Source organism: Pholis gunnellus (assembly GCF_910591455.1).
Source record: "Pholis gunnellus genome assembly, chromosome: 13".
In the NCBI taxonomy this organism is placed as follows: Eukaryota; Metazoa; Chordata; class Actinopteri; order Perciformes; family Pholidae; genus Pholis; species Pholis gunnellus.
Window position 1 is genome coordinate 8,086,832 of NC_136540.1, and position 134,206 is coordinate 8,221,037.

A 134,206-nucleotide genomic window follows, 5' to 3' on the forward strand; every position below is an offset into this window, starting at 1 on the left:
CAAATATTCATAAACCGAACATTAACGACTGAAAGTGTCAACAAATTAAAGCCCACAGGTGCCAACAAACCCAAACCTAGATTTACTGTATTGGCACTTTGAAGCTGTGGCTGTTTGATGCACTTTTCTGCCCAAGAATAGCTTTCAATGTAACAAACAAGCAGTCACATGCATACTGAAGCACACACACACACACACACACACACAAGGAAAAAACGCATTTATATTTCAGCGGTGGCCAGACTTGGGAACAGCCTTAATGAGTGAATGAGTCATAATTTAAAATCCCTCCACAGGAACTGCTAATAAGAATCCAGTTTGATGCGGCTCACCGTGTCCCATCTTTCTCTGCACGTACAGCAGCAGTTCAGAGCTGGAATCCAGAAATATCTGTGTTCTGCTTTTCTGTTATTCCATCCATCCATCCATCCATCCATCAATCCTACATCCTACATCCTGTCTAGAGTCCTGCTGGGACTGAGGAGGCACATGCCACTAGTCTCCCGACACGTGATTATCAGAGCGTTGCACTTTGTTCATTGGTGTGTGTGTGTGTGTGTGTGTGCGTGCATGCATGAATAAACCCTGTGTTAAGTATTCCCATTACTATATTTTACATAGAATAAGCATCACAGCAACGAGAGGATACAATCTCTCCATTTGTAGTGATTTGTCCTTCCGTTTACACAGAATGTGTCTTGTGGGGCGCTAGTGATAAAGCGACAGGAGGTCCGTGCACACACTATACATACCAGCATGAGTGAACAATTTTGTTTATGTTTATGAGTGTGCGTGTGTGTGTGTGTTGGCGTATGCGTGCACACCAGCGTGACTCACCAGGCCCGCAGACTAAACGCCTCCGGTAAGTCTGGGTTGACCATGACTGTTGAACTGAACAAAGCAGAGACAGATCTGCCTCCAAAGTCAGACAAGCGAGCTCCTTTGATGGCGACCACTGGCTGCCGAGAGCCGTCAAACTTCTCGGCCTGGCGAAACAACAAACTGTGTCGGTAAGACGGTAATTGAGGAGAGAAAGATGGAGAACAAATAGATGGAAAAAGCAGTTATTGTCTCTTTAATGTTCGGTCTGTTTCTGCAGTTTCCAGGGACCAGAAACTAATATGTGGTATAGTTTGCTTTTATAATTGGACAACCTACAAGTTAATTTGAAAGTCGTTTCTGGATTTTGGCAAAGAGGAGGGATTAGCTCTTGCAGATTGAATGAGCTTAGAGAATAATAGCGCCATTTCACGCACATTCGAGAGTTATTTAGCCTTCCGTCTCAAATCAGGGACTCGGGTCCAAAACACTCCTGAAGGTCACGAGAATGATGTGACCGGTCCAAATTTAACAGCTAAGCAAACCCAATCAAAAGCCTCTGTATGCAAGAGCACACACACACAGAGATATGTTACGCACATAGATGGATGGGCACCTTCATAAACACACAATTAATTACAGGATATCCCTGAATACAGAGTGAGAGAAAGAGAGATAATAGTTATTACCGCCTCTCCCCACAGTGTGACCGTAACCACTTTGCCAGTTGTGTCCATTAGGTTGAGGGCCCTCTTGGAGACTTCTCTGCTGTTCTTCGTGGTGATGCGGGATACATCGTCTGCACTCTTGCACACTCCAATCACATCTACAGGCAGAGAGAGACATTTTACACCTCCGTCTACAGATAGCTCATGAATACAGGCAGACAAATAGTCTTAAGAAAGATAAAGATGTTGAAACGTCTCCATGTGGTGTAAAAAATGCCTCCTGGATACGTTCTACATCAATATGAAGTGGTATCACATAAGTAGCGAAGACCCCAACACAGCAGAGTTGACACTCTTGTGATATTGCCAAGTCACAGTAGACTGACACAAATGTCATAACAGGCTGGCTAACGCCCAGGTCCACACTGCAAATCACAACAAACACACTCATTCATGTTTCCTGTCAAGCTCAGGGCCGCAAAACTTCATTCAGGATTACAGCGCCGAAGAGCTCTAAGAAGGTGGAGAGCCCGGCCTTCCATGACTAACATGAAAAACTAAACCGAACAAGACAAATTCATTTATAAAGTGCTCGTGTACTACAAATGGGCTTGTCGCAAGGTTACTGAAAACAAAGAAAATAAAAGATTAAATCAAGAAATTGTGTCGACAGGATTAATGCATCTCATTGCTACGACATAAGTTAGATTGTGTGTGTATACAATTCTATTTCTACGATTGAACCTTTAGTCTATAAATGACAAATGGTCACGACTTAAAAAGGGTCTCCTTTTTCCGACTAAAAAAACATTTACAAACCAATTTCATCAATTTGAAAAGCGAGAAAAGCAGCCAAATGTAAGGAGCAGTAAGCAGCAGGGGTTTGTCATTTCACTTGATGAATAACTTAGAAGTTGCCCTCTGGAGTTTTGTTGTCGACAAACAAAGTTGTGTAAACTTTCAATGTTACTTTCCAATACACACCGTTCGGGACTTGACAAATGTGTTGAATGCATTTTCTTATTAATGAAACATTTGCAAAGCAATTTTTTTAATATTGCATTGTTTACAGTCCTGTTCCTTGCCTTTTGTCGCCGGATTGCCGAGTTTCTTTGCTGCCATCTGCCGATCACTGGATAGTGTGAAAAATGCTGCACACACATGCATTGCATTGTGTTTGACCCACTGGAAAAACATTGCTCCATAGCACTACTGCTTGTCACAGATTCCACAGGGCTCCTCTAGATGGCTCAACAACGATCACATTTGTGTTGGTTCATGTTCTGCCCATCATCTCATGGCGTCAGGCCTAATGCCCATGAGTTATAGAAAATGATTGGACAGAATAATAATAAAGTTTGCAAACCAGTCATTCTCTGAACATCATCCTCCCGTCTGCTACTTCTGCTCACCTTTCTCTAAACTCTCTCTCTCTCTCTCTCTCTCCCCCCTCCCTCCTCCGGTCCTCTCCTGCTCCGTCTGCTCTCTCTCAGCCCTCCTTAATTCCATTATGATTGAGACGATGTCACCCACCTCTGAACTCCATTATCACCAGAGGAACAGGCTGACAGTTCTCATTACCATGTCATAATCCCCTATTTAACAAAAGGAGCAGGAAGAGAGGCGGTGGAGAGAGAGAGAGAGCGTGAATGTAGAGACAACAGACAGGACATGTAACGCTGCCCGATGCAAACACACGCCTCCAGGTAGAGCGCATCTCTGGGCCGGCTTGCATTGCTCATAGTTTACACTAAAATAATCATGCATATTTACGGCTCTGATCGTAAACCAACATGAATCTTCAACTCAGTAGGGTGCAGTATGTTGTTTGCACTTCTTTGTGACCATTAACTTAATCTCTAATATGTGTTACACTTATTAGAGACGCTTATTCACTTAGAGGATTAATAGCCCTTCTTGTGCTGCCTTCCAGCAGCCTGCTGGATCTATGCAGTACTGCACTGCCATGTTTGTATTTCTCAAACATAAGTCCTCACACCCTTGAACAGGCATCGAGACCAAGACCAGTTTTTTTTTTAAATGACACCCTCATTGCCACAACTACACAAACGTCGTCATACCTGTGCATCATGTCACTGAATGGAGCAGACCGCCAAAAGCACACGTTGAATCGCTAATTTCAACCCCAATCTTTACTTGGACCATCCTAATTTACCCGTCACCGAGATAAGACATTCCCGTCAGGCACAGAGGGCAGACACTGCAACTAACCTTCACGAAAACAGTGGAATGAGCATTATCCTCCTTTTATCTCTCCTCTTTACCATATGCCTGAATTAACCTTCCCTCTGACCCCGTCATAACGTGTTCTTTCAGGACACCTGGTACGTAACAGACTGACACGTGCCCGTCTATTAATTTTTTTTAATCATCTATATCTATAGCTTGTAATTGCCTGGGTTGACGGAGCAGTTGGAGAGACGATCCAGCTGATAACCGAAATGTTCTAATACAGGCAGCAACTAGCCTGAGAACACCAGGAATCTCAACGGGCCTCATGCAACAAATGGTACAAACAGATTTGTTCTTAATTTAACAAACGATCGAAGAAAATGTGGCATTCAACACATTTTTTGGTAATTTTTTTGTGGGGGGGGGGGGGACCACTCATCTGAATGATTTGAGTTTAAAGAGGCTCTCACAAATACCTAGAATAAATACAACTAAAGCTTACTGGAAAGTTAATATTTGGTTATCATTAACATGTCTGCCAATAGATGGAGATTGTTTTCTGTGGCACACAATCTTGTACAGTTCAGTAGTTGTGGGGAAAACTCAAGGTCTTTATGCAGGTCGCTGTTGAGTATATTCCTCTGTAGCATGCAACAGTGACAAATCCCCTACTGTAGGCTATAATTTTCTCTCACCCAATATCTCCATGACCGCCTTTCATATTCGTTAGTCACGGACCGCTTTGCTTTAGAAAGACCTCGTTTAGCATTTCACTTCACCTCGAACCATTCGCTCTTTACTTCTGCACCGGTCTGATGACGGCTCATCAGGAGCTGTACTAATTAATATTACCTAACAGTTCCGGGTCCTCCAACACCACTACTGTCACTACTGAGCTTATTGTGTGCTGATTTCCGAAAGCAGGACCCGAAGCCGCACAGTGTGAAATACTTCTTTCTTTGGTCGCATTTATGTGAATTAAATGGGTTTTTATTTCTTCTATTTCCCCCAATTTCTGGGTTCATGATTTATTCATCGTTTTTTCTATTATTGCAAGACAGAAAACAAAACAAGAGGACGACATGAACAGCGCACACAGGCCAGTTGACAACATTTTTACAGCGGTGAGGATTTGTGTGTTTGTGTGAGTGTGTCTGAACTATAGGAAACCATCTAGGAAAGGAAATAAATGACCAAGTTGTGTTATATTTTTTTGATACCTTGGTCTGGTTTTGTGTCGCACCCCAGATCCTTATAGGAGGTGGCCCATTGTGAGCTTGATCCCTGGGGATGATAGGGCCCGTTTATTAGGAATTTAATTGGAGGAATAAGGCGACCCAGAACCTCCGTACCCATACCGCTAGCTCCACAGGGATCAGTCAGAGTGCCCCCAACGGAGCTCCAGCAGCCAGGGACAGCGCGGGGCATGAGCGTCATTGAGAATTCATATTAAGGTGGCGGAGTTATTTTCGAAAAAAAATCAAATTAGAAAGATGCGGGTGTGTGAAGGGGTGACTCCGTAAAAAGAATATAAAAAGGAAGATTTAATATTCATGACAAAAATCAATAAATGACAAAAATGTATAAATAAATTGTATTTTCACTTGTGAATGAAACCAACAACTAACTAACATAACATTCAGCCTTACGTGGCATTTTTAAGGGTGTAGATTTATGTAAATGCACAAATCTCATATATGCCCTCATGAACATATCAGAATTTAATATTTTTCTATAGAGATTAAGTAGAGCAAGCTGTCGAGCAAAACATTATCGACAGACTTTTTACTCTTCACACAGATACCAACGTAAGCCGCTTCCTCACCTGACTGGATGACTACACTGCTCGCTGGGCTGTTGATGGTCTTTGCTTACGATTTTCAAAATCGATGTAAAATACATGGCAGCCATTCAGGAGTGTGGTAAAAATGTTCCTGTTACTTTCCACCAAAATCAATATCTGAATGAATTTATAGCAAAAAAAATGCAACAAACTGTTGCTGGATCACAGTTCATTTTCTAGTTTGGAGCGGGAGCGAGTCATGTCATCATCTGAGCCCTCAACGCAGACTGTTGATTGGGTTTGACACAGCTTAAATCAGTTGATTACCAATGTTTGAGCCTTTGTTGCAAAAATGAGTTAACAAAAAAATTCAAAGCTCTTCACTGTTTTTCCCCCCAGCTGTCCGAAAGTGCTCACTCACTGTTAAAGTCGAGTTGGAATGAAATGCGCCTTTTTAAACCTATTAGATCACATCACTGGTCATATTGGGCACCTATTTCCCAATATATGTAAAAAAACAAAAATGTCTTCCTGTAAAACAAAATATGACATATGCTTACATAAGCTTGTACCAACCTCTTTCAATTAATAATAATAATGTGACATCCATTCAATCGATCTGCAAATTTTCGCGACAAGGCAGGCGAGTGCGGAGCCACAGTCCTCTGGAGCTTCACACTGCTTCACATTCTAAGCCTGCACACTTTTAAGCGGTCCAATAAAATGCAAAAGGATTTGATTTTAAATCCCTCTTGTAACCGTACACCACTCAAATATTCTGTTTCACTGGGGGAATACTCACAGTACATAAGCTGAAGATGCTCTAATTTCTGTTTTACCGGGATCTTTAAATCGTTCTTTAAAATCGGTAAATGGTGGAAATGTGTCTCGTTGGTGAAAATTCTTCTCTTACCAATGATGGCGTCCTTGTCTCTGTTCTCCAGCTCAGCGATGGGCACGAAGTCACAGTGCACAGCAGGGATGTCTTGACTGTCATCACATGGCACGATGGATGACTGAGCGTGGAGGGTCATCTCATAGTCGTTCTTCAGCGTGGTGTACTGTTTGTTGGCCACCTTCAGGGTAGCCTTGGTGATGTAGTACACCTACAGGGAACGGGCGAGCAAGGTGAGCCGGCATTATAACGTTAGACCCCAAACGCACTATGACCACTTTATAGATCCTGCAAAAAGGAATTTATCACTACAACAAAGCTTCTGTTCCACCAACAGCTTTTAATAACAAAAGGAAAAAACCTTGAGGTCCAACTAAGATGCGGTGTCATATCAGGCCCATCACTTCTCCAATTCACCAGAAAATAAGCAGCAGCGAAGAGCAAGTCTGCTAAACAGCACAATTTATACTCAATATGCGAGGCACACACTTCTTCATTTGCTCTTCCAACTCCCCAATATCCCCTCTCACTGCTTCTGAGTTTGTCTCTATAGCTTACTCTTTCTGCTTTCCTCCCTCTCTCTCTCCCTGATGTACCCCACACAGAGATAGGGGCATGAAACTAATGTGATAAGCATTCCGGCTGCTCAGAGCCAGTCACACCCACTCACTGTTCTGTCAATACTCGGATCACGAAGGGAAGACGGATTCATTCCTTTATTTATCTTCCGAGGGCAGAGGGCACAAATTGGATCTGGGGCCGTGTTGGGAGTCACTGCCAGTGGCTGATACCTGAGCCAGTGTGACTAGCAAAATGATGGCCGGGGTTAATGGAGTTATTAAGCTCTGTGCGCCAGACTGGGTTGAGCAAGAGCTTTAACATACAGGAACATGCAAAGGGCTTGTTCTCGGTGGTCAGACTGAGCGCCACCCAGATTAGCACAAACAACACAAATAGCCTGAGACGAGTGCTAACTCAAAAATGTTAACATCTCTCACTGTCTGCCATCCTGCATCTGTATACAGAGATAGATATATCTTGCATTTTTCTTTTTGTCACTTTATTGATGGTGTTGCTATTTGTTTAACCCCTTAAATTACTCATAAGGTCCATTTGATGGCAGCACTGTTTCCTCATAAGTATTAATAAGGAATTATGAAATATGAATTGTTAATTAATATTCATGATTATGTTAAGGATCCTACTGTGTATAATTTGCTTTGCAGGCCTCCAGCATTGCTGTCAGTTATGTAGGAGCTGGTGGGCATTACATGTATTTCTAAAAAGGACAGTAAAGCAGATAGTTACTGACACAAGGTATTAAAAAAAGGACCCTGTGGATGAAAGATGATCTGTTAACAAATGCTACCTCCAAGAATTTGATATTCAGATCATTAATAAAGCGACAAACAACTATCTGCTGTATAAAGATGTAGGGTGTCCCTGTTCAGTGCAAACATGTTTTGTGGATTTCAGCTGAAGCTAATATGAAGCTTTGGTAGTCTGAATATTTCAAATGTACAGGCTCTTTAGAATGAAATTCCTACTTTGCTTTTAAACGGACAGTGTCTCCGTACTGAGTGGTGCATGAGGGATACATCTTGGTAGTGACATTGCCAGGACAGGCGATGGCTACAAACCTTCACGTGACCACCACTAGGATTTGGATACTGACTTAATTAGGCTAACTGGGATTGATGAAGCCTCATATTATCTTTGGCCAAACGTTAGAATGCACTTCAGCACAGAAGATTGGATTTGGTTTTCTCCCCCCCTCATCTTCCAATGTAGTCGCTACAAATGGATCGCTTCAATTTCAGTATGGAGCAGAGGAGTGATGACAGTGACCCATACAAATTCTAATCTCAGTATCAATTACTTATGCCGCGGAGAACCTCTATAAACCCATCAACCACGGTGAACACAGCCTGCAAGACTGGCAGCCATTTCTGATACAATAAAAACAACCTGAAGCTAACACTTCCACAATAGCAAAACAACACAGACGCATCAGCTTTGAAGTCTTCTCACGCTGCTCTCCACAGCATACTCCATGCCTCATGAATCCACTCAAATGCTCAATGTGTCTGAAACGCATATATTTCTGTAAAATATTACAGCACTTAATGAATTCCCTCCACAACATCCTCTAATACTTGCCTCTGGCTCATTCATTGGCCAGAAGTCCTGCAGGCATGAGAGGGTTTTGCAGAAGGGTTTATTACGTACTATTTTACCTATGATGAATTAGTTGGAGGCGTTATGTGCATACAAAATGGATGGCTGAGAAAGTTACTCTGCAAGTAGTTTGTTTATATATTATGTATTCGTATAGCCTTCAGATATTGTCTTACTGGCATCAAAGAAATGCTCTGGCTAAGAAGTTTGGAAGCGCAAACATTTCCTTGCCGCATTCAAAGCTATTGGAAACGCAATACGTACAAAAGTTATCGTTTTTTAAGTTTCAAAGAAGCTCTTATCACTTCAAGTGAGGATGGATGTGGGCGAGTGGGATTTGCTCACCTTGCCTTGCTCCACCAGAGAGAAAAACTTGTCCACTTCGTTGTTGAAGGCTGTGATCTTGATTTCTCCCTGTTGACGAGCACATTTCCATTAAACGGATAAAAACCAAAGACAGCCATGTGTGACGTATGTTGACGTGCACGCACGTGAAGAGATATTCAGGCGTCTCCGCTCCTCTACTCACACTCTCATCCACTATCTCAAAGGAGAAGAGCTTGCCCTCTCCTCTGGAGTTACTCCAGGTGCGGATACTGGATTTGTTGGTGACTCGGGCTCTGATAGTCCACCTAAGGATGAACACAGAGCAGACACTTGTAATAATGAATCGGTGCTCACAACGTACACGTCAACAAAACTACACAATATGCTTTAAATGATTTGTGGGGAAAACATCAAAATATTTAACCATAAAAAGTCCGTAATTAAAATTGACCTTAAAGTTTGGGATAATAACATTGGAGAAAGTTAGATTTTTTTTAAATTATCCTTCCTAAAAGTTGGTAAATCTTGTGAGAAAGTTGCAGAACACAGACGCCAACTCTGAGAAGGTAGGAAACACTGGCAGCCCTTCTGGCAACTCCCCCAAAATTACCGTTATACATGCAAACATATATTTTAAAAGAAATGATTTGACAGGCTTATTATAGTCTTTATAGCCAGATTGTTGTTGTTTGTTTGTTGGGCTGGAAGAGAATTTCAACAGATAACAAAAACAAACATTACCTTCCCTAGCTTTAAATGTTACTTCTGGTTAGTGGGCATGTTGACAAATGTTTTACTTGAATGTCTATCATCTTTTCATTTTCCATCAACAGATTCATTTTATGTGAATGCACACAGAACACTTAACATAAATCCTTTGTTTATAAAAAAAATTTAAAAAAAAGATTACAAAAGCGTTCTTTGACCAACACACGAGCAATTTAACTATAAGACTTGTAATCGAAAAGGTCAGCGCGTACAATAAAGAACGCTGCAGAGACACTTGTTTTTTTGTTAATGAGCACCACACTCAGCTCAGTCACCAACGAGAAACACAAAAAAAAAAAAGAAATTCCCAAGGAAATTGTCTGAGTGTCTTTTTAAAGTTCCAGGAGAGAAAAAAAGAAAGCATCCAGCAACTTTCTTTTCAAAGAGTGAACTCGGTGTTGTACATCTGCCAACTCCTGGTTGCATTTAAAATGTGCTTCTTGTTTCTGTTTTTAACAACAGCCAGCCAAGCTCGGCAGTTTATGCAGCAGTGAGCTTTTTGACTGCGTTGATAATTGTGCAGTGGAGGATATTCATACCATAACTTTGCCTGCAATTAAATCCCCTATCATGAGAGCAGCTGCCGGCCCAGAGTGAACCCCATCCCCTGCTCAGTATGGATAAGACTGCTACACCAAGGTTTATGGCAGCCAAAAGCCAATTATAGTCTGCTCTAGATGCTATTACTTAACACCAGCAGAATGGGATGAGAGAGCCGTGCAAACGGCCATAAAAAGGCCATGTGAACAAACACAGCATCCCTATATAATCCACCGAGCCAAACGCTTTGTGTCACACAAACTCTCACTTTTCATTTCACGCAAGCCTACGTGGAAGAATCACAGGTGCTGAAGTCATCGGTTTTACTCACTGTAGGTACTCCCCAACTTCAACGTTAGAACAGTCATCAGTTTATTACAACACCTAGAGGCACAGTTATCTTTACAGCTTGCAATTTCAAACACGTTATCAGAGCCCGTACATGGAGGGAGAGTTGACAGGGTACCGTTACTCCGATCTGAAGAGCTACACCTTGCTGTAACTGTGCTCTTGTCTTTTTGTGGCCAACTTTAAGGTCAGCGACTTAAGCCAAATGAAACGATAAGAGGAGAAGGTGGGGGGGGGGGGGGGGGGGGGGTACAGAAATTGTGAGAGGGAATGAAGAAAAACAAAAGAAACAAGTTTGGCCAAATCCCAACAGCCCAAATAACAGAATCAAAACCTCAGCAGGAGACCTTAAAGACCCTCCAGTACCTGCCTTTAAAGTGTCCGTTTCTCAGGCAAGATCGGTCATTTAATTTAATTTCTATGGAGATGGAATGACGATCATGCACACACATACACACAGGCATTGATAGAGAAAAACTGAATGCTCACGTATACATGCACAAGCACATCTCCGAACATGCCCCTAAGTACTAAGAAAAGGCAGTAAACAGGCAAGTGGCGTCACAGCATGAGAGGAAATAGCTCAGCTGAGCAGAAGAGGAAAGACGGTGTTTGCTTACATTTTCGGAGGAAATACATGCAAGTCGTAACTATCCACCTCGAAGTGAAGTCATGTTTAAAGACTTTTACAGACACCATACATGTATGTGAAAGCAGGCGCATGCAGAAATGGACACATACACTTAAACTTACTTGCTTTGGTAGGGGTTCAGTTCTGCAAGAGGAATCACTTTTGATGAAGAACCTGGAGAAGTGCTGGTAGCCTTCATGGGGGAGGACTTCATGGGAGACGCCTTCATGGGGGACGCCTTCATGGGTGAGGCCTTCATGGGTGAGGCCTTCATGGGTGAGGCCTTTATGGGTGAGGCCTTCATGGGGGACGCCTTCATGGGTGAGGCCTTCATGGGGGATGCCTTCATGGGTGACTTTCCCACAAAACCTTTTTCATGGCCTCGGGGAGGAGAAAGGGCTGCAGGGAAACAAGGTGAGATACTTACTGTACACGAGTACTCCAAATGTACAAGTTGACAATTTGATAGTAATAAAATATTAGTACATTTACTGAAAATGTTTTCTGTATTATTTATACAAAACTTGAATATCTTCAGGTTCAATCATTAGAGATTAGAGACCCGGTGTTTATTCTGGGAGTAAAATGTTTTAGATTACGTGTAAGGGTTAAAGACTCACAATGAATTGAAAGAAGTGGTAGTCGTAGCTTAACGTTACATTACATACACAAATGAGGAAGACTGGAGAAGAGTAAAGAGGGCCCGTGACTCGCCGACAAACATGCAGGGGAAACAGAAGCTACGCCAGAGTCTCTACAGCATCTATTAGCCGTACGGTAGAGTTAAATACATTTTTTTCAAACATCAAAGCAGAGTGCTGTTCGGATTTAAAAGTAATTGGTACTTTTAATCAATTTAGAACAGTCTTTTTAGCTTTAATGTCGTCTGTAGCGGTCTCCAGTGATGTATTTTTTTTTGTCCTGGGTTCCTGCGCGCTGCTGACAGCGGCTCGACAATGGGCCTCGACACCCATGGCGTTGATTGGCTAATCGTTGGTCACCCCTGTGGCGCACGTTGGCGTGATCATTTCTTTTTTTTTTTTTTATGAATAGAACGCTGTTTCATGTCACGATGGCGGACAAGTCAGTCAACTTGAACACGGTGGAGTGGGCGGATTCAAAAAGGTCTGGACCCAGACGAGCCATTGTCACTAATAAACCATGAAATTAAACAAATAAAAGACTCCACTGATTAGCTTTACCCTAGAACATTGTAAGACTCAATGTGCCTACATTACCCCAAATGTAAGTTGACGGCCAACAAAATGAGATTCAAATATGCCAGAAGCGGCTAATGCGGGCTCGAGCCGACGGCCTCAAGCAGAAACGAGGAGTTTATTCATATTCCTAAAATAATTCTTCATCGAATGTCTGAAAGTTTCACAAACAGAGCGCTACATATTTCCTCAAATCCCATGTAAAGGTTCGCAAGGACAGTAGTTGAGGTGGACAAATTCATTTGCAGATACTGATACGTATCCCATAGAGCACCCACCAGTTCACCAGGCTCTACAAACTGAAACACTTTAGAAAATGATTTCAGCGATTATAAAACATTAGTGATATTACTCTTACCTCATCATGTAAACAGCTGCCAAAATGATAAGCTGCCCGGAAAAGTTAAACTCTCCCCACAGATCTCCCTGTAGAGTTACTCATCTCCCTCTTAACATCAGTTTGTGCCAAAGAATGAAACAGTTTTTCTTCTTATGCAACACTGCCAATCAATTATTCATTTCATAATTACTGTACTTGTAAAATATATGAAGCTCAGATGCTTTTAATAAATCATAATGTATTTATTATGGTGTGTAATAAAAACCCTAATGTCTAATCAATCAAGCTGAGCATTTTTTATTATAACAGTGTCGTCATGTGTTTAATTACTATATTTATACCATGTCATCTGTTATGGTAAGGTTTGTGCATTCTCTCAGACCCAATATAAAATCTCACATACCAAAAAAAACAAACTACTTAGAACAAAGTAAAGAATAAGTTCCCTTTGTTTCAGAAACAACTGATCTGCTTTTACACTTATTTTACTAATGATAATGCCAGAAAACTTTTGTGAGTTCAAGCCAGCCCACTGAATCACAAGGTGTTATTCTCACCTCCCACGATAAAGTCGCATCAGCCCCATCATCAGTGATTCGGGCGAGATAGTTGGCTGTTGTCACTTCGGCACCATCGTATTGAGGAACAGCATTTCCGGGACGAATTGTCGGGGATAAAATAATGCCGTTCCACAGAGACCCCTCCCCTGATATAAGCTCCTGTACTGGAGCACAACAAATACTCACCTCTATGATACCCTCCTTTGCAGGTGTGTGCTATATACTCAAGTGTGTGTGTGCGTGTGTGTCATTCCTTGGGGAAATCACAGATTGAACAGCTATTTTCAGGCGAGGAGTAATTAACATCAATATTCATACACACGCACTTCGGATGGAGTGTTTAGAGGGAAGAAGCAAAAGGAGAGAAAGAGTTGATAGGTGTTGACTTGGGGGGGGGGGGGATACTATAGGAAGAGAGAAAATGAGAAATATATAGACAAGAAAAAGGCAATAAATGGAGAAAGTAAGCAAGAAAGCGAGTGTGTAAAAGTGTGCGAGTGTGTGTGCGCGCTTACGAACGTGAGAGAGGAGAGAGAGAGGATTGGAGGGAAAGAGTTGTGAGGACAAAGGAAACCTGCAGAGAATAGTTAGTGATGAATAATTAATATTTTTTTAACTGCACTTCAACGAGTGCAGATCTCTTTTTGGAATTTAAATATCACCTGCGAAACAATCTGAAGGTAGTCTATTTCAAGGGCTGCTGCTGATGAATATTTAAATGAGAACACAGAACTGTCAGTGACTACTGTGTCACAACCTTCGGCTGTACACCTAACGCTGAAGGAGGAATAGCTACAAATTAATTTCAGTATACTAATACTGAGAGTCAAGGCGTGCCCAAAACGTTAATAAATGCTAAAATAAAATGTGAAAATATATTCCTTCAAACACTGCTGACGCCAGAGAGAAAAAAAACTGTTATGACCACATCCTCTCACTCCAACGATGACAGAGGTCAGACTTCACTACAGAGCACAATGCCCGGAGGTGATAGGGAGTGCTTTCCATTCAGCTAATTACACTTTCTCCTGTCCTCGTCCTCCCTCCCCTCTTCTAGCCCTTGACCTGGAAAATAACCAAGGTCTTCATCAAAAGACGATACGTCTCAGAGCAGACGAGGAGTGTGGAACCACGGGGGTATCTTATCATGATGGGACAGCAACATTGTTGCATAATTGAAATACAATAAATTGAGTAAATACGAGAAACAAACAGCACCGTCGTCCGCTCTAACCTTTTTTTTAATATTTAACCAGAAAATAAAATCTCAATCACATAAAAATCAGAAAACAACTTCTATTTTCTTCCCTTCTGCTTTACGTAAATCTTGGCTCAAGAGCGGCACAGTTGCAGTTATTATTAGTCCTGTAAATTCCAGCCTGAGCAGGATGAACCTACTGTACCTGCAGCCTTTCTCAGACAAATTGATCATTTTACTGCGCCATCTTGTCGGTTCCATTCTTTCAGCAATAAACACATTTATTTGTCCAGTGATGGTATTTGTATCATGCCCTGACACAGCAATGGCTCTGTAATTGCTACTGGAGCAGCAGGCATCAGGCTGTTGAGCAGAAGCCTTCTCTTAAAAATGACTCAGAGAGAGCGAGGATGTCCCGTTTGTTAAATTACTGTCTTTGCTGAAGGACAGCGAAGTCTTCACACAGGCTGGAACCCAGACACTTAGAGAAAACAGCAGCCTATCCAGTCATTACATGGCATCCCGCAGCTCACTGGAAAAGACTTCATGTGTTGCACTTAGCAATCTTGTAAATGTACATGAATGTATCGATTTACTGAAAAGGAATCAAAAACATTCGGAGAAAATACTTTGAGATGTTGAGGATGACGCTCGTTTTGGGCTCTTAATGCAGGACCACAATTCAAATGATACAAAATAGGAAGGAGTCTGATAACCTACTGAATGCTCAGTCAAATCTTTGCTCAGTCAAATCTCTCTCTCTCTCTCTCTCTGTGCATCACTACGAGGGGATTCAGTCCACAACACAATATTCATGAAGCCATGAACTGGAGGAGCCATCGGCCCACACAAGCTCCCTCAGTCACAACACACTCACACACCTACACAGGCACAAACACACAATATGTACCAAGCACTCATTATCCACCCACATGCCTACATCCTCCACCGAGGAGGACTACCGGGTACGTTTCTGACACATAACAATATCCATGTTGATGCTGAGAGCATTTGGTGGTCTAAAACAAGTGAGTGAAACAAAGACGGAGCTAATAAAAAAAGATCCAATAAAACACAGGCTACTTTAGGCATGATACATGGCACCAGCCCTGTTGGCAGGAACCCAAGCATTATTCGGAGGTCCTATTCGGTTCTAAAATACGGTTGGTGGTAAAACAGTGAAAGGCGTGAGTTATGGACTCCACCAGCCGCAGTGGCCAGTGGGCAAGATAGCTTCCTGCTCTGCTGGCAGAGCAGTAAATATGATAAAAATGCACAATGTCATAAGAAAATAGCGCACTTCAGCTGAAGGAACTGCGTTCTTTCATCTAGTTCTGAACTCACTCAGACTACATTCTTTGAACACCGAAGATAATGAATACCAGGATTTACCGTTTAGTCCATAGAGCTGGTTTTACTGCGCTACAGTAAACGGGATTGTTGGTCCAAAGTTATGGATGCAGAACAGTATTGAGGTAAAACAAACAAACGGAGAGGATTGCAAATCAATAATCAGCACACTTCTCTCACAAGGTACATGGCTCCCTCTGCTGGTTACATAAGAGAACTCTTGAGAAGCAGAGGGTTTCCAACAAAACAAGCCAATTCATCATCCAACCGTGAAGCTCATATTTTAGTCCAAATTCTGTTGAATTTTGAAAATCCTAAATCGTTTTCCTGACTTCCTATTATTAGTCATTAATACGGTTCGGTCCTCTAAGCACTACATTTGAAGAGTCCCTTCTGCGTGACTTCACAAGAATCAATTCTGTGACTTCTAGTCAACAAAACTGGATTCAGCTTGAGCAAAGCCCTAATGCTCAGTGCTTTGCTAAATGAAGAAATTAGATCTTGTTTGTATTAGTGAGGTATTTAATTGCTGTAATCGGGCACAGCAAATGAGTACTATGAATCTATACGACCTGTAATAGCTTGAGGGCCTCTGGGTGCATTGTTTTGCTGTGTCTAAAAATGATTTATTCAGACATCTCTGCCTTGCATGCAGTTGCTTGGGAAAACATCCACATATATTTTTAGTACCGGTAACAACACTCTATTTCTGCCATTGGCTGAAAAAAATAAAAAACACACTAGAGAGATTTTTTACACCTAAATGACACCGATAACTTTACCAACCTCTGTGTCTGTCAGCGTTGTATCGAGTCTGCACCAGCCTCATGCTACTCTCTTGTACATGGAGAGCAATGGTTCAGCTGTTGCATATTCTTGCTATATCTAGAATGTCAGTGCAGTAATCAATACGTGTGCGGTTGAGAGATACAAGTTAACGAAATATGATACAGCTCAACGCTAAATCACATCCGTCTTAAGTTATTGCTGCTGAGCACGAGAAGTCAACAACAGGAAAAGCTCCATCTGCCATGTAATGGACTAATAAACGAGGATCAATAAGAAATAATATCTCAAGAGATTCTGTTGGATTTGTCCTGACAAGAACTGGTATCAGAAATAAAACGGCAGGTATATCTATATCATTATCTGATGACTGAGACGAACAAGATAATTATATATACACAGACGCATGAAATCACATACAAAGTCTTTGCTGTGACACTCACTGCTGTTGTTGTTCTTGTAGGAGGGTCCGGGTTCTGCAGCAGACGGAGGGGATGCCGGGACAGAGGACCGTGAGGCAGACTTCTGTGGAGATGATGTCTTACCTGCAGGTTCAACAAACACCATAAAGAGACCTGCAGAAGCTTTTTCATTACCGTGACTAACTTCATGCATTTTAAAAGAATAATACCAGCTGTATTATATGGAGTGGGATTTCCAATCTTCCCTCCGGTTTTCTCTGCCGATTGCAGAACCTCCATGTCCAGCACAATCACCACATGCCTGGAAGAAAGTTACAATAACGCCAAAAGGGGAATTACACGCAACAAACAAACAAACATGGAGTAGGGAGCGGGAAGTAAGGACATGCAAATGAAACCACATACCTGCCATCTGACAATGTGTTGTTGATGGTCTTCTTCACCATACACACACAATTAGGTACCAGGATGTTCTCTTCTGGCAGATTGTTCAATTGTGTGGCCAACAGGAAGGCTACATACACAAACGCATACAAATGTATTCTTATACAGTTAAAAAAAAAATGCATCATTGGTACTTGATTATCTTCTGAGGTGCACATTTGCTGAGAGCTACTGTTGTTCTTTGTAATTTATGATATTACCCGTGTTAGATTTAACACATGAGTCGGTCAACTTGCTGCCAAAAAGGCTAAACCCACAGTCTGACGGTTTATTGGCTTCTGAAAAATACTCACAAGACCAGGAGTGCCTGCCATCGCTCATCATGAGCCGGAACCTGGTCGGACCAGAACCACTGGTAACCTGACGGATGTTCTGACAAACACAGAGGGAAGGAAGGATTGTTTAAGTAAAACGCTCATCATGACACTGGACATTTGACAGATCCATGAGGATTTATTAATTCTACCACCCTGTGTACATAACTTATATAATACAGTAATATTAAAGATACTCTTCATATAATTACATTCAGCTGAGACGCTCTCTCAATACTAAATTGATTATCTTTGCATATTAATTAACAACAGAAATATTTCAATACAATATGACTGGATTGTTTGGTAAAGTGGACTCTCAGAATGTACTTACCAGCAGCTGCAGCACGACATTAGTGTCCACTTGTGAGCTGTTGAATAGTGCCTGGACAATAACACACACATGGACTAGTTAGTTTCTACTGCCTGGCCCCATCACACTACCATGCTACTAATGTAAAGTTACAGTAAAACATTAATTAGAAAGACTCATGAAGTGCCTATTGTTTTATACCACCCCTAGCAGGTAATGTTAAGCAGTAGTGGACAAACAGAGCGGGACTACATCAGACCGTCCTGGTGTTGTGGGTTATCTCATTAGCTGGCAGTGCTAACAGCTGCAGCTAGCAGAGCCACACTGCTAAATACTAGAGTCTGGTATTTCAAGCACAGGAAAAAAGCAACGTGTGTATTCAGTTGTGTACATTTATACGCTTACTTCAACTGCTCCCTCTGTGAGTTTTACACTCATATCCCCTGGTAAAGTAGCTCTCCAAGCAAGCAGACTTTGTGGCTTTATTTATGCGTAGTCGAGTTAAAGGTATGGAACCTATCGCGAGAGGAGCGACACAAACGATATTTCAACACCGGATATGGCACATTTGTGCTTTCAAAATAAAGGAGGACATGTGCACGACAGACATGATGGCTCTTAATGTAAAATTGGAAAAGTAACTTAAATTACCACGCTAATGGTACTTGAACAACACACTCGGAGGTCTATTTTGAAGGTTGTGGTGAGAAACTCCCTTTTCCTTCAAGCTAACTTGATAGTCGTGCTCCGCAGAGGCGCAACGGACTCGAAACAAACCCTGAACTGTCCACCCGGTACTCATGTGGTTTACTTGTAGTTCATGATGGATCTTCCGTGCGTTCAGTGGCAAGATCATGTTGCACAGAAATGGATCGGACTCGACCCCGAGCTGAAGGAAACGTTAACGTCCCGGCTTGAAGTAGATGATCTTTTCAAATGTGCCCTAACTCTGACAACGTGAGTAGCTAACGTTAGCTTACTCCTCTAGTTTGTTGCTAATGAGTTTCTCCTCTAGTTTGTTGCTAATGAGTTTCCAGTTTATATCCGATCGATCTGAATAGTTTTGATCAACTACTTCGGGTGTTGTTTTTGATTGGACCCCTTGAAGCCATTTGTATTATATTAACTTGAATTGGTTTGCAGAACATGTCTAGGAATAAACAGTAAACCCAAGCTTTCCTGCTGCTGGAGAAGATTTTGAAGAGACAGTTTCTCTGTAATTTGTCTCCATTTCTGTGTCACAGCCAAGATGATCTGGACTTGGTGCGGTCGATCTCTTCAGGATACTCTGTACAGAAGGATGCAGAGCTCGCAGCCACATGCAGGGAGAAGGGCAACTGTAGCTTCAAGACCAGAGACTACCCTGCAGCCGCTCTGCACTATTCACAGGTGAAGTGAAGATATTCTTCTATTGCTCCACATGAAAATATAAACTCCAATGAAGCATCACGAGAAACTAGTCACGAGACTATTCAATTCCATTATATTATGGCTTTAACTATAATAATGTGAAGATAATGTCCCTGTAAACTGGTTGAAAATCAGATGTACTGTATATATAAATTGTTCATGTAATATGCACTAACAACCAGCTTCTCTGCCTCCTCTCATGACAGGGCTTATGTTTTGCTCATCAAGGTTCGGAGCAGCTGCCTCTGTGCTTTGCCAACCGCTCTGCTGCGCTCTACCATCTGCAGCACTACCAGGTAAAGTGGCAACATCTTCACCCGTTACATAATGAGACCGTGTTGTACTCGGGGTGTCATTAAAAGCTGCTTCTTATTTGTTGACTGAAAACGGGCGTGGAGACATCTAACGGATTGTGTGATCAAATTCAACAGCACTTGACTGCGAGAATCCTGCAGGGGGGAAAGTCATGTTTTAATTCTATGTAAACGGTATCCTCACATCCTTAACATGCTGTTAAGTGAAATAGCAGATGGTTTGCAGGAGCACATAAATAGGTGATTTGATAATCCTGTCTCAGGATTTATCTTTGAACTTTTCACATGTATCATTGACATTAAAGTGCATTCTTCAGTAGGCCATCCTGGTGATGTATGATTGGAGGACAGACATTTAGTTGTGCGGTCAGGAAGCAGCTCTTCACCCACAGGACGTACAGTATGTTTCACTATAATTTAGCCGGTTTTCACCGCATCAACTTTCTCCAGGAACCCATGTAATATCATTAAGATATTATTGTAGATGTTCAGGTTCTTCTGAAACCAGGGGCTCATCTTCTAATATCTCATTTATATGAAGCCTTTCAACCTTATTATGGGCTAATTGACTCAACTTTGTTTCATCAATTAATTTCTTCGTCTCTAAAAAAAAAAGCAAGTTGGACACATTTCAGTTTTCATCCGTAGAGTCATTTTAGTAAACACTCCTGCCATTACGTTTGTAACAATGACGACTCGTTAGTACTACTGAGTGTCCCACAGTAATAGATTCATCATCACTTTCTCAATCTTGTCAGGTCTGCATCTCTGGTTTTTATCTGTCTCAAAGCTAACATGCTGATTTAAATAAGTTATGAAATCGCCAGTCATCTTTGTTTGACTCACAATCTTAGATTTTGTAGTGACTCACACTCTGGTGTTTCTGTTTTTCTCTCAGGAGTCCCTTGATGACATTGACACAGCTATAAAGAATAGCTACCCCTCTCATCTTTTACACAAACTAGAGGACCGTCGCACACAATGCCTCAAGCACCTCTCTGTAGGTCAAAAGGCAAAAGAGGATCATCACAATCCTGCCTCAGAGAATCACAAAGCTCCAGACAGAGTAAAAGGGGCATCTGTTGGACTTCTCACGTTTGGGATTTGTCCTCAAGCTGCTGTCGGCTTCAGCTCGGAGAAAGGTCGACACCTTGTGGCTGCAGAGAGAATAGCAGCTGGGGAGGTGATCCTTCACGACAGGCCGTACGGCTGCGTCCTCATACCAGGGATGGAGGAAGTGAAGGGGAAGGGAGGAAGGCAGCACGCAGAGAGAGGAGTGTTGTTTGGAGTGGAGCACAGGCGCTGTCACAGGTGCTTGACGGAAACACCGTGTCCCGTGCCGTGTGAGGGGTGTAGCTACAGCCGGTACTGTTCAACTTCCTGTCGGCGAGACGCCTGGGAGGAACACCACCGCTGGGAGTGTCCGCTGGGAGCAGATCTGAAGACGATGGGTGTGATGTCACAGCTCGCTCTGAGGGTAGCTCTAAAGGCGGGGTTAAAAAACATCCAAATGGCCAGGGATCCAATCAGAGACGAGCACACAGAGTCAGAGCCAAGCGGTCTAAACGGAGAGTCCAGTGATCCGTGTACGTCGTACGACGGGGACTCTTACCCGAGCGTGTTTCACCTGCAGCACCACCTGAATCGTCATAGCCCTGAAGTGCGTTTCCTGTGTGCGATTACCGCAGCGACACTCTTCCTAAAGCTAAGCAAAGCAGGACCCCCGCCTGCCTCTTGGGAGCTTAGTGGACCCTCAGGGGCAGACAGACAATCACCAGACAAGGAGGGAGGTATCGCAGATTGGAGCTCGAACCTGTGGCCGCTGGGAAGTGCAGTTCTGAGGCACATCCTGCAGCTGAGGTGTAACGCCCAGGGAATCCTCATGCAGCAAGATACAGGTTACTGGTTTCACAAGTGTTGTTACGTTGCTTCAAATTGAGTTTGATTAAAACATTTGAGATGTTAGAACAAGTAAATTTTATTTAACCAATTATCGGACCAAAGCTGTTGACCTAGCAGCACAATGCCAACGAAAAGGTCTATTGAAGAATTCAAGCTTTTCCAATAATTGAATCTTCAGCTCTGAATGTTCTTGAGTTGACCTTTTTAGTTTCTGGTTCTTATATCTTACAGGAGCAGCAAACTCACCAGTGCAGTCCAGCAGGGAAATCCGCATTGCCACAGCAATATTCCCAACTCTCAGTCTTCTGAATCACTCCTGCCGTCCCAACACCAGTCTGGTGTTCAGCACTGGAACCAGTCCGTCTGCAGACTTCAGTGAGAGTGTGACGGAGCACACAAGCACAGCCCGCGGAGTCACTGTGACTGTCAGAGCATCCAAAGCCATCACTCCTGGACAAGAGATCCTGCACTGCTATGGTAAGAAGATCCTATGAGTGCAAAAGGATTGTTAGGGTGCCGACATATTTCTGGTTTCTGTTTGTAGTCCTTGTAGTATTGGCCAATCACGTTCCAGCGGGCTTTGACTGAATGCAGGTTAACAGTCCATGTGGAGAGCAAAAAAGACCAAACGCATTGGCCCGAAATGCAATTTCAGAACCCACCGGCTATCGCCCGACGATGTTTTAGCATTTCTTTGGTGTGAAATTAGCTTGTAAAGTGTCTAGTTGTGAAACAATCTGGTCGTACACGTCGTCGCTCAAAACTCCACCTCCAGTCTCGCATCTCAAGTTGCCAATTAAAGTGTAAACAACGAGCAGTGAACGGAAAATAAGTCTTTGCCCGGACACCTGCTGGCTACACTGTGACCCCAGAAATATAGCCCCTTGCCCCCAGAAGCTTATCAGACAGACCGATAGCCGATGGGTTCCGGGATTGGGTTAAAATATGGTCTGTTTCATTTTGTCTGTCACCCAGCCCTGATGCAGCACTTTCAGACATCACTCTCCACGGAAATGACTGTGTCATTGCTTCCAGCGGTGTTGTTCTGTTACTTTTCTTCTTTTGAGTTATTACTTGTGGCGTTATCCTCCCTCCCTCCCTCCCTCCCTCAGGTCCACACAGCAGTCGGATGGCAACCCGAGAACGGCAGCGTCTCCTGCAGGAACAGTACTATTTCCTGTGTCAGTGTGAGGCCTGCACCCTGCAGCAGCAGCAGCAGGAGGAGGAGGAGGAGGAGGAGGGTTCAGAGGGTAGACAGCAGGGGTCGGGTGTTGGAGGCAGTCCTCAGTCTGGACTCCTGTGTGGCAAGTGCAAAGGATCTCTCAAAGTAGGCGTTCATTAGTGGTTTTATTGATATGTTGTCTTACAATCATACATGATTAATTGTACTCCTTATTAATGAACTCCATCTTGATCTTTATTTGATCTTCAGAAGAGCAGCGAGGACGGAGGAAAAGGATTTATATGTTCGCAGTCATCCTGTGCTCATCGCGTGCCTTTGTCTGAAGTGAGCCGCAGGCTGCAGGAGATCAAGGTCGACCTGGAGAAGGCGGTGGACCTCATGGAGAGAGAGAGGCCAGGTGGTTGTGAAAAACGACATCCAAATGCTGATCCAGAATGCAGATTCAGTAATGTATCATTATCATTTGTTCAGAAGGCCTTTGTAACATCCCCATGTTATACTTCTGCTCCTCCCTCCTTCAGATGAGGCTCTGAGACTGTTAAGAAGGACCCAGAGTCAGCCTGGACTGACCCTTGCAGAGACGCACCCAGTACAGGGGGAGCTGGAAGATGCAACAGCCAGAGCATATGCTACAATGGGTGAGAATGATAATGCGTGAGCTTTGTGGTTAAGGGCGCACTTTTACGATTAATGGACATCTCTACCAATTGGTTAAGCATGTTAACGGTTACTTCCTGGAAGGTTGCCACTTGTAAAGGGCTGGCTCTAAAAAACCCAGTGCACTCTGGGGATTTTATTAGGCTTGACATGCTTCAATGGCGTGCTAGAGATGGTTCACTCCGTTGATTATTACATTTTTCAACAAGATGCCACTACTCAAAACCAGTGGCGGGCCGTGGATTTTATACCTGGGCCTTCAGTGCTGTTCTCCACTTCTAATAACCTCATTATGACGTCACAGCTACGGGTTATTATTTGTTTCGTGTAAAAGCCGCATATTCACATAACACTGCAACATTTGACAAATGAAATAAAATGTGCAGATACATGAATACGAGCATGACGGGACGCTGCGTCATTAACGGACAATATAGTCCAAATCAATGTAACACAATGACAAACTCACAAGAGCAGTCATAGCAGCACTATGACAACAAAGCAACAAATCAATCCAGCAGACCTGCAGCGGATCCACGCATTCCACCACATGAGCACGAGCCATTCAAATACTATTCATAAAAACGCCACGATAGACACATGAACAGTAGAGGTAAACAAACGAAGTTCACTTACCAAATGCTGTCTATGCTGACAAAGAGTTTAATCCCAGTACATCAGTTCCAGTAAGAAGTCCAACCGGATCCGCCGCTGGTCGGTTGTCCGTGGTCCGCCGCTGTTCGGTTGTCGTCTTTGACCGACTTTCGGTTGTCTTCCGCTGCCGGTCGCTTGTCCGTCTTCCGCGGCCGGTCGGTGGTCCGTTTTCCGCCGCAGTTCGGTGGTCGTCTTCGGCCGTGGACCAGCGAAGGGCGGGCCGCGGTTGTGAGTTGTAGATCCACTCGAGTCTCTCCAAAAGTACCGACGCTCAGTTAAAATGAAACACATTCCCAGCCATAACATGTGCAACGCTTCTGACGCTGCATAAAAATCCTTTTCCTGGCTGGTCAGGGCTGCTAGCTGTGGGGTCGTTTCTTACTGTCCAGTTTGTTCAGAAATGTCCTTCTTGAGAAAAGCGTTCCCAGTAACTCCGCCACTAAATCCGTTTCTCCTCCTTCCGCCATTTCATATTAAAAAAACAAAGCTAGGCAAAATGTCTTTCAAATATTTCCACTTGAACTCTGTCTGCTACAAAGGTCTGCTAGCAATTATGTTTCGCGGGCACATAGTCACGTGCCCGCCCACTGACCAATCACAGCACACTCTGCACCTTGCTGGCAGAGAGGCATCTGGACGTAACTAGGCCTGCAAACTGCTCTGGTGGGGCCATGAATCCCAAACTAAAGATCTGATTGGTTGAATCAACAATATCGTCCCCATTCAATTTAAACTGCACATGGCAGCACTGGGTGAGTCTGCAGGCTGGGGCCTCTCTTCTTACTAGAGACACAGAGGTGAAATCTGATTGGATAAAAGCTCTACTTAATACAAGCTGCACTGGAAGCAGAGCAACTGAGGAGCACAGTAGCTGTGCAATGAGAAAATAAGATAATGGGAAAAATATTTTTATAAATTATAATACATATAAGAAAAAATTAAATGTATTTAAGAAAAAATATTAAATTATAAAATAGCTATAACTTTGTGATTCTGTTTAGGCCAGCAGAGAAGGCTTTGCAGGCCCTGACGGCCCGCCACTGCTCAAAACGCTCTACCAAACAGCAGGAAAACAATGCGGCTGCTTATTTTTAGGTCAAAAATAAATAACGACCCTGGATACTTTTACCAAAAAATTATTACTGTAGCTGACTTTCATAGAAGAGTAGTGCTAGCAGCTGCTAAACAAGGACAGTGATGATTGGCCACGTGGTGTTGTGACAATTAGCTTAAATGTTTAATGTCAGATACAGTATGTAGCCAAAGCCAAGGAAACAATAATGTAATTCTCAGCCCCTCCCTCAATCATTTTGAACTTTAGCTCTATTAAGTCAGAACCAGAGTTACGGGCAGTTCGGATTTCTGCAGTTCTCTAACTGCTTTTTTCTTTTCTGCTGTTCCTGTAGGCGACTGGAATAATGCAGCCTCCCATCTGGAGAGAAGTGCTGTAGCTATTGGCTCCCAGTACGGAGAAGACAGTATTGAATTGGGTCGACAACTCTTCAAATTAGCTCAGCTACACTTCAATGGGTGAGTGAGTTGTGCAGGGAACATTTTCAGGAGATGCTCTTTTAAATGTCTGAAACTGTCCCACGATTGTATTTATGTTGACTGTCATTATGAGAAGAAATAAGAGGTCTGCGTGTGTCTCTCCTCTCCTTCTCACAGTGGTGCCAGAGGCCCGGCCCTCTCCGTCATCCCCAAGGTCAGAGAACTCCTCTGCCTTCACGCTGGCCCTCTCTCTCACGAAATACAAGAGCTGCAAGCTATGGAGGACTGTCTACAGGGGTAGTCCTACATATGCACAAGATCGGAAATCTTCACAATATAATTAGTTTTTAACTCGGAGTGATACAAATATGCAAACATTTCTGATTGTGGGCACTTGTGTGTGTATATACAGGTGCTATTATACTATTATACTAATTTAGTCAGTATGAAATTATACAGTTTCAGAAGTGACTTGCAAGTCTGCACAGCCACCAAATGACCACAGGTATACATGCAGTTGATTGTGGCGCTCTGACCTCTTGGTGTCTGAATGTATCCATCGATAATTTCAATTTCATGCTTCAGTGGTAGTCTTGCCGTGTGAGGCAACTTGTCCACCAGGTACTTCCTGGGTACATGTACTTCTCTGAATTAAACTGAAGTAAATGTGTGTGATTTTTGTGATTGGGGGCATTTTGTTTGAAGCCAGGCAAAGGTCGTGGTTTACACTGAAGCAACTAAATCAATTTATTAAATCTGCAAATACCTTCAGCTACGACGTACACATATAGGTAGCCCTCTGACCTTTAGGTGGCAGCAGTTATCCACCGACAAATTCAATTTCATGCTTCGGTGACCGGAAAGCCAAATGTAGCTCTGACCTTTTACACCTTCAACTTAAAAGTCTTTATGACTATTATCTTTATCTCTCAAAGTCTTTATCTTTTTTTTCCTCTCTCCGCTTGTAATCAATTAGTAACCTTCTATGTAGCTGGTGGATGTAACTGGAGATGAGTGAAAGCTCCAGTTGAGACAAAATCTTGCTCACAGCTGGACTTCCTGAAGCCTTTTTGCCAGTTAGACATCAACAGTATCTGGAGGGCAGCCAATTCGACAGATGTGGAAGAAAGTCGAGGTCAAGAAGAGAAAAAACTCGGGGGAGAGGCAGCGGGTGAAATCAGCTGAGGAGTCCTCTATAAAGTCAAAAACAGGGCGGGTTCCTGCTAAATATTGCAGAGACGAGGATGCCAAGAGTTTGGCACCAAAAACAGCTGCTGGGACTAAACTTGAGGCAGAAGAATAAGACAATATTACAGGGATTATTATTTGCTCTGTCATTCTTTGGTGAAACACATGACAATCAGAAAACTGAGAAAAGGGCTGCAATTTAAATATTTTCGTTATCTTTCAATCTGCTGATTATTTTCTCGATCAGTCTGCGAAACATTCATATTCTGATGACCACAAAACGTCAGGAAACAGTGAAACATGCACGTCACAATATCAGAGAGTAGTATAGTAGAAGTAGTATATTTGTTGTAGTTTGTCCTTTAAAAAGCTACAACATGACATGATGTCAGATAATGTCATTATACACTGGGAGAGTCACTGACTCTGTAAAGCCAGAGACAGCATTGCTTACATAGAGATAAAGCAATGAATTACACAATAGAAGATTGCTGATGTAGCTTAATATCCCCTAATGTAGAGCTAGTAATTACATAGTTGGAATAGCAATTATAGAGATAATAAAGCTGCAGTGTTTGAATGACATCTGAATGATTATCAGATGTCTTGCTATACATAATGCAATCAAAATTGGCCAGACCGCAAATAAAAAGACGTCACGTGTGTATTTTGTAACAAGGCCTGCTTCAACATCTGTAACACCGACCGACAGAGTTACTAACAGCCGAGTCGACATGACTCAACTTGTCTACTGTAAGCCATCAGCCATCATAACTATGAACTCTGACCTTCAGTCTGAAAGTGTGGCCAGAATGTGAAAGTGAAAGAAAAGACCAACACACTGACTGTGAGGTCCTCACCTGTCACACATTTTGAGTATTACGGTAAAATCATCAGAATCATCACCAGCTGCTTCTATCGCAGCAGGGAAACAAACTTCCAATGAAAGATACTTTTACAGAAAATAGCCTGAATATTTGTTTTGCTTATGATGATAAATAATGTATGGCATTACACTTTTATATCTTTAGCAATGTAATGATTACAAATTATAATAACCATAACCTGAAACTATTTCATCTGCAAAATATCTAAAAGAGCTAAATATTTGAGACATTTGGTCTGATCTTGTCTACAGCCACACTGGTGGTTCTGTGAGGCTGCAATGCCCACTGTAGAAAAAAACAAACCGTTACACAGATTAAAAGACAAATATAAAATTTGATGACATGATGGCGCTAGATGAAAAGTCAGGATCCCCAAAGTTAACAAAGACCACAAATGCCTGTGCCAAATTGGATGATGGTTGTCAAGACATTTCACTCTGAGCCACAAATGTCAACCTGCTGGGGGTGCTGGATGAAAAGTCAAGGGGACCCCAAAGTCAGTAGGATTCATCCTCTGGGGACAATGACAGTGGATTGTGTACAACATTTTAAGTCTATCCATTGAATAGCTGTTGATCAATTTCAGTTTGGACCAAAGTGGTGGACTGATCCATAGAAGAATGTTCAACATGGAGACATATTCTGACTTTTAGTCCTCAACATTGGATTCTGCAATTCCGACAATGCAACTTTACTTTATCTATTAGAACCTCTTTACCAGGTAAACATCTTTTAAACACAGGTTTTATTTTCTCAAACTTGACAAAGCTCCACCAGGCCCTCAGGAGACATTATACAACTGTTTCCACACACTCCTCATGTTTAGTAAAATGATCTTGAGGTGTAAAATTGCCCCTTTGCTTGTCTTTTGGTTTGTGTTTCTCAATGGTTGCTTGCTTTGGAGCTTGGTTTTGCAGGCATTACTGTCAGGTTATCTGATCAACAGAGGAGAAGATACCCAGTTCTTTAAACCATTAAACCATTGCCACTAGAGCGCAAAGGTCAAGTTCAGAAGCATAACCTAAAAGAGAATCCCAAAATAAAACCAGAAGGCAAGCAATGCAGTCATGCTGAAACGTTTCACTTCTAAGCTCTTTGACATATTTTTTAACATCTTAAATAGTAGTTTTGGTACTAACACAGTAGCAATCTCATTGACCTGCCTTTCACCGCTTATCCATCAACCTGCACTTTCAATTCCCCCATGCAGACCCCTTTGGAGGGGACAAAATATCCCCTCTTGCCTTCTTCCCAGCCCGAGTTACATGAGCCCCTCACTCCCTCTCTGAGAGCTTCGACCCCCTCAAGCGCTCCGATGTCTGCGTCTGCCTTTAAGTGGATTTGTTCCTTCACTCAGTCTCCTCGATGCTCGATCTTTCAGTCCCTCTTTCCACAGCGGAGGACATCTGATACATGATGCAGACGATGGTAATGTGGCTGGTGCTCATGTAAAAATAAAATCCCCATCAATCTCTCGCAGGCAAGGTTATTACCGACTATTATGGAAATGGCTGACAGTAAATAATAGTCCCTCAAAACTGAATATTAAAGTACGATGACGTATTTAAAACAGTTTGGAAAGACTCAATGTTCTTGATTTGTGTTGCAGCAAAAATAGAAACATGAATTAGTTTTTACTTGATCTCGCCGTCAACATCAAATTAAATATTAGAAAGAGAGACAGAGGGTGCTTGTGGGTTGAATGAGAATCACAATCCAAGTGTTTGAGGGCTGGTGTCATTTCATCTGCAGAGAGAGGCTTGCTAAATTTGGCACAGGTGCATGAGAGGCGTGTTCACTACTGGACAAGATGAGGAGCTGCAGACCCACCACGGCAATCACTCTCCTAAAACAAGTCTGTTCACTTTGCTGGAACACAGCCACGCACACCTATGACTAAGCAGCCCGAACCAATGCAAGGTTAGGGTTTGAATGGCGCTCCAATCTTCTGCATTTTAGCCACACTAGCCTCACAGCTCATGTCTCTGGGGTGGCAATGTTTGGTCTGTCAGTCGGTGCGTCACGTTGGCCCTGATTGAAATAATCGGAACAACTGTATCTACCTTTTGTGCAGATTTCCATGAATCCTACCGACTTTGGGGATCTTTACTTGTAGAGCCACCATTAGGTTGACATTTATGGTTTGAAGTGAAATGTCTTAACAACTATTTGAGGGATTACCATAACATTTTCTTTATAATCTTTTAACTTTTCTTGCCAATTGTTTTGGTGTTATGCCCAAAGCTTAGCTCACTGTAGAAGTAGGTTTAGCCTTATATCAACTGGTTCTTGTCATTTAACTCATCAGCAATTTTATAAGCTTGCATTTACACAGAAGCAGTTTTTATTTATCATAACTTTATCACATTATCTCCCACAAAGACTGGAGACGCTGTCCACAAACTCCGTGCGGTGTGCTTTCTCCCATCTCCCGATGAGCCACTGCTCTCTTGTTATATTGTTCCCAGATATGAAAGCTGAATATTGCTGACATTATTCATCCACTCCAGGGAACAATAACCCAGGCGACATACTTCGAACCCCAAAAAAGTAAATACAAATTATAGAGGAATACTGAGTCGCCCTTGGGGAAATTTATTTATTTACTTAGTTTATATTCTGTGGTGTCAGCATTCCCAGCTGTCTCCTGCGGCACCAAATATATTAACTGAAGAACTGCAACTCTTTATTTTTCATAACTGCCATAAAAGTATATTCATCTGACAAACCAATAATAATTTAAGTAGGCGCTATTGTGTGTTTGATAAAGCAGTTGCTTGGCAGAGTCGGGCTTGGGGGTTCTAAAACAGACTTATATAAAACTGTGGATCTATCTTGTCGACCAGCCACAGGGGTAAACGCTAAGAATAGGCCCCCCCCCTCTCTCTACTCTCCAGTAAAAAATAATGACTTCCCCTTTTTAATAAGCTCCACCATAATAAATGTGAGATAATCTCCTCCTCCTCCTCCTCCTTCATCTATCCTTGCCGTCTTTTTTCTGCAAATGTCCCGCTCTGTTCTCAGACATAATGGCACGAGTATTTTCAGCCCTGTGGTGAAACACGGATGGATGATAAAGACAATGACTGCTCGTGCTTCTCCTTCATCAGCTATGTCTCCATTTAATGTAATGTGATTCTGTATTGCTCTCTGTAGGAACATTTATTTTTCACTTTCACCCGTCACAGGAAGAAAGCAGAGTTGCAGAGCAGGTAGGCATTTGGTGTCGCGTTCAAGGACACTTCAGCGGGGATAATGCTTTCTGCTCCTCCTGTTGATAAGGGGAGTCTAGTTTAAACTACGTTCAGTCCAATGGTTCCCAACCTAGAGATAAGCCAGCCTCCAAAGGATCACAAAATAAATCTGGGGGGTGATGGGATGGTTAATGGTGCAGGGAAAAATACACAGCTACACAAATTTATATTCTGGATTTTCCTCTAATGTATTTTCCTCTTAAACATTGGCTTATTTAACATATTTTGGATTTGAACAACCATTGAAATAAAAGCCTCAGAAATGTCGCTTTGGTGGAACCACGTACCAGAAATGTGACAAGATCCCAACCAGACACAACTGTTTTGTAACTTTTTGGTCACAAGCCAGAAAGGTTGGGAATCTGTGACAATGCATTGTATTTCATAAGCTTATTATATGAACACAAAAAAAGTAATGAGTAACTGCAGATAACCAATAATTGTACTGGGGTAAAAAGTATGAAACTTCTGTGAAATGTAGTGGAGCAGAAGTACGTTGGAGTAAATGGAAATACTCAAATAATACTAACAAGCAAAGAACCAAACAACTCAAATTGTGCTTAAGTACAGTACTTGAGTAAATATACTTTGTATGTAATGCATTTGTAATGCGCATCTACACCACCGCGTGGTTTGCTAATACCTTCTTTGACCACACAGTCTGGGAGATCTAACATTGCACATCTCTCAGCAGCCACAAATAGATTAATTATTAAATAAATGAGAGGCGAGAGCACTAGACTCTGGGCGCTGGTCGTCCTTCTCCACAGTGACTTGATGCCCTTGATGCCGAGCGGAACAGAGGCAGTTTGCCTTGGAAAGTTCACCCTGTCCGGATGTGATGAGCAGTCTAGTTTCTGATGGATGGAGGGTACTACTACTCTGACTGCCTGGCCCCGCCAAACATAAATACCGTCTCTTACTTTGCTCCTCCGGGACAGCCTGACAGCACCAAGGTTTATTGAAAGATGTTGAGCGAGTGATTTCAGGCTGGCAAGGCCACATGTATGACTCTGCTTAAAAAATAAATAAATAAACGTAACTACTTAATTTGACCTTTTTATTTTACTGTATTCGGATTGCGTGCTGGTATTTAATGATGAGGTCACCAATGTTTTATCACATTATTGCCACTTGCTTTTCTGATGACTTCCATCGATTCTGGAAACTCTTAACTCCTTACTTTAACCAAACTCGAATCCTCACTTTACCATTGGCTAATGCTATTTCTGTAAACTTTAATGAATAGACAGACCTTTCACTGACACCCCGTGGTCATGCGGTCGCAAGTTGAGCGTCAGCATTGTATCATTTAAATCAAATGTGACCGAAAATACAAAGCTAATGTTTGTTTATATGGAACCACCATGTTATTGAGCTCAAATCAGTGTCTGACTACATTTGTACCCAAAAAAACATACTGTACAGTATTTATAGGGCAATAATATAATAGACAAATGGAAGAAATCCTCCTTTCCAAAACATTATATCCGTACAGTGGCACCGAAACAGGATCGCAGACCACTTGGACTGATTAACCCCTTCTAACAGGACTGGCGGCGGGGCCCGTGTCTTGCCCTGACTCGGGCAGTTAGTTCACTTTCCAAGGTGTCACTGATACACTTCAACCTTCCGCAGGAGTGTCTTAACTGCCATGGGGACCTCTGTGTGGTCGGTCAATGATAGCCAGAAGGACAAACAGCAGTCACCTGAACATCAGATATCAACCGTTTTGTAATTCAATCTAAATAGAGACATTGCGAGCCAAGTATCCATATCATTCGTTTGTTACGTGATAGTTAGAAACTTAACGTTATTATGGACCGGGAGGAGACGTAAACTAATCCATCCGGCTACTGGAGGAGTCATTCTTGTGTAACACTAACTGTGTCAAGCCATAGACACTTTGGAGGTTTAAAATATACATAAAGTCATAAATATGTGTTTACATGCATGTCACCTCATATCACCTCTGATTCCCTGATCATATGTTTTCATATTCAAGTCATCAGATCCTAAAGGAATTTAGAAAAACAACCTCTTTGACCAAGACAATGCCATAATACATAACCCCAAGGAACCCTGGAGTGACTCACACACTTTGTAATTCAATCTAAATATCCTCTTAGGTCAGCGTCCACAGCAATTTATAGTTACATGATCATGACACAATCTGTGTCCTTTGACTCTTAAACATTAAACAATAAAACTATGACTTTGTGCAGGTGAAGTTGAATTACCGGCATACGCTATGAATTAAAAAAACCCTCATATTTATTTCGAGAGGAAAATATGTGAAAATAATCTTGCGTGAACTGATTGATTGCCAGATCATATAACATTCAGACTCCAAGTCTTAAAAGTGTGAGTACTAAAGATGACCAGAGTGTTATAGGCCTGTATGGCCTGACTGTATGGTTTGTGGGATATAAACTTTTCATTACATGCAGGCAAGTATGATAATGGAATATTTTATTATATCTAATTATTCAAATACATTATTTTACATTATCTTTATTTTCACAATATATATATTTATATATACAACAAAAGTGAATATATTAAATGTAATCATGTGTAATGTTGTGACAGTGATTCCACTGTTCACCTCTGAGCACCGATAGTTTTCCACTCTGGCCACACAGAGTGATCAACAGCCACAGCTAACTCCTCTGATTGAGTGACGTGGCTTTGTTTGGCCAGTTGCGTCTGTCTGGCTACAGCTCACTCCATTACAAGTCTGAATGACTAATTAATGGTCCCGGGACAGTTGACACCGGCTCCTCAAGATCCATTTACACCCTCATACCCCGGAGGGCTCTGCCTCGACTCCACTGCACTTCTTCAATCCTCCCTAACCTCCATCCTCTCCTCCCTCATCCCCTCATCTATTATTCATCCGACGGTAGAGTACTGTATAAGGAGCAGGTCTGCGGATAGACAGATTGAGAGACAGGTTGATCAGACAAATAGAGGTACACATTGCATTTGGGAAGGGAGGGAGAGGGAGATAGAAAGAGTGAGGTGGGGAACGTGTTACTATCTGTATTGGTCTTTTGCAGTAGTTTGTCTTAAGGGGAGATAGATGAACTCTGATCTCCACCTGCACCTCCACCTGCACACACATTCATCTCTGAAGAGTTTAATGTTGGGTCAGAAAGATTAAACCCTGTGTGTGTGTGTGTGTGTGTTTGAGTGTGCAAACCGTATTATTCACAGTTGCTACAGAGTCCTTCAACTGCTTAACGCCACACCATCAAGCATACACACACAGTGCAAGGAGAAAGAGTAAGGAAGGATGTTTGATTAAACTTCTGTTACCCACGAGCACCCTGGTGTACCACAGTACGGCCCTTGGCACCCATCTAACAGAGAGCAGCCGTTTAAGTGTGTAGCCAGTAATGATCCTGCACATACAAAGCTCGTTAGAGTCCTTCTCATAGCTAACAGATAACAGCTACCTATGTCTCTAATTGCCTGAGTCTTTAAGAGAGGGAAAGACATTTTCCGTTTCATTAAAGGTTGTCCTCAACTTTAAGTCCCTTTCATGCAAAACGTAAACGAACATTGCTATTCCGTCAAAGCTACAAAGGGCAGAATACACTGAAGATGTACTGCCGTCAAATTGTGGGAATGCAGAAAGTCGTTTGACACGGTGGTTAAAGAGAGCAATCTGTTATTCAAAGGTCACGATTTCAGAGTGGGCTCCTAAATGCAGATTGAACATGCGAGAAATTGAAAAAGGACAACATTGGTTTTTTGACGCCTTACATCTCTTTGACACTATCACAACCCAAACTGCACGTCATAATCATTATTAAAACGGTGGGTCGTGATGTTGGGTCCATCCCCACTTTAACAGGATCAAGTTTGTTTATCTCTCCCCTCTATGTTCGACACCAACAGCTTTAGCTCAGAGTATTGGCTAAAAAGTTAATGTGCACTCAAAAACCTTTTAGCAAGGGTCAACACATGACAATGTGATTCCTGTCAATAACAGTACTGCATCATTTTAAGCCTGCAAAATGATTACCGTAACCTCTCTGTGTGGTATTGTACAAGACAGATGGTCATGGTTGCAGTGTCGAGTCATGTTGGGAGCTCTACGTTTACACCTACTGCACCAAAATATGTTGTGCATTGTTGTACCCTCAAGCCCCGACCCAGAAGACTCTACAGTCTTTACATGTTGTATGTGCGCTCTTGTCCTTTACTTCGGTCAAATTGGATCATATTTAATTCTCTATTTCGTGTTTAAAAGGCCTCCATTTGTCGGTCATGCACCAGCTGGAGGGAGGACGAAGAACAGATCAGGTTGTCTGTTAAAACAAGGTTAATGACTGACGAGTGACACAGGAAGGATGAAGGAGGAAATTAAAATGTGGTAGAATTTGCAGCAGACATATATTTCAATTCACAGTGCACACAGAACGTAATCCCGCGTACATACTGAACATTACATACACACACAAAAACAGCATGCCGCTGCTCATTTAGCATGAGCACCAGAGCTGTCAGAAACAACGACACACCTGAGGATATGAGGAAAACGTGACTGCCAAGGTTATTGGCAACTGGTCACAAGTTTACACACACACACACACACACACACACACACTCACACACACTGTAGTCAGGAGATAGGGATGGGCAGCCTTGAGTAAATCAATTACAAGGTTCAGTATCAAGTTGAAGGTCACGAGGAGGGCACCATAACAATATCCCAGCAACAGCCTGTGAATAACAGCCACCGCTAAATCAGCTCTCTGCACGGGCAGATAGAGGGAACACTTGTGGAGCAGGCAATGGGGTCCTAAGAGGAGAAGAGGAGGACTGAGCAGGCGTTCTTGTTTTTTTGGAGGAAGAAATACTATCCCATATATCGTAATAGGCAAAACAACCTGACATTAATATGGCCCTCTGTGCTTATCTGTAGCACCAGCAGGAGGGCCATTCCCCATCATCCTCTATCTCTTTCTGTCTTGTTGCCTCTCTGTCTCAGTTTCTCGTCCTCGCCCTCTCACAGTGTCTTTATTTATATCGCCACCATAGCCGGTTTTGTTCACCTGTTCCAGATTTAGTGCTCTTGAGCATGACAGCGAACTGCAATCAGCATAAGACTACCCAGTGCCATGGCCCCATGTTAAATACAAGCAAACACTGGGCCTGAATGTCTACCATGGTTCCTTTTGTCCTTTAAAAGAATACTTTGACCTTTTGAGAAATATTCTTATTTGCTTTCTTGCAGAGAGCTAGATTAGAAGATCAATATTACTCTCATATCTGTTCCATTTACTTTATGATGCCAGTAGCGTCATTGAGTCAGTCATGATTCTGCACTCTACTAGACTGTATATACACCATAGTGCCAAAAGTATGTGGATCCTCTTGTCCACACACTTGTTTGCACTTTTGGTCGGGGGCTGTTTTTTATGGCCCCTTTCGTTCCAAATAAGAGAAATTTCAATGTTACAGCATACACTGGTATTTTAGACAACAGTGCGCTTTCAACTTTGTGACAGCAGTTTGGGAAAGGAAAGGCCAGTTCATGTTTCAACACGAAAATGCACAAACCATGGTCCATAAAAGTACGATTTTTTCCAGTTTGGTGTAGAGGAAGTTGACTGTCCTGCATAGAGCCCCGATCTCAACTTCATCCAACACCTTTGGGATAAATTGAGACCTAGAGAGGTTATTGCACAACATCAATTCCCTTACTTTACTAGTGCTATACTGTGGCTTAATGTGTGCAAATCTCTACAGCAATGTTCCAATTTTGGAGCCAGAAGAGTGGAGGCTGTTATAGCAGTAGATTGATGCTTATGGTTTTAAAGAGAGACGTTAAACAAGCACATATGGAAGTAATGATTGCGTCGCCCACATTCTTTCAGCTACATAGTATACCTGTGTATACAGCTGGCCCTGTGAGACTAGCATATCGGCTAGATATATGATGTTGGGGGTCTAAATGGGCAGCCGTGGCTCATGGGGTAGAGGGGGGGTCGTCCGGTTCGATCCCTGGCTGCTACGAGTCCTTGAGCAAGACACAGAACCCCGGATCGCTCCCCGGGCGCTTCACAGCAGCCCACTGCTCCTAAAGAGCTATGGATGGGTAAAATGCAGAGGTCAGATTTCAGATATGTATCTACTGTAAATGACGATTTACATTAGTTTAAAGTTGAAGTTTAAATCATTGAGATAAACACAGCAAGCAATGTGTTGACCCTGATGATGTTTAACAACATTCGAACTAATACATTGTACATGTTCCTCTTCTGTGCAGTTCGGAGAGATGTAAGCAAGCCTGTCGAAAACTGAAAAGGCTGGCACTTAAATACAAGGCAGATTGCAGATACACCTTCTTCTTTATCAGGACAGAACACACGGCATAGTCTGATGCTCTTTGTCTAGGTGTGTGCTCTCACTTACTCAGTAAACACACACACACACACACACACACAAAGTGAAAAAGAAGAACAGTCACTTAGTCGTGCTCATTGTGACCGTGACTACATGTCAGTAATGACCAATGGCAGCTTACTGTTACTTTGCATGTGCTCCAATTAATTAAACCCCAAATGGTTTCATTTGAACTTGGTTTGTTAATAGGCCATCGTGGTCAGGTCATCCTGAAAGTTATTTCTGTGCCCAATGTCTATTATAAATGGGACCACACGTGACAGAGAGAGAGAGTTGTGGATACTGTTGAGTAGCTTCAGCCTTTCTTTCTTACTTTCATTAATCAACTATTACCAGTACTGCTTTACTCCTCTGTGCCACCCATGGTCCTGAGTCTGTCAAAACAGTCTCTGCTTCTTTATGTAGTTCTCTTGCTCAGAACTGCGCTGCCATTTGGAGCTATCCATGGTGCTGAACCTTTCTTCTTTCCTGTCTTCGTCTGATTTTTATTTTTCTTCCTCAGCTCATGTTATGTTTGTTGTCAGTTTAAAAGAAGAACAAAACAAACGACAGTGCCTTCCACTTTTCTTCTTTCCACCCTTTTCATCTTTCCATTTGCGGGGTACTTCTTTCATTGCCTCATTGTGAACACAGAACAACACAAGATCGTTTTAAGTGGAGCTGTCCATAGGGCTGAAACTCTAACTCTCTCTTACTAGGAGCAGCCTTTCTTTCTATCTCTCTTTATTTCTTACTGATCACTTAAATACTTTATGAAATGGATACATTGTCTGTGCTTCTGGCTTATTAATGTGTCCTTAATGATGTTGGTTGGTGGAGAAATAATTAAAATATTGTCACTATTTCCTCTTCAGATAAAAGATAAAAGTAGCCTAATGAATGTTAGTGATGTTGTGTGCCATGGTGCCCTTCCAGGCTTTAATATAAAACTCTGTTTCCGGTTCAGTCATCGGCAGAAACAACATGACAGACCCAGCCCCTTGTCAGTCCAGCATCAGATATCTCTCTCTGTTAGAAGCGGCTTATGTATTCAAGCTTATTGATTTGTTTGCCAACTCTATGCTGTAGACGTGGAGAGCGTGACCAACTCTCCAAAAGTCTGTTTTCTTTCTTTGTAAAAGGGATCAATGGGAAAGAATTGACCAAGGCCCCCATCTCACATGCAGGCTCCACTGCCCGCACGTAATTACAGCAACTGATTTGCAACAAACACAAGATGCCATAAATTAAGGCTGTAATGATGGAAACGTGATGTGGAAAGGAAACAACAAACTCTCTTGGAGTTCAATTATTCTGCAGCCGTTCAGGCATTATTCATGATAAACGACCTCATTTGTTGTTCAAACTGGGAGGATTGGGTTTGAGGTTTTTTTTTTTAAATGGGAAATAACGACGTACAATAACTCAAGAGAGTCTTCCTGCAAACACAAGGACATTTTTAGATTTTTGCTATCAATAACTTGTGTAGCATTTATACTATAAATCTGTAATAAATGTTTCTTTATATTAAATCATATTTCAAAAAAAGAATAACTAGAATTAGGATGGCTTGGCAGTGGGATACTTATATTGTCACGTGCATCGCTCTCTCCTTCTCCCCCTCTCTCCTCTCTCTCTCCCTCTTCTCTCTCTCTCTCCTCTCTCTCTCAGTGACAGGCGTCAAAAATACCACCAAGGGAGCGCATATCTGCAGCTTTTCACGCAGCCACACTCGGCTGTTATCCACCGTACCGATGCGTAAATATCCCAAAGGGGGGCTTCACTCATCTTTTCTCCGGACAGAGACACAGAGCACCGAGGCGACTGTGGAAAGAGCGTTTTTTTTCCTTCCTATTCTGATGGTTCAAAGTAACCGAAGCCGGACTGAATTGACTTTACATGCCAGATAGGATAGTAGTCGGTCACCTTCTTTGCAAGACACATCGGCACAGACCTTTCTTTGAGACTTACATGAGGGGGAAGATGTGGACATTTTACAGTGCCGACAATTCAAAGTGTCTTTTTTCTATTTGGAACCAGTGGTGTTTGTATTACGCGGCGTGTTTGTTGTTTTCTCCTGTCAGGACGGATCATGCTTGCCCGTCGTCCTGCATCTGTGCCAAAGACTCCGGGACGGTGACCTGCCGTGATGGGGAGGACACCGAGGTGCCGGCAGACATACCGGAGTGGACGTCCACCTTGATACTCAAGGGGAGAAACATTTCAACTTTACAGCGTGGTGCGTTCATGAGCAACGGGACGGAGTTGCAAATGACGACACTCTCGCTGTCCCATAACGGGATACAGGTTATTGAACCTTACGCCTTCCTGGGACTCCCCCGGTTGCATTTGCTGGATCTGAGCCACAACCAGCTGGAGTACATCTCAGCCAGGGCTTTCCATGGGTTACTGGAGCTTCGCTCTCTTTACCTAAATCACTCTATTTTACCTCCGGCCACAGAGCAGCTCTTGAATGCGCTCAACACACAAAGTTTGCGCAACCTCCACAGACTGGAGTTAGCGGGAAACACGCTGAAGTCAATTCCCCTGCTGCGATTAGATATGCACAATCTCCACGCGTTAGTGCTGGTAAATAACTCCATAGAGAGCATAGGGGGAGGAAATTTAACCATGTTGTACCAGCAAAAGCGCATACGCGTCTACTTGGCTTTAAACCCGTTTCGGTGCAACTGCGAACTGGAGGAGTTTTACTACTGGTTGAAGAACTCATCCCAGTGCCCGGATGCGGGGCGTCTCGTGTGCAACGAGCCGGAGGCCAAGAGGGGGGTTCCTGTGGAGATGCTCCGGGAAGAGGACGTGGATTGTATGAAGGAGAACCTCGAGGCGGTTTCGTACGTGTTCCTCGGATTAGTGCTGGCTCTGATCGGAGTGGTGTTTCTAATGGTGCTGTATCTCAACCGGAGAGGCATCAAACGGTGGCTCAACAACATCAGAGATGCCTGCCGGGACCAGATGGAGGTCTACCATTACCGCTACGAGCAGGACTCAGACCCGAGACTGGCCAACGTGGCCGTTTAACCTACTGAAACACCCGGCCAATGCCGTGTGGTGAGAGGGCAGGGGAGGCGACGTTTGCCCTGTTACAATCCAAAACCAACAGTTTTTACAAACAGTTTAATCTTTTTCAGCAGCTGGGCCAATGACCTGCATAGACATACACAGAGCCAAACACTGTTAAATGACTTTAAGAGACTATTATAGTAAGAGTTCATCTTGCACAACTGAATATTTAAACTTCCAAGCACTATTGTACACATTGTATCTCCTCAATAGAGGAATGCTTTTCATGCATCATGTTAACCTGCACAGTATACAGCAGCTTGTCGGACTAACTTAGTATTATTTATCTTATTAACAAAGTGACAAATATACAGTAAAGGTATATAGAATTTCTGATTTGAAAAAACTGGAATGAAATTGTGAATCACTGTAATTCCTTAATACTGCAGCCCTTTGCAAATTGTTGCAAAAACGAATGGCCTACATTCAGCAGACCCCACAGGAAGAACAAGGTATTTGTGTTGCTAATGAGGGAGTGCATATTGCAAAGGGTGAGAGAGGACAGTGGTAGAGAAGGAGACTTGGGCAGGTAAGATGAGGCAGGGAAGCTGGTCAGTGCCATGTTCGTGCAAGCAGGCAATGCTTACTGTCATATTTCATCATCAGGAACATGGGGTAAGTTACCAACCTGGCCTTTCGGAACAGTCTTTGATCTATGTAAATAACACACATGCATCATTTGACGCCAGGTCAGTTTATCCGGGAAGTGGCAGAAGAGGAAGAGACAGAATCTAACCATGCATGTGACTGTTGTAGGCATAGAGAACCAACCAAAACATAAATAAAAGGTCAAATAAAAATGGCGAGTTAGCAGTGTTCTTTGCGTCAGCGCATTTTATCATCACTGTCAGGAAATGTTGACTTCATGCAGCACTGTGCCAGACATTAAACACTGGAAGTGTTTCCCTGTCGTATTTTGTAAAAAAAAAAGTTTTCGTGAAATCGCTCCAAGCAGGTGTGAATGAGGGCATCGGCTCCGTGTGAATTTTTGAGTAAGTTTACCTGAACTACAGTAAGATGTCACATCGTCAGCACTTCCGCTCACCAGAAAAGGTCTGGACTATCTCACCTGCTTCTTTTTAAAGCACCAAACAGTCCGAGGTCGGTAGAGGTCTGCTGCTTGAGGGGTGTAACAGAAAGGCATGGCAGTGTTAATCTCATCAGCTCTGTGACGAATAAACCACGAAGAATCACGATCAACCCGTGAAGTCAGTGTCTCTCCGCACCCCGGAGCTCATCAACTGTCTTAACTAAAGGTCAAACATGAAAAGCTGGAAAACAGCAGGAGAGTAGGAGAGTAGGAGTGTGTGTGTGTGTGTGTGTGTGTGTGTGAGAATATTCATTTGAGTCATTTAACAGAGTCCAACTGAAACACGTTAGATATAAAATAGATGAAAGTGAAGACGACAAACATATTTTTCTGACTTTTGATTTGTTTCATATACAAATTGCAGTTTTATGATGTAAGAGTTAATGTGTTTGTGCATGGGGGAAAATGGTTCACAAAACTATTCAAAATCAGCATGAATTCCCCTGCTTTCACCCTCCTATAAATCATAATAAACGTTGATTAATACACCAGATTTAAGACGAGGCAATAAATGATTCGTCGTTAATAAATAGTTCATTCTGAAACACAAGGCTGGTTTATAAATAGGCTTTTCTGTTCTCATCATGTAAAACTTAATTAGTAAGAGATGTTTGTAAATAAACGAATGGATGAGATAGACATGAGATAGATATACAGACAGACAGACAGACAGACAGATAGATAGATAGATAGATAGATAGACAGATAAATACAGAGGTAGAAAAAACAGTTTGTGTTGTTGGTCAAAAAGACTGAATTTGATTTTTGAAAGCATTCAGGCTTCAACTCTGCACCTCACTTGTCATTGCTGCATTTCTTTGTTCCGCTGCCATCTTGCTACATCCCTACCTTAAAAAAAACACGACACACCCTCCCTTTCTCTGTCTATTTCCCTTTCTCGCTCCCCTTCATCCAGGTAAATGACTTTATCCAGTTGAGTGACTTTGTAAAGGACGCAGGGACGGGGTTTAAGCTGAGCCCAGTGAAAAAGGAAGAACGGAAAGAGACAGATAAAGAAAAGGGGAGTCGAGAAAAGATTCATTAGTTCTTTAGTCCAGACACCAAATGCCCTTGACTTATGCAAAGCGATGACTCATCTTCTTGCTCTTTATGTGGATGGCCAAAGCCCGACTGCAAACTAGGGTAGATGTCTAAAATGAGCGAGAAAATATCGCCTTAATTGTTGAACAGCTGCTGCTATCCGAGAATTTAATCTTGTCTGAGCATCTGAACTTCAGGCAACTTTTTAAATGGCCTCCATCTTTCCTCCGCAGCAACACTTTCTCTACGTTGTCTCACAGCCCATCAAGCGCTGATGGAATAGTGTGCAAATATACATATTTTGGTGTATCTGCACTGAAACGTAGCTCTCGTATTGCCACCGGTATTGATACATTTCAAACCATACCCAGCTCTATCCACAGCGCAGGGGACATAATGAAAGATCACAATGCATTCTGGGTAAATATGCTTCTCTAATGTCTGTCATTGTTCGCTTTCTCTCTCTCAGTCCTTTCAGATCTCTGATGATCTCTTAAGAGAGGTCCCCTTAAGATTAGACTTCAGATTTTTGAGGACGGGGCGTCCCCAAAGAGGAAGAGCCAAGGGGAAGTCAACCAGGGCCTTTTTAAACCATACAGCTTTAAATATCTATCAGAGAAGGGTTGATCATTTCACAATTACCATGGTTACTTTCAATTAAATGTCAGCTTTCACGACCGACATTTATAGCTCATTATGAGTGTGCACCCCCACAAAGTCCCTTGCAGTTTTATTGAGTGCATGCTTGGGACTCCTAACAGGTTCTTATGAGATTAATTAAGCTTAAATTCGAACAATAAAAAGTTTGGTTGTTTGTTCCAAGCAAGGTCATTAACCGGCATTCAGTGGTAATGCCGTCTAAATAGGAGCTCATTAGAGAGACTCCCAGGAGTCAAAGAGGCAGGAGTGAATCCTTTTGTTTGGGGTCAGCGTGCCCTGTTTGATGATAAATGCACCCTCTGGGAGTACTTAACATTTGGAATTTCATCATATTATTTGGTTGACTTAATTCATACAGCCAAAGCGCACACATAGTAAGAAGAACTGAGACTACCATAAAAGTATCGTACAAGACAAGAAAGAAAATGATGGAATAATCAATCCCATCTTACATCTGGACTACTCTAATCAATATTTCCATTTTCTGGCTACTCTGCAGTGTAATTACAAACCATGGGAACCAATAATCTGAAGTGTGATATTGTGAACTTTCGTCTGGCCTCTGAGCTCAAAGGTCGTGGGTTTTGATCAGAACCACATCAGGTTTTAAAGAGGACGACTGCAGTCCTGGCCTGGGGTTTTGATTAGTCCTGGACTGTGGATACACACAGTGGGCTGGTCGATTGGCCTTTGACCGAGAGGACAGATTCTGTCCTCACAAGCTGTCCAGCTGTCTCAGATCTATGCACTAATTACACCCGTTGACTTTCAGTTCAGAGATACAGAGAGAGAGTTTTGACCTTAATCCCCCACTGGAGGGCAAACATCAATTATTAGATTTCACACGTTAAGTTCTTTCCAGCGAGGTGCTCCTTTAATGGATAATTTGGTTAACAAAAATCCCATATAGCCTTCACCTCCCTGCAGTGTTGTAGTCAAGGCCACCTGAACCAAGACCAAGTCATGACCAAGGATTTGAAGGGATGAGACCAAGTCAACACCAAGAACAGAGCAGTACGAGTCCCGCACTGCATGACACACTAATAATAAAATGTGGAACATGCAAGTCACTCCTAAATGTGATGAGAAATATCCACATTCTCATAAAAACAAATATTTTCCCCCCTTTTATTACCATATACATGCTGTATGTGTGTATGTATAGGTGTACCATGAAAAATGTATTGATAAAATAATCACAAAGTACTATGAGAACTAAAAAAATCCAACTAACACCACACATAGATGCTTCTCTAATGACTCACAGACAAACTTGCAGATGACCTTGATGTGGCCCTGTCATTTCATAGAAAGCTTCAAACAAAGCTGTCTATGGTACTGAATGCTGAATATTCAGCAACTGCCTCGCAGCTAAGAGGCCCTAATTGAGCTTTTACTGGCTGGAATGTACTCTCAAGGACAAGTAAATATAAGCAGAAATCACTCCATCAATATTTGAATGAATAATTAGTTGTCTAAGGTGTAGTAGAGTTATTGGTGATTTGTTTAGCCATGCTCAGCAGCCAATTTTAGTAACAGAATAGAATGTTTTTCAGTTTGAAACCTACCTTTGAATGATGTCTTGAAATCAGTAGTGAAGGTACAAACACGAAGAGAAATAACATGCAGATGTTTATCTATTTTAGAACATTTAAGCTACACTGCAGTCGTTTTTTAAATGAATACGGGTCACTTATATATAACAGTATACAGTTACCCTCAGTCAAAATAAGAGAAGATAATAATAAAATAAGATAAAGAGAAATTCACATCTAATCTGATGTGAAAAATACTAATTATGGCTAAAGTCCTGGCTTTCACAGATCTGCGTAGTAAGAACACAGAGCATTCATATACAGAGTTACACTCTCTAGATCAGACACACAGCTCTGCAGTTCTCACCTAAATTGCCTCGTTTTCTGTAGCACAGGTGACAGAAACACACCACTCTAATTACAGTAACACACAAATATATTTCACTATGTTACTTTTTTAATCACTGAAGCAATACTAAAAATGACAATAAAGCATTTAAATGCCTAATGACAAATATTCAGCCTGATTACTAAATGTGTGGTGCTCATTAAATCTCACTCCCATCAATCACAGCACCATCTACTGTAGCTCTGCTAATTAGCTGCCAGCGAGCCTGTTTGAGCAGTATGAGTATGTAACAGGCTGCTTCTCGTTCAAATGGCTGTGAAAAAAAAATAGCAGTCTCTGCAGTTTGAATATTTCATGTTGTCCTTCGCTGGAGAGAAGCTGCGAATCCTCTGAGCGGTCACATTGGCTCGTTACCTCGGAGAAAACAGCATCTGCTCTGACAACCTGTCCGTCATTTCCTGAGCATGTAAAGAGCTCTCTCCTCCCAGAACAATGTCAAGCCAACTATAACAACCCGATTTTAAACATGCAACAGAAGCATGTTACAGTACAAGATACTTTCACCATTCTTTCCCTGTCCCATTTATTTTTGTATTTCAAAATTCCTCAAAACAAAATCCTGTAAAGTCCTGCGGTTTCATGTTTTACCGCACTCACATAACAGTATAATGCTAAGCGGATACAGCTCCAACATGATGCTCTGTGGACTGTAGATTACTTTGTTCAGAAGAGTACAACCTCATTATATCATTCAGCGTGCATTTGAGTGCACACTAACTTTTTGCACCCACCATTAAAATCGGCCAGCTACTACCCCCGTGTGGCTGTTTGGCCGTCCTCTTATCCCACGGACAACACAATGTGTTGATTCATTCCTAATTCTAATTCCTAAATTTCAACACTTCAACACTTTCAACACTGTATTGTATTTTGCAAGTGTGTGAAAGATGTGGTCGCAGCACTTATTGTAAAGTGTGGTTACGATGATGAAATTAGAAATGATGCAATGTAACGTTAAAAGACACAGCAGTATGTCCTTGAACATTACCACAGACTTGAATCAACATCTGTCTGACAGTCTCCATACTGCGGTGATAATTAAATACGTATTAAAGTATTTAACACTCTCTGGATTATAAATACATTAACATATGGCTCTTCTGATATGCAATACAGAAAATATAAGGGTCTCTTATATTCTGAGGGATTACTCTGTGGCTCTGTATGATGAATAGAGATGACCTTTATTTGTGGCTGTGCTATCATGCTGCTGATGAAAACCACCGTGTCTTATTTCACTTATAAAATGACTCACTATCCACAGACACCGATCAAACTGGTCGAATATGTTTGGGCATTAATGGAAATGAAATAATTATAGGCGCAGACACATTTCTATTCTCTCGAGCACAAAATATGAAATGATACATTCAAAATGATTGAGGATTACTCATTATTTGGGAAAGTACTTTTATTGGGAGGTTTAATAGTGAGTTCAGTGCTTTGCAATTGAGGCAAATGAGATGAATTAGGCTGAAGTCTAAACAGTAAAACGGTTTTGTTTGTTACAGGCAACATCATGAACCAACAGGCTCTGATGATATCAGAAATTTGTCTCATTAGGAAAGTTTAATGGGTAAAAAAGTTATGTCTGAATAAATCATATGGATTTTCATCATACTATGTTAGTCTGAAATCCAAACATTGTGTCTATTCATTTGCTTCTCACTTTTGGGTGATATATGTGAAGTTTAATTAAATAATTACACCATGGATTGTCCATGTCTTTGGGTTTCAAGGTACAGTGGACATGCTTTTAGAGGAGTTGATGTAGATTGGTAGATAATGACTGCGCTGTAGAGTCCCCAGAGAAAGTAAATATATAGTACGCAAGTTCTTGTTTATATCCACCATCTTGGACTGAAAAGAATCATAAATCAATGCCAGGATTAAAGAAATGTAGATTAGGGAGTTTAGGTGCAGCCATAAATCACAGGTAGTTAACAGCAGTATGTTAAAATACCATTCTCATATAAAACTTTCACACATAAAAAAGTTTGTGATTTGGGGTAAAACCTTCTATTTTGACAGCCCGCGACCAACTGTTTCACAAAATCCTGCGCTATATGTCCTGAAACTCTGAATCCACTGTTAGAGCTCTCTGCTCATATAAATACAAGGAGGGTTTCTGGTTCTTGCCTCATCAGGAGCCTGTAGTCAAGTTGTCTATTTTTACACAATAACCTGTATAAATCACAGCCAAGCTGAGCCTCATGAGCTCACTACTGGTGCAAATCATCAAAACAGTGTTTGTCATGGGTTTATTGCCACGGTCAATGTACTATTCAAACATGGGTTGACTTGAACATACAGTGAAGTTAGATTATATTCAGGCTTGTCCGGCAGTCTGACACTTTCATGAGATTCAATTTGAAATGTACAACTCCTACTTAATTTTATCATGACAAAGGACATGGTGACCCAAGACAAAGGGATCGTGCCTCTAAGAGTCCCTCGGATGAATCCCAGTTGGGATGGCATCACTGGGGAACAATGCTTAATGACCTTGCCTGTAAACAAACAACCCTCCATTGAACTGATTAATCTCTTCCCTCATTCCTTGAAATGGAAGGAAGAGCGGCACATTACATATTGAGGAAACCTGACACTTTAATTCAAAACAGACCTACAAACAACCACCAATAATCAAAAAGCCACCCTTCCATTAAGCCCCCATAATATGACCATATAATGTGTCAGCCCTCTGTAAATAATAACAACTAATGTAAACGATATCTCACGTTATGTAAACTGCTATAAAAACTACTGCAGTTCAGCACAGTGCCTTCACTTTGTATAGTGTTTTAATGATTCATACCAACTCATGAAAAAGTATTATTATGACAGTTTAATAAGTAAAGAGCCCCTCCTTAACTTAGAACTTTATATTGTGTTTTTTAGGACTTTGCTCTGATAGTAAATCGTTGCAGTTTGTATACTGCACTACACACTAAAGATGTCTCATGCTGGGCTCTTGGCCGGGCCTTATCACTAACTTTTCCTATTTTCAAAGTCTCCTTAATGCTTTGACACTGACTCACCCTTGTTTTTCACGATTGTACGTCTACATTTTTATTGTAATACCCTTGTGGTGATCTTGGACATTTCTTTTTAAAGAATGTATTACACTGTTGGGCTTTTTCAAACTGCTTAAATAAGATGGAGACACCATATTTTTAAAGTTTCAGTTGTATACTGCCAGTCGGTGCCAATATTGACCTTATTGAGCGAATTAGGTATCAACCAGTTGTGTCTAATCCACAATAAATACAGTTGTTTTTGTAATTAAATAATTCTGCTATCGGGCCACTGATTGACTTTGTTTATAGCAAACTCTGCCTCATATTACCCCACATAAAAACAACCCCAATGAGTTCCACACATTTCTGATTTGTGGAAAAAGAGAACAGGGTTGATTTAATGCCGGTGCCTCCTATAATTCCTGAAAGCTGATGTTACACCTCGCTTTAAATACCCAACATTGGATGGTAAATCTATTGATTGATTGTGGTTACCCAGGACATCATTACGAGCAGTAAGTTATTTAGAAGCATTTTGAATTTTCTGCTTCCGTACACAAGTAACTTCTAGATGTCTTGTGAGCATTCAGCCTATTTCCCAATGAATTATGTTCCTTTTGTGAGATTGCACAGCAAATTGTTTTAGTCCGAGGCCAACGCAGCAAATAACTGTGAACACAATCTAAAGTTTAATGAAACTTTTATCACACGTCCAATACTAAGAAAGGCAACTTCAGAAAGGGCATCAACAGCGTTTAGGGGCTAAGCTCGCAGGCCTATCAGAGAAGAGGTGACTATTAGACAATTAGGGGGTTTACACTTGAGCTTTTCAAGAACACCACACACTCATTAATATCACTGTGCGTTCCCATTACACTCAAGTTCTAATTGCAAGAGTGCAAAACCTTCTAATAGATGCAGATGAGATTAATTAGGTTTAAGTCTGAACAGTAAAAGGTTTGTTTGTTACAGGCAGAGTCATTAACCAGCATCATTTGGTAATGACATCACAAATAGAGCTCATTAGCAGGGTTCCCAGGAGTCAAAGAGGCAGGAGAGAAGCCTTTAGTCTGGGGTCACCGTGCCCTGTTTGATGACAAACGCACCCTCAGGAAATACTATTGATTGTCAATGTCGTTGCACTTTGTTGTTAAATATCTTCATACACACCAAGTTTACACAAATGTGGTTGTTACAGTAAAATCACAGCTTTGATCATTTGTTGATAGGCGCACAATGTATTGTGTGCCGACATTTAACTAAGCCTCTACAGAATCAAATGACATGTTGCTGTGTTTGAATAAACGTAGCTTGTTATTTCAGACGAGGTACTCTTGGGGGGAAAGCACTGTGCACAGGGGTCCCAATTTCCTATCCATTTATCTCTAAATGTGAGACTGCAAGACCTGCTAATAGATGCAGGTGAGATTAATTAGGCAACGCTTGAACAGTAAAAGGTTTGTTTGTTACATGAAGGGTCATTAACCGGCTTTCTCTAGTGATGAAACCTCAAGCTGGGTTCATTAGAAAGACTCTGAGGTGCCATATGCAGCAGAAAGTCATTTTGTCTGGAGTCGTTATGGACTGTTGGATGATAAACGCTCCCTTTGGAGTTCTGTTGTTTTTCCCCCACTTTAAGTTCTATATAACGATTTTTTTTCCTACACTATCACATAGTGGACCTGAACTTTTATTAACATTAAATGAAATATTTTACCATCAAATTTTGTGCAATAATACTGGTTTGTAATGGCAAGTGGGTCGGTTTAAGTGTGTCTGAGAGTCCCATAGATAAGGCAGGAGTCCAAGTTGTTGGTTAAGGGATGAGGTCTAGACCAGCTCCGCTTCTGGTTTACATGATTCGGACAATTGTGAGACCTGACTGGACAATAAGCTTCTGACCAGATCTAACGAATCAGTCAGTCTCTGTGTTGTTAAGAACAGAGATAGACACAAGATGTCATGAGCAGAGCTTAGGGGTGTAAGACGGTTCGTGGTTTAGAAGTATTTATGTGGTAACAAGAGATACAAAATGTGTACATATCCTCCCAAAATCAGGATGACAGTTATATTGAGTGTAATACAACTCCAAGATTTTATTATCTACCTTTGACTCTGCTGTCTCACTGAAACTGGCCTCCAAGCTCGGACAGCAGAATCAAGTTTCAATCCGTTGCACTAAAAGCATGTCTGCACCACAGCAACTTCATTATTCTTATATTTGTTCATCAATTCCTCAAAGGCCACAATCAAATGAAAACGGAGGGGTCACACCCAACCCCAACATGATTGACAGGTCTCTTAATACACACACGTCATTAATGTTGTCTGATGGAAATAAAGGTGATTGCCGGTTGAGTTTCAGTGTTATTAAGTGTTATTAATTATAACCTGCACGTTTTCCTGCTCTTGAGATAAAGATTAATGTGGTGCTCAGAATCACAAAACAATAACATGTTTGTTTTGCCTGCAAGACAAATTAGAAGACAATAAACTTCATTACATTCACCTTTAATTGCAGTCAGAGGGCTCTGCTCATTAATGTATTGATCCATATTATTCTTAATTAGAAGACGGCACACTATCTCTGGAGATTGATTGATGAAGAGGGTATAATTTCCACTGGTCGCAGGTCAGACATGCAGACATTCAATGGCTACTATTGGAGTCAGCATTGCATGGAGCCACTTTGTGTAAAACGATCATCAGCCGAACAAGTGAGCCACAAGTACGCTGCTTTCTGTTGTGTGTTAAATGAATCACTCAGGTGGGAAAATGATTGTTTCAATGACAAATGCACAAGTGTGTATGTGTCCTTCTGAAGTATGTTTCCACTTGCTTCGTTTTCATTGATTCACGAATGAGATCAATTGTGCATTCATGCCGACAAAAAAAATGAAGGAAAGAGAAGAAATAAGATGTATTCTTTCCCCTCTTTTTCAGACCAGACAGCTTTTACGCACCCTGCACCAGGCTGTGGAGTTCAACGATGTCTTCTCTCAGGACTGTTTTAAATGACTCTCTCATCATTCATCCTCCAGGATTTTATATCGTTGCCTTTCAGACATTTCCCTTCATCAGTGTCTACATTATCTTTCTAGCATTTGTTTATGTGGTTACGCTCGTGTTCAATATTGTATTGATCTTCATAATTGCTCGTGACCACTGCCTACACACTCCAAAGTTTCTGGCCGTCGCCAACCTTGCGGTAATTGACGTAACCTTAAGCACATGCATTATTCCCGGCATGATTAAGACGTTCCTCTTCAAGGACAACTTTGTTCCATTTAACCTCTGTCTGTTGCAAATGTATGTCTACTATGCTGTTATATCTTTGGAGTCATATGCGCTCGCTATACTTGCCTTCGACAGGTTCATTGCAATATGTTTCCCTCTGCGTCAGAACATACTCAACACACTGCCGATCATGTCGTGTATTGTAGGCGCGACTTGGGTTTACAATCTGTGTCGAGCAGCATACAGCACGGCGATCATGACTCGACTCTCATTTTGCAATTCTGTCAGAGTGTTCAGCTATTTCTGTGACTATGCGCCTGTGTTCAGACTCGCCTGCAATGATTACACATTGCATTGGTCTATAGCTTCAACTTCTAGTATGGTGAATCTGATGTTCCCTTTTACTTGTGTTATTCTGTCTTATCTCAGCATATTGGTCACTGTGTTCAGAATGAAATCACTAAGCAATAGGAAGAAAGCTCTGGCCACTTGCATTGAGCACCTAGTCCTTGTTGCTGTATTTTACATTCCTATATTCAGCATATTCTTAATAGGGCTTTATGTGCGATCCATTGACCCGGACCAGCGTGTCCTGAGCCTGTCGCTTGCCACTTGCATCCCACCCTGCATCAATCCGATTGTATATTCTTTGAAGACCAAAGAGATTAAAACCAGAGCCCTGGCACTGGTTCATAGAATTAAAACAAGCCCTTGACAACTTTCTTTTAACACTCAACAGTCAAGGATGTTGTGTGTGTGTGTGTGTGTGTGTGTGTGTGTGTGTGTGTGTGTGTGAGAGAGTAGTGCAACAAAAAGGGGCCTATTTTGGAAGTTTTATTTGATTCCTCAGCATTTAAAAACAACCAGGTTTCCACACAGAGGAATAACTTTTACTGTTACACGATGTCTTGAATGCCAACAGCAGAGATATAAAATAACTTTAATTTAGAGTGAGTATGGCCAGCTCCACACCACAGTATATAGGAAGGCAACAGACGGAAATACTGTGCTGAATGCAGAGTTTTCATCCTAATTGGCTTGAGGACAACATCAATGCATTTGTGACAGAGACCAACATTTTTAAAAGTATTCTACGTGCTATAAAACAAGAACTGAGAGGCTATAAAAGAAAAACTGGATACATCTCTCCAGCAAGTCCCTTAAAAAGGATAATACACTCAAACCGCAATCTCATTAAATGTGACATATTCTTAGAATTTCTTTTTCCCTGCCCCTCTTAAGATCAGTTTAAATAGGTTAGTGTCTAGCCATCTCCTGTCAATATTAATGAACACATTATATAAAGGCATTTAGGCAAATCAGTGACTCAAGTCTCATAAGGTGTAGAACATCAAATCATTCATTAACTGCAATGCATTTGTTGTGATCAACTGAAATTATTATTAAAGAAACGTGTTAACACAAAATGCAGGCCACAGCTTATCCAGGACTAAATGAAGTAATTGATTTCAGTCTTTTTTTGTAATTGCTCTGATGCATGGATTCTGTTAATATATATTTTGATATGTAGTATGTCGTCTGTGTTGTTGTCTATATATATGTTTTATTATTGTGCCCTCATTATTTTGTTCTTACTTCTAAACATCTACAAATTGTTTGCAATCATCTTGTATTTAGAGGGGAAACTGCGTGCTGAGGAGTACACTCTGAAGAAGGCTGTTTTTTGCAAAGTGGCAGCGAGCAAGGCTCCAAACCTTGAATAGTATCCTGTGCATGGTGGTGGCAAGGACAGAAGAAACATAGCAAAGGCACTCGCCGATAAAGCTTCATTTTTTGGTTATTGTAGGCAAAAACTAAACGTGTTTCAGCTGGAAGCCATTACTGCGAACGCGATTACGCTCGTGATGACACGTTCCTTTTTTGCCCAAAATGAATAATCATTAGTGTTGTTTGAACTTCTGAGCACTCTGGACCTTTTCTTTCTTTTCTTCACGTTTCCACACATATGCAGTGTCATGTTATTTTGCAATTAAATAAAAACATATTACACAATACCATGTTTTTCTGAATATTTATTTTATTTATTCTATTCTGCCATTATGTAAACACTCACCAGATGAACAAGCTCCCTGGGTTCAAAAAGGGCACAAATATTTAGTTATTCTGTTTATTTCAGTTTTTTTTAAATGTATTAAGACTTGCAGGAGAGAATAGGCTCAGATATGTATATTTCATTACGTTATCTATGTCTTGGATGAATATTTGAGCTTTTTTATGTTAAAACTGGATCATGCCTCTCTAGACACGGGATCGATGGATATTAACTGCTTAAACAGGAACATGTTGTGCCGCAGTTCAGTGTAGTGCTCTGAGAATATGGGCAGAGGGATCATTTAAATGCATAACTGTACCCTATTTTGAATGGCCCTTAACATGAAATAACCCAGTGACTCAACAAAAAAATCATCTAAAACAATGTGCAAAACCAAAACGTCAAATACCACGAACAACATACCGTTTGCAAGCGGTTCAGTGACCTGAAAGTACCCACTTCATCAACAGTGTTTACTCTACATCTGTTCACGATTCAAGTGAGCACCATGTTAGACTGAATCATTTATTTACAACCACAATATTTACGAAATGACACCAGTGTAATATAAACCTGGCTTTCGCATATAGTCACAAGAGGACATTTGCTTAAAAAGCTAACAATGAACGTACAGAAACCACTGGTAAATTGAGTTTAATTAAAGTCTGAATGGAAGTTAGTGTTTGCAAGTCCTTGAAGAAAGCCTACAACTTGTAAAATAAAGCAGAACTATTAGTTTAAAGCTTAAACATGTGATTTGATTAAACAAAAGGTAGTCAGAGGACACTTAGTGGAGTGCCAAGGAAACGACTTCTGGCATTTCTCTTGCGACCTTTTGAAAGCTGAATTAAATGACAGCTTCACACCACTTTCCCTTCATTTTTAATTGTCTTTATTCCTAATAGGTGCAACTGAGATTAATTAGTCTGCAGTGTGTACAGTAACAGGTTTGTTTGTTGAAGTTAAGGTCATTAACCAAAAGTCTCTGGTGATGGAAACACAAACTGGGCTCATTAGAATTGTTTTGTTTTGGCTCACCACAGCCTTTTTAATTTTAAATGTATCCTCCGGGAACATTGCGCAATAGAAGAGTCATTAAATGTATTTGTTACTGTTTACTCACTTTGTACAAACACAGTTCACACAATATTCAAAATGTTCTAACGCCTCATATAAAGTTATTTTGTGTTCATCTTTGTCAGTATATAAATCATGTGCAATAGCTACTTGTGTACAAATCTCCTCCTGCCTCCTCTACATTTCCTGAAAATAAGTTACAGATAATTCAGTGACGATTAGTGACGGTTAGTGGAATTGTACAGTGACGATATTATGATACAATTTTATAAAAGGAAAGATTTATGAATTTTTGCTAATTCTGATGTAAAATCAACAAAATATGAAACAAATTAGTTTTTTAAGGGTTTCGTCTGAAATAATGCAAAATAAAAGTGTGACTGTAAGGTCATTATGATTTTCGATACATTTTCCATATCATGGTATATATTGATACTTAAAAAATGTTCTCACTAGAATTTTGATAATAAGCCTACATTCTTAGTTTAGACACAATAATTACAAATATCTACCAAAAATCCAGAAATTCGCAACAATGCCAGACATTCTAGCAGTGAGTATATTGTCATTCGTTCACACTTATCTTAATATTCAAACCTTTTCCTCCATCAAAGATTATTCAGACCGAGTATTTTTTTAAACGTTGAACAGTCAAAGCAACATGTCTTTCACCCATCTTTCTTTTCTTCTCTTTTATTTCATTTCGTTCTAATTCATTTCACTAAGCTTCAATTAATCTTTAAATTATCAATCAAATAAACGTGAACCCTTTGTTTTAAATGTAGTACAAGTTGAATCAAAAAGAAATAACCTATAGCCCGACTCTCCAGGGGTTAAACTAACTTGACTGACAGGGTACCGCACAATGACTCCATCTCAGTTGATACATCAGGAGAGTATATACGTCAACGTCCACCAGTCCGACATGCAGACATCTGCATGCTGCTTTCAGAGTCAGCATCACCAGCTAGTGCTGAACCGTTCTTCACAGATAATCAGGTAGGATTCTTTTATTGACTTGTAGCACATTATTAAGTGATTTAACTTAGTGAGAATGCATTATAGAAATACTGCTTTGTTTAAATGTGTTTCAACTGAATGGCATGACAATTGTGCACTTTATCTATTAGCCTTCATAGAAATCCGTTCTCTAATGTTCAATATGATATGATTGCCCTGATTTTCAGACTGGAGAAGTTTTAAACACTGTGGACCAGAGGCCGTCCTCCAACACAGGCTGTGGAGTTCAACGATGTCTTCTCTCAGGACTGTTTTAAATGACTCTCTCATCATTCATCCTCCAGGATTTTATATCGTTGCCTTTGAGACATTTCCCTTCATCAGTGTCTACATTATCTTTCTAGCATTTGTTTATGTGGCTACGCTCGTGTTCAATATTGTATTGATCTTCATAATTGCTCGTGACCACTGCCTACACACTCCAAAGTTTCTGGCCGTCGCCAACCTTGCGGTAATTGACGTAACCTTAAGCACATGCATTATTCCCGGCATGATTAAGACGTTCCTCTTCAAGGACAACTTTGTTCCATTTAACCTCTGTCTGTTGCAAATGTATGTCTACTATGCTGTTATATCTTTGGAGTCATATGCGCTCGCTATACTTGCCTACGACAGGTTCATTGCAATATGTTTCCCTCTGCGTCAGAACATACTCAACACACTGCCGATCATGTCGTGTATTGTAGGCGCGACTTGGGTTTACAATCTGTGTCGAGTAGCATACAGCACGGCGATCATGACTCGACTGTCATTTTGCAATTCTGTCAGAGTGTTCAGCTATTTCTGTGACTATGCGCCTGTGTTCAGACTCGCCTGCAATGATTACACATTGCATTGGTCTATAGCTTCAACTTCTAGTATGGTGAATCTGATGTTCCCTTTTACTTGTGTTATTCTGTCTTATCTCAGCATATTGGTCACTGTGTTCAGAATGAAATCACTAAGCAATAGGAAGAAAGCTCTGGCCACTTGCATTGAGCACCTAGTCCTTGTTGCTGTATTTTACATTCCTATATTCAGCATATTCTTAATAGGGCTTTATGTGCGATCCATTGACCCGGACCAGCGTGTCCTGAGCCTGTCGCTTGCCACTTGCATCCCACCCTGCATCAATCCGATTGTATATTCTTTGAAGACCAAAGAGATTAAAACCAGAGCCCTGGCACTGGTTCATAGAATTAAAACAAGCCCTTGACAACTTTCTTTTAACACTCAACAGTCAAGGATGTTGTGTGTGTGTGTGTGTGTGTGTGTGTGTGTGTGTGTGTGTGTGTGTGTGTGTGTGTGTGTGTGTGTGTGTGTGTGTGTGTGTGTGTGTGTGTGTGTGAGAGTAGTGCAACAAAAAGGGGCCTATTTTGGAAGTTTTATTTGATTCCTCAGCATTTAAAAACAACCAGGTTTCCACACAGAGGAATAACTTTTACTGTTACACGATGTCTTGAATGCCAACAGCAGAGATATAAAATAACTTTAATTTAGAGTGAGTATGGCCAGCTCCACACCACAGTATATAGGAAGGCAACAGACGGAAATACTGTGCTGAATGCAGAGTTTTCATCCTAATTGGCTTGAGGACAACATCAATGCATTTGTGACAGAGACCAACATTTTTAAAAGTATTCTACGTGCTATAAAACAAGAACTGAGAGGCTATAAAAGAAAAACTGGATACATCTCTCCAGCAAGTCCCTTAAAAAGGATAATACACTCAAACCGCAATCTCATTAAATGTGACATATTCTTAGAATTTCTTTTTCCCTGCCCCTCTTAAGATCAGTTTAAATAGGTTAGTGTCTAGCCATCTCCTGTCAATATTAATGAACACATTATATAAAGGCATTTAGGCAAATCAGTGACTCAAGTCTCATAAGGTGTAGAACATCAAAACATTCATTAACTGCAATGCATTTGTTGTGATCAACTGAAATTATTATTAAAGAAACGTTGTGTGTACACAAAATGCAGGCCACAGCTTATCCAGGACTAAATGAAGTAATTGATTTCAGTCTTTTTTTGTAATTGCTCTGATGCATGGAGTCTGTTAATATATATTTTGATATGTAGTATTTCGTCTGTGTTGTTGTCTATATATATGTTTTATTATTGTGCCCTCATTATTTTGTTCTTACTTCTAAACATCTACAAATTGTTTGCAATCATCTTGTATTTAGAGGGGAAACTGCGTGCTGAGGAGTACACTCTGAAGAAGGCTGTTTTTTGCAAAGTGGCAGCGAGCAAGGCTCCAAACCTTGAATAGTATCCTGTGCATGGTGGTGGCAAGGACAGAAGAAACATAGCAAAGGCACTCGCCGATAAAGCTTCATTTTTTGGTTATTGTAGGCAAAAACTAAACGTGTTTCAGCTCAAAGCCATTACTGCGAACGCGATTACGCTCGTGATGACACGTTCCTTTTTTGCCCAAAATGAATAATCATTAGTGTTGTTTGAACTTCTGAGCACTCTGGACCTTTTCTTTCTTTTCTTCACGTTTCCACACATATGCAGTGTCATGTTATTTTGCAATTAAATAAAAACATATTACACAATACCATGTTTTTCTGAATATTTATTTTATTTATTCTATTCTGCCATTATGTAAACACTCACCAGATGAACAAGCTCCCTGGGTTCAAAAAGGGCACAAATATTTAGTTATTCTGTTTATTTCAGTTTTTTTTAAATGTATTAAGACTTGCAGGAGAGAATAGGCTCAGATATGTATATTTCATTACGTTATCTATGTCTTGGATGAATATTTGAGCTTTTTTATGTTAAAACTGGATCATGCCTCTCTAGACACGGGATCGATGGATATTAACTGCTTAAACAGGAACATGTTGTGCCGCAGTTCAGTGTAGTGCTCTGAGAATATGGGCAGAGGGATCATTTAAATGCATAACTGTACCCTATTTTGAATGGCCCTTAACATGAAATAACCCAGTGACTCAACAAAAAAATCATCTAAAACAATGTGCAAAACCAAAACGTCAAATACCACGAACAACATACCGTTTGCAAGCGGTTCAGTGACCTGAAAGTACCCACTTCATCAACAGTGTTTACTCTACATCTGTTCACGATTCAAGTGAGCACCATGTTAGACTGAATCATTTATTTACAACCACAATATTTACGAAATGACACCAGTGTAATATAAACCTGGCTTTCGCATATAGTCACAAGAGGACATTTGCTTAAAAAGCTAACAATGAACGTACAGAAACCACTGGTAAATTGAGTTTAATTAAAGTCTGAATGGAAGTTAGTGTTTGCAAGTCCTTGAAGAAAGCCTACAACTTGTAAAATAAAGCAGAACTATTAGTTTAAAGCTTAAACATGTGATTTGATTAAACAAAAGGTAGTCAGAGGACACTTAGTGGAGTGCCAAGGAAACGACTTCTGGCATTTCTCTTGCGACCTTTTGAAAGCTGAATTAAATGACAGCTTCACACCACTTTCCCTTCATTTTTAATTGTCTTTATTCCTAATAGGTGCAACTGAGATTAATTAGTCTGCAGTGTGTACAGTAACAGGTTTGTTTGTTGAAGTTAAGGTCATTAACCAAAAGTCTCTGGTGATGGAAACACAAACTGGGCTCATTAGAATTGTTTTGTTTTGGCTCACCACAGCCTTTTTAATTTTAAATGTATCCTCCGGGAACATTGCGCAATAGAAGAGTCATTAAATGTATTTGTTACTGTTTACTCACTTTGTACAAACACAGTTCACACAATATTCAAAATGTTCTAACGCCTCATATAAAGTTATTTTGTGTTCATCTTTGTCAGTATATAAATCATGTGCAATAGCTACTTGTGTACAAATCTCCTCCTGCCTCCTCTACATTTCCTGAAAATAAGTTACAGATAATTCAGTGACGATTAGTGACGGTTAGTGGAATTGTACAGTGACGATATTATGATACAATTTTATAAAAGGAAAGATTTATGAATTTTTGCTAATTCTGATGTAAAATCAACAAAATATGAAACAAATTAGTTTTTTAAGGGTTTCGTCTGAAATAATGCAAAATAAAAGTGTGACTGTAAGGTCATTATGATTTTCGATACATTTTCCATATCATGGTATATATTGATACTTAAAAAATGTTCTCACTAGAATTTTGACAATAAGCCTACATTCTTAGTTTAGACACAATAATTACAAATATCTACCAAAAATCCAGAAATTCGCAACAATGCCAGACATTCTAGCAGTGAGTATATTGTCATTCGTTCACACTTATCTTAATATTCAAACCTTTTCCTCCATCAAAGATTATTCAGACCGAGTATTTTTTTAAACGTTGAACAGTCAAAGCAACATGTCTTTCACCCATCTTTCTTTTCTTCTCTTTTATTTCATTTCGTTCTAATTCATTTCACTAAGCTTCAATTAATCTTTAAATTATCAATCAAATAAACGTGAACCCTTTGTTTTAAATGTAGTACAAGTTGAATCAAAAAGAAATAACCTATAGCCCGACTCTCCAGGGGTTAAACTAACTTGACTGACAGGGTACCGCACAATGACTCCATCTCAGTTGATACATCAGGAGAGTATATACGTCAACGTCCACCAGTCCGACATAAAGACATCTGCATGCTGCTTTCAGAGTCAGCATCACCAGCTAGTGCTGAACCGTTCTTCACAGATAATCAGGTAGGATTCTTTTATTGACTTGTAGCACATTATTTAGTGATTTAACTTAGTGAGAATGCATTATAGAAATACTGCTTTGTTTAAATGTGTTTCAACTGAATGGCATGACAATTGTGCACTTTATCTATTAGCCTTCATAGAAATCCGTTCTCTAATGTTCAATATGATATGATTGCCCTGATTTTCAGACTGGAGAAGTTTTAAACACTGTGGACCAGAGGCCGTCCTCCAACACAGGCTGTGGAGTTCAACTATGTCTTTTCTCAGGACCGTTTTAAATGACTCTCTCATCATTCATCCTCCAGGCTTCTATATCATTGGATTTGAGACATTTCCCTTCATCGGTGTCTACTTCATCTTTCTGTCCTTTGTTTATGTGGTTACAGTGCTGTTCAATAGTTTGGTGATCTATGTCATTTCTTTTAATCACTGTTTACATACTCCCAAATTTCTGGCTGTGATCAACCTCGCAGTAATTGATATAGTCCTGAACACATGCAATATTCCCAGCATGGTAAAGATATTCCTTGTTAAGGACAATTTCATTCCATTCAACTTGTGTTTGGTTCAAATGTTTGTCTACTATGCATTTGGGTCTTTGGAGTCATTTGCGCTCGCTATACTTGCCTACGACCGGTTGATTGCAATATGTTTCCCTCTGCGTCACAACTCAGTCAACACTTTGCGGAGCATGTCTTGTATTATCGGCCTGACTTGGGCTTTTGCTCTGGGAGTAACAGCATTTTCAACAGGTATAATGACTCGACTCTCATTTTGCAATTCTGTCAGAGTGTTCAGCTATTTCTGTGACTATGCACCTGTGTTCAGACTTGCCTGTAATGATTACACAATGCAATGGTCTGCAGCTTCTTTTCTCACGATTATGATCCTCGTAGGACCCTTTACTTTTATTCTTCTGTCTTATGTGGCTATCCTGGTGACCGTGTTCAGAATGAAATCTTTAGACAGTCGGGTGAAAGCTCTGGCCACTTGCGTTGAGCATATCATCCTTGTTGCTGTATTTTACATTCCTCTCATTACCATTTTTACTATTGGGTTTTATCTGCGTCTGATTGACCTGGACCAGCGTGTGCTGAGCCTGTCGCTGGCCTCTTGCATCCCACCCTGCGTCAATCCTATCGTCTACTCTTTGAAAACCAAAGAGATCAAAATCAGAGCCCTGGCTCTGGTGAGAATAAACAAAATTGGCACAGACCAATGTAAGAGCAAACCTTTGAGGATTAATAAGTAGTTCAGGCTCTAATTGTAATGGATCAAAAGCCTGGGCTCTTTTCATTCTCACATCAGTTTTCATTAAAACCGATTTAATAACGCCACTGTCAAACTGTCAAAGTCTGTTTCCACTTAACTTAACCTGACCCCAACCTGTCCCCTAACCACTTTTCTCTGCTGCACCTACCCTAAGCCCTTAGGCTTTTCCTGCGGTAAAAACTATTCTAACGGGAGGGAAACACTGAGGAGGGAACAGACTTTGACACAAGGCCTACTTGTAACATTTACTGTGGGAAAATTAGTGAAATATGTCTATTTCTTAACCCGTACGAAAGCTATAAGAGTCAAAAGCTATACAGAGTCCCATCTTGATATTTCAATCAAGATTCATCCCCAAATTAGAACAACTGCAGATGAAGTGATTGCTGATATTGAAGCATGAGACTTTTCCAATATTCAACCAAATCTTTTTAATGAGGTTTTAGTAGACTAAACACATCATATGGCGGGCATGGACGTGAACCCTGGTCTCTTTGTGTCAAACTCCTGTATGATTTGAGTCATCTACATTTTTTGAATTAAATGGTGAAAATGTTTGAAATGGAAACAAATGAGACTACAACTGTCTTTCTCATACGTGAGCTATCCGTTGTCTGTCTGGAAATTAATTTGAATGGCTGAGTTTGCTTTTGTAGGAAACGCAAACAAACAAGATTCTTGCCGAAATTAGCCCCCATTTCAAAAATATGTAAGGCTAAACAGTCATCTTTATCTTTAGGGCTTATCAGTAGCAAGATCCATTCGTAACATCATAGCTTATTGGTCTTCATATTATCTGAGATGTTTTGTTGTGAAGTTAGCTTTTAGTTACTAAATGTTAACAACTCAAAACATGATGAAGTAGGCTATCAAATAATGTTCATTAGTGAATACACAAACATATTTGTAACAGGCTATAAGAATTATGTATTCTACAGGCTACTTGGACCACCTGTACATTATACAGATACACATTGCAGAACAACATACAACACAAGCTGTCAATAAGCCAGAGAAGGTGGACAACAAATGGTGATGTGGCCTGCCTTCTAGTGGCTTTAATGTGTACGTGTGAGTGTGACTACTCTACTTGGTTTAAAACTGGACTGCGAGTAATATTTTCATTCACATATTCATGAATTTATTCACAAAATGACATTTAGTTTTCTGAAGCGGAACCGATGTAGGTATCGACGGAACCATTTTACGGTTACACTTCCGTCCCCCGCTCAAATGTGTCCTCCACGGAGCGCCGACAGCGCCGACTGTGAGGTTGATTACGAGAAGTCCTGAAGAAAGCAGGTTATGGAAAACGTAATTTCAGGAACGGACAGATTCGCCCACAGATAATAAACAGGTGAGAACAATGGAGGCTGATTGTGTGTGAACATATATGTGTGTAAGCTAGCCTCGTTCTCGATGTTAGCTAACCTATGTGACATTAGGTAACGTTGAGGAGTGTAACGTTATGCTGACCTCGTTAAGTTACTTTGACACTGACGAGTACTTCCAAATCTTTACTGCAGGCGTAAGAACAAGTAGCAATACAACAATTAAAAATGAATCCATCACAAGTAAAAGTCCTAGTCTCAAAATCTGATTTGAGCTAAAGTACGGTGGTATTGTCTCACTATATAGCAGTCAAATATCTTTATATTGCACAAATGATAGAATAGTTGATTTAAGAACATAAATACTTCCTCACAAAGTGGAAGTGCCTCACGAGACAGGATACGTTTACATTCTACACCACCAACTAAGACTCTTAAGAGGTGAGGAAATATGATTAAAAAGTAGCAGACAATGAATGACAAAATACAGCAGTATCTTCTTAAGCGTGTAAATCGTCTCTCTCATAATTGTGACTGAAATAAATAAGTTACTACAGATTTTACAGCCGGAGATTTAGAGGTATCACTGTGAAGAGGCCTGAACAACAAAGGCTCGCTGAAGGAACAGCTGTGGAGGTTTTTGTGGTTGCTACTGAAACCTTATTATCACCTGTTTATTAACAATAACGTCACGTGTTGTCCTCGGCAGACCCACTGAGTTCATTGAAACGGGATGGCATCCCCCTCACCCCATGACCGCAGCCGTAAAGACGATGATGAGGACGACCCCGTTGAACAGATGATATCCCGCACTGGCTGTGCTGAGCTGCACTATGCTGTGCAGGAGTGCATGGCTGAACACCAGGACTGGCGCATGTGCAAGAGCCAGGTCCAGACTTTCAAAGACTGCATGATGAACTTTCAAATCGCACGGAAAGAACAGCTGATGAAGCAGCGGCATCAGCCGACCTCCACCCAGTCTGCGCCCAGCTGAACTCACAACACCTCCTGCAAAGACTGTACATCTCCTAATTATTGTTCAGATAATAAAGTGTGATCGGTGACAAAAAAGAATCCTGAGTTGGACTTTTCAGTGTGTGTGTGTTTTGTGGAGAGACCTAATGTGGTTTATCAGCCAATAGAAGCTTAACGCAGACAGTTTGTATCGATTCCTCTGTTTGCGGATAAAGGAAATGGGAGAACAGAAATAACAAAGACATGTTTGAGGTCATTTAGAAACAGTGTCTTGTATGGTTTGTCCACCAGAGAGCAGTGGGAAGTTCATTTCCAAGCACTTTGTACATCTTAGTCACTGCTGTATTGTTCAATTTAAGGAATTCTTAAGGGACAACATTTTTATTTAGGATTTATATATATATATATATATATATATATATATATATATATTCGGTAGTCACTTTCTTTTCATTTCATTTTTATAATTCATAAATATAAAGAAAGCAATTTAAGTGAACCAACTTCGTAAATAGTACATGAACACCCTTTGTGTTATGGGGCTTAATTGTGTCGGTGAGAAATATTTTATCAATATTCAGACCTTACACTACTTATTAAAACCAATAACAGATAACAGAGCTCTAATCCATCTCAGTTGATTTTAGGATTTAAGGTGGATAAAATGTTGCCATACTGTTGAATGAGACTGACTCCATTCCTGTATCAGTTCATTTCAGTGAACGTGCTCCATGCATATGGCTCAGTGACTGAATGCACCAGGTTTAATAATAATGTGATATTTATTTTCTATAACCACTGAGGGGTTTTTTGAGCTGCAATGCAATAAACCAAGCTTCACCACGAACAACATAAGTGACTCCAAAGAGCACTCAGTAATTACATTTCAGTTAACGTTACAAGGTTCCTCACGAAGCCCAGAGGACATCGCAACAACAATGCTGATCTAAGTTAAAACTGTGAATGAAAGTCAGTGATTCAAACACATATAAAAGGCCTAAACATTTTTAAATTATAAACTTTGGGACAACAAAGAAGATATATAGTCAGTAAGAGGATGTTGAAGTTAAGACTTTTCACCTGATTTAAAAAGAAAAGGTGGACAGAGGAGAGAGTGTGAGGCTGGCTTTTCTCTTGCAGCCCATCATAGGTTAGTTAATGGGTGCTTTGGAGATTCATTAATCCCAAATTCAAACAGTAAAAGGTTTGTTTGTTATTGCAAAGGTCATTAACCAGCATCCACTGGTGATGTTATCATAAACTGAGCTCATCAGAATGTCTTTGTTTTGTCTCACCAATCATAAATGCATCCTCGTGGCACATTACGCAACAAGTCATTACTGTACAAGTGTTTGTCTCTGTTAATTCACTTTGTACAAACACTGTTCCCAAAATGTCTTCTATATTCTTACACTTATTATTTGTATAGATCTTTGTCAGTACAGAATTCGTATCCCATAATACTTTCTGTACAAGTCTTTCCACTCGACCACCACGGCCTCTTTAATGATACATGAACCTTGAGGGAACATCATGGTGTTTGCTCACTGTGTACAAACTCACTTCACAAAGCATTTTGTAAGTGCTTCTACTAGAGTGTAAAATAAAAAATGATCTATGTACAGTGTATCTAAGTCAGGGACATACAGTATGTATTCAATAATGATTCAAATCTCTGCCTCCTCTGAGTTTGTTGCCACTGCATCAGGTTCAAACCCATCAGTGCGTGAACTGAACTGAAGAGTGATCTGGGTCTCACCATAGTGCTATTTGACTGGACTCCGATTCATGCAGCAGTTTGTATGAAGATAGTTATCATAAAGTTATCCTATTTGTAAAAGTTAAAGTACTAGTGCAGTGCAGGGTTACTGCAACTTCAATTCATGCCATTAATATGGTGTTTCTGAATGAGGTCCCCTTCGTAACAGCTGGAAGCTCTATCTCAAGAGAGGAAAAGTATATCTCTCGCTGTACACAGTTCAGACACACAGTCATCATTTTGGATGCAGCATCAAATAGAGCTGCTGCAATTGTTAAGAGAACATCAGGTATGATACATTGACTGATTGTTTTTTAGCACATGTTCATTTACTGAGATATGTGTTGCATACCGCTGTGTTTTATCATGCTCATTGAACTTGAAAATGATCCATGTGGTTTATAGTCTCTATAGAGGTTTAATGTGTACTGTGACTTGACTTCTCTGTTCTGTAGACTGTGGAGCTTTTAAGCAGAGGCCGTCCTCCAACACAGGCTGTGGAGTTCAACTATGTCTTTTCTCAGGACCGTTTTAAATGACTCTCTCATCATTCATCCTCCAGGCTTCTATATCATCGGATTTGAGACATTTCCCTTCATCGGTGTCTACTTCATCTTTCTGTCCTTTGTTTATGTGGTTACAGTGCTGTTCAATAGTTTGGTGATCTATGTCATTTCTTTTAATCACTGCTTACATACTCCAAAGTTTCTGGCTGTGATCAACCTCGCAGTAATTGATATAGTCCTGAACACATGCAATATTCCCAGCATGGTAAAGATATTCCTTGTTAAGGACAATTTCATTCCATTTAACCTCTGTCTGTTACAGATGTTCGTCTACTATTCTTTTGTATCTCTGGAGTCATTTGCGCTCGCTATACTTGCCTACGACCGGTTGATTGCAATATGTTTTCCTCTGCGTCACAACTCAGTCAACACTTTGCGGAGCATGTCTTGTATTATCGGCCTGACTTGGGCTTTTGCTCTGGGAGTAACAGCATTTTCAACAGGTATAATGACTCGACTCTCATTTTGCAATTCTGTCAGAGTGTTCAGCTATTTCTGTGACTATGCACCTGTGTTCAGACTTGCCTGTAATGATTACACAATGCAATGGTCTGCAGCTTCTTTTCTCACGATTATGATCCTCGTAGGACCCTTTACTTTTATTCTTCTGTCTTATGTGGCTATCCTGGTGACCGTGTTCAGAATGAAATCTTTGGACAGTCGGGTGAAAGCTCTGGCCACTTGCGTTGAGCATATCATCCTTGTTGCTGTATTTTACATTCCTCTCATTACCATTTTTACTATTGGGTTTTATCTGCGTCTGATTGACCCGGACCAGCGTGTGCTGAGCCTGTCGCTGGCCTCTTGCATCCCACCCTGCGTCAATCCTATCGTCTACTCTTTGAAAACCAAAGAGATCAAAATCAGAGCCCTGGCTCTGGTGAGAAAAAAATCTAATTCAACCAGACCAATGTAAGAGTAAATCTTGGCGAGATGTTAAAATGTTTGTGTAGAATCTGTCCCCTGCCTGCCTTTTTTTGGTTTTGGTTAGTTCCAATATTTCTCAATAAAATGGCCTGACTGTAAAAAAGGCTTTCGGTTGGCCAAACCTAAAATATAGACTAATTAATACTTCACAGCTTTTTTGCCACGGGAAGATTTCATGCATTAAATGTCTGCATTCTGCTTGCTGCTGCCTTTAATTGAACCATATTCAAGGATATTAATCAATTTCCTGCATTTCTGCATTTTACTACTGTATTTTATTTCTTACACTGCTTTTTAGTGTTTTAATGACTGTTTTCAATGTTGCAATACATGTTCTTAATTGTTTTCAAATCTCCTTTTCTTTTGCCTTATATTTTGAGGCTTTTAATGGTTTTATGTGAAGCACTTTGAATTACCTTGTTGTTGAAATGTGCTATACAAATAAACGTGCCTTGCCTTGCCTTGCCTTGCACTTTGAAGGTCTATGTGCTGTATTTTTTCATACTTAAATGGCTGCAGCAAATCAGTTTCAGCTCCTCTCTTTGAGAAACAAATTAAACAAGATGTTAGCTTTTGTTGGGGGAAAAAAGTTAAATAATTAGCAAAGGTAAAACTACAGGCTGTTGTGTAATGTACACCTTCATCTATTACCAACCAAGATAATAAAGGATCGAGTTTAAACAGTAAAAGTTTTGGTTGTTCCAGTGAAGTCAATTTTATTTCTCCAGTCAAAATCACAAATTTGCCTCAAGAGGCTTTACAATCTGTACAGCATACGATACCCTCAGATCTTTGACCTTTGATCCGGAAAAGGAAAAACTGCTCCAAAAAAACATTTTACCAGGGAAAAAACAGAATGTGGTATTTTATTTTATTTCAGATGTTTTTTGAAGTCAAAGTCACTGATGCCATCACAAATTGGACCCATTAGAATCATTTAGTTTAGACTCACTCTGGCCTGTTTAAGGACAAATCCATCCGCAGGGGACAAACACTATCATCTCATATTGCACTGATTAGTCACTTTCTTCAAGCAAAATTCACAAAATAGCCCTCTGAGTTTTAATCTGACCTCGATGTCGACACTGAGACAAATATTAATAGCAGGTGTAAATGTATTCAGGTTAAATCCAATAGATACAATCTGGATACTGGATCTAGATGTAACGGGGTCCTTGAGAACTGTGTGGCATCATGTACTACAGAAGGCAAGTCCTTCAGATCTTGTAAAAATGTATATGCTTAGTGGTATCTTTTGATATTGTACTCTTATAAACCTACCAAATTAAGATACAGAATAACAATACATTACATGGAGGACATAGATTAGAGCAGTGTTTCTCAGTTCATATGATGTGTGCCTGCCCTCTAGTGGATTTATGTGTACAGTGCAATCTCTACCATGAATGACCCTCAGTTATTAATATATGAGCGTTGGCCTTCTGGTTGTTCATACAATTGCATTGTCACTTTTGTTTATTGTACTCAGTTCCAGAGTACATGCTTACTTGTGAATGGTGTGATGACCCCTCCCTTCCACTAGGGGTCTGTGTCCTGTTTGCCGTCTATTCTGTCTTTCAGGATGTTGATCGGCAGCTGACGAGCCCCACCTGAGCCTGCTGGAAGTGCCAGCTATATAGACGCACCATCTGAACATGGCTGGTCTTCTCTCTTCTTTGGCTCCTAATCCTTGGCTGGCATGGCTGCAACTTTGTTTGGTTTGGTTGTTTCGTTTTGTTTGTGTTCTTTGAATACATGTATATTTATTACTGTTACCACTCGTCTGGTCTCCCTTATGTTGCAGCCTTTGAGCCACTGTAGATGTTTCGACACTCAACTGTGAACTGTGCAAGTAAAAATCATCAATACCACGCTGGGAGGAGAAAACATGGAATCTCTCACTTTATGCTTGAGAGTTAAATCATGAGATCCTGTTCTGCACGAGTAACCCTCACCTTCCTAGCATTCACCCTGCTGTTGTTTTCTGAAAACCTTTAAGACTCCACTGATTAAAATGATTTCTTAATTCCTATGACACAGATCAATTCCACTTTAAAAGCATTACTCCTGGGATTATTTTCATCTATCTGAAAGTGCATGCAACCAAAATCATCTTGTTTTTAGGATATGTCATTCTACAGACCTTTTAACACTAAACATTTATGTTTAACTCGTTAGCTTTTACTGTAAAAAGTTGAATATAGAGGCTAAAGACTAAGATCCTACTGGTTAGCTATATGGCTACTAATGATAAAATAGTGTTGCACTATACACATCAACCCATCCTGTTTCTGTTTTGGTTTATTTATACTGTGTATTTCAACGGTAATCCACTAATCCTGTGCAATCCAAGTACAAACCACTAGATGGTGGAAGCCCACCATAATTGTCCTGCGTGCTTCATTTTCAGCCTGTGAGTCTTGATTGCCTCTTTTTGCAAAGGCGTTTACATCATATCAACTTATCAGTCATTATTTTTACCAAGCTTGACCTTTCAAAAAAAAAGTGGTTGCTTTTTCCAATTCACAGCATAGATGTTTTTATACCTTTATTTTAGGATTTTCAATATAATACACTCAGTGCATCATTTGAGCAACCTAGTCCCAGTCCTCAAAGTCTTGAGAGAAACATTCAAATGCACTCTTCAAATAAGTAAACAATTTCTGACATTTCCAAAGTAATGTGTCAATGTCCTGTCGATCCTGTCAAATATTTGGCATTTTTGCTTGAAAAATAGCAACAAATGAAACAATGAATTGATTATGAAAATAGTTGCCGTTGCCATTTAACTGCCTGCGATCGACTCGTTGATTAATCGACTTATCACAGTAACAGATCAGACTCAAGATAAGACTCAGAACTGACTCTGTTTATGTAAACTAACCAAATGTCTCTGTATGAGAGCTCCACCCAAAGGATGTGTAATTTCCACTTATTTCCACCAGATACAATAAAATGATTTACCGCATCTCTGTCTCAGATAATTGTTCTAATAAGCAGTGTACAGTCACAACAACAATTCGTAACATACTAAAACCCTGATTACATTTCGGATGGGAGATCGTTACATAGTATTGCTACTGAAGTAATATAAAATGCAACCACCTTACATCGCAAAGTACAGTAAATGATGTATTACCACTCCATAACCATTTCTAAAAGTATAATAATAGTGCGTATAAGTAGTAAAAGGTCATGAATACAATTATGCTATTGTAACACTCCTAAATGTTTCATTACAGCATTGATAAAGACGTCACCCTGTTTTGGTTGTGTTTTGTATCCTATTTCTTTTGCAAAGCTTCTTGATAGAGATCAGCACTTCTTCTGTTTTTAAAGAGTATATAATAGGATTGAGCAAAGCTGGTACGATGTGTGTCAAAGATGAGTTTATGATCCTGGCATTAGGATGGATGTAGGTGGTTACTGCCGCTACGTTGGTGCCCAAGATTGGTAGGAAGAAAATAGCCACAAGAATCAGGTGAGAAGTACAAGTTTGAAATGCTTTGAGCCGTTCCGCTCCTGTTGCAATCCTGCTCAGTGCTACGGAAATGCAAACATATGTCAACGCTATCAGTACTAAAGGAATACAGAGGACTACAACAAAAGCGACATATGCCAATATGTTATTTAAAGACGTGTCATTACAGGCCAGATAATATACTGGTGCGTGATCACAGTAAATGCTCTTTACCACCAAAGATCTACAGAAGGAGAGGCGATCAATAGAGCCAACAGTCAACGCTAGTAGACAAAAAAAAAACGCCCACACAAACAGCAGCATTGCAGCAATAACTGGTTTAGTCACAATACTATGGTATCTTAAAGGGAAGCAAATTGCTATAAATCTGTCATATGCCATTGTGACAAGTATCCATGACTGAATACTTACAAAGACAAGAACAAAGAACATATGACTTAAGCAAGCCTCATAGACGATGTATCTCCTGTCAAACACAAGTGTGTCGAGGACTTTTGGGATGAGAGCAGTGCTCCCACACAAATCTGTGAAAGCCAGGTTTAAGACAATCATATATTTAGGAGTATGAAGAGTCTTAACCAGGTAAATAATTGAGAGAAGGAAGCTATTCCCAAGAACAGTGATGATATAGGCAAAAAACAGGAAGACATAGTAATACTTAATGTGAGGGACGTTGGAAAACCCACTGACATAGAATTTGGCAGGGCGAACAAATGTGGCATTAAAATTGGTAAGAGCTCTCTCTTCTGGAGTCATTATAAATATCTGTTTCCCTAGATATACAAAGAGAAAACAAGACAATAAGAATATACAACACAGGATGAAACCTCAGACAGCATTGAGTGCATGAGAGTGAATTGTGCTGTGACAGACCTGATATTTATATCCCACCCCTTCATTCTGAGACAGTAGAAACACGCAGTGTCACATGTTCAGTCAACGAGTAACCGTCTCATAGTTTATGTCATCTATGGGCTGATGCTGTCGACTCAGTTAACAAGTTACATCTCGAAAAGTGCAATCAGTAGAGTGCAGATATCCGCCAGGTGTGTCTGCAATAACCACTGTTGTAATGTTCGATTGAATGAATACAATCCACAATTGTGTAACCAGTCATCTAGACTCTAGAGTGTAATACAGTCAGGGCCATCAGTATTTGGACCTCTTTACACGACTCCAATAGAAGCATTCAATATGTGGTTGAAGTGTACTTTCAGCTTGAATTCAATGTGTATAACAGCCATTTTTACACAGCCCCCCACATTTTCAGAGGCTCAAAAGTAATTGGACAAACTAAAATAACTGAATATAATCACTATTTTTAATACTTGGAGGAAAATCCTTTGCAGTCAATGACAGGCACCCATAGACATCACCAAACACGGTGAGTTCCCTCCCTTGAGATGCTTTGCCAGGCCTTTTACTGCAGCCTCCTTCAGCTGCTGCTTGTTTGTGGGTCTTTCTACCATTAGTTTTATCTCAAGTAAGTGAAAAGCCTGCTCACTTGGGTTGAGATCAGGTGACTGACTTGGCCATTGAAGAATATTCCATTACTTTGCCTTGAGAAGCTCTTGGGATGTTTTCACCGTATGTTTTGGGTCATTACCCATCTGCACTGTGAAGCGTCGTCCAGTCAGTTTTGCAGCATTAGGCTGAATCTGAGCAGATAGTTTAGCCCGAAACACCTCAGAATTCATCCTGCTGTTTCTATGAGCTGTGACATCACCAATGAACACCAGTGACCCAGTTCCATTGGCAGCCATACATGCCCATTCAAAGCACTGCCTCCACCATGTTAACCAGATGATGTGGTTTGTTTCGGATCTTGAGCCGTTCCTTTCCTTCTCCACACTTTTCTCTTCCCATCATTCTGGTTCCAAGTGAATCTTGGTTTCATCTGTCCAAAAAATCTTTTTCCAAAACTGGTCAGTCCCTTTCAGATGTTTTCTGGCAAAGTCTAATCGGGCCTTCCTGTTCTTCAGTGTTACCAGTGGTTTGCACCTTGTTGTAAACCTTCTGTATTTAGATTCTTGAAGGCGTCTCTTGATTGTAGACTTTAACAATGGCATGCCTATCTCCTCCAGAGTATTCTGGACTTCAGTAGATGTTATGAAGGGGTTTTTCTTCACAAAGAAAAAGAATTCTGCGATCATCCACTTCAGTTATCTTCTGTGGTCTTCTGGGCCTTTTGGTGTTGGTGAGCTTCGTTTTGCCAGCAGGGGGAGACTCCTCTGTTTGCAAAAACAAGTCTGATTAAATATGACTATAAGAAAATTACCCTACTCTGTTTTTTTACCTCAGAAAACATTGTAAACATGAGTTTTATGATCTCAATTGCTAGTTTCAAGTCTTCTTCAAAATAGCATGATGTTTATTTTGTAAATTATTGTCCCATTCAGAGTAAAATAGACCATAAAGCGGGGTATGCTTTAGGGCGGGTTACCTTGTTATCGCTACCCGAGCCGTATACAGCGTCTCTACGTCACTCCTCCGCAGCCCAAATATGGTCACTTCCATTCACCGGTTGAAAAAAGTCAAGATGGCGACAACTGTAATCCAAGATAGCGACAGCCAAAACGCAGAAGCTTCAAAACGGCAGTCCACAAACCAATAGGTGACGTCACGAGGACTACGTCCACTTATATACAATCTATGGTCTCTCCCCTCGTACACACCACAGAGTACTGTATATAAAGATGGACGACATGATAGAACCCCAAAAGATCTTGTTTTCTGGCTGCAGTAGAGGTCATACATTCCGCCCCCTCACACAGGCACATGGCCAAACTAAAAAGGTCAAATACACGTCTAATAATTGTTTTCCATAGATAGTTTCTGTCATTTTAGGTATTCCTCATCATGCTGATGCATGTTCAAGTGTTCACTTTTCTAATAAGTGTGGTATAAATTAGGTATTTGATGCTATAAAAGCGGTTGAGACGTCATGATTGAAAGCTGTGATTTACAGCTCTGGGTGAAGTAGTCGCAGAATTGTACAAGAGACAGGACTTTAACTTTCCATAACCGTCACAAGTCTGTGTAATAGATGAAAATCTCAAAATGAACTGCTATGTTTTGGCTTCACTATCGTGTAGTGGGAGGGAGTGGAGACACGTCGTCCAGTATACGCTACACACACAGACACCTCACTCATATAAAGTGGGGCTTTTATTTATAGGTCTTTTTTATTTTTAACTTTTATATTTTCAATAAAAAAAATTAAAAATATGTTAGCTTAGAGCTCAAAGCATCATGCTGATGTACAGTCTCACAGAACCGGAAGCATGCTTATCGACTCTTAGTTTTGTTTTATTACAGGTCAGTAAAAGATACTAAATTACATTTCAGAAAGAGCACTCATCGTGATGCAGAGGACCAACAAAACAATTTTAACAATAAATAACCAAGTTATCACTGATTTTAAAAATACAAAATTCTGGTTATATCAGAATTCTACATATGTGTGTATATATATATATATATAAAAGATGTAAATAAATACATAAATAAACTTCCAGATACAAAGTAGACTGCATACTCCAACAAGGTGGCATGCATAGAGACACAAAGTGTTGTATCACAATAACTTGTTTGTTCAATTAATGATTTCAAGAAGGCAAATAAACATTTCTTTTCAAGATTTTGCTTTTTCTCAAAGTTTTTTTTTGTAGAGAACAAATTTCAGTGTAGGCTGAATTCTATAACCTCTTTTAGAAAAATACAAAAACAAACAGAACTAACTAGACATTTTCTTTTAAATAACTACCAGCATACATATAAGACAAAGATCAGTAAAACATGATTTAATTCTTTCATCTTTCTTCGACCATTACTTTTGAAAACATTGTACAGGACAGAGTGAATGTTTTTGTGTTGATTACTTTGATTATTACTAAATTAATTCATAATACATTTCCCAAAACATTGCATGATGTTAGAAAGTATAATTCTACCATTTCCAATGGCAACTTTACAACAAATAAAGCACCCAAAGAGATGGTGTATAACAGAGGCAAATTGTCACGTTATGGTTCATTTCTTTATGATTTTGGATTTCCCTCTGATTTTCAACAACCTTTTGACAGATTGTTTGATTTCTTGTGTCTGCAGAACATAAATGATTGGTTTCAGCATGGGAGGAAAGATAGACGTCAAAGACAGGTTTATGATCCTGGCATTTGGATGTATTTTTTCCATCAGAGTAAATGTGATTAACACTGGAATGAAATATATTGCCACCAATGAAAGATGAGCTATGCATGTTTTAAAGGCCTTGAGACCTTCTTGAACAGTCGCCACTTTAGCCAAAGTGCAGCCAATATATAGGTAACTTAACAAGATAAAAAGGAATGGAAGCCAAAAAATAAGAACAGGGTACAGACAACTAATGATGTAATTGGGGAAATGGTCATTGCATGCAAGCCTGTATATCTGTCCGTGGTCACAGAAATAGCTGTTGATAACCAGAGACTTACAGAAGGAAAGTCTAGTGAGAAGGCCAACTGCAATAAGAACAGCAATTATAACAAAGACCCAGAAAGAGGCAATCAAAGACAGCATGAACCTGTGGGTCACCTTCACTTGATAGTGCAGAGGGTGGATGATGGCTATTAGTCTGTCATAGGAAAATGCAACCACCTTACATTGCAAAGTACAGTAAATGATGTATTACCACTCCATAACCATTTCTAAAAGTATAATAATAGTGCGTATAAGTAGTAAAAGGTCATGAATACAATTATGCTATTGTAACACTCCTAAATGTTTCATTACAGCATTGATAAAGACGTCACCCTGTTTTGGTTGTGTTTTGTATCCTATTTCTTTTGCAAAGCTTCTTGATAGAGATCAGCACTTCTTCTGTTTTTAAAGAGTATATAATAGGATTGAGCAAAGCTGGTACGATGTGTGTCAAAGATGAGTTTATGATCCTGGCATTAGGATGGATGTAGGTGGTTACTGCCGCTATGTTGGTGCCCACGATTGGTAGGAAGAAAATAGCCACAAGAATCAGGTGAGAAGTACAAGTTTGAAATGCTTTGAGCCGTTCCGCTCCTGTTGCAATCCTGCACAGTGCTACGGAAATGCAAACATATGTCAACGCTATCAGTACTAAAGGAATACAGAGGACTACAACAAAAGCGATATATGCCAATATGTTATTTAAAGACGTGTCATTACAGGCCAGAAGAAATACTGGTGCGTGATCACAGTAAATGCTCTTTACCACCAAAGATCTACAGAAGGAGAGGCGATCAATAGAGCCAACAGTCAACGCTAGTAGACAAGAAAAAAACGCCCACACAAACAGCAGCATTGCAGCAATAACTGGTTTAGTCACAATACTATGGTATCTTAAAGGGAAGCAAATTGCTATAAATCTGTCATATGCCATTGTGACAAGTGTCCATGACTGAATACTTACAAAGACAAGAATAAAGAACATATGACTTAAGCAAGCCTCATAGACGATGTATCTCCTGTCAAACACAAGTGTGTCGAGGACTTTTGGGATAAAAGCAGTGCTCCCACACAAATCTGTGAAAGCCAGGTTTAAGACAATCATATATTTTGGAGTATGAAGAGTCTTATCTAGGTAAATAATTGAGAGAAGGAAGCTATTCCCAAGAACAGTGATGATATAGGCAAAACACAGGAAGACATAGTAATACTTAATGTGAGGGACGTTGGAAAACCCACTGACATAGAATTTGGCAGGGTGAACAAATGTGGCATTAAAATTGGTAAGAGCTCTCTCTTCTGGGGTCATTATAAATATATTTTGTATAAATATGTATAAATTATGTTTCCCTAGATGTACAAAGAGAAAACAAGACAATAAGAATATACAACACAGGATGAAACCTCAGACAGCATTGAGTGCATGAGAGTGAATTGTGCTGTGACAGACCTGATATTTATATCCCACCCCTTCATTCTGAGACAGTAGAAACACGCAGTGTCACATGTTCAGTCAACGAGTAACCGTCTCATAGTTTATGTCATCTATGGGCTGATGCTGTCGACTCAGTTAACAAGTTACATCTCGAAAAGTGCAATCAGTGTTGTGCAGATATCCGCCAGGTGTGTCTGCAATAACCACTGTTGTAATGTTCGATTGAATGAATACAATCCACAATTGTGTAACCAGTCATCTAGACTCTAGAGTGTAATACAGTCAGGGCCATCAGTATTTGGACCTCTTTACACGACTCCAATAGAAGCATTCAATATGTGGTTGAAGTGTACTTTCAGCTTGAATTCAATGTGTATAACAGCCATTTTTACACAGCCCCCCACATTTTCAGAGGCTCAAAAGTAATTGGACAAACGAACATAACTGAATGTAATCATTATTTGTAATACTTGGAGGAAAATCCTTTGCAGTCAATGACTGGCACCCATAGACTTCACCAAACACTGAGTTCCCTCCCTTGAGATGCTTTGCCAGGCCTTTTACTGCAGCCTCCTTCAGCTGCTGCTTGTTTGTGGGTCTTTCTACCATTAGTTTTATCTCAAGTAAGTGAAAAGCCTGCTCACTTGGGTTGAGATCAGGTGACTGACTTGGCCATTGAAGAATATTCCATTCCTTTGCCTTGAGAAGCTCTTGGGATGTTTTCACCGTATGTTTTGGGTCATTACCCATCTGCACTGTGAAGCGTCGTCCAATCAGTTTTGCAGCATTAGGCTGAATCTGAGCAGATAGTTTAGCCCGAAACACCTCAGAATTCATCCTGCTGTTTCTATTAGCTGTGACATCACCAATGAACACCAGTGACCCAGTTCCATTGTCAGCCATACATGCCCATCCAAAGCACTGCCTCCACCATTTTAACCAGATGATGTGGTTTGTTTCGGATCTTGAGCCGTTCCTTTCCTTCTCCACACTTTTCTCTTCCCATCATTCTGGTTCCAAGTGAATCTTGGTTTCATCTGTCCAAAAATCTTTTTCCAAAACTGGTCAGTCCCTTTCAGATGTTTTCTGGCAAAGTCTAATCGGGCCTTCCTGTTCTTCAGTGTTACCAGTGGTTTGCACCTTGTTGTAAACCTTCTGTATTTAGATTCTTGAAGGCGTCTCTTGATTGTAGACTTTAACAATGGCATGCCTATCTCCTCCAGAGTATTCTGGACTTCAGTAGATGTTATGAAGGGGTTTTTCTTCACAAAGAAAAAGAATTCTGCGATCATCCACTTCAGTTATCTTCTGTGGTCTTCTGGGCCTTTTGGTGTTGGTGAGCTTCGTTTTGCCAGCAGGGGGAGACTCCTCTGTTTGCAAAAACAAGTCTGATTAAATATGTCTATAAGAAAATTACCCTACTCTTTACTTAATTTTTTACCTCAGAAAACATTGTAAACATGAGTTTCATGATCTCAATTGCTAGTTTCAAGTCTTCTTCAAAATAGCATGATGTTTATTTTGTAAATTATTGTCCCATTCAGAGTAAAATAGACCATAAAGCGGGGTATGCTTTAGGGCGGGTTACCTTGTTATCGCTACCCGAGCCGTATACAGCGTCTCTACGTCACTCCTCCGCAGCCCAAATATGGTCACTTCCATTCACCGGTTGCAAAAAGTCAAGATGGCGACAACTGTAATGAAAGATAGCAACAGCCAAAATGCAGAAGCTTCAAAACGGCAGTCCACAAACCAATAGGTGACGTCACGAGGACTACGTCCACTTATATACAATCTATGGTCTCTCCCCTCGTACACACCACAGAGTACTGTATATAAAGATGGACGACATGACAGAACCCCAAAAGTGAAGCCAAAAGATCTTGGTTTCTGGCTGCAGTAGAGGTCATACATTCCGCCCCCTCACACAGGCACATGGCCAAACTAAAAAGGTCAAATACACGTCTAATAATTGTTTTCCATAGATAGTTTCTGTCATTTTAGGTATTCCTCATCATGCTGATGCATGTTCAAGTGTTCACTTTTCTAATAAGTGTGGTATAAATTAGGTATTTGATGCTATAAAAGCGGTTGAGACGTCATGATTGAAAGCTGTGATTTACAGCTCTGGGTGAAGTAGTCGCAGAATTGTACAAGAGACAGGACTTTAACTTTCCATAACCGTCACAAGTCTGTGTAATAGATGAAAATCTCAAAATGAACTGCTATATTTTGGCTTCACTATTGTGCAGTGGGAGAGAGTGGAGACACGTCGTCCAGTCTATGCTACACACACAGACACCTCACTCATATAAAGTGGGGCTTTTATTTATAGGTCTTTTTTATTTTTAACTTTTATATTTTCAATAAAAAAAATTAAAAATATGTTAGCTTAGAGCTCAAAGCATCATGCTGATGTACAGTCTCACAGAACCGGAAGCATGCTTATCGACTCTTAGTTTTGTTTTATTACAGGTCAGTAAAAGATACTAAATTACATTTTAGAAAGAGCACTCATCGTGATGCAGAGGACCAACAAAACAATTTTAACAATAAATAACCAAGTTATCACTGATTTTAAAAATACAAAATTCTGGTTATATCAGAATTCTACATATGTGTGTATATATATATATATATATATATATATATATATATATATATAAAAGATGTAAATAAATACATAAATAAACTTCCAGATACAAAGTAGACTGCATACTCCAACAAGGTGGCATGCATAGAGACACAAAGTGTTGTATCACAATAACTTGTTTGTTCAATTAATGATTTCAAGAAGGCAAATAAACATTTATTTTCAAGATTTTGCTTTTTCTCAACGTTTTTTTTGTAGAGAACAAATTTATGTGTAGGCTGAATTCTATAACCTCTTTTAGAAAAATACAAAAACAAACAGAACTAATTCGACATTTTCTTTTAAATAATTACCAGCATACATATAAGACAAAGATCAGTAAAACATGATTTAATTCTTTCATCTTTCTTCGACCATTACTTTTGAAAACATTGTACAGGACAGAGTGAATGTTTTTGTGTTGATTACTTTGATTATTACGAAATTAATTCATAATACATTTCCCAAAAAATTGCATGATGTTAGAAAGTATAATTCTACCATTTCCAATGGCAACTTTACAACAAATAAACGATAGACTCGTTGATTAATCGACTTATCACAGTAACAGATCAGACTCAAGATAAGACTCAGAACTGACTCTGTTTATGTAAACTAACCAAATGTCTCTGTATGAGAGCTCCACCCAAAGTATGTGTAATTTCTACATATTTCCAACAGATACAATAAAATGATTTACCGCATCTCTGTCTCAAATAATTGTTCTAATAAGCAGTGTACAGTCACAACAACAATTCGTAACATACTAAAACCCTGATTACATTTCGGATGGGAGATCGTTACATAGTATTGCTACTGAAGTAATATAAAATGCAACCACCTTACATCGCAAAGTACAGTAAATGATGTATTACCACTCCATAACCATTTCTAAAAGTATAATAATAGTGCGTATAAGTAGTAAAAGGTCATGAATACAATTATGCTATTGTAACACTCCTAAATGTTTCATTACAGCATTGATAAAGACGTCACCCTGTTTTGGTTGTGTTTTGTATCCTATTTCTTTTGCAAAGCTTCTTGATAGAGATCAGCACTTCTTCTGTTTTTAAAGAGTATATAATAGGATTGAGCAAAGCTGGTACGATGTGTGTCAAAGATGAGTTTATGATCCTGGCATTAGGATGGATGAAGGTGGTTACTGCCGCTACGTTGGTGCCCACGATTGGTAGGAAGAAAATAGCCACAAGAATCAGGTGAGAAGTACAAGTTTGAAATGCTTTGAGCCGTTCCGCTCCTGTTGCAATCCTGCTCAGTGCTACGGAAATGCAAACATATGTCAACGCTATCAGTACTAAAGGAATACAGAGGACTACAACAAAAGTGACATATGCCAAAATGTTATTTAAAGACGTGTCATTACAGGCCAGAAGATATACTGGTGCGTGATCACAGTAAATGCTCTTTACCACCAAAGATCTACAGAAGGAGAGGCGATCAATAGAGCCAACAAGCAACGCTAGTAGACAAAAAAAAAACGCCCACACAAACAGCAGCATTGCAGCAATAACTGGTTTAGTCACAATACTATGGTATCTTAAAGGGAAGCAAATTGCTATAAATCTGTCATATGCCATTGTGACAAGTGTCCATGACTGAATACTTACAAAGACAAGAATAAAGAACATATGACTTAAGCAAGCCTCATAGACGATGTATCTCCTGTCAAACACAAGTGTGTCGAGGACTTTTGGGATGAGAGCAGTGCTCCCACACAAATCTGTGAAAGCCAGGTTTAAGACAATCATATATTTAGGAGTATGAAGAGTCTTATCTAGGTAAATAATTGAGAGAAGGAAGCTATTCCCAAGAACAGTGATGATATAGGCAAAAAACAGGAAGACATAGTAATACTTAATGTGAGCGACGTTGGAAAACCCACTGACATAGAATTTGGCAGGGCGAACAAATGTGGCATTAAAATTGGTAAGAGCTCTCTCTTCTGGGGTCATTATAAATATATGTTTCCCTAGATATACAAAGAGAAAACAAGACAATAAGAATATACAACACAGGATGAAACCTCAGACAGCATTGAGTGCATGAGAGTGAATTGTGCTGTGACAGACCTGATATTTATATCCCACCCCTTCATTCTGAGACAGTAGAAACACGCAGTGTCACATGTTCAGTCAACGAGTAACCGTCTCATAGTTTATGTCATCTATGGGCTGATGCTGTCGACTCAGTTAACAAGTTACATCTCGAAAAGTGCAATCAGTATTGTGCAGATATCCGCCAGGTGTGTCTGCAATAACCACTGTTGTAATGTTCGATTGAATGAATACAATCCACAATTGTGTAACCAGTCATCTAGACTCTAGAGCAGTGGTCGCCAAACTACGGCCCGCGGGCCGGATGCGGCCCGCCTCCACATTTGGTCCGGCCCCCTGAACAATACCAGAGACGCATTATGATTTTTTTTCAGTCTGCACAATTAATCGAATTTTAATCGCGATGACGATTTTGGCTGCCACGATTAAATGAGCATGATCGTCTGCGATATTAACGTTTAAAATACGTGCTCTGCTACATATCAAATCAAACGCTTCCTGAATCAGCCAACCACCAGGGGGCGAACGAGATGAGAGCTGTCATGCGCGCACCCTGTAGAAGTAGAAGAGTAGAAGAAGTAGAAGAGCCGAGAGACAGGAGCTTGAAGGACGAGTACTTGTGCTTAATTTATTTACACGCCGGCATGTCATGTCTGTCAATACATGGTCGCGCATTTTCAATTCCCCTGCTCTCTTTATGTGTTCCGCCCCGATCCGCGCGCACGATGCAACAGTCGCTCACCTGCGAGTACAACCCCCCCCCCCCCCCCCATAATCGGGCCCTAGGTCAAACGATATGTTCAGTGATGTGGCCCTCACAGGAAAAAGTTTGGGGACCCCTGCTCTAGAGTGTAATACGGTCAGGGCCATCAGTATTTGGACCTCTTTACACGACTCTAATAAAGGCATTCAATATGTGGTTGAAGTGTACTTTCAGCTTAAATTCAATGTGTATAACAGCCATTTTTACACAGCCCCCCACATTTTCAGAGGCTCAAAATTAATTGGACAAGCTAACATAACTGAATGTAATCATTATTTTTAATACTTGAAGGAAAATCCTTTGCAGTCAATGACTAGTACCCATAGACATCACCAAACACGGTGAGTTCCCTCCCTTGAGATGCTTTGCCAGGCCTTTTACTGCAGCCTCCTTCAGCTGCTGCTTGTTTGTGGGTCTTTCTACCATTAGTTTTATCTCAAGTAAGTGAAAAGCCTGCTCACTTGGGTTGAGATCAGGTGACTGACTTGGCCATTGAAGAATATTGCATTCCTTTTCCTTGAGAAGCTCTTGGGATGTTTTCACCGTATGTTTTGGGTCATTACCCATCTGCACTGTGAAGCGTCGTCCAGTCAGTTTTGCAGCATTAGGCTGAATCTGAGCAGATAGTTTAGCCCTAAACACCTCAGAACTCATCCTGCTGTTTCTATGAGCTGTGACATCACCAATGAACACCAGTGACCCAGTTCCATTGGCAGCCATACATGCCCATCCAAAGCACTGCCTCCACCATGTTAACCAGATGATGTGGTTTGTTTCGGATCTTGAGCCGTTCCTTTCCTTCTCCATACTTTTCTCTTCCCATCATTCTGGTTCCAAGTGAATCTTGGTTTCATCTGTCCAAAAATCTTTTTCCAAAACTGGTCAGTCCCTTTCAGATGTTTTCTGGCAAAGTCTAATCGGGCCTTCCTGTTCTTCAGTGTTACCAGTGGTTTGCACCTTGTTGTAAACCTTCTGTATTTAGATTCTTGAAGGCGTCTCTTGATTGTAGACTTTAACAATGGCATGCCTATCTCCTCCAGAGTATTCTGGACTTCAGTAGATGTTATGAAGGGGTTTTTCTTCACCATGAAAACAATTCTGCGATCATCCACTTCAGATGTCTTCTGTGGTCTTCTGGGCCTTTTGGTGTTGGTGAGCTTCGTTTTGCCAGCAGGGGGAGACTCCTCTGTTTGCAAAAACAAGTCTGATTAAATATGTCTATAAGAAAATGACCCTACTCTGTTTTTTTTACCTCAGAAAACATTGTAAACATGAGTTTTATGATCTCAATTGCTAGTTTCAAGTCTTCTTCAAAATAGCATGATGTTTATTTTGTAAATTATTGTCCCATTCAGAGTAAAATAGACCATAAAGCGGGGTATGCTTTAGGGCGGGTTACCTTGTTATCGCTACCCGAGCCGTATACAGCGTCTCTACGTCACTCCTCCGCAGCCCAAATATGGTCACTTCCATTCACCGGTTGCAAAAAGTCAAGATGGCGACAACTGTAATCCAAGATAGCGACAGCCAAAACGCAGAAGCTTCAAAATGGCAGTCCACAAACCAATAGGTGACGTCACGAGGACTACGTCCACTTATATACAATCTATGGTCTCTCCCCTCGTACACACCACAGAGTATTGTATATAAAGATGGACGACATGACAGAACCCCAAAAGATCTTGTTTTCTGGCTGCAGTAGAGGTCATACATTCCGCCCCCTCACACAGGCACATGGCCAAACTAAAAAGGTCAAATACACGTCTAATAATTGTTTTCCATAGATAGTTTCTGTCATTTTAGGTATTCCTCATCATGCTGATGCATGTTCAAGTGTTCACTTTTCTAATAAGTGTGGTATAAATTAGGTATTTGATGCTATAAAAGCGGTTGAGACGTCATGATTGAAAGCTGTGAGTTTACATCTCTGGGTGAAGTAGTCGCAGAATTGTACAAGAGACAGGACTTTAACTTTCCATAACCGTCACAAGTCTGTGTAATAGATGAAAATCTCAAAATGAACTGCTATGTTTTGGCTTCACTATTGTGCAGTGGGAGAGAGTGGAGACACGTCGTCCAGTCTACGCTACACACACAGACACCTCACTCATATAAAGTGGGGTTTTTATTTATAGGTCTTTTTTATTTTTAACATTTATATTTTCAATAAAAAAAAAAAAAAATATGTTAGCTTAGAGCTCAAAGCATCATGCTGATGTACAGTCTCACAGAACCGGAAGCATGCTTATCGACTCTTAGTTTTGTTTTATTACAGGTCAGTAAAAGATACTAAATTACATTTTAGAAAGAGCACTCATCGTGATGCAGAGGACCAACAAAACAATTGTAACAATAAATAACCAAGTTATCACTGATTTTAAAAATACAAAATTCTGATTATATCAGAATTCTACATATGTGTATATATATAAAAGATGTAAATAAATACATAAATAAACTTCCAGATACAAAGTAGACTGCATACTCCAACAAGGTGGCATGCATAGAGACACAAAGTGTTGTATCACAATAACTTGTTTGTTCAATTAATGATTTCAAGAAGGCAAATAAACATTTATTTTCAAGATTTTGCTTTTTCTCAAAGTTTTTTTTTGTAGAGAACAAATTTCAGTGTAGGCTGAATTCTATAACCTCTTTTAGAAAAATACAAAAACAAACAGAACTAACTAGACATTTTCTTTTAAATAACTACCAGCATACATATAAGACAAAGATCAGTAAAACATGATTTAATTCTTTCATCTTTCTTCGACCATTACTTTTGAAAACATTGTACAGGACAGAGTGAATGTTTTTGTGTTGATTACTTTGATTATTACGAAATTAATTCATAATACATTTCCCAAAAAATTGCATGATGTTAGAAAGTATAATTCTACCATTTCCAATGGCAACTTTACAACAAATAAACGATCGACTCGTTGATTAATCGACTTATCACAGTAACAGATCAGACTCAAGATAAGACTCAGAACTGACTCTGTTTATGTAAACTAACCAAATGTCTCTGTATGAGAGCTCCACCCAAAGTATGTGTAATTTCTACTTATTTCCAACAGATACAATAAAATGATTTACCGCATCTCTGTCTCAAATAATTGTTCTAATAAGCAGTGTACAGTCACAACAACAATTCGTAACATACTAAAACCCTGATTACATTTCGGATGGGAGATCGTTACATAGTATTGCTACTGAAGTAATATAAAATGCAACCACCTTACATCGCAACGTACAGTAAATGATGTATTACCACTCCATAACCATTTCTAAAAGTATAATAATAGTGCGTATAAGTAGTAAAAGGTCATGAATACAATTATGCTATTGTAACACTCCTAAATGTTTCATTACAGCATTGATAAAGACGTCACCCTGTTTTGGTTGTGTTTTGTATCCTATTTCTTTTGCAAAGCTTCTTGATAGAGATCAGCACTTCTTCTGTTTTTAAAGAGTATATAATAGGATTGAGCAAAGCTGGTACGATGTGTGTCAAAGATGAGTTTATGATCCTGGCATTAGGATGGATGTAGGTGGTTACTGCCGCTACATTGGTGCCCACGATTGGTAGGAAGAAAATAGCCACAAGAATCAGGTGAGAAGTACAAGTTTGAAATGCTTTGAGCCGTTCCGCTCCTGTTGCAATCCTGCTCAGTGCTACGGAAATGCAAACATATGTCAACGCTATCAGTACTAAAGGAATACAGAGGGCTACAACAAAAGTGACATATGCCAATATGTTATTTAAAGACGTGTCATTACAGGCCAGAAGATATACTGGTGCGTGATCACAGTAAATGCTCTTTACCACCAAAGATCTACAGAAGGAGAGGCGATCAATAGAGCCAACAAGCAACGCTAGTAGACAAAAAAAAAACGCCCACACAAACAGCAGCATTGCAGCAATAACTGGTTTAGTCACAATACTATGGTATCTTAAAGGGAAGCAAATTGCTATAAATCTGTCATATGCCATTGTGACAAGTGTCCATGACTGAATACTTACAAAGACAAGAATAAAGAACATATGACTTAAGCAAGCCTCATAGACGATGTATCTCCTGTCAAACACAAGTGTGTCGAGGACTTTTGGGATGAGAGCAGTGCTCCCACACAAATCTGTGAAAGCCAGGTTTAAGACAATCATATATTTAGGAGTATGAAGAGTCTTATCTAGGTAAATAATTGAGAGAAGGAAGCTATTCCCAAGAACAGTGATGATATAGGAAAAAAACAGGAAGACATAGTAATACTTAATGTGAGGGACGTTGGAAAACCCACTGACATAGAATTTGGCAGGGCGAACAAATGTGGCATTAAAATTGGTAAGAGCTCTCTCTTCTGGGGTCATTATAAATATATGTTTCCCTAGATGTACAAAGAGAAAACAAGACAATAAGAATATACAACACAGGATGAAACCTCAGACAGCATTGAGTGCATGAGAGTGAATTGTGCTGTGACAGACCTGATATTTATATCCCACCCCTTCATTCTGAGACAGTAGAAACACGCAGTGTCACATGTTCAGTCAACGAGTAACCGTCTCATAGTTTATGTCATCTATGGGCTGATGCTGTCGACTCAGTTAACAAGTTACATCTCGAAAAGTGCAATCAGTAGAGTGCAGATATCCGCCAGGTGTGTCTGCAATAACCACTGTTGTAATGTTCGATTGAATGAATACAATCCACAATTGTGTAACCAGTCATCTAGACTCTAGAGTGTAATACGGTCAGGGCCATCAGTATTTGGACCTCTTTACACGACTCCAATAGAAGCATTCAATATGTGGTTGAAGTGTACTTTCAGCTTTAATTCAATGTGTATAACAGCCATTTTTACACAGCCCCCCACATTTTCAGAGGCTCAAAAGTAATTGGACAAACTAAAATAACTGAATGTAATAATTATTTTTAATACTTGGAGGAAAATCCTTTGCAGTCAATGACTGGCACCCATAAACTTCACCAAACACGGTGAGTTCCCTCCCTTGAGATGCTTTGCCAGGCCTTTTACTGCAGCCTCCTTCAGCTGCTGCTTGTTTGTGGGTCTTTCTACCATTAGTTTTATCTCAAGTAAGTGAAAAGCCTGCTCACTTGGGTTGAGATCAGGTGACTGACTTGGCCATTGAAGAATATTCCATTCCTTTGCCTTGAGAAGTTCTTGGGATGTTTTCACCGTATGTTTTGGGTCATTACCCATCTGCACTGTGAAGCGTCGTCCAATCAGTTTTGCAGCATTAGGCTGAATCTGAGCAGATAGTTTAGCCCTAAACACCTCAGAACTCATCCTGCTGTTTCTATTAGCTGTGACATCACCAATGAACACCAGTGACCCAGTTCCATTGGCAGCCATACATGCCCATCCAAAGCACTGCCTCCACCATGTTAACCAGATGATGTGGTTTGTTTCGGATCTTGAGCCGTTCCTTTCCTTCTCCATACTTTTCTCTTCCCATCATTCTGGTTCCAAGTGAATCTTGGTTTCATCTGTCCAAAAATCTTTTTCCAAAACTGGTCAGTCCCTTTCAGATGTTTTCTGGCAAAGTCTAATCGGGCCTTCCTGTTCTTCAGTGTTACCAGTGGTTTGCACCTTGTTGTAAACCTTCTGTATTTAGATTCTTTAAGGCGTCTCTTGATTGTAGACTTTAACAATGGCACGCCTATCTCCTCCAGAGTATTCTGGACTTCAGTAGATGTTATGAAGGGGTTTTTCTTCACCATGAAAAGAATTCTGCGATCATCCACTTCAGATGTCTTCTGTGGTCTTCTGGTCCTTTTGGTGTTGGTGAGCTTCGTTTTGCCAGCAGGGGGAGACTCCTCTGTTTGCAAAAACAAGTCTGATTAAATATGTCTATAAGAAAATGACCCTACTCTGTTTTTTTTTACCTCAGAACACATTGTAAACATGAGTTTTATGATCTCAATTGCTAGTTTCAAGTCTTCTTCAAAATAGCATGATGTTTATTTTGTAAATTATTGTCCCATTCAGAGTAAAATAGACCATAAAGCGGGGTATGCTTTAGGGCGGGTTACCTTGTTATCGCTACCCGAGCCGTATACAGCGTCTCTACGTCACTCCTCCGCAGCCCAAATATGGTCACTTCCATTCACCGGTTGAAAAAAGTCAAGATGGCGACAACTGTAATCCAAGATAGCGACAGCCAAAACGCAGAAGCTTCAAAACGGCAGTCCACAAACCAATAGGTGACGTCACGAGGACTACGACCACTTATATACAATCTATGGTCTCTCCCCTCGTACACACCACAGAGTACTGTATATAAAGATGGACGACATGATAGAACCCCAAAAGATCTTGTTTTCTGGCTGCAGTAGAGGTCATACATTCCGCCCCCTCACACAGGCACATGGCCAAACTAAAAAGGTCAAATACACGTCTAATAATTGTTTTCCATAGATAGTTTCTGTCATTTTAGGTATTCCTCATCATGCTGATGCATGTTCAAGTGTTCACTTTTCTAATAAGTGTGGTATAAATTAGGTATTTGATGCTATAAAAGTGGTTGAGACGTCATGATTGAAAGCTATGATTTACAGCTCTGGGTGAAGTAGTCGCAGAATTGTACAAGAGACAGGACTTTAACTTTCCATAACCGTCACAAGTCTGTGTAATAGATGAAAATCTCAAAATGAACTGCTATGTTTTGGCTTCACTATTGTGCAGTGGGAGAGAGTGGAGACACGTCGTCCAGTCTACGCTACACACACAGACACCTCACTCATATAAAGTGGGGTTTTTATTTATAGGTCTTTTTTATTTTTAACTTTTATATTTTCAATAAAAAAAATTAAAAATATGTTAGCTTAGAGCTCAAAGCATCATGCTGATGTACAGTCTCACAGAACCGGAAGCATGCTTATCGACTCTAAGTTTTGTTTTATTACAGGTCAGTAAAAGATACTAAATTACATTTTAGAAAGAGCACTCATCGTGATGCAGAGGACCAACAAAACAATTTTAACAATAAATAACCAAGTTATCATTGATTTTAAAAATACAAAATTCTGGTTATATCAGCATTCTACATATGTGTGTATATATATATATATATAAAAGATGTAAATAAATACATAAATAAACTTCCAGATACAAAGTAGACTGCATACTCCAACAAGGTGGCATGCATAGAGACACAAAGTGTTGTATCACAATAACTTGTTTGTTCAATTAATGATTTCAAGAAGGCAAATAGACATTTCTTTTCAAGATTTAGCTTTTTCTCAAAGTTTTTTTTTGTAGAGAACAAATTTCAGTGTAGGCTGAATTGTATAACCTCTTTTAGAAAAATACAAAAACAAACAGAACTAACTAGACATTTTCTTTTAAATAACTACCAGCATACATATAAGACAAAGATCAGTAAAACATGATTTAATTCTTTCATCTTTCTTCGACCATTACTTTTGAAAACATTGTACAGGACATTACTTTGATTATTACTAAATTAATTCATAATACATTTCCCAAAACATTGCATGATGTTAGAAAGTATAATTCTACCATTTCCAATGGCAACTTTACAACAAATAAAGCACCCAAAGAGATGGTGTATAACAGAGGCAAATTGTCACGTTATGGTTCATTTCTTTATGATTTTGGATTTCCCTCTGATTTTCAACAACCTTTTGACAGATTGTTTGATTTCTTGTGTCTGCAGAACATAAATGATTGGGTTCAGCATGGGAGGAAAGATAGACGTCAAAGACAGGTTTATGATCCTGGCATTTGGATGTATTTTTTCCATCAGAGTAAATGTGATTAACACTGGAATGAAATATATTGCCACCAATGAAAGATGAGCTATGCATGTTTTAAAGGCCTTGAGACCTTCTTGAACAGTCGCCACTTTAGCCAAAGTGCAGCCAATATATAGGTAACTTAACAAGATAAAAAGGAATGGAAGCCAAAAAATAAGAACAGGGTACAGACAACTAATGATGTAATTGGGGAAATGGTCATTGCGTGCAAGCCTGTATATCTGTCCGTGGTCACAGAAATAGCTGTTGATAACCAGAGACTTACAGAAGGAAAGTCTCTTGAGAAGGCCAACTGCAATAAGAACAGCAATTATAACAAAGACCCAGAAAGAGGCAATCAAAGACAGCATGAACCTGTGGGTCACCTTCACTTGATAGTGCAGAGGGTGGATGATGGCTATTAGTCTGTCATAGGAAAATGCAACCACCTTACATTGCAAAGTACAGTAAATGATGTTTTACCACTCCATAACCATTTCTAAAAGTATAATAATAGTGCGTATAAGTAGTAAAAGGTCATGAATACAATTATGCTATTGTAACACTCCTAAATGTTTCATTACAGCATTGATAAAGACGTCACCCTGTTTTGGTTGTGTTTTGTATCCTATTTCTTTTGCAAAGCTTCTTGATAGAGATCAGCACTTCTTCTGTTTTTAAAGAGTATATAATAGGATTGAGCAAAGCTGGTACGATGTGTGTCAAAGATGAGTTTATGATCCTGGCATTAGGATGGATGTAGGTGGTTACTGCCGCTACGTTGGTGCCCACGATTGGTAGGAAGAAAATAGCCACAAGAATCAGGTGAGAAGTACAAGTTTGAAATGCTTTGAGCCGTTCCGCTCCTGTTGCAATCCTGCTCAGTGCTACGGAAATGCAAACATATGTCAACGCTATCAGTACTAAAGGAATACAGAGGGCTACAACAAAAGTGACATATGCCAATATTTTGTTTAAAGACGTGTCATTACAGGCCAGAAGAAATACTGGTGCGTGATCACAGTAAATGCTCTTTACCACCAAAGATCTACAGAAGGAGAGGCGATCAACAGAGCCAACAAGCAACGCTAGTAGACAAAAAGAAAACGCCCACACAAACAGCAGCATTGCAGCAATAACTGGTTTAGTCACAATACTATGGTATCTTAAAGGGAAGCAAATTGCTATAAATCTGTCATATGCCATTGTGACAAGTGTCCATGACTGAATACTTACAAAGACAAGAACAAAGAACATATGACTTAAGCAAGCCTCATAGACGATGTATCTCCTGTCAAACACAAGTGTGTCGAGGACTTTTGGGATGAAAGCAGTGCTCCCACACAAATCTGTGAAAGCCAGGTTAAAGACAATCATATATTTTGGAGTATGAAGAGTCTTAACCAGGTAAATAATTGAGAGAAGGAAGCTATTCCCAAGAACAGTGATGATATAGGCAAAAAACAGGAAGACATAGTAATACTTAATGTGAGGGACGTTGGAAAACCCATTGACATAGAATTTGGCAGGGCGAACAAATGTGGCATTAAAATTGGTAAGAGCTCTCTCTTCTGGGGTCATTATAAATATCTGTTTCCCTAGATATACAAAGAGAAAACAAGACAATAAGAATATACAACACAGGATGAAACCTCAGACAGCATTGAGTGCATGAGAGTGAATCGTGCTGTGACAGACCTGATATTTATATCCCACCCCTTCATTCTGAGACAGTAGAAACACGCAGTGTCACATGTTCAGTCAACGAGTAACCGTCTCATAGTTTATGTCATCTATGGGCTGATGCTGTCGACTCAGTTAACAAGTTACATCTCGAAAAGTGCAATCAGTAGAGTGCAGATATCCGCCAGGTGTGTCTGCAATAACCACTGTTGTAATGTTCGATTGAATGAATACAATCCACAATTGTGTAACCAGTCATCTAGACTCTAGAGCAGGGGTGTCAAACTCATTGTCGCTCTGGGGCCACATCAGCATCATGGTTGCCCCCAAAGGGCCGGTTGTCGGCGGGGGGGGGGGGGGGGGGGGGTGCTCCTTCGTCTTCGGTGGGGGGGTGGGGGGGGGCGCCTGCTGCCACATACGCTGGTGGAGGTGTGCGCGGCGCGTGCGGATCGGGGAGGAGCTCCGCCGTGCGCGATACAACGGATATTTGTAAATTGTCCGACTTTTACATTTTTTTTTTTTGCTGGCGGATTCGCGGGCCACATAAAATGACGTGGCGGGCCGGATCCGGCCCGCGGGCCGTATGTTTGACACCCCTGCTCTAGAGTGTAATACGGTCAGGGCCATCAGTATTTGGACCTCTTTACACGACTCCAATAGAAGCATTCAATATGTGGTTGAAGTGTACTTTCAGCTTTAATTCAATGTGTATAACAGCCATTTTTACACAGCCCCCCACATTTTCAGAGGCTCAAAAGTAATTGGACAAACGAACATAACTGAATGTAATCATTATTTGTAATACTTGGAGGAAAATCCTTTGCAGTCAATGACTGGCACCCATAGACATCACCAAACACGGTGAGTTCCCTCCCTTGAGATGCTTTGCCAGGCCTTTTACTGCAGCCTCCTTCAGCTGCTGCTTGTTTGTGGGTCTTTCTACCATTAGTTTTATCTCAAGTAAGTGAAAAGCCTGCTCACTTGGGTTGAGATCAGGTGACTGACTTGGCCATTGAAGAATATTCCATTCCTTTGCCTTGAGAAGCTCTTGGGATGTTTTCACCGTATGTTTTGGGTCATTACCCATCTGCACTGTGAAGCGTCGTCCAGTCAGTTTTGCAGCATTAGGCTGAATCTGAGCAGATAGTTTAGCCCGAAACACCTCAGAATTCATCCTGCTGTTTCTATTAGCTGTGACATCACCAATGAACACCAGTGACCCAGTTCCATTGGCAGCCATACATGCCCATCCAAAGCACTGCCTCCACCATGTTAACCAGATGATGTGGTTTGTTTCGGATCTTGAGCCGTTCCTTTCCTTCTCCACACTTTTCTCTTCCCATCATTCTGGTTCCAAGTGAATCTTGGTTTCATCTGTCCAAAAATCTTTTTCCAAAACTGGTCAGTCCCTTTCAGATGTTTTCTGGCAAAGTCTAATCGGGCCTTCCTGTTCTTCAGTGTTACCAGTGGTTTGCACCTTGTTGTAAACCTTCTGTATTTAGATTCTTGAAGGCGTCTCTTGATTGTAGACTTTAACAATGGCACGCCTATCTCCTCCAGAGTATTCTGGACTTCAGTAGATGTTATGAAGGGGTTTTTCTTCACCATGAAAACAATTCTGCGATCATCCACTTCAGATGTCTTCTGTGGTCTTCTGGGCCTTTTGGTGTTGGTGAGCTTCGTTTTGCCAGCAGGGGGAGACTCCTCTGTTTGCAAAAACAAGTCTGATTAAATATGTCTATAAGAAAATGACCCTACTCTGTTTTTTTACCTCAGAAAACATTGTAAACATGAGTTTTATGATCTCAATTGCTAGTTTCAAGTCTTCTTCAAAATAGCATGATGTTTATTTTGTAAATTATTGTCCCATTCAGAGTAAAATAGACCATAAAGCGGGGTATGCTTTAGGGCGGGTTACCTTGTTATCGCTACCCGAGCCGTATACAGCGTCTCTACGTCACTCCTCCGCAGCCCAAATATGGTCACTTCCATTCACCGGTTGCAAAAAGTCAAGATGGCGACAACTGTAATGAAAGATAGCAACAGCCAAAACGCAGAAGCTTCAAAACGGCAGTCCACAAACCAATAGGTGACGTCACGAGGACTACGTCCACTTATATACAATCTATGGTCTCTCCCCTCGTACACACCACAGAGTACTGTATATAAAGATGGACGACATGACAGAACCCCAAAAGTGAAGCCAAAAGATCTTGGTTTCTGGCTGCAGTAGAGGTCATACATTCCGCCCCCTCACACAGGCACATGGCCAAACTAAAAAGGTCAAATACACGTCTAATAATTGTTTTCCATAGATATTTTCTGTCATTTTAGGTATTCCTCATCATGCTGATGCATGTTCAAGTGTTCACTTTTCTAATAAGTGTGGTATAAATTAGGTATTTGATGCTATAAAAGCGGTTGAGACGTCATGATTGAAAGCTGTGAGTTTACATCTCTGGGTGAAGTAGTCGCAGAATTGTACAAGAGACAGGACTTTAACTTTCCATAACCATCACAAGTCTGTGTAATAGATGAAAATCTCAAAATGAACTGCTATGTTTTGGCTTCACTATTGTGCAGTGGGAGAGAGTGGAGACACGTCGTCCAGTCTACGCTACACACACAGACACCTCACTCATATAAAGTGGGGCTTTTATTTATAGGTCTTTTTTATTTTTAACTTTTATATTTTCAATAAAAAAAATTAAAAATATGTTAGCTTAGAGCTCAAAGCATCATGCTGATGTACAGTCTCACAGAACCGGAAGCATGCTTATCGACTCTTAGTTTTGTTTTATTACAGGTCAGTAAAAGATACTAAATTACATTTCAGAAAGAGCACTCATCGTGATGCAGAGGACCAACAAAACAATTTTAACAATAAATAACCAAGTTATCACTGATGTTAAAAATACAAAATTCTGATTATATCAGAATTCTACATATGTGTGTATATATATATATATATATATAAAAGATGTAAATAAATACATAAATAAACTTCCAGATACAAAGTAGACTGCATACTCCAACAAGGTGGCATGCATAGAGACACAAAGTGTTGTATCACAATAACTTGTTTGTTCAATTAATGATTTCAAGAAGGCAAATAAACATTTATTTTCAAGATTTTGCTTTTTCTCAAAGTTTTTTTTTGTAGAGAACAAATTTCAGTGTAGGCTGAATTCTATAACCTCTTTCAGAAAAATACAAAAACAAACAGAACTAACTAGACATTTTCTTTTAAATAACTACCAGCATACATATAAGACAAAGATCAGTAAAACATGATTTAATTCTTTCATCTTTCTTCGACCATTACTTTTGAAAACATTGTACAGGACAGAGTGAATGTTTTTGTGTTGATTACTTTGATTATTACGAAATTAATTCATAATACATTTCCCAAAAAATTGCATGATGTTAGAAAGTATAATTCTACCATTTCCAATGGCAACTTTACAACAAATAAACGATAGACTCGTTGATTAATCGACTTATCACAGTAACAGATCAGACTCAAGATAAGACTCAGAACTGACTCTGTTTATGTAAACTAACCAAATGTCTCTGTATGAGAGCTCCACCCAAAGTATGTGTAATTTCTACTTATTTCCAACAGATACAATAAAATGATTTACCGCATCTCTGTCTCAAATAATTGTTCTAATAAGCAGTGTACAGTCACAACAACAATTCGTAACATACTAAAACCCTGATTACATTTCGGATGGGAGATCGTTACATAGTATTGCTACTGAAGTAATATAAAATGCAACCACCTTACATTGCAAAGTACAGTAAATGATGTATTACCACTCCATAACCATTTCTAAAAGTATAATAATAGTGCGTATAAGTAGTAAAAGGTCATGAATACAATTATGCTATTGTAACACTCCTAAATGTTTCATTACAGCATTGATAAAGACGTCACCCTGTTTTGGTTGTGTTTTGTATCCTATTTCTTTTGCAAAGCTTCTTGATAGAGATCAGCACTTCTTCTGTTTTTAAAGAGTATATAATAGGATTGAGCAAAGCTGGTACGATGTGTGTCAAAGATGAGTTTATGATCCTGGCATTAGGATGGATGTAGGTGGTTACTGCCGCTACATTGGTGCCCACGATTGGTAGGAAGAAAATAGCCACAAGAATCAGGTGAGAAGTACAAGTTTGAAATGCTTTGAGCCGTTCCGCTCCTGTTGCAATCCTGCTCAGTGCTACGGAAATGCAAACATATGTCAACGCTATCAGTACTAAAGGAATACAGAGGGCTACAACAAAAGTGACATATGCCAATATGTTATTTAAAGACGTGTCATTACAGGCCAGAAGATATACTGGTGCGTGATCACAGTAAATGCTCTTTACCACCAAAGATCTACAGAAGGAGAGGCGATCAATAGAGCCAACAAGCAACGCTAGTAGACAAAAAAAAAACGCCCACACAAACAGCAGCATTGCAGCAATAACTGGTTTAGTCACAATACTATGGTATCTTAAAGGGAAGCAAATTGCTATAAATCTGTCATATGCCATTGTGACAAGTGTCCATGACTGAATACTTACAAAGACAAGAATAAAGAACATATGACTTAAGCAAGCCTCATAGACGATGTATCTCCTGTCAAACACAAGTGTGTCGAGGACTTTTGGGATGAGAGCAGTGCTCCCACACAAATCTGTGAAAGCCAGGTTTAAGACAATCATATATTTAGGAGTATGAAGAGTCTTATCTAGGTAAATAATTGAGAGAAGGAAGCTATTCCCAAGAACAGTGATGATATAGGAAAAAAACAGGAAGACATAGTAATACTTAATGTGAGGGACGTTGGAAAACCCACTGACATAGAATTTGGCAGGGCGAACAAATGTGGCATTAAAATTGGTAAGAGCTCTCTCTTCTGGGGTCATTATAAATATATGTTTCCCTAGATATACAAAGAGAAAACAAGACAATAAGAATATACAACACAGGATGAAACCTCAGACAGCATTGAGTGCATGAGAGTGAATTGTGCTGTGACAGACCTGATATTTATATCCCACCCCTTCATTCTGAGACAGTAGAAACACGCAGTGTCACATGTTCAGTCAACGAGTAACCGTCTCATAGTTTATGTCATCTATGGGCTGATGCTGTCGACTCAGTTAACAAGTTACATCTCGAAAAGTGCAATCAGTAGAGTGCAGATATCCGCCAGGTGTGTCTGCAATAACCACTGTTGTAATGTTCGATTGAATGAATACAATCCACAATTGTGTAACCAGTCATCTAGACTCTAGAGTGTAATACGGTCAGGGCCATCAGTATTTGGACCTCTTTACACGACTCCAATAGAAGCATTCAATATGTGGTTGAAGTGTACTTTCAGCTTTAATTCAATGTGTATAACAGCCATTTTTACACAGCCCCCCACATTTTCAGAGGCTCAAAAGTAATTGGACAAACTAAAATAACTGAATGTAATAATTATTTTTAATACTTGGAGGAAAATCCTTTGCAGTCAATGACTGGCACCCATAAACTTCACCAAACACTGAGTTCCCTCCCTTGAGATGCTTTGCCAGGCCTTTTACTGCAGCCTCCTTCAGCTGCTGCTTGTTTGTGGGTCTTTCTACCATTAGTTTTATCTCAAGTAAGTGAAAAGCCTGCTCACTTGGGTTGAGATCAGGTGACTGACATGGCCATTGAAGAATATTCCATTCCTTTGCCTTGAGAAGTTCTTGGGATGTTTTCACCGTATGTTTTGGGTCATTACCCATCTGCATTGTGAAGCGTCGTCCAATCAGTTTTGCAGCATTAGGCTGAATCTGAGCAGATAGTTTAGCCCTAAACACCTCAGAACTCATCCTGCTGTTTCTATTAGCTGTGACATCACCAATGAACACCAGTGACCCAGTTCCATTGGCAGCCATACATGCCCATCCAAAGCACTGCCTCCACCATGTTAACCAGATGATGTGGTTTGTTTCGGATCTTGAGCCGTTCCTTTCCTTCTCCATACTTTTCTCTTCCCATCATTCTGGTTCCAAGTGAATCTTGGTTTCATCTGTCCAAAAATCTTTTTCCAAAACTGGTCAGTCCCTTTCAGATGTTTTCTGGCAAAGTCTAATCGGGCCTTCCTGTTCTTCAGTGTTACCAGTGGTTTGCACCTTGTTGTAAACCTTCTGTATTTAGATTCTTGAAGGCGTCTCTTGATTGTAGACTTTAACAATGGCATGCCTATCTCCTCCAGAGTATTCTGGACTTCAGTAGATGTTATGAAGGGGTTTTTCTTCACCATGAAAACAATTCTGCGATCATCCACTTCAGATGTCTTCTGTGGTCTTCTGGTCCTTTTGGTGTTGGTGAGCTTCGTTTTGCCAGCAGGGGGAGACTCCTCTGTTTGCAAAATAATAAAAAAAATTAAAAATATGTTAGCTTAGAGCTCAAAGCATCATGCTGATGTACAGTCTCACAGAACCGGAAGCATGCTTGTAGACTCTTAGTTTTGTTTTATTACAGGTCAGTAAAAGATACTAAATTACATTTCAGAAAGAGCACTCATCGTGATGCAGAGGACCAACAAAACAATTTTAACAATAAATAACCAAGTTATCACTGATTTTAAAAATACAAAATTCTGGTTATATCAGAATTCTACATATGTGTATATATATATATATATATATAAAAGATGTAAATAAATACATAAATAAACTTCCAGATACAAAGTAGACTGCATACTCCAACAAGGTGGCATGCATAGAGACACAAAGTGTTGTATCACAATAACTTGTTTGTTCAATTAATGATTTCAAGAAGGCAAATAAACATTTCTTTTCAAGATTTTGCTTTTTCTCAAAGTTTTTTTTTGTAGAGAACAAATTTCAGTGTAGGCTGAATTCTATAACCTCTTTTAGAAAAATACAAAAACAAACAGAACTAACTAGACATTTTCTTTTAAATAACTACCAGCATACATATAAGACAAAGATCAGTAAAACATGATTTAATTCTTTCACCTTTCTTCGACCATTACTTTTGAAAACATTGTACAGGACAGAGTGAATGTTTTTGTGTTGATTACTTTGATTATTACTAAATTAATTCATAATACATTTCCCAAAACATTGCATGATGTTAGAAAGTATAATTCTACCATTTCCAATGGCAACTTTACAACAAATAAAGCACCCAAAGAGATGGTGTATAACAGAGGCAAATTGTCACGTTATGGTTCATTTCTTTATGATTTTGGATTTCCCTCTGATTTTCAACAACCTTTTGACAGATTGTTTGATTTCTTGTGTCTGCAGAACATAAATGATTGGGTTCAGCATGGGAGGAAAGATAGACGTCAAAGACAGGTTTATGATCCTGGCATTTGGATGTATTTTTTCCATCAGAGTAAATGTGATTAACACTGGAATGAAATATATTGCCACCAATGAAAGATGAGCTATGCATGTTTTAAAGGCCTTGAGACCTTCTTGAACAGTCGCCACTTTAGCCAAAGTGCAGCCAATATATAGGTAACTTAACAAGATAAAAAGGAATGGAAGCCAAAAAATAAGAACAGGGTACAGACAACTAATGACGTAATTGGGGCAATGGTCATTGCATGCAAGCCTGTATATCTGTCCGTGGTCACAGAAATAGCTGTTGATAACCAGAGACTTACAGAAGGAAAGTCTCGTGAGAAGGCCAACTGCAATAAGAACAGCAATTATAACAAAGACCCAGAAAGAGGCAATCAAAGACAGCATGAACCTGTGGGTCACCTTCACTTGATAGTGCAGAGGGTGGATGATGGCTATTAGTCTGTCATAGGAGAGTGCAACCAGATTAAATGACTGCATGGAAAGGCAGGTGTAGCAGAAAAAAAGGAATGTCAAGCAGTCGTTGTAGGGGACGTTGCGATGGTTAAACAGAAAGATGTCAAGAAGCTTCGGCATCAGAGCAGAGCTACCAAACAGGTCCACAAATGCTAAATTCAAAACTGCAATATATTTCGGAGTTCTGAGATTATGATCCAAGTATATTACGGCCATCACAGCTGTGTTTCCAAGCACTGACACAATATAAACAAAACAGAGAAAGACATAGTAATACTTAATTTCTTGGATGCCAGATAAACCACTTATTATGAAGTTAGCAGGACGCACAAATGTGATGTTATCCCCGAGAGCTGAGTTGAATAAGTTCATGGTCAAACTATCCACACCGCAGTGGTTTATGTAGTGTTCTCTTCTGTGCTTCAGTAATAGCACTGTGTTGCGTCTGACAGAGCTCTGTCAAGCTTTAACTGTTTTGACAAGAGTGGCTACTAAGAGAAGCTGTCCTCCTTTTGCATTTCTGTCAATGTCTTCTCCCCTGTGTTTATTGTGTGTAAGCAACTCATTATCAGACATCCCACCAATTTTAATTCATCTTACTGACTCCAATTTACTTTCGCAAATCTATACAGCATCTACTGTACGACGCAATTCATTTTATATTTGGTATAGTATTTCAGTGAGTGACCTTTCAATTAGTTTTCTGTTATGTCATTGATATTTTTCATAATAATGATTTATCAAATAACAATGTGAAAGGAGTCGCTCATAGTGATGAACAGATAATTATCGCCTGAAACTGCAAAGAGTTTCAGCTCATTGTTTAGCAGTCGGGCCACAGCTTTACTGTTTTGGTTCACTCTCATCGATCTCCTAACTCATTTTTTTTCTGCAACAGGCAGTTGTTTTCATTTAAAACATTTAAAAACCCACTAAACACCACCTGCTCAGCAACAAACAGCCAACAGACACAGTTAGCGAGTAGTGGGGATGGGTACGAAAACCAGGTGTTAAACAAGGATGGGTGCTAAATTATTAAAGGATATATTATTGATGAGCTCCAACATTATGGGTATATTTTTCTGTACTTTTTATCACTTTGCCTCTCCAAGGCTCCGGCCTGGCCTCACTAGAGTTTACATGTGTAATGTTAATTAATTTGACGTTAATATTATATAACATGTTATTGTATAGTAATGTATATATTATAACTTATTTTATTATATAATGATAGTATATTATTATTTAACAATTTTCTTTTTTTATATATCATTATGATTTTGCTGTTACATCATATATTTATTCTCACCATAAAAGTAAGAACATGTCTTGTTCATTCTCTCAACCACACATCCCATAGCCTACTCCTGTTCCCACATACCAGCCTGTCCAGGTTCACTGAACACGGATACATATCACTGCTTCTACTAAATAACATCAAAACATGCACACACACATTAGCCACACACACACTACTTAATCTAATCAAATCTCTATTCCCGGATACTTATCATATCATCACATACATACATCATTGTAACTGCTTCATATTATTGTCTACATGGCTGTCGATTGTATCTGTCAATATGTTCTTATGTCAGTTGTTTATTTTGTCACGTTAGTTTACCAAAATAGCACAAAAAAAAGACATTTATACTTTCTTTGTAATGTCCCTAGGAATAGGAAAATACATTTGTATATTTGGCATGTTGGGTTTTTGTAAGCACTTTAAAAAAAAGTAAGAAACACGTTATCAGCAACTTCACTTGTTCTTGCAGTTCTGACACAAGCAAAAACGACAATATTACTGCAGAGTTCTTTCAGAGAAGATAACATAAAACTGTCCTTCTGGTTCACACATGAAAATGTGTCTTGCATCACATGATCCAAATAATCAGCAGAATGACATGAAAACAAATAAAAAAAACAACTGCCAGGTCACCCTCTAGCAACGATCACAAGAAGACACTGTAAAAGAAGTATGGAAGTTATTATTGGAGCCTTTTTTTCAATGATTGTAAATTCAGTCATTCTTAACTAATACATTACAAAATAAATCTATTATTTACAACAAGCCATTTTACTATATTGCAAATAATGCCAAAAATAAATTAATACTCAACTTAAACGATGTTGGAAAGGACAATTCTACGATTTTCAAAGGAACATTTATTGCAAATAAAACACCCAAAGAGATGGTGTAAAGCATAGACAATTCATCACATCATGAATCATTTATTCGTTGTTATTTTAGATTTCCCTCTGATTCTTAATAACCTTTTTACCGATGCTTTGATTTCTTGTGTCTGCAGAACATAAATGATTGGGTTCAGCATGGGAGGAAAAACAGAGGTCAGAGAAAGGTTTATGATCCTGGCATTTGGATGTATTTTTGAATTCATAGTAAATGTGATTAATATTGGGAGGAAATAGATTGCCACTAATGAAAGATGAGCTGTGCAGGTTTTAAAGGCCCTGTATCTTTCCTGAGCTGTGGCCACTTTAGACAAAGCATAACCAATACATAAATAACTTAATAAGATAAATGCCAGTGGAAGCCAAAGAATTAAAGCTATTAAGAACTTACTAAAGACATAGCTGGGTGTGTAGTCATTGCAGGCCAGCCTGTATATCTGGCCATGGTCACAGAAATAGCTGTTAATAACCACAGACTTACAGAAGGAAAGTCTCGTGAGAAGGCCAACTGCAATAAGAACAACAGTAACAACAAAGACCCAGAAAGAGGCAATCAAAGACAGCATGAACCTGTGGGTCACCTTCACTTGATAGTGCAGAGGGTACATGATGGCTATTAGTCTGTCATAGGAGAGTGCAACCAGATTAAGAACCTGCATGGAAAGGCAGATGTAGCAGAAAAAAAGGAATGTCAAGCAGTCGTTGTAGGGGACGTAGCGATGGTTAAACAGAAAGATGTCAAGAAGCTTCGGCATCAGAGCAGAGCTACCAAACAGGTCCACAAATGCGAGATGAAAAACTGCAATATATTTTGGAGTTCTCAGGTTATGATCCAAGTATATTACTGCCATCACAGCTGTGTTTCCAATCACTGAAACAATATAAACAAAACAGAGGAAGACATAGTAATACTTTATTTTGGGTATGCCAATAAATCCGCGTACTATGAAGTATTCAGGACGCACAAAAGTGATGTTTTTTCCAAGAGCTGAGTTGAATAAATTCATTGTAAAACTTCTCTTTTCTGTCCACAGTGCAGTGGTTGATGTATAAGCGTCCTCTTGGGCGTGTCAGTTCTCGCTGATCTATTGTTCTGTGTGTGATGATGAAGCTCTGTCCAGCTTTGAATGTTTTGACAAGACTGGCTGACAAATCCTCTTCTGATTTCAAGTCAAATAAGGTCAAAGTCTGATCCCATGTGTCCATCAGCCACTCAGCATCAGACAAACTCCTTCTCAGTCTGATATACTTATCGCACTCATGTAAACACTTAGCATGCATCTCAGCTAACCTGCATGAGCTGGCTGTAACTGGAACAGATTTCTACTGATTTGACTTATACCTCTGGCTAGTGTTGCACAGTATACCAGTAAAAAAAAAGGTACTGCAATAGCCTGCCTTCATAAATGGTACGATACCCCATTTTATTAGTATGGTGCTTTAAGAATGACAGTGTTTTGAAAGAGTTGTAGACTATTTCCTGTGAGATGAAATGTTCCATTGATGTGGGGCAGTGTGTGTGTGAGTGTGTGTGCAGCGCTCTGCTTTGGAATAAAAATTGCATAGGAGCGGGAAGTTTTAACTTTGTGCGGTGTTGGGATCCGACTATGTGCTTGTGGTCACCATGTGCTCTATAACAAAGGGATCTGACTGAGGCCTGCTTGTTCAGCCAAAGGACTGCTCTGGGTTGATAAAACACTAAACCCCCCCAAGAAATTGTGAATTTTGAGTTTCGGCTGACCAAAACTCAGCGCTGCGATCCCATTGGACAAACATCCACAGACACTCCAGGACCCCCTGTGGTGCAGCCCTGCTTTACCTGAAACTACAAAACTCTCCGTCCCATCTAGCTCTTGGCCCTTCCCGTCTGACTCACGTCGGTGTAAGGAGGCACAGAAACATAGCTTGGCTGTTTTTAAAAGAAAACTCGGCCATTCCACGCAATTCAATTTGCTTGCAAGGAGGTCAGAACACAACGTTGCTGCTTTTAAAAGAAAGTCCTCGGTCACTAGTCTTAAATTCGCTGGACGAATAGACTGTTTGTGTTTTGTTTTTGTTTCTCATCCTGGTAAAAGAGAAGCGGACAACTTGCCTGCAGAAGGAAGAAAACGCATTCTTCAGGGAAAGAGAAGGACACATTCTCTTTCCAATCAAGTCAAGTTTGTGCCGGTCGTAACAACACGAATCACCTTGACTTCCGAAGGAGACTCTCCGCCAATACAGAGGTTTATCGCGCACAGCACTGTTGCGCAGCCTCAGTCTAACCGAGAAACCCTGAAGGACCACGTTGACCATTAAAACGCCTTCTCACAGTCAGGGCTTACTTGGTGTCTGGGATTAGTTAGGTCATTGTGTTTGTATTACCTTGTTTGTTTTGTTCTAAGTTACTGTATTGTTATAACTCTGACTTTATCATTTAAAAGACCAGAACCAACGGTTTCTGAATGATAAGTTAACAGTTTCTGTATTCCACGGCTGCGGTGAGGCTCTGCCTTGCTTTGAGTGTTCCCCTTCCTTTTTATTTTTTTCATCCTCTTTCATCCCCCCCCACACACACACACACAGACACACAAACACACACACGTTCTCTCTCACCACAGATTGTTTGTTGATTTTAGATAGCATGCTCATAAATGTATAGTAGTTGTAGTTAGCTTTAGATATTAGTTGACTTGATCGTTATTATTGGAACTTAATAAACTGTTATACTTTAAAGAGCAGCTTTCTGTGATGACTTGGTGCATGTGTATTGTGATAATAGCTGGATATGTGGTCTGCGCTCAAACTCAAAACCTTCACTGTTTACTCTGAATGTGAAATAGTACTTTGACTTATGACATTGTGAGTGACTACTAATCATGAGACTTAGTTTATAGTTTGGTTATTGGTCCTTGTTCTCAGGGTGGTGCCCCGTTATTATTAATAATTGTTGATAATCTTACTGACATTAATAATTCTATTGATGTCAATAATTTAGTTTTTCATATTTGCTGATAACTCAAACACGCTCCTTTTCGTTCCCAACAATTATTTAAACAATTTTCTTTCTTTATATTATTATGATTTTGCTGTTACATCATATATTTATTCTCACCATAAAATTAAGAACATGTCTTGTTTTTTCTCTCAACCACACATCCCATAGCCTACTCCTGTTCCCACATACCAGCCTGTCCAGGTTCACTGAACACGGATACATATCACTGCTTCTCCTAAATAACATCAAAACATGCACACACACATTAGCCACACACACACTACTTAATCTAATGAAATCTCTATTCCCGGATACTTATCATATCACCACATACATACATCATTGTAGCTGCTTCATATTATTGTCTACATGGCTGTCGATTGTGTCTGTCAATATGTTCTTATGTCAGTTGTTTATTTTGTCACGTTAGTTTACCAAAAAAGCACCAAAAAAAGACATTTATACTTTCTTTGTAATGTCCCTAAGGAATAGGAAAATACGCTTGTATATTTGGCATGTTGGGTTTTTGTAAGCACTTTACAAAAAAGTAAGAAACACGTTATCAGCAACTTCACTTGTTCTTGCAGTTCTGACACAAGCAAAAACGACAATATTACTGCAGAGTTCTTTCAGAGAAGATAACATAAAACTGTCCTTCTGGTTCACACATGAAAATGTGTCTTGCATCACATGATCCAAATAATCAGCAGAATGACGTGAAAACAAATTAAAAAAACAACTGCCAGGTCACCCTCTAGCAACGATCACAAGAAGACACTGTAAAAGAAGTATGTAAGTTATTATTGGAGCCTTTTTTTCAATGATTGTAAATGCAGTCATTCTTAACTAATACATGAACATTTTTTTGACATTTGGGTAACATTACAAAATAAATCTATTATTTACAACAAGCCATTTTACTTCATTGCAAATAATGCCAAAAATAAATTAATACTCAACTTAAATGATGTTGGAAAGGACAATTCTACGATTTTCAAAGGAAAATGTATTGCAAATAAAACACCCAAAGAGATGGTGTAAAGCATAGACAATTCATCATATCATGAATCATTTATTCGTTGTTATTTTAGATTTCCCTCTGATTCTTAATAACCTTTTTACCGATGCTTTGATTTCTTGTGTCTGCAGAACATAAATGATTGGGTTCAGCATGGGAGGAAAAACAGAGGTCAGAGAAAGGTTTATGATCCTGGCATTCGGATGTATTTTTTCCATCAGGGTAAATGTGAGTGATATTGGGAGGAAATAGATTGCCACTAATGAAAGATGAGCTGTGCAGGTTTTAAAGGCCCTGTATCTTTCCTGAGCTGTGGCCACTTTAGCCAAAGCATAACCAATACATAAATAACTTAACAAGATAAAAGCCAGTGGAAGCCAAAGAATTAGAGCTAAAAATGTACTCAAGTCAACGCTGGGTGTATAGTCATTGCAGGCCAGCCTGAATATCTTGCCATGGTCACAGAAATAGCTGTTAATAACCACAGACTTACAGAAGGAAAGTCTCGTGAGAAGGCCAACTGCAATAAGAACAACAGTAACAACAAAGACCCAGAAAGAGGCAATCAAAGACAGCATGAACCTGTGGGTCACCTTCACATGATAGTGCAGAGGGTACATGATGGCTATCAGTCTGTCATAGGAGAGTGCAACCAGATTAAGAACCTGCATGGAAAGGCAGGTGTAGCAGAAAAAAAGGAATGTCAAGCAGTCGTTGTAGGGGACGTAGCGATGGTTAAACAGAAAGATGTCAAGAACCTTCGGCATCAGAGCAGAGCTACCAAACAGGTCCACAAATGCGAGATGAAAAACTGCAATATATTTTGGAGTTCTCAGATTATGATCCAAGTATATTACAGCCATCACAGCTGTGTTTCCAAGCACTGAAACAATATAAACAAAACAGAGGAAGACATAGTAATAATTGATATTGGGTATGCCAATAAATCCGCGTACTATGAAGTATTCAGGACGCACAAAAGTGATGTTTTTTCCAAGAGCTGAGTTGAATAAATTCATTGTAAAACTTGTCAAGCCTTTTCTGTCCGCAATGCAGTTGTTGATGTAGGTAAGTGTCCTCTTGGGCGTGTCAGTTCTCACTGATCTGTTGTTCTGTGTGTGATGATGAAGCTCTGTCCAGCTTTGAATGTCTTGACAAGAGTGGCTGACAAATCCTCCTCTGACTTCAAGTCAAATAAGGTCAAAGTCTGATCCCATGTGTCCATCAGCCACTCAGCATCAGACAAACTCCTTCTCAGTCTGATATACTTATCGCACTCATGTAAACACTTAGCATGCATCTCAGCTAACCTGCATGAGCTGGCTGTAACTGGAACAGATTTCTACTGATTTGACTTATACCTCTGGCTAGTGTTGCACAGTATACCAATAAAAAAAAAAGCTACTGCATTAGCCTGCCTTCATAAATGGTACGATTGGCCACCAAAGAGTAAAATTTTATTTTACCATGTTTCTCAGTAACATGAAATGGACCAAATTGAAATGCAATCCGGAGGCGAGAGTGACATTCTCTTCACAAACACCACTTCGACACAACACAGCGCTTACTGCAGTCACTGTGGTGTCTTCTTGATTTTAGCAGCTTAACCCTCATCAACTTCTTACAGAACTTCGTCTGAATTTATTATCATTTTGTGGGATTTGGTCTTGAAAGGATCTCGTTGTGTCCCGTGCTGCATTACCACTCTCCGCCTGATAAGTTACTGATGCGCCAGCAGAGGCCTTATTACTAGCCAACTGTCCGCTAGCTCCGTCCACACGGTGTTTAAGCATTGTTTTCGAGATGATCTCCGTCCAGACTTAAACGCCTGAAAACAAATATCACGTGACTATTCACGTACATTGGGCATGCAGTGGGTGCCGGTCCTACTGGTTTTCAAACCTACTGGTTTCCTTCCGTGCGTGTGTTGTGTTCGCGTAACAGCAGCAGCTGTTTTCTGTCTCTGTTGCCAGATTCGTCACACATTCACAAACATATTGCTGGAGATCTAAAAGCCACATCTCATATATATTGTGGGGATTACGATTGTATAAGTGAGCACTACATCACAGCCACGTATGAAGAAATACATTGAAGAAAATATATTTATGGAAAGATCGCATCAACCTGGATTCGAACCCTGTCGAGCAAATTAGTAATATATTCAAAAACGGCCGCACTACACGATCCGCCACTTGCATCTTACATCATAATGCGCATTTTCTTTTAAGTCCCTGATCATGATTTGCAGACCTCCACCCTGGGTAAACTATCGATGGATAAATCCAAAAGAAGAAAAGTCACAGAGGAAAATAGAGTTTAATTCTGCGTGGATGTATTAATTTGCTTTCACTGACAACGATGCTGGCTTACCTGTATGCTTGATATGTGGCGAGAAATTTGACATCAAATAGCTTTTGCGGCTCCAGACAAATTTTATTTGGTGGAAAATAGGGCAAAATGGCTCTTTGGATAGTAAAGGTTGCCGACCCCTGGGCGAGGGTTAACGGGGGCCGACTGGGAGTGTTGCGACTTCCAGGTGGGTTATACAGCGGGAGTATTGCTACTCTGTGATGCGTTAGCCCCGTGAAGCTAACGGTTTGATGAAAGTGTTTCTACTTTCATGGGGTATTGCTACCTCTGAGTGTTGCCACTTGGTTTGGCTAGCTGCTGAAAGTATTGCTACTCTCCACAGTTAGCAGCTCAGACTACTGTTTGGTGACAGACTAGTATGAGCGGTAACTCTCTAATAACTGAGCAGTCCGTGAACAAAGCGCCCGGCGACCGAGTTTTCACTCGTGTCTATAAGCTAGGTCCCAGAAAGACAGTTAGTTCGAGAGATAAATGTTTGGAACTTCTGCTCGTAGCGAGAAGAGGTTTTTGAATGACTGGCAGCACAGCGTCAAGAACCTTTTATAAGGGGAGGGCCTCCACCCTCCTTGACACTGACGTGCTTAGTTCCAGCCAATCCTGGCTGGCAGAATGCAATAGAAGCTTCTGATGAGGTCACGCCAAAGGCGTTCCCCAATGTGAGACAAGAAACGAATGCTATGAAAGAGAACCTCCCTCTGGATAAATATGTCAAACGTTTGGGCAAATTTCCATTGTTCATCTTTGAATATTTTGAAGTTCAGACATTCAGCTCCAAAGAATCTACGCTTTCTGTAGGTGCTTCACAATAAAGTTCTTTAATGAAAGTCAGTATGTCCCTGAATGGTTGGAGATGTTTAATAAGATAAGACAGGATAAGATAATCCTTTATTAGTCCCAGTAGTGGAGAAATTTACAGGATCACAGCAGCAAAGTGGACAGTGCACACAAGATACAGAGTAAAAAACAAGAGCAACAAGTAATATAAATGAGTAATAAACAGCAAAGAATATCAACTAAGTAAAAAAAAAAAATATATAAATAAAAATATTATATATACAGACAGTATTTTTTATTGCACAGTGTAATTATTGCACCAATTGTTTGTGTTGTGTGGTCTACTGGGAGCACAGCTGGTTGTGCAGCCTGACAGCGGCAGGAAGGAAGGGCCTGCGGTACCTCTCCTTCACACACCGGGGGTGAATCAGCCGGTGGCTGAAGGAGCTGTACAGAGCTGCCAGGGCGTCCCGCATGGGGTGGGAGGTGTTGCTCATCAGGGATGATAGTTTAGCCATCATCCTCCTGTCTCCCACCACCTCCACCGTATCCAGTGGACACCCCAGCACACTGCTGGCCTTCTTGACAAGTTTGTTGAGTCTATTCCTGTCAGCTGTCGAGATGCTGCTGCCCCAGCAGACCACTCCATAAAAGATGGCTGATGCCACCACAGAGTCAAAGAAGGTCCTCAGGAGTGCTCCCTCCACTCCAAAAGACCTGAGTCTCCTCAGCAGATAGAGTCTGCTCTGACCCTTTTTGTAAAGTGCGTGTGTGTGATCAGTCCGGTCCAGTTTATTGTTCAAGTGAACACCCAGGTACTTATAAGATCTCACAATCTCAATGTCCATTCCCTGGATGTTCACTGGTACCGGAGGAGAGCGTTTACCCCGGCGGAAGTCCACCACCAGCTCTTTTTTACCAGAGTTGATCTGGAGGCGGTTCCGCTGGCACCATCCTATAAAGTCCTGGTTCAGTTCCCTGTATTCCCTGTCATCATCGGTGGAAATGAGGCCGACGATTGCAGGATCGTCAGAGAACTTTTGCAGGTGGCAGTTAGGAGAGTTGTGTGTGAAGTCTGAGGTGTAGATGATGAAGAGGAATGAGCTAGGACGGTTCCTTGTGGGGCCCCCGTGCTGCAGGACACCAGGTCAGACTCACACTCCCGTATCCTCACATACTGTGTACGGTTGGTGAGGTAATGTAAAGTAGGGTTGGGTTAAAAAACACAGTAGGGGAGAACGGGGTTGGTTGTCACACTTTGTACTCTAGCGTGAGTTGCTCATCATCAAAAACATCTTTCAGTAGTCGTTCCTACATTAAATTGAAGCTTAAGGTGTTGGTTGGAAATGCGTATCCCTCTCATTTTCCAAGTTATTGTAACAAAGATGTAATTAACTATCAATGACACTCTGGCACATTGTGACAACCAACCCCATCTCGGGGATGGTTGTCACACACTATGGAGTTGGTTGTCACAATGTTATTTTAATGGGAAAAATCTTAAAAGGGCAAGAAGGCAGAACTAAAATGATCTGGACGAGAGTGGATGTTGAACTGGGATAGATATACTGTTTGGTGATGAGTGGATTGGAGGCAGCTGAGTGTACTGGGCAGGTGAGTTGAATGAGTGCAATCAGGAGGAAGCAGGGAGGAGACCAGGACGGAGCCACACACAGACACAGAGACTCAGGAGGCAAAGCCTAATCGTGACAAGTTTAATTGCATTGACAAGTTGACAAATACATAACTTAATGCATCTTAACACAAAATGAGCAAGGAACATAAACAGGAAACATCTTTAGGCCAGCCTATACAACATCATGACGAACAAAACAAATAGGCCTAACAATAATAGCCTACTCAACTAGGCTACACCTATTCACTATCTGAGTTACAGCGATGGCAAATGTAGGGCCTGTGCACTCCAACTATGCAGAGCTTGTGTGCCCACTGGTTGCACATGCAACACTTCTCCCATACCTCCCCTGAACGGCTTTGTGGAGAACGTTTCCATGCAAACCAAACAAAAACAATCCTCTTCATCAGATGAAGACTCCTCCTGTCTCTTTTTCTTCATTTTCTTCTTCTTGCTGGCTGCCTTTTCCAGCTGGGGCGGAGTGCACTGGGATCCACTAGGCTTGGCAGCTAGTCAAGGCTGGGATGCACTGGGTCCTTTTGATGTTGTTGACATTTTTTTTTCTTCTTCTGCATGCTGGCTGCCTTGTCCTGCTCTATTCTCTCCTTCTTTGAGGTGTCAGTGAGGATACAGCTTGACTTTCGTTTTTGGGCTCCTTTCCTGGCTGCAGCCTTTAGATAAGGCCTCAGCTCTTCTGGAGTCACTGTTCTCTGTCAAGAGCTAGTGGATGGCTCTGGGGGGGGGGGGGGTTGGCTGGGGTGCACTGGGCTCTGCTCGGTCTGTTGTTGAAGCAGGCACAAATGCTGTCTCCGGGAATACCTCTCGGGTTTAAGGGATGTATTCCACTTGCCCGGAATCCTGCTTGAACGTAACCCAGGGTAACTGCAAGATGGAAAGCTGTAGCCACCACTTTGGGGATGTCATAGTCATGGTTTTCCCGGGGTTGTTCAGCATCCAGGCAGTGGAGGCGGTGTTGACCTGCCTCTTCAACGGGCCATAGACAGACACATCCAGGAGCTGCAGGCGGTGTGAGCAATGGGGAGGGAAGGACAACAGCACAACCCCATTCTCCTTGGCATACTTGAGCCCATCCACCGACAAGTGCGAGCTGTGGTTATCAAGGAGCAGGATGCATGGCATCTCCCTGCTGCATCTTGTATGGGACACAAAATGCTGAAGAAATTCCACAAAATGCTCCTCCTTCATCCACCCACACGGATTCGCCGCTCCTGCACTTCCGGTGGGGGCAGAAAGTAAAAAATGGTTGTGGAAGTTCACCCGGGGGAAGATGAAGAATGGGGGGGATACTATTCCGGGTGGCGGAGATGGCACAGGAGAGTGTTACCAGGGTTCCTCTCTCTGCAGAGGTCAAAGACCCAACTTGTTTGCAGCCTCTCCTGGCTACCACCTTGTTCGGCTTGTGGACAGTGGTGATACCCGTTTCATCCATGTTCCACACTGACTGGGGCTCAAACTTGTATCTAGCCATCACCTCCTCCAAGTTGGTGAAGTAATGACCCACGTGGTGCTCATTAAAAGCACTGGCACGTGCTAGGCTAGTGGCCTCTGGGTTCCTTATGGAAAGCGATGAGTGTCTCTTCAGAAACCCAGAGAACCAGTCTGCCCCTGCCATCTCCTTCTCTGCCCAGTATGCCAGTTTGCAACTTCGGTGGGAGAGAGGCCAAAATAAATATCTGAGGCATTTATTACATATTCCTCTAGCTGACGCTCCTGCTCCTCACTGAAAACTAGGCGGTTTTTCACACAGCCTACTGGCAGGGATGGGTGGACTTGTTCTCCAGCAACCTCTTGCTCATTTATTTTTCAGCAATATCTTGCCAGTGTTCTGTAATTTATACCCAAGTCCTTGGCAGTGCTCCGGATGGACTTGTTATGTAATTTCACCTGCCTGACTGTCCTCATCATGACATCTGGTGCAGTGAAGCTCTTCTTCGTCTTCCGAGTAAAGTTTCTACCCACGTTTCTTTATCAAAAAATGTTGCCAACATAAGGGTTGGTTGTCACATGTGACGACCAACTCCAACTGGAATTTCTTGCTAGCATCAAGGCTAACAACCATCTAACAACTAGTTAGCTAGCTAACAACAGTCAAAACTATAGCTTTCCCTTCACACTTTTTAAGGATAACAATTGTTTTGTTATAAACCCATTGTGTAAAAGCCTAGAAGAAAAGTACTGAGAAGCTGAAAATGTTCAATTTTACATGAAAAACACAAAAAGTCCTCTCACCTCAATTTCAGCTGTCTTACTCCAGAGAAGACTATGTACGTGAGCTCTGATCCCAATTCTGAACATTTCCATAGCAACATTTGATGGCGAGATGTAATGAATGTGACAACCAACTCTGTCACAACCAACCCCGTTCAGTGGTTCAGAAAATAGAAGCAGACAAGAAAACAAGATGCGTCTCGGTGCTTTATAATTATGAGATATCCATGTCAATAAAGAAGCAGAAAAATATCCATACATTTGATTGCAACGAATCTTTAATTACAATTTATTTTGTGAAAAATCTCCTTCTTTGTATGGTCTAAATGTTGCACCGAAAGATGAAAATGAAAACTATATAAATGTACAGTGAACATGTGTAGAGACACAAACTTTGATCACTTGAGATGGGTCATCATGTTTTCGAGGGCTTCTACACATAATATAACAAAGTAGAAACATTAAAGTGTCAACAGACAATACAACAAACAATTTAACAGTTAAACACACAGACAAAACAAATGGCCACAAAGTATCCATGGACAGGTGGTTATTAAAGTCACTTAAAACATGTAACTTAGTATCAAAATAGTAGATCAGCATAACAATAGAACTAATTCAGAATAAATTCAAGCTGAATTTAGTGTTGAAATATTTACAATAACTCCTGCTGAATTTATTTAAAGTATTATATTACTTTAAAAGTATTACTATAATGTAAAGGATGGCAATCCTAAACACAAGGCTCAAAATACAAACACAAACACAGTTGTTCATTTTATGATAACTTTATTCACTTTAATTTTAGATCATTATCTGATGTTTAATATTTTTTTCACTGATACTTTGATTTCTTGTGTCTGCAGAACATAAATGATTGGGTTCAGCATGGGAGGAAAAACAGAGGTCAGAGACAGGTTTATGATCCTGGCATTTGGATGTATATTAAAACTCATAAATGTGATTAATATTGGGAGGAAATAGATTGCCACTAATGAAAGATGAGCTGTGCAGGTTTTAAAGGCCCTGTATCTTTCCTGAGCTGTGGCCACTTCAGACAAAGCATGACCAATACATAAATAACTTAACAAGATAAATGCCAGTGGAAGCCAAAGAATTAGAGCTACTAAGAACAAACCAAAGACATGGCTGGGTGTGTAGTCATTGCAGGCCAGCCTGTATATCTTGCCATGGTCACAGAAATAGCTGTTGATAACCACAGACTTACAGAAGGAAAGTCTCGTGAGAAGGCCAACTAAAATAAGAATAACAGTAACAACAAAGACCCAGAAAGAGGCAATCAAAGACAGCATGAACCTGTGGGTCACCTTCACTTGATAGTGCAGAGGGTGGATGATGGCTATTAGTCTGTCATAGGAGAGTGCAACCAGATTAAATGACTGCATGGAAAGGCAGGTGTAGCAGAAAAAAAGGAATGTCAAGCAGTCGTTGTAGGGGACGTAGCGATGGTTAAACAGAAAGATGTCAAGAACCTTCGGCATCAGAGCAGAGCTACCAAACAGGTCCACAAATGCGAGATGAAAAACTGCAATATATTTTGGAGTTCTCAGGTTATGATCCAAGTATATTACAGCCATCACAGCTGTGTTTCCAAGCACTGAAACAATATAAACAAGACAGAGGAAGACATAGTAATAATTGATATTGGGTATGCCAATAAATCCACGTACTATGAAGTATTCAGGACGCACAAAAGTGATGTTTTTTCCAAGAGCTGAGTTGAATAAATTCATTATAAAACTTCTCTTTTCTGTCCACAGTGCAGTGGTTGATGTATAAGTGTCCTCTTGGGCGTGTCAGTTCTCACTGATCTATTGTTCTGTGTGTGATGATGAAGCTCTGTCCAGCTTTGAATGTTTTGACAAGAGTGGCTGACAAATCCTCCTCTGACTTCAAGTCAAATAAGGTCAAAGTCTGATCCCATGTGTCCATCAGCCACTCAGCATCAGACAAATTCCTTCTCAGTCTGATATACTTATCGCACTCATGTAAACACCTAGCATGCTTCTCAGCTAACCTGCGCATGAGCTGGCTGTAACTGGAACAGATTTCTACTGATTTGACTTATACCTCTGGCTAGTGTTGCACAGTATACCAATAAAATAAAGGTATTCCAATAGCCTGCCTTTAAAAATGGTACGATACCCCATTTTATTAGTATGGTGCTTTAAGAATGACAGTGTTTTGAAAGAGTTGTAGACTATTTCCTGTGAGATGAAATGTTCCATTGATGTGGGGCAGTGTGTGTGTGAGTGTGTGTGCAGCGCTCTGCTTTGGAATAAAAATTGCATAGGAGCGGGAGGTTTTAACTTTGTGCGGTGTTGGGATCCGACTATGTGCTTGTGGTCACCATGTGCTCTATAACAAAGGGATCTGACTGAGGCCTGCTTGTTCAGCCAAAGGACTGCTCTGGGTTGATAAAACACTAAACCCCCCCAAGAAATTGTGAATTTTGAGTTTCGGCTGACCAAAACTCAGCGCTGCGATCCCATTGGACAAACATCCACAGACACCCCAGGACCACCTGTGGTGCAGCCCTGCTTTCCCTGAAACTACAAAACTCTCCGTCCCATCTAGCTCTTGGCCCTTCCCGTCTGACTCACGTCGGTGTAAGGAGGCACAGAAACATAGCTTGGCTGTTTTTAAAAGAAAACTCAGCCATTCCACACGATTCAATTCGCTTGCAAGGAGGCCAGAACACAACGTTGCTGCTTTTAAAAGAAAGTCCTAGGTCACTAGGATTACTCAGAAACGTACCATATGAAGTATTTCTGGCCCAAAGTGAGTATCTCAAGATCGCGTTCATGCATGAGCTCAATAGGGAGCATGGGATTCACACTCAAATTGGTGGTGTCTAAAGCCATGAGGATGCTGTACTGGACCATCATGGTAAAATGGGAGCCAACACTTGTTTGGATTGATCCGATTTCACCTCATTTGTAGTCATGACCTTTGAGTACTAACCAAAAAGATAACTTCCTGCTCAGAACCTACTTTTGATGTGCAAGTCTATTTCAGAATACGGTCAATGCCAGCGGGAAGCAGACTGTTTATTACATCATACAGTATGTCCATAAAGCCAGAATGAAAAATCTTTATCATATTTTCATACTTTCATTTCTGATTGTTTGATTCTTGCAGTCCTCCTGAGTAAGAAGTTTCACACCTGAACTGTGCTTTACTCCCTTGCTGAAAGCTGGAACAACTCAATCTAATGAGGCTGTTGATGAGTTGTTAGTTGACACTGCTCTTGCAGGATGATGACATATCCAGAGGAGTTAGGTAAACACTTTGTCCCGAACTGCACGGTACAGTCAAGGGGGGGGGTAAGTTGGTAGACAGCAAGAACTGCACTGCCTCATGGCGTTACAAACTTTCTGCGGCCTGGATTATTAATTCTAGTTTTACTAAGACTGCTGTATTACTTGTTTGTGATCGAATCTGAATTGTAGGAGAACCGCTCTGCATTAAATCTTCACCAATGCGGTAAACGCTTACTAAGAAGAAGTCACAAAATGTAAACTTATTCTATTCCCCAGGTGTCACAACACTACTGAATTTGGTCCATGAACTGGGTATATAGATTTTGTAAAGGAGGGATTCGCATTGACTAGCATTGAGTAAAAAAGTCAATTGACATAAGAATCCACATTCTCATCTTCTACAAATACCAAAAATAGATTATTGTAATAAAGTGCATCGCCACCTGAGACAATGGTTTAAGATTTTGAAAAATACACTTCATTTGACTTTCTGAACAACAAACACTTCCAGCACGAAACATCCTGTAAAAGCATTAAATTAAGTTTCTACATTCCTTAATCCATTTTTGTAAGGATTAAAGAAGCGTGATATAACTATCACTATGTTAATGACCATAGTGACCACTATGTTAAAGGTGCGGTTAAAGAAAGTTAACCACCTGTTGACTCTCGCTTCACATATATTGCACGGACATGAGGGTGTATTTCTCAAAATGTCCCTTTGAATTTAGTGCACATGCATACATAAAATGTAATTTTCTTACTTAGCCTTGCTTAGTTGTGATAAACTATTGCATCATTACTTGGACTTTGTTTTCCAACTAAATTTCAAGATGAACAATAGCTGGTCTCACGAGAGACCCAATTAAACCAAGTGCGTCGGTAGACTGACTTACATAGGGTTGAAAAATGTTCTGTATCATTTTTGATAGTCTATGAAAACAATACATTTTAAGTTGTATATTTATTTTGAAGGATAAATAAATCAAACACCAAGTGGCAAAATAAATGTAAAGTACAGTTGTTTATCCCTAAAGTGTGTTTTAACATTTTACATAAGATCTTTATATGCAATAGAACTGCACTCAGTTCTGTAAGTGTTCAGTAAAGCAATATGGAGATGGCCTAAACCCTAACTCCTGCCTTAGAGGAAGTCCATTCTAAATTCCCGAATACTTGCATTCAGAATGTTATTAATTTAATCTGGCTCAGTGTGCTGTGTCTAAAATAATATTAGAATCTACTCCAGAGACTATTAAAGCTCCAGGGCCATGAGAGATCTGAAGTCAAACTATTACATGGAGTATTATCCGAAGGGATTCACTATTAAGGTATTGTTGCCAAATAAATGAAATTAGCTCCCTGGGTATATTACAGGTGTTTAGAATGTCCCAAGGAGAGAGAAATCCTCTGAAATGACATAACAGAAGGCACTAAGAGGGCAAAATGACAGGAAGCATCCTCTGCCTCAGGCCTGCAGGGAACGGCTCATTACACTATTTCACAATTCTGCAAAAAAACAAACAAAAAAAGCTTGCAAATTAGCCTCTTGAGGGAATCAACCACAGATACTAGGGCTACAACTAATCATTTATTATTTATCAATTTATCTTTCACTTAATTTGTTCAACAAATCACTTGACTATTTCTTCTACAAGACGTCAGAATAAAATACGTTGCCAATGCACACTCTTCACAAAATCTTAGCATTTTTATTTTAGAAATTACTTAAAACAACAGATACATGTTCTGTCACTCAACCAATTCATCAACTATTAATTTCAGCACTTGTAAAAGATACTTTAGACTTTCCTCAACTACAAACTGTCAACTCTCTAGCAGGGCGACTCAGGGGAATCCCAGCACAACGCCACTGTCGCTTCTCATTTGCCCTCATGAGAGGCCTGAACTGTTTTTCTGCTCCTGTTTCCCAGAGGACAGCAGTCTTGCTTAAACATGTTATGACCAAACTGACTAATTGATCCCGAGAGTGTTCGGCCCCCAAATACAGACAGAGACACAAATATTTATCACACAAATGATGCAGCTTATTGTTGTTCAAGTACTTTTGTCTTTGCTAGTCTTTTTGTTTTTGTTTTGAAAGACATACAACAATTCCCACCACCACCATGCGTTCTGACTCTGACATTTCTGGCCTTTGTTTGAGCTGTTCTTTCTTTCTCAACGTGGTTCAGTCTGAAGTGAAAATAGAGAAAATAATTTTGTATTTATTTATTATTTATTGATATAATGTTAACGTCCTTTTGGGGAAATAATTAGAGAGTTGTTTGTCATATGTTTTCTTTACTTTGTGAACAAATAAACTCCTTTTCTGAATCTGCTCTTTTGATTTACAGAATATAATTTTACAGGGCAAGACTTTTTCAGAAGAACTAAATGTTCCGACCAAGGCTGTGATATGTGTAAATTATACAATAATTATTCAACTACAGCAAATTGTGTCTTTAAGCTTTTTGGGCTTTATCTAGTAGTTATAATAATGGTCCAAAAAGTCAAAAACATTTTCAAAACATTTTCTTGAGGGGGGAACCCCGATCCCATTAAAGTATCTTGCATTCACTGTAGACATTCAGATTGTGTCTCTTTATTGTGCTGTATAATACGTACGAGCTAAATGAATGAAGATCTCACACATCTCAGCTCTGCATGCAGGCTGGTGTTGATTCCAGGCTGTAGGCAACCTATAATATATTATAGAGCGGAGTGTTATAGATCTACTATAGAAGATGCATAGCCCAAGTATTATAATATAACAATAAAATCACAACTGATAATGACTGTCACAGTAGGCTATAACATGCTTAAAGAAAGACTCAATAAATAGTAAGAGATTGTGGATAACGGCCAATAGACACGCCAACATGTGAATAAGGGGAGAACGTTCACAGCTCAGTGGTCAGCATTTACATGTCCTCCTTGACCACTGTGTGACTGTAATTACCTCTAGAAAGAAAAAGAAAGTTGGTATTCATCAATGTTGGCAGGCTTTTGGCAGGTACATCTATAAATCTCAAACTGCCAATGAAAATTTCTGTAACCCCAGAAATTCATCCAATTTCCAGATTATTGATTGTTAGGCACCTTAACTGAACTTCACACGACAACTGATCTGCCCAGCATAACGTAAAGGCCCCTGTGTAGTCCTGGTAATGTTGACTATTAGGTCAAAGCTGCTTTGACCTAATTTGGTGATTCCCTATTTAATTTAGGTAACCAAAGCTTTGCCTTTTTCCGTGTTAACATTGAACGTGATCTCTTTCTGAAACTATAAACAAACCGGAAAATTTAAAATAAAGCAGTTTTTTCAAAATTCCCTTTGTGTCTCAAAGGATACAGGTTTGTCATTTCTTAATTATATCTTCATTTTGCACTCACTGCCAATATGTGCTTCAGGAGGATCTTTGGTCCCAGTGATCGATCCACTTCTCCATTCTGGTCCCACAGACGCCCCAGCCCAGTCCAATAGGAAACGGGGGGTAAAAACACACAAATTCTCGTACAGCAAAATACAATGTGATTATTCACAGTTGCAGTTTTTAAATTCCTTGTTTATGTTTTGAGACCATTACGCACAATACATTAAGTTACAAATGATCCTCCAGGTGGCACTAAAAAGTCATCTTGACTGAATGCTGAGGCCTTCAGAACCCTGATGTTAAAAATTGCCCTAAATCACCTTGGTGAATTAATTTATGGCAGCAACATATCACAATAGCTGACAAATAGTCAATTTATACCTTATTAAGTAATGATGTGTAAGCTAACAGTTGGCTACTTTCACATCCAGCAGACACAGAACAAATGAATACATGTCAATTATAAACACAGATTAATGCATTTTTGCAACATGGGATATATTTTTCCTATCATGGTTAGATGTACCATAGTTACATATCTTCTATGACATTTTGCGTAGTTAATAACATAAATAATGACTCTGTTTAAGTGTCCTAGCTCAAGGGCGCTGGTGTCGTGCACTCTGACACTTGAGTGGAACGTAACCATTATTAATGGGATTAGTTCAACCATGCGTTTATCACGCTGCAGACATTTTACAGTCAAATATCATCTCGACATCATAGACATCTTCACAACTGAGCAGCAAAACACAATTGGGCATATTTGCCTGTAAATTATATAAATGAATTGTTGATCATCAGGCCAATCAATTGGCCAATGCTTTTTTTAATTTCATTGATTGTTTATTGGACTGATCGTTTCAGCTCTTACGTTAGTCACAACGACATACTTAGACATGTTAAAGGTTTAATAGAAACCTTTTAAGTGTCAGTCCATGAATACGGTTAGTATTGCAAGTAGTATTGGCAAGTCCAAGTAAAGTTAACTGTTACAGAGGTTTTGTAGTCAACAGTTAACGTTAGCTAACAAGACATCTGATGCAGTCTGGTCTGCATCGAGAGAAAGCTAAATCACAGTTTTTCTGAAGGTGGTTTTTACGTTACCACTTAAAATGTCTAAATAAATCTTAACTCCTGAATTAGAGGCCAACTTCATCCTCAAGAGAATCCGCATTACATCATTTGCCGGTGTTACACCCCAACTGGTTTTCAAACCTACTGCTTTCCCTACCGTGAGTGTGTTGTGTTCACTTAGCAGCTGTTTTCTGCCTCTGTCGCCAGATTCGTCACACATTCACATACACATAGCTGGAGATCTATAAGCCACATCTCATATCCATTACGGGGATTACGATTGTATAAGAGAGCCCTACATCACAGCCACGTATGAAGAAATACATTGAAGAAAATATATTTATAGGAAGATCACCCTGTCGAGCAAAATGATAATTAATCTATGGACGGTGGCGCTACGGGATCTGCCGCATGCTCTTGATCAACGTAAACCATTCAGTGTTTTATCCATTAAGTCATACCTCGTCAGTGTACAGGGAACGTTTTGGTTTAGGGTGATCTGAAACAACTGGTTACCTGGGGGCGTGTCTTCGAACACTTCCAAACTTTTGACATGTGGCCTTTACTCTCGTCAAAGTGAAACATACCGTATTTTAAAAACAAAGCACAAATCTCACCTTCGTGTCTCCGAGTATGTTCTCGAGTGTTGCTGGTAGTGTTAACAGCCCAGCAGGCCTAACTTTGTGTTTCAGTCCCCATACTTTCCTGTTATCCTCCTGTCCAATGATACAAAGGGTTCCCTGACCGATAACATTACCAGACTGAACATTTAGTCGTCGCCATCTTTTCATGATATAATATTTTGTAGCTCATTAGACCAGCATACTAACAATAGAATCATACTGCAGTTCTTTGAACAGTCATGAGTAGCAGGCCTATATTGTGTCCACACCTTACTGTAGGCTGTGTATTGTGTGCTGCACTCCTCTGTGTATCTGTTTATAGTTCCAAATATAGATCCAAATGTAGACAGATTTCCTCATACTTAAATTAAAGCAATATATATTTACTTTTGATAGAGGCTAAATACAAAGCAAGTAAAGTAGAGCATACCCTGTATTTTCATAAAGCCTACATTCTTCTACTATAGTCTACCATGACGCTACATGGTTTATAGAGGGAGTTGTCATTTAAGTTTTGCAGAATGTCAGTGGGATCAAAAGAGAGAGAGTGGAGTTGTTATGGACAACTTGAGTACGCTTTTCTTTTTGTTTTCCACTGGGGCAAAGTTTTATCAACACAACGAGCGCTTCCTGCCTGGCAAAAAATCTTTATAAAACTGAGAGGCTGCTGCTTGTGTTGGTCAGTCTGTCAAGGCCGCCCGGTGAGGTAAGCACTGATATGCATCTCAAACTCTATGACAGACTGCAAATACGATCCCTCTCAGTCATGTGTGCTGTACTGACGCCTGTCTGCCTAACTCTGCCTTCAGTATGTTTCAGGTGAATGAGAACTACACACGGGTGTCAGAGTTTGTCATTGTTGGCTTCTTAAGTCTCCAGCCGAAGTATTTTGACCTGGTAGCGTGGAGCTTCTTCTTCCTCTATGTGACCACAGTGGTGGGCAACCTTCTGCTGGTGGTGTTGTTTGCTTTGAAGCACAGCCTCCAGAAGCCCATGTACATCATCATGGTCAGCCTGGCCCTCTCAGACATTGGTAATTATGGTGTTGTTTGAATTTACCTGCAATACATCTTCTGTTCTCAGGTTCTAGTGTGTTAGCTACTGCTTTAATAAACAAAATATTACTCCTAACAGTCATATTTAAAACAGTTAAACAATTGGTCTCATTGGTTGTGTAAATTACTGTTGTCGACCTTGAACATGATAGAGGCAACAGTGGTAGATGGGAATATGAGAGAAAGAATCAACATCTCAATAATTGAAGTGCAATCCAAGTTTCTGGTGAAAGAAGTTGAAAGAAGTTGAAAGAAGTCGGCCAGAATGAACCAAATATTGGTGTCAAAATCAATGGACATCCCAATTTTGTCTCCAGTAACTGGTGTGAAGGATTTCAGGATGAAGAAACAGTATGAATCAGTCTGCCCTTCAGTTTAAATCAATGCATTCAAGTGTGACATGACATCATACATTTGAAAATGAATGTGATCCTGAAATTGCATGTACTGTACGTAGTGTTCTACCTGAAATAGTTCTTCATGTAGTAAAGCAGAACGGCTGTCGTGGTCTGCATGTCTTGTCTTCTCTTTTTCCTACAGGCTTTAGCACCGTAGCTTTACCTAAACTAATCGCTCGCTACTGGTGGAATGACGGGAGTCTTGGCTTTCACACTTGCCTCTTTCAAAAGCACATGATCCACTATTTTGGCTCCTTGAACTCCCTGATTTTAATGACCATGGCCCTGGACAGATATCTGGCCGTCTGTTTTCCTCTCAGGTGAAAAGAAGCTGTTTGATTAGTCTAACCTCTACGCACTGGAATATGACAAAAACAAATGATTCTGTTTTTTCTTACCCTCTCTTTATACCCCACTTTCCCTCCTCAGATACCCGATGTGGATGACAAACACAACCATGACAGGCCTCACGCTCCTCTCCTGGGTGGTGTCAAACATTTTTTCTGGCATTAGCACTGTCAACTTCACTATGATGTCATTTTGTGGGCCCAACCAAATCATACAAGCCTTCTGCGACACCATCTCTCTTACCGCTCTAGCGTGCGGGGACACCAGGCAAGAATTCAACACCGCCTTTTCTGTAGCAATGTTTATTCTTAATGGGCCTTTAGCCTTCATCATCTTCTCCTACATTTGCATCGTCGTCTCAGTGCTGCGCATGTCCGGTGGACAGGTGAGGTTCACCTCTTTCTATCCAAAGATAATGGTGAATTTTTACACGTTGCATGTTTGTTAGATTAAAACCGGGGCCGGCGATTCGTTTTTTTTGGCAAAAATCCAATCAGCTGTTAGAAAATCCAGTAGATGACAGGAAACGTTTGCCAATCCCCCGTCATTTCAGAGACAGGCATTTCCTATCGGCTGTTCTACGAATGCAGATGATTGTGCACATCCCTTCAGATGGTGAAAGCCTGATTCAACAGTTAAATATCCTTCAGGAAAAGTTGCTGTTCCAGCATTGGCAGCAACAATAAATTGCCTACCCCAGCTTTAAACCAGATACTTTCATTCTAAAAATCACACATATTTTCTGTCTTTTTATCCTATTATCAATAACTTCCTTTAACATAAATCTGCTGTTCTCCTCAGGGCAGAATGAAGACATTCTCTACCTGTGCCACCCAGGGCTGCATCATTTCTATCTACTACATTCCGCGTTTCTTCGTCTACTCTGCACGTTTCTTTCCTAACATGACGATGACCCCTGACAAGCGCATAATCACCACCCTCTTCTACAGTCTTTTCCCTCCACTGATCAACCCGTTTATCTACTGTCTGAGAACCCGGGAGATCAAGCAAATATTGACACGCTGGGTGAGGAGACGAAAGCGCATTACGCCTTCGAAATGTGTCCAAACTGTCACTGTCACCAAATAAAATCTGACAAGTGATGCGGGATTTTGATCATACAAAAGAAAATGTGGGAAAATCAAGGCATGGGTCTGTCTACCCTCTCTTTGTCCTGCTTTCGCTTTATGTGTACCGTTAGTGCTTTAATTCCTAAATAAAAAGACAGTATGCATTCAGTGACAGCTTCTTGGCTGCTGTGGTTGGACACGTTGTAAGACACTGACAATATTTCCGTCCCCTTAAAAATCACAGAAAGAGAGAGAGAGAGAGAAGCTGCAGGCATGTCAGATATGGCCTGTCAAAAACAGAACAGAACGTAGATTTCTGCTCTCAGAGTTTCAACAGTTTGGTTGTGTTTTGCTTATTCTTGCTCTTCTGTGAATTAGTAGTTGGCTTTATACTTTAATAAGCTTATATTACTTTACTTTTTAAAAGAAGGCTACACATTCACACTACTCTTATTCAGTTCATCCAAATATCATTTAGTCATTTTGAACAGAATTATTTGATTTTCAGCAGAGGGATGTAGAAATCTTTAACTAGCCCATCCACCTCGTTCTCTAATTACAATATTGACTCCTATGTAAAGCTATAGAAGGTTCCTGGATATTTTTTAAAAGAAAACGATAAGTCAGTTGAATACAAACTAATACAAACTCATCTAATATATCATGTGGCACTTGATGGAGTATTTCATCCAAAGCACCCTCTGCTGTCCGTTTATAGCGCTGGTGGTTCATGTTGCTGTTCAGGTGTTTTGCCAGAAGATGGCGACATCCTCAAACCTGCCGAACGCAGATAAAAGAAAATCATATCTTGCCATGCTGTTTGGCTTATGTTTTGGTGGATGTTATCCCATAATGATATGCCTATATGCTCCACACAAATATGAGTAATGGATGTGTGGGTGTAGCTTTTTTAATGGGGCTCCCCATACGTGCCTCATTTCACTGCTTCATTTTACACCCTGTTGTAGACAATTGCATGTAATCTGTCATTCATGCTGTATACTTAAATGTCACTGCTGTTAATAATATCACATATATGTAAATGTTACTGCAAAATGTTTACTCATGCAGACTCACACTACCTGTGACACAATAACGCGTCTGTATGAAGAGACTGGTGTATTGTTCAGAGGCCGGGCAGCAGCAAAACTGAGTGGTACTACTGTGACCACAATCCTCTCTGTCTGCATTTAGACTCTTTAAACAGTATGCGTGTGTGTGTGTAAATACCAGGAGAATAGTTGCATTCATGTCACTGTGTGGACACAGCATGATTGCAAGGAGGGGATGAAAACAGGGAGGAGGAGAGGAAAAAACTACACCGGAGTTCACTGAAGGCAGCAGAAGTCCAGTCAAAGTAACTACAGCTGTCATCTTTAATACAATAAAAATGTTGCAAAACCTATTGATATTCAATGTTTATTCAATTTAATGTTCTATTTCTGTAATTGAAAACAATCCCCGCGGTAATGGAGCATCTCTTGTTTGTACAGTTTGTCATTAGCAAACTATGTCTGAACTGTACTCTATGTTCCACTCTGTTCTTCCTGCTGCACTTTGGCCGAATGACTGTTGTGCAAACTGGACTTAACAGTGGCTTAACAGCATCACATGGTTGTCACAGAGAAAATTATGCAATTAAATTGTATTCCTTCTTGCGTGAAGACTTTATAAGTCTGTCATCTTTATTGACTGTTGAGTGAGCGTGTAGTAAGACATTTCTTCCACTTTAGACGAGCGTTGGTACGTTTCTGACGGCCCACCACTGATTCTCTTTCATGTAAATTGACTGTCAAGTCTTAACTGACAAGCAGCATTTTCAACTATTGTTGACTTTAAGGTGGTGTCACAAGTACTTGTCAACCACCTTCAGAATCTATTGACAGCCAACCCACAAGCAACAGAGTCCTACACACAGTGCTGCACAGCGCAGTACATTTACTCAAGCAGTTTTCAGTTGCTTGTACTTTGCTTGAGTGTCTTTATTTTAGGGTTTATTATACTTCTACTCTATTACATTTTAGCTTGAACTGTACTTTTTACTTCACTACATTTATCTGAAAGTTGGAGTTACTTTAGAGATTAATACTTTACATACAGCACACAATAATCTTGTGGTGAAAACGTATTCAGATCTTTTTACTTTTGTGAGATGATTGATGAACGGTGCAGGAACAAAGGAACAAGACAATGTTCTGCTAATCAGATTTGCAATACTGTACCTATCTCTACTTTTTGCTTGTTAAAAAAAGATTGGATAATTTAACCTCTTTAGGCTTTAGGCATTTATTTAAATGAAACCATCTGATAAGTTTATAGGGGAAATGTGTCTTTGCTTTGCTAGAAGATATACAAAACATATATGCTAACTTACCACTCTTCTCAAAGGGGTCATTTTTTAAACTTTAAGTGGTTTAAGTGGTACTTCTTTAAGTTAAAGAAAATAATAAGTACTTCATTCATAACTTGACATGAAATGGGTCAACTACACATCACTGGGGAGTAACTAACAGTATAGGTGTTGTATGTGTGTGTAAAGATGAACACAGCTCTGATCCTGACTTCGGACAGCGTCGTTCATGACTCAGTCGACTGACAGTTTCCCAGAAGACTGTCAAGAATCATTTCGGCAGAAATACTCCCTAATCCACTTCCATGCTGTCGTCAGCTAAAAGCGGCCATCTGATTTAGCGGTCTGTTGAAGCTCTTGTTGAAAGCAGGCTGTCAAAATCAGGTGATGCTCGAAAGATTCAGTCATGACAAAAGGCAATGCACTTGAATAACCTTTATTTAGTTTACAGATGTATTCCATTTTGGAGTTTTGGGGGGAGGGGGGGGGGGCTTTAGTGCTATTTACAATTGGTTTGAAAACGTTTAGCTCTGTACAGATTTGAACCCTGATCAATATAAACAATATTTCTCTTTAAGACCTAGTGCTGTTACAAAGCGATTCTTTAAAAGCACAAAAAACCCAAAGAAAAGAAAGAAAAAAAAAAAAAGGATTACATGAAACTATAAACAAATAATGATAAAAGAGCACAGAAGAAAGAAAATAAAAGTACAGTCTGTTGATGATTAGGGAGGTTTTGCTGCTGTTAAGCACAAGACATTGTCAGCGAGTGACTGTGAACTGGCTGGGAGCTAACCGCACACACAATCATAGACTAAACACCAATATACTGTATATCAACAGGATTAGAGTGATCATGTTCTATATAAGATTCATATTAAATATACTCTACACGTTACCATATTTTGGAACATTACTTCCATTGGAAAAATATAAAATCAAACAATAAAACTTTTTATACATTTTTATTAATCTGATGAAGGAGCACATGCTTCGGTTGTGCAAACTGGACTTATTAATGCTGAGAGAGAGAGAGAGAGAGAGAGAGAGAGAGAGAGAGAGAGAGAGAGAGAGAGAGAGAGAGAGAAAGTTAAAGAGAGAGTAAGAAGCGAATTAAGACAAATAAGGAACATTTTCATTCCGAATTAATTCCCTGCTTGGACAGCAATCTTTCAGAGAGATCCTTCACAACACTGTTTTAAAAAAAAAAAAAAAGGAGCACAATGAGCCTTTCCTCGAAGAGAGAGACGGAGGGATGGTGCATCAGGGAGGGAAGAAAACTGACATGACGTTTTATTAATCACAACACTGGTCGGTCAGTAATCTGCACGGACTGTCAAAACACAGTCACAAATGTAATGGACAAACAAATAACCAAAACAAGACCACCAACGTTGGTTGTTTGGTCTATTTGTTTGTTTGTTAGGCTTTGTCTGGCTAAGAATGTGACGACTAAAAGACGCGGGACGCGTTCGGTCTCTACAGCGCTCTGCGGACACGAAGGAATAATGTCTCTCCTGTGACCTGTCAGGGCACATGCAGAGGAGGGCAGTAAAAAGGACACAGGTGTGTTTGTATATGTGTATGTGTCCTGGTTTGAGTTCTCTGATCAGGCACGTCTGAGCTTCGTCTGCTGGACCCAGGGAGATCACACAAGCACATATGGTTGGATCTGTAGACAGGATGTCATAGAGTGTGTGTGTGTGTGTGTGTGTGTGTGTGTGTGTGTGGGTGTATGTGTGTGTTGGCAAGTTGTTAGTGGTTAAAATCCTCAGCGGTCTGTAAGAGAAAACAAGGCCACACACACACAAACTTGGGCACTGCATTACTATGACAACCAGCTAGAATGAGGAGCTTTTAACAGACCGGCTGAGGATGGTTCGACACGTTGTTTATGTGTCGGCCGATTGCATGTATGTGTGTGTCTGTGTGACGGCAGAAGGCTTCAAAAGGTGTGCGTTAAGAAAAAAAGAAAAGAAAAGAAAAAACCCCCCACATGGAAATCCAGTTCCTTCCACTCGTTTTCAGTTATGACAAAAAAGAAAAGAAAAGTAGAACAAAGGAATCAACTCTGACGTTAATCAATTTCCTGCTCCCAACTCTGTGTCCCGAATCAGCCTGAGCCTGCTGTCTTTCTATTTGTGTGTGTGAGAGAGGGAAAACAAAAGGAGAAAAGTGTGTGTGTGTGTGTGTGTGTGTGTGTGTGTGTGTGTGTGTGTGTGTGTGTGTGTGTGTGTTTGTCTGTATGCATATCCGCATTGTGGACACGTTTCAGGACAGGGGACAAACTCAGTAGGTCCAGGATGTTGAGGGTGAGAACGGATGAGAAGGATGGAGGGCCGGCGGCGGTGGTGTGTATTCACAGAATGACACAGCAGTTACTCTCCCCGGTCTTCTCTCTATTCCTCTGACCTAAAAACACACACACACACACACACACACACACAAACGTCATCATCATCATCGAGACAAACATGTTCAGACTGCGTCATCATCCGACAAGCTGCTATGCCTATCAAATACATGCAAGCACACATTCCTGGTAGATTACTTTATAATGCGAGCGCTGTACTTCTACTGTTTAAAAGATAATATAGCTGTAAAATCCTGTCTAATAGTTTCTAACCACTGTGATAAGCCTTCAAACTCGTGGATATGTGACTCAAACTGGTCTTTCTGGATTGTATTCTATGTCTCACCGATACCTGCGTTTTGCTGTTAGACCAGTCTGACTTAGACGGTTTTAGAAAAACAAAGCTGCTGAATGCTTAAAACTCTACCACCAAACGTCCAGGTCATCTCAGACTTAAGAGCTTTGTTTTCTATTTTAACAGTCGGTGACGGCGACTGACATCGTTACTTCAATTGCAACTGTGGAACGAGGGAAAACATGGCTCTATTTGTGGCGTGCTAATAATGTTGTGGAGCAAGAAATGTGTTTTTTCTAGACCGCAATTATCATTTGAAAAGCACACACACACATATATATATACTTTGCCTTGTAATTGTTCTTCCACAAGACAAAGGTTTACACTTTGTGTAACCTTAGATGTCCCTCTCGACATAGATAGGTCTTCCACGACACAGTCACAAACAGGAGACCTGTCACCTAATATGATTTATATCCGCTGTGTATTCTACACAATGTGCTGTGTCGTGGGGATACACTTAAGGGGGGGCCAATTATTTGCAGCAGTGGCGCTTCCTAAAACAGAAGCCGTGTGTAGAGATGTATAATGGCTGGGAGCAGAACGTTTAAAGTTGCTCAGCGTGTGAAAAGGCCCACTGAAAGGAAAAAGAAGGGCTGGTTACCTTGGGAATTTGGCTCAGGCAAAGTCTCTCTGGCAACTAAATGCATCACTGTGGTCTTCCCCAAGGGCAGTTTGAGAGCTAGCGGGGGAGAAGAGAGAGAGAGAGAGAGAGAAAGAGAGTTAGAGAGGCGGGGAGAGGATGTAAAGGTTATTCTGTGAGATACAGCATATCTGTCTTTACAAAGTCATTTACCAAACAATAAACTATGGCTCAGGTCATTTCGTTGCAGAATAATTATCTCTTTGCAGGTAAGGAAAGGCCCTGAAATGTAATCATCCTAAAAATAACTCAGCAAGCTCTAAATAGAAAAGAAACAGGACTGGAAGATAAATCAATATGTGTTTGGATGACGCGATCATATGTTATTTATGTCGTCCAAATCAATGCCTGTCAGAATCAGTTATTGACAGATGCCTTTTTCAACAGGAAGAGTCGGAGCTAAAATTGGAGCACAGCGTCTGCTTTGAACACAGATGTTTCATGTATTTTTGTTATTGTGAACTATATCGATATCAGAAACATCCTCTTTCAACCGAAGCTCCATGTCTGTCTTTAGACTCTGTTACTACGCAAAAATAATGTTAATTTGAGAAAAATATAATCGAGCACAATGTTCACGGCTTTTCAGCAGTTGATTTCTATCCCCAAATGAATGCAAATCAATGGCTGCCAGGAAGATAGGAGAAATGCATTCTACTCATACGTATATGCTTTGTAATGTAAAAGGTAGCACTAGCCTTAATGAGATACTTAATGGAAAGAATTCAACATGAAAGCTGCTAGATTAAAAAAAAATTAAATAAATAGAAAAACCTTGATCCAGACACTAGATTGTGGTTAATATTTGTCTGCAGTTCTGTAACTCCCCAAAACTACGTATCAATCACGTGTTCAATCAGGCCTTCACACGTGTGTGTGTGTGTGGTGTCTATGTTTGCGTTTCAAAACCACCGGGGGTTTGGCTCGGCTTTAAGAGGATTCTATGTCAGCGCGCAAACACGTGAAACCAAAGATAAGAGAATTATCAGATAGATGGCAGTAATTGGGATGAGTGTAAAAGGGTTAGGTGCGGCCTTAACCCCATTATTATAAAACACCTGTCAAATCAAAATTGGGTTAAGAAGACTCAAAAAGCCTAAAAAGGCAAGGAGAAGTGAAGTGGGCTGCCATTCCCTTTTTTTCACACCCTGTCTTCTCGTCTCTTCTTTGTGCTGCTTGAGGTCTAAACTAACGCCAGTCTGGCCCTTATCCTGACCAAGCTCTCTCTCTCTCGCCCCTCTCTTTCTGTATTTCCTCTCTCCTCCCTCTCTCCGTCAAAGCAGACTTGTCCGGAGCACTGAGGTGCCTCTGTTCTGCTGCTCGGGGGGGGGGGGGGGGGGGGATGAGAACAGCAAAGAACTTTCCAGCAACACACTGCTGTGATTTTTTTGTGTGCATGTCTATGAGCACATGAGGCTTGTTTTTCTTTTTGGGAGGTGTACTTTCTGTGTTTTCTCACCTCCTAGTGTTACGTTGCCGTGTAGAAACCGGCCCTGGTAGATCAGCCTCAGGATGTTAGGACTGCTGACCTGCTCTTCCTCCCAGTCTGAAAGGAAAGAAAAGGGGGGCAGAGTTAAATAGAAACATCGACATGGAGCAGAAGACAGAAGACAAGCTTCATATACAAGCCCGTTCCTGCTTATCTCTATTTCCCCATAAAGTATTATCATCGTATAATCTGTTATCTATAAACTGTGTTGAATATTCTTTTAAAAAAAACACGACGAACAAAATCAGTTTCTTTCTGAGCATTCCAGACTCTCGTTATGTGATTTAGAAATGGAAGGATTTCATTGTTAAGAGACTAAATTGCACAGCAGCAGCGTCTGGTCTCCAGATGTTTGTCTCCAGCTAAGCGGAGGGTGTTGGTGCTGCTGACTGAGAGCCTGTTCTGGGTCTCACAGGGTTCAGATCTGCTGTCTGAACCCATGAGTTCACTCATGAGTTTTTCATGGCTGTGGGCTTCTCCAAATCCTGGATTCACAGCCCCGTTTGGAAAAAGCACATTTGAAGGTGTTGGAAGGTCGGCGGTATCAAACGAATCCTAGCACGGCTAGGAAATGGGTGTGTTACAGAAAAGAAGGCGGCTGTACACAGTGATAATCAAGCTGAAAAGGAGCAGCGCACTCTAATTACCCTCCACCAAAGATTGGCACGTTCCCACACTGCTATATAGAGCTACACGCAAGTAATTAGCAGTGGGTTTGAATGGGATCGCAGCTCTCTGGATGCACAGCGTAGCCCCTCGGCTGCCGTTAGCTTTAGCTATAGAAACAGACAAGATAAGTCACATCACCGGGTTTTCCAAGTGCATTAGCAGCTAAACGTCCCAGTATGTTTACCTAAACCCCCACATTCCAAAATACTGATCCAAAGTCAGTTAAACACAATTAAAATGGTGTGACAATGAGTTTGTGGGTGTGTGTGATGGTATGTAGTTCGACGGTGCCCAAAAGTAGGCCGGCGAGACTTTTTTTTAAAGGAATAGTGAAGAGTTACAAATACATCAATGTCTGAGTGAAGAAAAAGAGGCGTCTGGATCACCTCAGGATGATTTAATCGGCTCCACTATGTGACGATTGCTACACCATTCGTCGGCTGCCATTGCCAGGGAGAATCATTGAGGTATCTAAATGGAGCTACTCACCCATCGGCCAGTTGTCGTAGACGTGTTTGGCGATGTCCGCTGCCGATTCGTTGGGAGAGAAGAGGAATTCTTTCGTCTTCCCGCTGACCAAAATAAGCCGCAGGTTTATCTGCAACACAAAGATAATGTCTGTCAGAGCTTTATATGAGACTACGAGCAACCGCCACGCGTCACATTTAAACACAGTGAAACTCAGGAAGCACACAAGTTCAAGTGAAGTAATTTAATAGGAAACAGGAGACGGATATGAGGACCCTGAGGAGTGTCCTTCCGCAGGATTAACTCCCCATCTGTCTCTCAAACTTCCCCCTCACTTTTCTCTCGTCCCTCTAGCTTCTCCATTTCTTTGTCTTTGGTTCACAACTCCGTCACGGTCGTCACCATCTCACCTTCACTACTCATGATGCAGATGATTTGCTTTGCCCTGTTTCTTTGTCTGGAGCTGAAACCCCAGGTTATATATGTTTGTATGAGATTCCTCATGAGATTAAAACAGAGGTTTACTCATTTAACAGCAAATTAGAGGCACTACGCATATATCGACAACTAGATGGTTTTCTGCATTTAATAAAATACATTTTCATTGCAATTTGTTTTATTTTGTACTGCATTTTAAAAAAAAAGGTACATTTCCTGGGAAATGAGTACACTATTAAAACCTTCTGGTTAGCAGGTTAGCATGGATAACGTTGATTGTTCATGAAAGACATTTTTGTAATTTCAACACAACCAAACTTGTTTTCCACCTTGTGAAACAGCCACCAAACCCAAACAATTAGCTGAAACACTGCAGGGCGTTGAAATGTGCAACCTGCCTCGGATCGCTTATCCCAGTAGTCAGTGGTGACAGCCAAGTAAAACAACAAATGACTAATAGTGTGAGACTCTTGTTAACAGAGTGCAAGTCCTCTTGACTGAACAGAATCACTATAGCAGGTAGGGAATTGTCATTATGGGGTCTACTACATGATTTAGGTGTGGAAAGACTTTAGGATTATTATCATCTGAAACATACAACAGACAGAAAAACAGCACATATTGAATTATTAAGGAAATACGGAGGATTTGCTTGCTGTGGTAAAAAAAATCACTCAAATCCCACTATTTTACTGATTCCTCGCAGGAATTTTAGCATTATTTCTCCCACTTTATAACGTTAACGGTTAATAGTAAAAATCAAACATTTTTTAAATGTTGTAAACAAACAATGAGCAGCGACTCATTAGACGTCTCAACGGCATCTGAATTTGCAAATGATTCCGATCACTTGTCATCCACATCATGACAATAATCAAGCAAACAATGAAGTGCGTCACCACTTTTATTCACTGACCCAAATACAGAAGTGAACTGACAACCGGTTGTTATTGTTCGCATTCAAAACCGTTCATTTGCAAATCAATTGCCGGGCATTAGGATGCAGATTAGAGGTTGTCTCTTGACTGGCGTGGCGCGTGTGTGTTTCGCAGTAGTACAGTGTGCCTTTAAGAGCCAGAGCAAAGGTCTGTGGTGTGTGTTTGACTTTGACTTCCTATATTTGTGAGTCTAGCCTGCAGTGCATGCATGGCACAAGCACGTGTGTCATGGTTTCTAGTGCGTTTCCATGTGCAAGGCGTCTGTTAGCCCACTATACCCAGCCGCTGCCCCACCGAACCCCCTGCCGAGCGACACACACACACACACGTATACGTATACACACACATGATCGCACACAGAGCAGGCTGCAATGATGTAACAGAGGTAACGCCGACGGATTGAAACAGACATCTCTGTAAGCAAGTGAGCAAATCAGCTTATAGGGTTAAAAATGCAAGAGCCATACAGAGAAACTTATATGAACACATACAGCGGAGGGGAAAAAAGACGCAGCTGACCTCAACATTGACCCAACAAACATTCATTTACACGAGTAAAAGGGATCAGGTGAACTCGATAAGTTTTGAGTTTTTTTATCTGTATGCTGAATATTCTGAGCCATAGAAAGAAACACTTACATGCAGCCGGGCAGAGACACGCATATGCGTGTGTGTGTGTACTTGTGAAAATAAATGACGGGGACACTCTTAACTACACAGATGAGATGCTGGTGAGTGACTGACCGAATGGGAAATGCAAGTTATTCAATCTGAAGACAGAC

At 40.3% G+C, this 134,206-nt stretch overlaps 21 protein-coding genes across 21 annotated transcripts in view; 8 read left to right on the forward strand and 13 right to left on the reverse strand.

The window, feature by feature from the left end:
• The window catches only part of LOC306705295 (replication protein A 70 kDa DNA-binding subunit-like), a 34,550-nt gene extending 15,940 nt beyond the window's left edge, over positions 1–18,610 (reverse strand). The window contains exons 1-12 of the mRNA XM_079172015.1: positions 18,500–18,610; positions 18,116–18,166; positions 17,761–17,839; positions 17,429–17,537; positions 17,233–17,324; positions 17,045–17,146; positions 11,273–11,549; positions 9,066–9,168; positions 8,882–8,950; positions 6,377–6,569; positions 1,509–1,645; positions 838–986 (exon numbers count right to left, since the gene is read on the reverse strand). Coding sequence (XP_079028141.1) covers positions 838–986; positions 1,509–1,645; positions 6,377–6,569; positions 8,882–8,950; positions 9,066–9,168; positions 11,273–11,549; positions 17,045–17,146; positions 17,233–17,324; positions 17,429–17,537; positions 17,761–17,839; positions 18,116–18,166; positions 18,500–18,532 — 1,394 coding nt within the window. The 5' untranslated portion in view covers positions 18,533–18,610. The remainder of the gene's footprint in view (positions 1–837; positions 987–1,508; positions 1,646–6,376; positions 6,570–8,881; positions 8,951–9,065; positions 9,169–11,272; positions 11,550–17,044; positions 17,147–17,232; positions 17,325–17,428; positions 17,538–17,760; positions 17,840–18,115; positions 18,167–18,499) is intronic.
• Positions 18,611–18,914: 304 nt separating this feature from the next.
• Positions 18,915–26,260, forward strand: smyd4 (SET and MYND domain containing 4; the record flags this gene model as incomplete). The annotated part of the gene is made up of 10 exons (XM_079172036.1): positions 18,915–19,051; positions 19,339–19,483; positions 19,711–19,800; positions 20,717–21,716; positions 21,952–22,197; positions 22,833–23,047; positions 23,153–23,300; positions 23,425–23,541; positions 25,621–25,744; positions 25,883–26,260. The coding sequence occupies 10 exons, from the start codon at positions 18,915–18,917 to the stop codon at positions 26,004–26,006; spliced, it is 2,346 nt and encodes a 781-aa protein (XP_079028162.1). The 3' UTR covers positions 26,007–26,260.
• A 13,144-nt stretch (positions 26,261–39,404) lies between these two features.
• tpbgl (trophoblast glycoprotein like) lies at positions 39,405–40,472 on the forward strand (the record flags this gene model as incomplete). The annotated part of the gene is made up of 1 exon (XM_079172038.1): positions 39,405–40,472. One exon carries the CDS (start codon positions 39,405–39,407, stop codon positions 40,470–40,472), a length of 1,068 nt encoding a protein of 355 aa, XP_079028164.1.
• A 10,786-nt stretch (positions 40,473–51,258) lies between these two features.
• Positions 51,259–52,221, forward strand: LOC306705424 (olfactory receptor 1M1-like; the record flags this gene model as incomplete). The annotated part of the gene is made up of 1 exon (XM_079172180.1): positions 51,259–52,221. The coding sequence occupies one exon, from the start codon at positions 51,259–51,261 to the stop codon at positions 52,219–52,221; it is 963 nt and encodes a 320-aa protein (XP_079028306.1).
• A 3,667-nt stretch (positions 52,222–55,888) lies between these two features.
• LOC306705377 (olfactory receptor 1F1-like) lies at positions 55,889–56,851 on the forward strand (the record flags this gene model as incomplete). The annotated part of the gene is made up of 1 exon (XM_079172117.1): positions 55,889–56,851. One exon carries the CDS (start codon positions 55,889–55,891, stop codon positions 56,849–56,851), a length of 963 nt encoding a protein of 320 aa, XP_079028243.1.
• Positions 56,852–60,571: 3,720 nt separating this feature from the next.
• LOC306705184 (olfactory receptor 1M1-like) lies at positions 60,572–61,570 on the forward strand (the record flags this gene model as incomplete). Its single annotated transcript, XM_079171886.1, has 1 exon — positions 60,572–61,570. The coding sequence occupies one exon, from the start codon at positions 60,572–60,574 to the stop codon at positions 61,568–61,570; it is 999 nt and encodes a 332-aa protein (XP_079028012.1).
• A 1,244-nt stretch (positions 61,571–62,814) lies between these two features.
• Positions 62,815–63,980, forward strand: coa4 (cytochrome c oxidase assembly factor 4 homolog). The gene is made up of 2 exons (XM_079171562.1): positions 62,815–62,947; positions 63,631–63,980. The coding sequence occupies exon 2, from the start codon at positions 63,655–63,657 to the stop codon at positions 63,913–63,915; it is 261 nt and encodes an 86-aa protein (XP_079027688.1). The 5' UTR covers positions 62,815–62,947; positions 63,631–63,654; the 3' UTR covers positions 63,916–63,980.
• Positions 63,981–66,165: 2,185 nt separating this feature from the next.
• Positions 66,166–67,137, forward strand: LOC306705185 (olfactory receptor 1M1-like; the record flags this gene model as incomplete). The annotated part of the gene is made up of 1 exon (XM_079171887.1): positions 66,166–67,137. The coding sequence occupies one exon, from the start codon at positions 66,166–66,168 to the stop codon at positions 67,135–67,137; it is 972 nt and encodes a 323-aa protein (XP_079028013.1).
• A 3,267-nt stretch (positions 67,138–70,404) lies between these two features.
• Positions 70,405–71,385, reverse strand: LOC306705186 (olfactory receptor 8G17-like; the record flags this gene model as incomplete). The annotated part of the gene is made up of 1 exon (XM_079171888.1): positions 70,405–71,385. One exon carries the CDS (start codon positions 71,383–71,385, stop codon positions 70,405–70,407), a length of 981 nt encoding a protein of 326 aa, XP_079028014.1.
• Positions 71,386–74,661: 3,276 nt separating this feature from the next.
• Positions 74,662–75,399, reverse strand: LOC306705188 (olfactory receptor 1f45-like; the record flags this gene model as incomplete). Its single annotated transcript, XM_079171892.1, has 2 exons — positions 74,662–75,267; positions 75,385–75,399. 2 exons carry the CDS (start codon positions 75,397–75,399, stop codon positions 74,662–74,664), a joined length of 621 nt encoding a protein of 206 aa, XP_079028018.1.
• A 19-nt stretch (positions 75,400–75,418) lies between these two features.
• On the reverse strand, positions 75,419–76,399 carry LOC306705189 (olfactory receptor 1-like; the record flags this gene model as incomplete). Its single annotated transcript, XM_079171893.1, has 1 exon — positions 75,419–76,399. The coding sequence occupies one exon, from the start codon at positions 76,397–76,399 to the stop codon at positions 75,419–75,421; it is 981 nt and encodes a 326-aa protein (XP_079028019.1).
• Positions 76,400–80,149: 3,750 nt separating this feature from the next.
• On the reverse strand, positions 80,150–81,130 carry LOC306705190 (olfactory receptor 1-like; the record flags this gene model as incomplete). Its single annotated transcript, XM_079171894.1, has 1 exon — positions 80,150–81,130. The coding sequence occupies one exon, from the start codon at positions 81,128–81,130 to the stop codon at positions 80,150–80,152; it is 981 nt and encodes a 326-aa protein (XP_079028020.1).
• Positions 81,131–85,386: 4,256 nt separating this feature from the next.
• LOC306705191 (olfactory receptor 8G17-like) lies at positions 85,387–86,367 on the reverse strand (the record flags this gene model as incomplete). Its single annotated transcript, XM_079171895.1, has 1 exon — positions 85,387–86,367. One exon carries the CDS (start codon positions 86,365–86,367, stop codon positions 85,387–85,389), a length of 981 nt encoding a protein of 326 aa, XP_079028021.1.
• Positions 86,368–90,379: 4,012 nt separating this feature from the next.
• On the reverse strand, positions 90,380–91,360 carry LOC306705192 (olfactory receptor 8G17-like; the record flags this gene model as incomplete). The annotated part of the gene is made up of 1 exon (XM_079171896.1): positions 90,380–91,360. The coding sequence occupies one exon, from the start codon at positions 91,358–91,360 to the stop codon at positions 90,380–90,382; it is 981 nt and encodes a 326-aa protein (XP_079028022.1).
• Positions 91,361–95,398: 4,038 nt separating this feature from the next.
• Positions 95,399–96,379, reverse strand: LOC306705193 (olfactory receptor 8G17-like; the record flags this gene model as incomplete). The annotated part of the gene is made up of 1 exon (XM_079171897.1): positions 95,399–96,379. One exon carries the CDS (start codon positions 96,377–96,379, stop codon positions 95,399–95,401), a length of 981 nt encoding a protein of 326 aa, XP_079028023.1.
• A 2,310-nt stretch (positions 96,380–98,689) lies between these two features.
• Positions 98,690–99,658, reverse strand: LOC306704797 (olfactory receptor 1f45-like; the record flags this gene model as incomplete). The annotated part of the gene is made up of 1 exon (XM_079171320.1): positions 98,690–99,658. One exon carries the CDS (start codon positions 99,656–99,658, stop codon positions 98,690–98,692), a length of 969 nt encoding a protein of 322 aa, XP_079027446.1.
• A 1,859-nt stretch (positions 99,659–101,517) lies between these two features.
• LOC306705194 (olfactory receptor 1E16-like) lies at positions 101,518–102,489 on the reverse strand (the record flags this gene model as incomplete). Its single annotated transcript, XM_079171898.1, has 1 exon — positions 101,518–102,489. The coding sequence occupies one exon, from the start codon at positions 102,487–102,489 to the stop codon at positions 101,518–101,520; it is 972 nt and encodes a 323-aa protein (XP_079028024.1).
• Positions 102,490–105,527: 3,038 nt separating this feature from the next.
• On the reverse strand, positions 105,528–106,496 carry LOC306705195 (olfactory receptor 1E16-like; the record flags this gene model as incomplete). Its single annotated transcript, XM_079171899.1, has 1 exon — positions 105,528–106,496. The coding sequence occupies one exon, from the start codon at positions 106,494–106,496 to the stop codon at positions 105,528–105,530; it is 969 nt and encodes a 322-aa protein (XP_079028025.1).
• A 6,805-nt stretch (positions 106,497–113,301) lies between these two features.
• Positions 113,302–114,243, reverse strand: LOC306704732 (olfactory receptor 52K1-like; the record flags this gene model as incomplete). Its single annotated transcript, XM_079171228.1, has 1 exon — positions 113,302–114,243. The coding sequence occupies one exon, from the start codon at positions 114,241–114,243 to the stop codon at positions 113,302–113,304; it is 942 nt and encodes a 313-aa protein (XP_079027354.1).
• A 7,417-nt stretch (positions 114,244–121,660) lies between these two features.
• Positions 121,661–123,740, forward strand: or30bu1 (odorant receptor, family 30, subfamily BU, member 1; the record flags this gene model as incomplete). Its single annotated transcript, XM_079171900.1, has 4 exons — positions 121,661–121,883; positions 122,446–122,623; positions 122,733–123,036; positions 123,453–123,740. 4 exons carry the CDS (start codon positions 121,661–121,663, stop codon positions 123,738–123,740), a joined length of 993 nt encoding a protein of 330 aa, XP_079028026.1.
• Positions 123,741–127,099: 3,359 nt separating this feature from the next.
• Positions 127,100–134,206, reverse strand: part of ubl3a (ubiquitin-like 3a) — a 27,272-nt gene continuing 20,165 nt past the window's right edge. Inside the window, exons 2-5 of the mRNA XM_079171473.1 lie at positions 132,070–132,178; positions 130,882–130,968; positions 129,384–129,461; positions 127,100–128,483 (exon numbers count right to left, since the gene is read on the reverse strand). Of these exons, the coding sequence (XP_079027599.1) occupies positions 128,431–128,483; positions 129,384–129,461; positions 130,882–130,968; positions 132,070–132,178 (327 nt within the window). The 3' untranslated portion in view covers positions 127,100–128,430. The remainder of the gene's footprint in view (positions 128,484–129,383; positions 129,462–130,881; positions 130,969–132,069; positions 132,179–134,206) is intronic.

Excerpts from the sequence above, each read along its gene's own strand:
- coa4 (XM_079171562.1), top strand. The coding sequence starts at position 63,655 with ATGGCATCCCCCTCACCCCATGACCGCAGCCGTAAAGACGATGATGAG.